The 144,179-nt window shown below is 44.2% G+C and overlaps 1 protein-coding gene and 1 non-coding gene across 5 annotated transcripts; one reads left to right on the top strand and one right to left on the bottom strand.

Moving 5' to 3' along the window:
- Positions 1 to 27,532: 27,532 nt before the first annotated feature.
- LOC126027755 (core histone macro-H2A.1) lies at positions 27,533 to 95,526 on the bottom strand. 4 transcript variants are annotated; one of them, XM_049786767.1, is made up of 9 exons: positions 95,397 to 95,526; positions 86,181 to 86,385; positions 63,506 to 63,612; positions 63,002 to 63,199; positions 47,882 to 47,992; positions 41,567 to 41,666; positions 34,945 to 35,034; positions 32,575 to 32,749; positions 27,533 to 28,310 (listed from the first exon to the last, which is right to left on the bottom strand). In XM_049786767.1, exons 2-9 carry the CDS (start codon positions 86,350 to 86,352, stop codon positions 28,145 to 28,147), a joined length of 1,119 nt encoding a protein of 372 aa, XP_049642724.1. In that variant the 5' UTR covers positions 86,353 to 86,385; positions 95,397 to 95,526; the 3' UTR covers positions 27,533 to 28,144. The 4 variants fall into 4 exon arrangements, with proteins under 4 accessions (XP_049642724.1, XP_049642726.1, XP_049642725.1 ...); XM_049786769.1 differs by lacking the exon at positions 41,567 to 41,666 and adding an exon at positions 39,723 to 39,813; XM_049786768.1 differs by having other exon boundaries at positions 47,882 to 47,989.
- LOC126029000 (U6 spliceosomal RNA) lies at positions 48,456 to 48,562 on the top strand. Its single transcript, XR_007502663.1, has one exon. It is a non-coding gene; the product is annotated as a U6 spliceosomal RNA (small nuclear RNA).
- Positions 95,527 to 144,179: the final 48,653 nt, after the last annotated feature.

Genomic DNA, 144,179 nt, shown 5'->3' with positions numbered 1-144,179 from the left:
ACTATGAAGAACTTGTCATTCACAATGGTTTCAATAAAAAAAAATAAAAAGAAAAGAAAGGACAGAACTAAATATCTAAGCTCGAGTCAACAGTGAAATCATGAGACCCAAACTTTAGTAATCTAAACTTTAAATGGGTCTGTTATGCTGACAGGCTGGGGCAGGAGTGGTGGCATGGGAACTCAGGAAGGAGGAAGGTCAACACTGGTGATGGGTTTGGCTCTGTGACAATGTATGTCTGAAACCCAACTATGAAGAACTTTGTAAATCACAATGATTTTAATAAAAAATTTTTTAAATAAAAAATACCTTAAAACCATAGGTTGAAGGCCTATTCTCTTCCTGAAGAAGCTGCATTTGGAAGTAACTAAAGTCAGGTGAGGTCATGAGAGTAAGTCTGGGTCCTTACAAAGAGCTTCATTTGTGTCTTAGAAGAGACAGCGCTTGCATCACTCTCTCCACACCATTTGCAAACATTTCAAGAGATCCCCTCCACCAGAAATTGAGCAGGCCAGTAACCTGATCTTACCCTTTCCAGATAATCTAACCATGGGAAAATGTATTTCTGTTGTTGAAGTCATCCACCATTTTTGTTATGCTTTTCATACGTATGTTATGGCTATGCAAGCAGACAGACCATTGGTTTTATCATCCATGAAACAAAGGTTATGCTGTCTAACTTATAATCTTTTCCCCCCTCCTCTAATTTATAATCTTAAAAAAAATAACAGTAATTTTATGTGTGGCTAGTAACCTACATTGACTGGGCATTTTTGTTTGTTTGTTTTCTTTTGTAGCCACATCTGGCAGTGTTCAGGCTTACTCCTGATTTGAGCTTAGGGATTGCACCATATAGGTGCCAGGGATCAAATTCATTTCAGTCACATGCATAGAAAGCACCCAGCCTGCTGTACTATTTCTCCAGTCTTACTAAGCATTTCTTTTTTGTTATCATCACAATCATCATCATGATAACTATGAACAGTATCATTTAGGGTCATGGGATATTTAACTAAAATAAGTTATCAAGATAATATTTTTGCTTTATTTTCCTCCAGCATTCTTGAGTTTTATTTATATTTCCCATTGAAAACACACACACATTAGGCACTGTGACTTATAAAACTTTTGATAAGAGTTTGAGGCATTCAGTGTTCGACCTGCAAATCTATCACCAATGTCACTGTCCCTCCTTAAATGACCCAGGTTTATTTCTAACTCTCTGACCCATCTCTTTAGCCAACTCATTAAAATGTTTTCATTATTATAATTGGAATTTTTATGACGGTCATAATATGTGGTATTCAGGGGTCACACACAGTGCTGAGATTTGAACCAGTGTCACAGCCACATCCACTTGCCAGGTAAGACTCTGAACCTTTGTGCTCTCTCTCCCTAACCCAGCTCATTATCATTTGGGTCTCATATAACATAAGGTCTTTGTTATTGGTCAAGGTTCTTAGTCATTTTTTTGGTGATGTAGCAGTGAGGTAACTCTGTACATCAAAACCACAGAAGTGTACAATACTTTTTTTTAATATTGAGACTATGGGGTCAGAGTGATAGCACAATAGGTTGGGCTTTTGCCATGCATGCAGCCAACGTAGGTTTTAATCCTGGCATTCAATATGGTCTCTGAGCACTGACAGGAATGACCTCTGAGTGCAGAGCCAGGAGTAATCCCTGAACACCACTGGGTGTGCCCCCATAACCAAAAAAAAAAAAAAAAGAATAAGATTAAATGTATTTCTAGAACAGTAATGTGTATAATATTCTTCCTTCCTTAAATGGTATTATGAAAATAGTACATTACAGTGCATAACACTTGTCAGAATAAGGTTTCACAGATGCTTTTTTTCATGAATTTGTACAGAAATTTTATGTGTGCTGAAATGTAAGGTGAGGTCTATTTCTGTTTGCATATGATGTTGAACATCTTGTAATATGCTTACTGGCCACCTTCCTAGGTGAATTGCCTGCACAGATATTTTATTTGTTTACTTGTTTTTTCAAACTGGGTTATTAGTTTTGTTATTTGGTTTTAAGAGTCTTTTTCTATGTTGGATAAACATCCTTCATCAGGGACCAAAGAGATAGCACAGCCATAGGGCATTAGCCTTGTATGAGGCCAACCTGGGAGGGACCCAGTTTGATTCTTGGCATTCCATATAGTCCTCCAGGCTGACAAAGGTGATTTTTGAGAGCAGAGCCAGGAGTAACCCCTGAGCATCACTGGGTGGGACCCAAAAACCAATTAATCAATAAATAAAGTTGTTTTTTAAAAAATCTTTAATCAGATATGTCACTGCTTATTTTCTTATTTTCTTAAGTGCCTATCAGAGTAGAAATGATTTATTTAGATAAAGTTTAATTAATTAAACTTTTCTTTCATGAATTATACCATAATTTTTTAAATTTTGTTTTTGGGCCACGTCTGGTGGTGCTTAGAGGTTACTCCTAGCTCTGCACTCATAAATTGCTCCTGGCAGGCTCCGGGGACCACAGTGGATGCAAGGGATCTAACACAGGTCAGCCACAAGCAGGTAAATGCCCTACCTGCTGTGCTATCACCTTGGCCCCGTGGACATACTTTTTGTTTTCCTTAAACACACACCTGGCAATGGAAGACACTTAAGTGCCATCATTTAACTTTAAAAGAAACCAAGCCACAGAGTTAGTACAATATTTAAGATGCTTGCCTTGCACATGGCTAACCTGCTAAGCTAACCTGGCACCACAAATGGTCCCTGAGCACCACCAGGAGCGATCCCTGAGCACAGTCTCAGTAGTAAGCTCTAGGAACTGGTAGGATATGGGCCAAAACACACACAGATATTGACAGCCAATCCCCAGAGAGGCTGTAAAATCGTACACTTCGACGAATAGTATATGAGGTATTTCACATCCTCACTTGAAAATGTCATATATATAAATATGTAGCATAGAAGAAAATATAGACGTGAGATATTTTCTTCTGCAAACTTTGGGCAGTATGAGTTACTCACAGTAACACACACCTATGTAAAGATAGACTGACTAACTTGAGTAAACACAGTTACTCATTTAACCATAACCACATTCAAGATACAGTATATTTTTGTCACACATAAGGAGTTTCCTGGGCTCCCATGTAGTTGATGCTTTCCCTGAACTTTAAGCTTCAGTTACTACTGACTTCTTTTCCTAACTTTAGCTTTGCCTTTCAATGTTGCATGCAAATAGAAACAAAGTTTGCAGGTCCTTTATTTTACTTAGTTTCATCAGTTTATAGATTCATCTCTCTTATTATATGCATGTATGTTTTACTACTTTTTCTTACTAATCTTTCCATCGTATGATCAAACACTTATTTGCTTATCCATTCATTCTGATGGTCAATGGGAATGTTTCTAGCTTGGGGCTACTAGATAATCTATTTATATATACTAGATGATCTTCTAAGAAAGTTCATGTATAAGTCTTTTATTAACCATGTTTTTAAATTATTCTTGGGTAAATAATAAAAAATTTCCTTGTTGAGCTATATGACAAACATATTTTTACCTTTGTGAAACACAGCCAAACTATTTTCCAATGTTTCTGTAGAATCTTTAACTCACACACAGAGCAAAGTATGGTCAGTTTAGTGGCAACAGTGGTTGCCAACAGTGGTGTTGCAACCATTAATATGTTAGCTTTTCTAATGGCTAAGTTATCTCAATGAATTTACCAACTATGTAAAGGTGTTGAATAGTTAGCCATCTATAGAGGCAGGAATGATAGCACAGTGAATAGGGCATTTACCTTGCATGCTGCTGACCCAATTTTAATCCCCGGCATCCCATATGGTCCCCTGAGCCTGTCAGGAGCAATTTCTGAGCACAGATGTAGGAATAATTCATAAGCTTGCCAGGTGTGGGCTCAGAATATAAACAAACAAATAAAGCAAAATTTAAAATCATGTTTACAAAACACATTTGTAAGATAGTGATGTAGTTTCACTCATAAGACTTTCCAACTAGAGCACAACTCAAATGCTCGTCAGTAAGTAAATGGGTAGATTCTGCTCTAGTTATATATATGACCCACCAGTCCAGTAAACTAGAAGCTACTAGCAACATCATGAAGGAACCTCAAAATAAATTATGCCGAGTGGAAGAATGTACCTTGCAGAAATCCACTGACCTGAAATTTTAGAACATGTCAAAATTTAGTAATTGAAGTCACCGTTACTGACTGTATATGAAGGGAATTAACTGTAAAAGAGTTTGAGGGAAATTGGGTGTGGTGGAGAGTGAGGTGAAGGGAAAACTCTAAAATTTGATTGCAGTGGCACTTGATAATGCATATAAATGTGTGCTATAGTAGATATACACATATCTACATGAAAAGATACATGTTGGGGTCAGAGAGATAGCATGGAGGTAGAGCATTTGCCTTGCATGTTGAAGGATGGTGGTTCAAATCCCGGCATCCCATATGGTCCCCTTTAATAATGGATGCACTTTTACCTTACATAAATCATACTTTAACACAGTTTCTTATTATTCTAGGTTCCTAAAACCAACACTGAATTTAGATATTCTGATTATTATACCCTAGTCTGCTTTTAGACATTATGGGTTAAAACAAAAGAAAAAGAGGCTGGAGCAATGGCACAGCAGATAAAGCATTTGCCTTGCATGAAGCCAATCCGTGTTCAATTACTGGCATCCCAGATGGTGCCCCTAGCATGCCAGGAGTAATTTCTGAGTGTTGCCAAGCATGACCACCAAAAACAAACCAAACAAAACAAACAAAAAAAAAAAGAGAAAAATATTGAACCTTTTTTCTTAAAGGTAGAGTTGGAAGGGAAAGTTATGATCCTTTCTTTCTTTACGCTTTAAGTCACTTTTCCCTGCATTTTTTCTCCCCAAAGTGTTCTCTACAGAGATATAGTGAACAGTTATTGTGAGACTGAAAATTCTTATTTGAATTGTTTAATTTCCCATCTTGCTTCCAGCATAGGCAAGGTCGTTCTGGGTTCTAGAAATATGATCAGGGTTGGTTTTAAATCCAGGGCCACTAAGTCCCTTGTTTATCAGTCATGTCTATTGAGCACACAAGAAATTTGAGGCCATTTAGATAATTTCCATGGGGAAAATATCTTATTTTCATTATCTAGTGACAGTCATTTAAAAAATGTATTTTGCTTTTTCTAGATAATTGATCCATGGGTCCACTTTGGGGGAGGGGTGGGTGCAGTTGGGTGGGATGGGGTAGGGTGGCAGCATAGAGATGGGTCATGTTCTGGGGCTAACACTATTGCTAGGGGAAGGAGGCAGAGGTTTATGGAGTTTCAGGCATGGCTCAGTACCTGTGTATACTGTCAGATGTCAACAAGAGTCTTAGGCATCACCCCCATGCATCACTGGGGCTGAGGGTCAGCTTGGCTAAGCCGTGTGGCTGTTAAGGCCATGCCAGAGGATTCTTGACTTAACAGTGCAGCCTTATGGTTCCATGTGGGGAGCCTAGCAAGTTTGGGGACAATCAAGGCTATTTCCAGTATTGTGGGATTAAATTTAGAGCTTAACACATGCTAAGCATGTGCTCTCTCTGCCACTTACACTATCTTCTCAACTAGCACAATTTTAGGAGCCTGGAGTTACAGCACAATGATAGGGCATTTGCCTCGCACATGGCTAACCTGGGTTCTAGCATCCCATATGGTCCTCCAAGTCTGCCAGGAGTGATTTCTGAGTGCAAAGCCAGGAATAACATCTGAGTGTTGTCCCAATATGAAACAAACAACTAGCACAATTTTTAATTGTGAAGTAACATTTAAATATTTGGCTTTATTTAAATCATTTTTTAAAAAAGATTTAAAGATCACTAAGATTTGGTTTTTAGTGATGCTCCAAACCCCAGGTTGTTCTGCAACATCTCACTGCAGACAATCAAGCATGAGCCAACAGTGCCAAAGAAGTTCCTTTTTTGCCAGATCAGCAAAGCCCATCTTTCCTGCCTTTGCTGCTGCAAACCCTGTTCCCACTGAGACTAAAGACCACTCCAGGACTGGTCTACAGCCCCGCCATTCTATAGCAGGAAGCTAGTGGGACTTGCGTTTGATGTCCCTACAGTCTGAGCTAATCCATGCCCCCTCAACTCCCTAATTTTGCAGAATGTATGCCTCCTCACCTCTCACCCCACCTGGACAATCCAGCAATTTTCTTGTGAAAAGACCAGCCCATAGTTCTCAAGGTTTGGTGAGCTTGTGTTACCCACCTCTACCGAGGGCATTTTACACAGGATTGAATTTCTCTTCTTCAGGCACCAACTTGGGCCTGTGCACAGAAATCCCATCTGAGTTAGAAATATTATGAATCATTTCTTTATCTTAGGTTCCTTTTTTTCCTATAGTGGCCAGGTGTGTCAGAACAGACAGGCATGAGATTGTGCATGAAGTGGCCTGGGTCTGTGGGTGCCCTGTGAGCATCTCTGGGCAGTGGGCACTGAATTGTCGGGTGTGCAGTGCTTTGAGGCAGAAGAAATGCTTTGTGCTCTTCTGGCAGAGAGGGTTCACGGGCAGGTCACCGCCAGCATTCCTTTTGCAGCCACCAGCAGCAGCAGCCAGACGCACAGGGAAGCCTGGGTTGGGGGTGGCGTTGGGCTGGGGAGAGTTTGGGAGGGGAGTTGCAGCTGCTGTTTGGTTTCCCTTTGGTCCCAGGGATTTAGATAAAAGGGTGGCTTTTATTGATTGGGGAGGCAGGGGGCTCTAGGCAGCCAGTCTTCACCCTTTTTTGTCTCCTTGAGCAAACATTTATTGAGCATTTACTGTGTGCCTGGCGTCCTGTGAAATCCTTTTCAGGCATTATCAGGTGGCAGCCACTCAGGTCTCCATTTGGGTAGAGGAGACGAAAAGCCAGAAAGGTCAAATAATCTGCTGAGGTTACACAGCCTCTACCTGGGAAAGTGTGGGTCCTGGGCTGTTCTGCACCTTGGATCATTGCAAAGGTGATCCCCCAACTATTCTCCCTTCTACCTTATGCTGCCATGCCCTCCCCCCTTATGACTGTGTCCAAAACACAGACCTGCCCTGCAATCTCAGTGGCTTATGACTGTGTCCAAAACACAGTCCTGCCCTGCAATCTCAGTGGCTGTCCTCTCCCATTGTCAATTTCCCCCTTCTATTCTCCAGTGTGTACCTTTGACTCCCTCTCCTGTCCCCATAACACCTGAGCTTGAGGCCTCCTGCTATCCATTAATCATCCTTGGATAATGGGGCTTCAGAGCACAGGCAGTATGGGTTATGTTTTGCCCTGATGCTCACATGTGTGCTGGCACTCGGGTGGCACTTGTCACTGAGGAACCCCATTTTTTTCAGGGGCCACTGAACTTTCTGATCTCAGGACTCTTCCATGGGCCCTCTGGGTTGGGCTCAGAGGCCATTTCCTGCCCAGGAATAAAGTCACAGGAAAAAGGTAGTAGGTGATGAAGTCCTACCCTCCAGGTGGGTAAGGCCAGCTCCTATGGCCCACAATCCACAGGGCCAGGGAAGGCTCTAGTTGCACATGGAGAGCTGGGAGCAGATGCAGGAGGGCAGGGCTGGCCGCCAGGACCACATGGGGCATGGCACAGAGGGCAGGTGTAGCAGGGAGTCAGGACCCCAGAGGGGCAGGGATTATCTGGTTTGAGATCACAGCCAGATGCATGGGACGCCATTTACTGAAAGGAATTAGGACTGCAGCTGGGCATTCAAGTTGCACAAAAACACTCTCAGAGGTATTACCAGAGGATCAGCACTGCCCACTTTAGTTAATGAGCTGATGCAGCTCCAGGGCCATGCTCACACTTAGTCCCATATGGAAGGCTCCCTGGGCCTCAGTTTCTTCTTTGTGGCACCAGGCCTGAGGCACAGCTGCCCTACCTCTTGGCAGGATACAGGCATTTTCCCAGCCATGGTCCAGAGCCACCCAAAAGGTCCCTCTTATTTCGTCACTATGAAGGGCCACTGCACCAAGCAGGAGGGACTGGGCTAAAGTTTCCAGAGGATCTCTTTGCTCCACATTCTTTATTTTAACCAGTATTTTGGGGAGCAGCACAGTCTCTGGCTTATGTGACCTACATTCAGTGCACAGAGCAGTTGGTCTCATTCCCAGGACCCCTAGGAGCAGGCGGTGTGTGTGTGTGTGTGTGTGTGTGTGTGTGTGTGTGTGTGTGTGTGTGTGTGTGTGTGTGTGCACTTTAATTCTTATTGATAAAATGGGATTGATTGTGGCTCACATAGAGCAGGACACAGGGTCAATGCAATGCCAGGCTGGGCTGCCTCAGGTGTTCTTGCTGCTCCCTGCCTACTCCCTCTGTTCTGAGATCAGAACAGACCTTTCAGGAACTGATACTGAACAGCAGACTATGACCTCAGACCAACTCTCCAGGTCTGCGTCACCTTGGGTACAGAGCAGCAGGAGTGGCTGGGAGGACCCTTCTCTCCTTGACCAACTGCCTCAGGAGATGTCCCTACCCTGGCTATCATCTCCCTTAGAAAAGCTGGGGAGCTGGGGGAATAGGCATCCAGGGCAGTATGCCTGTGTTTCTGGTTTGATCTCCAACTAGATGAAAACAAAGGAAGTGACCCCTGAGGGCTGTTCACCCCAAAGAGGCAGGAGGCTCTGGTCTACTTATCAGAAGGTCACGAGGCCTGTGTTTGGGGCTGTGGCACACTGACCATGTAATGACCATGATGTGACCCCAGTGTGACTGTCTATGGGGCCACCAGGAGGCATCTGTCAGCTGCTACTTAAGGAGCTGGAAGGTTTTCTCAGAGAGGCGCCTCCCCATTACCACAGCAATGATCAAGACCAGGGGTCCAAATTCATTTGTCCTCCTGTCTCCTTTTCTGAAAACTAAGTCACTCGGCCCTGTCTCTTTCTTTAAGTGAACAAGCAGCCCTCACTTTTGCCCAAGGTTGCTATCCCCATCATTCAAGTGTTCCCAGGCATCACCCATTTTGAGAAAGATCAGCATTGAGGAGAGTTACTCTCAGGAACCCCACAAGGACCCTAAGTGTGTGGAACAGCCCTTAGTGATGGCTCCTGTCCACTCTCCTCCTCCTCAGACTGTCACAGGTTGGCCTTAAAGCAAGCTCCCCAGCAGGCCAGCCCTGTGCCTGCCCAGTGCCCCTTCTGCAGAGACCGGGTTAAGACCCTGGAGTTCATTGTTCAATCCATCACGCTAATCTGCAGGCCCCTCGATAAGGGCGGGGATCAGATTTCAGGGAGATTTTCCTGGGATTACTCCTAGTAGCCACTCAGTCTAGACAGGCCTCTCAGTTACAGGGGTGCAGACAAAGGCAAGGACCTGCAGTGCCTGGCTACAGGGTGACTCGATGCTCTTCCCCACCTTCCTCTATAGTTCCCTTTAAGTACTTTTCCTGGGAGGGTCAGGACAGAGATGAAACAAGCTTCCTGGCCACTGCTCAGCTTCCCAGTGGGGATCCTAAGTTATGTGGGGACTCTTGGATCTGGTCCAAGAGTAGGGCTCCTCACATGACAGCAGGTGTCTGCAGGGCCCCTCAGCTCATATACCTAGAGTCCTGCTCATCTCAGGGTCCAGTTTAATGACAAGACATTGAAGCCCAGGGAGGCTGAAACATGAATGAATAGACAACTAGGATGGGAGGTAAGCTGAACTGGACCAAGAATAGAGGCCTGGGATAATTGATGCCCTGAAATTGGAGGAAGTGCTGATGGGGAGAAAAGGGTTGCCTCCTTGTGGAGGCTGCCCCATGCCTCTCTTTGATGTTCTCAGCCCAGTAATGGACTGAGTGACTTTCAGACACCAGTTCGTCAGTCAATAAATGGACATACCAGTTGCTTGCTAAGTGGTGGCATCATGAATTAGATAAATTTGGAAATTGGGTCATGCATTATCAGTTCCCAGTTCCCAGAATGTTGTCTGATAGTTGGCCATGGTGGGTGAATGGATAGTTGGATGGATGGATGGATGGATGGTTGTTTGGTTGGATGTTTAGATAGTGAATGATTGGATGGATGGATGGATGATTATATGAATGTATAGATGATGAATGGGAGGATGGATGGGAGAATGGATGGTTGATTGTGTTGATGGATGGATGGTTGATTAGATTGGTAGTTGGATGAGTTATTGGATATACATAGTAGATGGATGGTAAAGGAATAGATAGGGAAGTATATGTTGGATGGATAAATCTGAGTAACTCTCTTCTAAGATAGGATTAGTGACTCTCCTCTCCATCACTGATCCTGGTCCCAGGATACTTGGGAACAGCCTCATACACTAGGTGCTATAGGTGGTGTCATCCTCTGGTTGCAGATATGATTCTTCCAGTTTTTCTGAAAGATGAGCTAGAGACACATTCCACACTCATCAATTTTGAGGAACAATGTAGGTGTGGCCCTAACCTATCAGAGATTTTGGTGCTCAGACAGGGTGTGTCTGCCTCTCAAGCTTTGGGAACAGAGCCAAGGGAGGGGCCTCAAGGCAGTATTTTAGGGGGAAGACAAGCTTTGGTGGAGTCTATGTGTGCACAGGCTGGGGAACATGTGAAGAGGCAGGCAGGGCAACTTTGTCCCTCATTTTCCAATTCATCTTCTGTGAACTCAGGGAAAACAGGTTTGTTCCCCTTTACACTCTTTTTTAGCTTTCACCATCCTTCTCACCCCAACCCACTTGCTCTCTGACACAGTTAAAGACTTGACCCCAGAGAATAAGGCTTCACTATTGAAATGGATTTGCTCATCCAAAGTTAGCAGGAACAAAACCCAGAAGGGGGCAAAGGACAGTCCTACTGACAGCCACTGTTACATGAAACCATCAGGCTCTGCCCTTCTGGACAAATGGCTCCCACTATCAGGATCCCTGTGGTGGGGAATTTTAGTAAGAAACTTGGGGGGGAAGAAAGTGAACATGCATAGGAAAGTTTAAGGGAGAAGGCACTCAGGTGACCTCTTGGGGGCAGAAATGCACCCTCCCCTGTAGTTTACTCACTCTTGAGTGCTGGGTACCTCAGATCCAAGTGCACACTGAACAAAGGAGCCTGGAGTGGGGCAGGAGATGCAGACAATTGGGAAAAGGAGGGATGCACATGCATTTTTGTTAGGTGTGGATCCATTATTTGCCAGCTGTATAGCCCAGTGGAGTGCCCAGAAACTCCAATCTTTCATCTCTAAAGTGGGAAGAATGAGACTCAAGATTCCTTCTGAGGATGGTGAGAGGAGAGCCCCTGAGAAAAGCTGGTGCCTGGGAGGTGAGCGAGAGAAACCTTGGGGGTGGGGGTGCTCTCTGATTCCTGCATAGTCTATTCATTTCCATTTGCACCAATGCGTGAAGAACACTACTGGGCCAGAAACTCTTGCCAGCTTCTCTGAGATGGAGGCTTGCATCTCCAGCAAGCCGTGCGTGGCCGCTCCAGACGAGGCGATCAGAGTCCTAATGAAATCAGCATGTGTTCACTCACGGCCATTGATGCTATTAGCTGCTTTGCATGAGATAAACCATCCTCCGTTCCGGGTCCATGAATGAAGGATGTCAGTAAGTGGAGTGGGAAGGCTTCCCTAGGTGTGAACCTAGGCACTTCCTGCCAACACAGTATTTAGTCCTCACTGCCAGTCTGGGAGGCCCATGTTAGTATGTATTTTATAGTGTGTATAATGTGATAATATGCCCCGAGCATGCAGCTGATATGCAGGGCTGAGGTTGTGTGTGTGCTGAGCTCTGCTATCCTCTGATATCGCCAGTGAGTCCTTGGCAGATATTTATTTCACCTTGCCTTCCTCTTTCCCCACCTGCCTTCTTAAAGCCTCTCTCAGTCAGAGCCAGCAGGGGTTGCTATGGTGAAATAAGAGGCTCTCCGCACACAAAAATCTGGTAAAAACTAGCCCAAATTCTCAAAACAGCTACTTCCTGGTTCTAGAAATCTGCTGTCATCCTTGTCAAAGTTATTTGAGTTGGCAGTTTTTGTTTTCCTTTTATTGTTTGTTTTGTTTTGCTTTGCTTTGGGGTCACACCCAGCGGTCCTCAGAGTATACTCCTGGATCTGCACTCAGGGATCACACCTAGTAGGCTCAAGAATTATGTGAGCTACCAGGGATCAAACCTAGTTTGCTCACATGAAGGGCAGGGACCTTCCCCATTGTAGCATCACTCCAACTTCATTTGGCAGCTTTTTAAAATGGGAAACATGGACTCACTCCCCAAGCCCATGCCTGTTGCTTTCAGCTTTCCGGATGTGGGCAGAAGTACTTCTCCATCACAAGGGCTGATACAGCACAGAGGGAGGCACTTACAGCTCAGGCTGTCTCCTTGGGATGACTCTTAGTGTGAGTCTCCAGTGCAGGACCCGTTGTTGAACTTTTTCCAGAATCTCAGGCTGCCCACCAAGCATTGCTTTGTCTGTGGCCTTCTTCTACAGTCTTCAAATCTGAAGCATATCACACCACTCGATTCCTCTTCTGCCCCTTCCACTTTAAGAACCGTTGTGTGAGTACCAGGCCTGCCCTGGTAATACCAGCTAAGCTTGCTTACTTAACCGCCACTGATTTGCAACTTTAATTCTGTCTGCAATCTTAATCCTCCTTTGCCATGAAACATAACATATTCCTAGGTCCAGGGATTAGGCCTGCCCTAATAGACTGTAATCCAGGAAATCACTTGCTTTTGTGAAGTCAGTGGACTAGCCTGTTGGACATCTTTGGTGCCATTAGTCTGCCATTGCAAGAGAAAAGTGCATGTCCACAGAGTGATGTGCACAGCTCATGAGAGCAATGAGATCTAGTAGACCAAAGTTGTCAGTAGAGCAAATGTCCATCAGCTGGATAGTAAAGAAAGTATCTTTCCATACAATAAAAAAAATGGTGAGGTAATAAATGGGCAGGAACTGCTTATACATATTGCGATACAGATAAACTTTAAAGCATTATGCTAAGTGGAATAAATTAGGTGCCAAAGATAGGTTATATGAATCCTTGTATGTGACATTTTCACAAGAGGCAAGTCTACGGAGACAAAACAGATTAGTGATTGCCTGAGATTGGCTGCAAGTGGTTCCTGGGATTGGGGATGATGGAAGTATTTCAGAACTGAGCTGTGATATACACACCTGTAAAACCTGGTAGGTTTACTAAGAAATCATTGAATTGTTCACTTAAGATAGTTTGGCTATACAGTGATTTCTTATTTGCTAACACTATTTGGAATAACAGAAGTATCTATGCAGGCTGGAAGGGAATATGAGCTGGCAGATGCTGAAGGTGACCCAAAAAAGTGGCTTCAACGTGTGTGGGGACAGTGAGAGAACTGTAAACATATTGTAGGAACACTGTGGTAGTACTAAAGGCAGTGGTGTGGGAGTACTTTGAGAGAAAGGAATAAGTGGTAGTACTATGGCAGTAGACCAGAGGATTTGAGCATTTGTTCATTCACAGGGAAATTGGGCAGACAGTGAATATATTGAGGGTTTTGGGAGTCAGTTTACATGTTCTCAGAGGAAGGAATGAGAAAAATTTGAATAATTATGGCAAGAGAAATTTGGAATGAAACAGTATTGTTAGTGGGAATTGGTAGTATTGATATTAAATTGAGGTTTTCAACATGGATAAATAGTGTGAAAGGCTCGAGTATTGCTAAGTTCTCTCCAAGCAGGGAGGAACGTCTGAAGCCATGACCTCTCTGTAGTCATTGGCACGAATCTAGTGGCTCAGGTAATAGTTTTCCAACACCATTTGGTGGCACAGTTGATTACACATCCGGGGAATTTATGAATTGGAGACATCTGCTTGAATGTAAGGAGGTGATTGAAGAAAGATGGGACATGTCAAAAGGATGGGAAGGAAGTCCAGTTTTTAGGGCGAAAAGTTTTCACTGGCAAAGTGGGGGGAAAGGACCCTCAAACTATGGGTGTGAGTCCATCAATGGCATCCTGCACACTTTCACTGGCATAAATGCATCCACACAGCAGAAAAAAAAAGTTCTTTATTATGTGAGAATGCCAGTTGTATAATAGAAGATTGTTGGCCTAGGAAAATCTCCTCCAGTACTCATTGTAATAATTGATTTGGGAAAAAATAATAAAATGAGTTTCAGTTAATAAGTGAAAAATTATTCACCCACAGTGAAGTCAGTCCAGAACCTACTCAGATACATAGCACTGTTGGTCCCAATTTCATCTGTCAGCATGTCTGCACTGCCACCAAGTTCCCCCTAGAGGGTCCTGAAGAGCACATGGGTAGCTCCAGTCTGTCATGACCTCTCAGATATGGCCCAGGTGGCTTTGAGGGACTTGCTGTGTGAATAGGCTATCATTCATTGAGTCATGATAATGCTTGTGACTGCTCAAACACCCTGTAGCCTGTCTCCTGTGCCCCAAAGTACTCTAAAGCAGTAAGATGCTTAGGGGTTGCTGCAAAGTTGTTTCCACCTTTAGTTTGTGGGGGAGATATCCAGTTTCTTCTCCTAAAATAGAACTATTGTAAACTTGCATTTGCCCGACACTAACTCTAAGAATGAGAGTCTCTTCTCAGTCCTTGAGCCCAGAGGCAGCCAAACACTGACAGCCCACTCTACATGAAGCTGTCCATTGGCAGCCTTATGAAGTAACTCCAGGAAGAACATCCAGGGAAAACACCAGCCAGAGGGGTCTCTGAGTAAAGATGAATGAACCATGAGCTATTGGGGAGCCAATCCATTGCCTCAGCCACACCTCTGGTGCTGTTGCCAAGACGAATGCTATTTCACCACTACCAGCCATCACATTCCACAGCCTTTACACCTGCATATGGACCAGGGCACTATGGCACTGTGCCCACAACCATCCTTACATCCTTTCAGGGCCCAGGAGAAAGCTCTTGGTGAGGGAAGATTTCCCAAGACTGCATTGCTACCCACCTTCCAGCCTGTAGGGCATGAGACAGGGCAATCTCTGCATAGCTGTCATCCATGTCTCTTGGCCTGTAACCCAGAAATAATACATTAATCATAAAAAATTTAGAGATGTAGTTGCTGAACTCACTTTGGGTTGTGCCATGCTCCTCAGAGCAATTGGAGGACAGCTAAGGAATGAGAGAAGTTGTCCCAGATCCATTTCTAGATAGTCACTTTGAAAGGGAGGAGCTGGCTGGATAAGGAATTTTCTGGAAGAGTACAATGGGTCCTGCTCATCAGGGTTGGCGTTAGGACTGTCTTAGGAAGGTAAGAGGAAGGAGATGCCTCATCAGGAGAAGCCCCTGAGGCCAGCTTTTGTTGCCAGGGAGAAAGCAGTTTCTTCAGAGCACAGTGAGCCAAGGCAGCAGTACAGTCTTCTCTGGGGTCTTGCCTTGCAGATTTGAGAAGCTCCACTTCTCTGTGTATAATAGGGTACATGGGCACAGACCTGGGGCCTCTGACCTCAGGTTTTGCTTGGCTCTGAAAGAAATCAAAACATAGGCAGATGTTTCCTCATGGAGTCTTTGGACTTTAATGTTCTTTTCTGTGAAAGACACCACATTAGCAGCCCATGAAGGCCCCTTACAGGTAACAGGATTTTTGCAGAGCTGCTAGCCAGGTCCTGCTCCCCATGGAGGACATAGAAATCTGTACCCATGGGCAGTCAGTCCCCAAAGAGATCCTCCTGCTCAGCAGGGATCAAGAACAGCCCTGAGAGCCACTTTATAGAGTGTCTCTATCTTCAGGTTTGTGTTCACTTCATTATATACAAGTGTGTTTTTTTTTCTGCCCTTTTTGGGGTAACAATTTGGAGAAGTGTCATTAATCCCTTAATGATTTCCTCCTGACCATCCCATTTTCTTCAGGAAAACTGATGAGATGATTCAGCCAGTCTGCCACGAGACAGATCAGACTCTGAGGGGAGCATTACCTTCCTGCTCACAGGCTCAGGCCATAGCTCTGGAGTCTGCACTGTACACACTGGGCTTATGGTCTGGTCTGTTCCACTTGGCTCTCACTGTAGGATGTGGGTGGAAGGAGCAGCAATGGCCTAAGTGGATTATTGCGTACATGAGAGAACAAGACACACCTCAGAAACACTCTTAACTTCTGTACATATCACTCCCCCTTTTGCAGTATCCAGAAGGACTCTCGGGCTTAGGTCCTGGCAGCCAGAAGAGAAGCACTCTCCCCTCCTGGAAAGGGCAGAGGATTTGCTGGGGGAAAAATGTGCACTCCCATAGTCACAGAAAACTATCTTAGACCTCAAGCCAAATGCATTTCCTCTCTCCACAAGAGTCTGGAAGCCCCATTAATGGTTTAATTAACACAGGTTGCTGCACCCGGCTTCAGTGTGTGAAATATTGCCCCAGGCCTTTGCTTTACAGAGCTTTCCACTGAGAAGTTCTTGATCCATTCAGAAAGAGGGAGAGACTGCTTCAAGAATGAGCCCATTTTTCCTATAAAGCAAGAATTCCACCAAGGTAGTAAGCAGACAGGGATTTGCAAAGATAATCCATTTTCTAGATACTTCCAGATCAAGATGTGGCAGATAGATGTCAGCTCTTAGAGGGAGTGTCAGGTACTCCCACTGCTCCAGTCCCGCCATGCCTTGCATTTCCTGAGGTACATCTTCTCTGGTGCACCTGCCCTCTTAGGAGCAGTTAGTTAACCATGTTAGTTAACCATCCTCTGCAGCATATCAAAAACTGGGCTCATGTACTTAGACTGACACCCTAAATGTTGAGAAGATCTTCATCAGACACCCCCTCCCCTATGCCATGACTGCTCCATCTAGGACATAGCATGAACCACACGGCCATAATGAGCAGAACAGGACATCTTTGCAGAGGTGCTTGATTTCAATATTGCCAACAAGTTTGACACCGACATTTCCTTTCCTGGTTAGGACTTTATTCTACTCCCACGTCTGGACACTTTGTGCTCTAGCATTTATAGTTAATAGCCTTTAGAAGGTGAAAGAAGTGAGATGTTGAACCCAGGCATGCCTCTTTTCCTGCAATGTGAGCTTGAGGGGAACATTTAAATTTCTAAGTTGCAATGTCTGTGTTCTTGAAAGGGAGGGAAGGGATATTTCTTATATAACTTTTATATCATTCGTTAATGATATAACTATAGAGAGTCAGACAGATAGTACAGAGGATAAGGTACTTTCTGGACATGTTGCTGAACTATATCACATGCGGTCACCTCTTTCGCTCAAAACTAACCAGAGTGATCCCTGAACATAGAGTTAGCAGTAAACCCAGAGCATTCCTGGATGTGGCACAAAAATAAAATGAAAATGTAGCAAATAATTAAGATGGTGGGAGTGGGCAGAGGTTGCTGATATCCAGTGGCAGGGTAGGGTTGAAGGGGAAAACTTGGCCAATCCCCATTCCAAAAATATCTCAGATCTTTCAGCTGGTCCCACTTAGGAACATTCAGCTGCTCATATTATCGAGTTTGGTGGTGATGCTGCCCCCCATGTGTAATGCCTGGTGCTCGGGTATTTGGCAAAGGTGAGTTAGCTACTGGCAGTGTCTATGGCTCTGGCCCCAGGGAGCCAATTCTGTGTGTGCCCCTGGTCAAATACTGTCAGGCCACCACAGGCATCCTGGAATACCCTCTAGGGCAGGCAGGACTGAATGGGAAGATGTTGAGCCTTGGCAACAGGGGGAAGGAGGCCTTCTTCCTCCAGGGTGGAAGTTTGAGCCTGGGTGCTGGGGAGGGCAGGGCAGGCATGAGGTGGCTCCAATGGAAGGCAAAGTTCAAAGCAGAAAGGAAGTTCTCTTAAAAGCACAGGGCAGCAGGAGTGTTGGGATGGTTGAGAATTCCTAGTAAAAGTTTACAGCTTCCGCATTTCCCCCTTCTAAATCTTCCCACGAAGCTGCGCAACTGGGGGGCCCGTCAGGAGTCATCCCTAAATCAGGCTGGAGAGGACTGTTTGGCTGTTTCACCAGCTGCACCCTATAATTGGGGGTACTATCCCCCATGCCCAAATTTTGAGGGGATGTGGTGGGTTCAGAGACTTCTTTGGGGACCAGGATGGCACAGTCACTGCTGAACTGCTTGTAGCAGAGGGAGCCCCACCTGGTCCCATTCATGCATACTGACAGGGCACAGCTCAAACATGCGAAAGGTTCTCTTTCTCCTTTATAGAAGTCTATAAAAAAGCTCTTAAACAGGAGTCCTAGGGCCGTAGTGAGACAGGCTTGGGGTCAGCCCTGGGGAGGTGCAGACCTTCCCCTTCAGCTCAGCATGGGGTGTGGGGAGGCATTTCTGAGGAGTCCCCAGGAAGGCCCAGAGAGTCCAAACTCTTCTCTCCCAGAATGTTTCCTGGGCCTGGGAGGAGCCCGAGTTCTCTGGATTTATACACAATCCTGTGGGAGAGGAAGTGCTCGGTGCTCAGTGTCTGAGCCTGTGAGCTCAAGCTCCTCCTCCCAGGACATGGGACCAAAGATGGAGAGGATGCAGGCTACTGGCTTAGACTCTAGCAGCACAGAGCCCACTAGTACCTGATCTGAGGAAACTCCCCAGGAGGCACTGCTGAGGAGGGGTGTTTGGGAGTCAGTTTGCCCACTCTGGAAGATACCACTTGCTTGTTTCCCCCCATTTCCCCCTTTGCCCCATGTCAAGGGTGAATGTCCCTGCCCACCTGTCAATTTCTTATATTGTCACAGGATACAAGGGATTAGAGGGCTGGGATGGGGGCAGGAGAGGCATGTGGCCTGCAGAAGGGGACCTCAGCATGGAGCCCCAGACTTAATAGTCCTTTTCCCAGTCAATGGCTGATAGATGAGAATGCTGTCCATTCCCACAGCCTGGCACAACCCCCCCCCCCAACCTGTATGCCCACCTCTGTGCAAGCCCTGGTCATGCTTAGAGTAAAAACATTTGGGCCGGGCTTCTCAAGGGCACCCTAGGATATGCCTCACTGTAGTGTACCTGAGACCCACCCATTTCTGGGAGGGGTCTTGGGAACTGAATATTAGGTGTAACCTTACCTGCAAGACCCTCCCATTCCTGGGAGGGGTCTTGGAAAAGTTAGATAAGGCTGGAACCGAGGGAATTCGGCCCTTTTGGCCGTTTTCTTTGGCCCTGAAGATGGCTGAAGTGAGTTAAGACGCAGGGCTAGCCAAGAATGGCTGAATGCTTGAAAGGTTATGAGTAGGCCACACACATGTGGTGGATAGGGCATGAATAAAGCTAATGTTTCCTGATGCCTGCCTGTGAGTGAGTCTTGATTACCCCGATCATCTGGGCCTGGGACTCGTGGCTGGATGGGGTTGCAGAGCCACGTGGCCTGGAGTGGCAGAAAGAAATCCTTCACCATCCATCGCCATCCAGCCCCATCGTTAATTATTTCATGCTACATACACCTCACCCCACCCCCACCACTTGGCCCAGCCAATCAGCTCTGCCCACCTGGACCTTTCAGAGAACTATGCCTCCTAATAGAATTGGCCGGGGGGGGGGGGGGGGGGGGGAGGAAGCATCCCTGCCCTCCACCCTGGCATGGGGAGTGCAGTAAGCATCACATCCTTCTCAGAACAAGGGCAAATTGGCAGACATAGGGTCATCCCTGTGGCCAGAGTGTCCTTCACTGCTCTCCCATGCATGGATTCCCACAAGACCCCTTAGCCCCCAGCTCAAGATCTAGTCTGAACTTTCCCAAGCCCAAGAAGTACCCAAAAGGAAGAAAAAGGTAGGAAGGGAGAATTCTGTTAAGAAGGACAGAGCCCTGGGAGGGCAGGCTGACTTCAAAAATCTCACTGGCTTTTCCATTCTCTAGGCCTGAGTTCCCTTGCCTGAATCCATCTTTTCATGAGCAGAATTAGAGACATGTCATTCACTTTATTATTTTGTTTTTGTTTTTATTTGATTTTGAATTACTCCCAGCAGTGTTCAAAGCTTATTCCTGGCCATATTCTCAGGGATCCTTCCTGACAGTTCGTAGGTGGCCATCTGGGGTTCCAGGGATTGAATCTGGGCCAACCATGTGCAAGGCAAGCACCGCGCACACCATACTATCTTTCCGGCCCAGGCCAACTTAGTTCCAGAAGTTGCTCTCCAGCTGGATATGGCCAAGTTCCTGTGGTGGCACCTTCACACACATAGCCACGACCGGCTTAGACTGAGGTGTGACACTGTCTGCCTGGCTGGGCCTCATCAACCCACATGCATATGAGCTGGTGGCTCTCAGACACAGGTGTCAGCCAGATGTGGATTCTAGCCCTGTGAGGCTCTCATCTTCTGTCATAATCAGAGCAACCCAAGTCTATTGCCCATGTGCTTGCTGCTAAGTGCAGCACAAGTCTAGCTGACAGATGGGGGACCTCCTCTGCCCCTTGACACTAGAAAGCGCTATGCCCCCAAATGGATCACATGGTTGGTGGGCTCAGCTTTCTATGTCCGACTCATAACTCTGATCACAGAAACTAAGACTCACCCAAATGGACACTGACTGACCCACCTTGGAGTCTCCATGATACATGGTCACTTATGCTCCCCCATGCTCTGCCCTTTGTGTCTGGTAGTGGGGAGACCAGGCAAGGAGTAGTTTCTTGTTTCTGAGTTGTGGGAGTGGAAGAGGGACCTGCCCAAGATCAAGGGTGTGTGTGTGTGTGTGTGTGTGTGTGTGTGTGTGTGTGTGTGTACACTCAGGGTTCTCTGAGCCCATAACTCTTACCCCCTGCATGATTTCCCCTTGCCTAGGGTTCAGCCCTGGGCATTGGCAATTTGGACAGGGCTTGGGGTGGGGTGGTCCTGCCTCTGCAGGACAGGGGGGATTGGTGGGAGGGCACTGACACTGTGCTGCCTTAATGGATGCTTTGTCCCTGTGCTGCCCAGAGCACCTCCTGACCACTTCCTCGCCCGCCGGGTGCTGGATGAGCTCATGTCTGAGGCTGCAGGCGGCCTGGGGAGCCGAGCCTGGCTGCAGGGAGGCCGGGCAGCCGTGCACGCGGGCCGTGCGGCGGGGTCGTGAAGCAGAACGTTGTAATGAGCGACACCGGCTGGATTTATGGGGCCGTGCACGTGCGCCTGGCCTTCCTGCGAGGGCCTCTGCGCAGGAACAAAAACAAAGCCTGGCCTAGCATCGGCGCGACTGGGTCTTAACAAGAGTCCACTAATTACTGGGAGCTCCCTGGCTGGGCAGGCCCCCTACTTGGGATGCAGCGACGAATCCCAGTGTTAGGTTGTGCGTTGCTGTAGTCCTCTGTGCTGACCAGAGCGGTCAAGGACAAAGGCAAGACTTGCTGCTTCCTAGCTTCCTGGGTTTGCAGGACCCTTGGCCTCCTCACTTTTTCTCATCTGTAAAATGGGGCAATTACCATAGAGGTAATTGGCAATTACCCAGAGAAGTCACTAGGAGGCAGTGTGGCAGAGGGGACAGAGTTGCTCATTTCCCTTCTGGCTTGAATTCTTGTTCTGCCCTCTTCCTGCTATGCCCTAAGCCCATTTCGTCTCTGAGCCCAGCTTTCTCATTTAGAGAAATCTTTGTGGGGCCATACAGGGACTGGACATGAAGATGCACCAAGACTCCTTCATTCCCCCAGTTCTGCACCATCACCACATCTCAGGGCGTGGCACACAGTTCTGGTTTTTTGTGGGGATGTAGGGGGCCTACCAGACCATGCTCAGGAGGGGTGTGGGGACACACTCTCAGCAATACTCAACCAGCAAGTTTGTGTGAATTAATGCGTGGATCCAGCTACAAAAAGCTGCTCTGGTCCACAGGGGAGAGCAAGTGGTTCTGAGGAGTAAACCCAAGGACCTATACATGCCAGGAATGTACTAATGTACTCTGCCACTTGAGCCATGTGCTCTGAATTGTGTTCAGGTACTGGGGATGTTGGTGCTGCTGGTGTAGTTGTGTAGGTATAGACACGAGGTCCTCATGCCTCAGGCAGGGGCTCTCAGAAGCTTCCAGGCTCAGGACATGATGCTCAGGGCTCTGGGACACCTGTCTTGTGGTGAATGCACTTACCTATAACGTGTGGGGACAGTGTCCTCGAAGAAGCCCTGCAACGCATGCGGGCGAGATACTGGAGGAGGCATAGGAGGTACAGGCACCCTGGGTGTTATCTCAGAAAAAGTCACCAACCCCCTACCAGATGTTAGACATCTAACCACAGTTAGATTCTGGGGGCTTCTGGGCCAGTGAATTACTATCAGCACTTAGATTCAGCTCAGTTTCTTCATGTTGTTCCAGCTCTGCCTGGCCCAGTGGGTCATATTCACACTCAAGATGCTCTACCAGGCTGGATGCATTCTCTGTGGGGGTAAAGGGGACACGTCAGTGTGGGGAACCTGTAACCAGGACCTCCTTGAAGCTTAATGAGGAGCTACTGGGTTTCATTGATGTGGTGGGCCAGATCTGCACAAGTGACTGACAGCTCATTACCTTGCTCCCATTTTGGGGTGGTGGAACTTAATTTCCCAGATGGGGAGCTGGTCAATTTGCCTGTCTGCCACAGCTGAGCTGAAGGGATCTCGACTAATTTATTCTCTACTGCTTTAGGAGCTTCATGGTTCCAACGCATGGGAGTTCTTGGTCCACTGCAGCTGGTCTGGGTGGGCCAACAGCTTGACTCAGCAGTAGCAGGGTTCCCATCCTGGAGGTGGGGCTCCAGGGTGAGGTGATGTGTGGGAGTAAAGGGAGCATTTTGTGTCATTGGGGTCAGAGACACTGCCACAGGGTATCAGCCAGGCACAGAGAATTTGCCAACCTGGCCATGACCCAGGCTCTAGTCCAGGGGTCTCAAACTCAATTTACCTGGGGGCTGCTGGAGGCAAAGTCGGGGTGAGGCAGGGCCGCATAAGGGATTTCGCTTACCGAATATTCGCAATAAAAAATTGCATTAGTAAGAAAAAAAATCTCAAAAAATCGCATTAAACATTTGCATACCCCAAACGAAACTGCTGGGGGTATGCGAATGTTTAATGTGATTTTTTTCTTACTAATGCGATTTTTATTGCGATTATTCGGTAAGCAAATAATCGTGAATTCTGTGATATTTGAAGGCTGGCCACGGGCCACAAAATGTTGTACAGAGGGCCGCAAGTTTGAGACCCCTGCTCTAGCCACTATAGAGCTGGTAGTTGCAGGCCCATATGAGTGACACTGGGTCACTCTGCAGGGTGCTCCAAGTCCAGCTCCCCAGTGATCTCATTAACTGCCACTGTGCTTTAGATCACAGCAGTAGCGCACCTGCTACATAAGCAGGGGACTCCAGCTGATTCTGGAGGTTCAATGGGGTGCCCCTCTCAGTACCCACAATGCTTGGGGGCTATGCAGAAGATGCATATGTATAGACCAAGGAGAACCTATGTGAGGAGAACTTTCAGTTGTTTTGTCAGAGTTGCTGAGTTATACTCAAGGTGCCTTTTGTATATTCCTTGATTCTGCACTTTGGAGGGCTCAGTTTCTCTCTCTTTGTGTGTGTGTGTGAGAGAGAGAACACTGAACATGGCTGTTGGTACACATGTGATTGTGCATGAAGTCAGTATACAATTTTGTGACGTGTGTGTATGCATGAGGCTCTGTGCGTAGGTGCACATGGTAGAGGTGGGTGGGGGTGGCATTGTCCTGAGAAGGGGGCTGAGGAAGAAAGTGCCTTCTATTCTCAGACGTCCTTTCTCTGCCTGACAAAGCAGCCCTGGCGGTGGGGTTGGTTTCTAGGGGTCAGGGAAAGGCCAATCTGTTTACACACCTTTGCTGAGGAGCACCAAGGGGCGGTGATGGGGGCCGGGATTAATGAGCAGTTTTATTACTTGCCTGTCAGGAGAGTCATGTGATATTATTTTGATATGGGGGGTGGGAAGAAACAAACACCACAGGTGAGCTTATAAATAGAAGAAAAGCCAAAGCAAAGGCGGCCTCACCCCACCATTGAGCATTTCCCTTTCTTCTCAGGAGCAGCCAGGCCCTGCTCCGCCCTGCGCTTCAGGTGACTGGCTGAGGGGCGGCAGCGCCCCGATAACACACATAAAATACCTCGGTGACTATGAGGCAATGGGCTGTACTGAGAGACAAGCAGGGCAGCAGGTTGTGCCCACTATATACCCCCCCCCCACCATGGGCCATGAAGTCATTGCTTAGGGGACAAGGGGTAACATGGAAACTCCAGCTTGGAATTGCTGTGAGTGGAGGAGAGCATAAAATGCCTGCTCTGAGTACTGACTGAGCTCAAACATGGCAGTGGGCTATGGGAAGGGAGGAGTAGGAATCTGGAGGAGCAGCCCATGGGCTGGGGAGCCCAGCGCTGGTATGCTTGTGTGTCGGGGTAGCAGTGGTATTCAAACCTAGCTTTTTGGCAGGGGTGCAGGTAGCTTCCAGGCTGGGACCCAGAGGTCTAAGTACCATTTCAGTTTCTTTTTTTTTTTTTTTCATTTTATAAATGGTTTTTGGGTCACGCCTGGCAGCGCTCAGGGGTTACTCCTGGCTCTACGCTCAGAAATAGCTCCTGGCAGGCTCGGGGGACCATATGGGATGCCTGGATTCGAACCACCATCCTTCTGTGTCTAAGGCAAACGCCTTACCACTGTGTTACCTCTTCGGCCCCACCATCTCAGTTTCTTGATTGGAAAGTTCTAGCCTCACTGCAGAGACCAGATCGAGGGTACCTGCTTTCAGAATCATCCCTGAGCCCTTGGAACCACTAAGCAGCAGCACCTATTTTGGATACCCTACTTCTCAGTAGGCTCTCCCCTTGGTATCCCCTCTGCTGGCCAGTGGTAGCCCCACCTGCCCCCTCTGTGGGAGATCCAGTCTAAGCTCCATGTACAGTCACTAACCCTTGCCTCAATCGTTCCTACTCCAGGGATCCTGCTCACCAACCAGCCTACTTCCTCCATTCCATTCCATTCCATTCCATTCCATTCCATTCCATTCCATTCCATTCCATCCTGCTCACCAACCAGCCTACTTTCTCCTTTCCTTTCTTTCCCTTCTCTTCCCTTTCTTTCCCTTCCCTTTCCTTCCTTTCGCTTCCCTTCCCTTCTTCCCATCCCTCCCCTTTCCTTTCCCCACTCCCCAGGGTCAGCTACATAGGAGTTAAATTTAACTGGAGTAACATTAATGGATGCATACAAAGGAGACACCAGCCCCAGAGCTGTAGAGTGGGGACAGTCTGTTGAGGCAGACACTGGGCCCAAGCCCCACCACCACCTCAGGAAATTTCACATTTGTAAATGAGGGTGGCATGACCTCATGGGTACCTCAAGAAGTGAAGGGCTTGATGGATTTGAAGGCCTGGAAGTATGGATGGTCACTCTAGTCAATTTAGTCCCTGTAGAACTGTGGTGCTGAGTTAGATCTTGAGTTATCTGACTCCTGGCCCTGCAAGAGGACCCTGGACTCTTGGCCCCACAGGGTTGGGCATATGTAGCATCTACTCTAGTGTGCCTCTCTCATCACAGCAGAGATCCTGCAGGGTGCCCAACACAGGGAACTCAGACACATGAGCTACTAACCAGCCATCTCTCTAGAGGTATGTACTTCACGTGGTTCCCTTACCTACACCAGCATTTTAGGGGCTAGGGTGTGCTCAGGACATACTCCTGGCACTGTGCTCAGGAATCTCTTCTGGTCAGGGTCTCTGCATGCAAGGGAAGTGCTTCAACTCCAAGTCACCATTTTTTTTAAAGGAAATGCACTATTGCTTTTTTTGTTTTGAGGCCACATCTGTCACCATTACGAACGTACTCCTGGCTCTGCAGTCAGGAATCACTCCTAAGTGGTGCTTGGGGGAGGTCATATGGAATGTTGGGGATTGAACCTGGGCTGGCCATAAGCAAGGTGAGCAGCCTCCTTGTTTTACTCTGATCAAACTATCTTCATCGCACCCAACCCCAAACAGGAAGCTCTAATCAGAGCAAAATTTGTAATCCCAGTTTTCAAAACTAACTGGGTGGTTGGGAGTCCAAGTGGTGTTACTTGAATTTTGTCATTAAGCCCAAATCTCGGGCGTGATGTGCTTTGCATTATTCAAAGTTTAGAAACATTTGGATGATTATAGTAAATAATTCATGCAAATCCTGACAAATGCAATTTACTTTTTGGTACAAGCCCAGAGAGGAGCAGACATGGGGACCCTTTCATCTCCTTAACTTCCCAATCCTTTTAGCGACACCTAGTGGAGGATCTCCACTAAGGACAGTCTTTAGTGCTTCTATGAGTGTGCAGAGATCACAGAATTTCCTTTTAGACCCCAGTTACACCTATGCCTCAGAATCTGGGTCAAAAATACCACCAAGGCCAATGCAGTCTTCTGTTTCTAGTTAGAATCATCAGGGTCTAAATTCCAGTGGGCAGCATCTCAGCATTTGAATCTAGAGACACATTAATGTCATCACAAGTGAAGTTATGGTTCTTTGTTTTCATGGATCCTGGGTCAGAACCCAAGGTCTCCCACAGGTGAGGTGTGTAGATTCCATGGAGCTATCTCCCCATACTACAAGCAAGGTACTTTACTTCTTTTGGCCTCATTGATTGAATTACAAGAACTGGCCTGAAAGATTACTGCAAGGATAAAGTGAAACAATGGCCCAGGAGCCTCATGTTTGCTCCCTTATCCCACTGTGTCTGTGTTTCTACAAACATGTAGGAACTATGCTCTAGGAACGTCTACACAATGTCTACACAATATGGTTTGGAAAAGCTGTAAGTCTGCAGATAACATTTCTGAAATGAAACACTAGAAATGTAATCGTTTTGAAGAGACTGCCAAGCTTTCTTTCCTTCTGTTTCTTTTTGGGGTCAAATTCTAATCAAACTATAGAGGTTAGTGATCTGGATCCAGTAAAAATAATGGAGAAAATTGGAATCCTGGTTTAAGCTTTAAGAACATATTTAGGTGACTTTTAGACAACTATCATCATTTGAGTTTAAAATAAAAAAGGCTTGACTGTGTGGTGTTGGGGTCTCCTGGGCTGGTGTGGCTGGCTCATAGGCTCACTGTGGAAGGGAATAAATAGGCTCTTTCCATCCTCCCTTCATGAGCTATGTCCTGCTGTAGTCCATGTTAGGAGACGAAAGCAACCTTGTGTACACTATAGGCACTGTCCATGGTGAGGCTAAGATCACTTTGAAATAAAGTGTCTGCATTTTGTTGGAAGATTTGGGCGACAGTGTTTGGCAACTCTAGCTCAGTCAAAATGGCCCCAAGTGTGAGAACAGAGGAACACAGAGCAAGACTGTGGGTACACCTTGGAGAGCTCCTGGACTCAGAGACATCACAGTAGAGAAACACTAGACCCAATGCCCAGCAGATTTTCTGCAGCCCAATTGCCCTGGGGACCCATGAGATTGGCTGTAGGGCTGAGGGCTAGAGAGAATGGGGCTCAGCTAGGGACTACCTGCTCTGTGGCACCTGCATAGCCTTCCATACATCTGCTCCCCATCTGAGAAGTGGGGTTCATCCCCTCTGACCAGGGTCACAAAGGTGAGAGGAGCAATTCTACCTCAACTCCCTTTCTAAGCCTTTGAGGTCTGAAGAGAAGTCCTAACAATTCTAGCAGTTACTGGGTGTTTCCTGGGCAAAGTGGGGCTCTACCCACCAGCCCACTAGCCACCCAGCCCTATGAGAGACTCCAACTTGAAACACAGCAGTCATGACACCAGTTTAGCATTTTACTAAATCAATTCACAGAAATTCCCAATTGCAAATATAATTAAGGGCTTCAAATCCCTATTCTGCCTTTTAAATCTGTTTTCAAATCCATCATTAAGACAAAAAAGTAAACAAAAAATTAAATCTGCTGAAAATTCATGATTTTTTTCTTCTTGAGGAAAAAAGGGGGGATGAGGGAGGGACATTATAGTAAAAAGAATGCCACTGGGCGTACAATAAAGCACCACGACACACAGGTTACAAAATGGGGTTCCTGGATTCTGCCCCGCGGAGAGGGCGCGGCCTTCCCGCTGCTGTGCACCCACCACGCAGGATCTCATTAAAATAAAACTAGAAAATCTCCTAGGTCACACTAAGGACAGACACGGTCTGGAAACAGTGCTTTAACAACAGCAATGCCAACTATCAGTGCTAACGGAGAACATGGAGAAGGTCAAAAACAATTAGACTGGAACCAAGGCCTTATTCTCCCTAGATGAGTGAAATGGAAATGGAGGGCCCCTGTCTCCCAAGAGGGAAAGGGGATTCTTTTTTCTTTTCTTTCTGATGGGAGGCAGGGAGAGGCGCGGGCTGGCTCATAGTTCCGCAGGCTAGTTGGCATCCAGCTTGGCCATTTCCTGCACGTAGATGCCTATACTCTCGCTGTCAAAGAGCACGAAGTACACCGTCTTGATGGAGGAGGACATGGTGGACACGAAGTAACTGGAGATGGCCTTCAGAATCAGCTGTGCTGCTGTCTGTTTCGGGAAGCCATTTCTGTGGGATAAAGGACAGAGGTCAGTTACCCAGGACACCCACCAGGAGACCCTCCAGGCTTTGGACATCAGGTGCCCTGACAGAGGGGTGAGACTGCCCTAGGCCTGGCAGATGGGGGACAGGAACAGTGGGAAGAGAGCAAAGACCAGCCAGAAGGTGGGTTCTATTTGCTCTCTGGAAAAATTCCTTAGAAGTAGACACTGGGTTGAGGTGCATGAGGTGTTGAAGACTCTCAAGGGCAGCGCCAGTTCCTCCATCTCACTGCAGCAGAAATGCTGAGCTGGGGAAAGACCATCCTCAAGTCTAAGTCCTAGGGTTGGCAAGTGGTGAAACATTCCCAGAGGGGACCACTGGTCCTTACATGTCATGCAAAGTGGGACTGCAGACCAGTAATTTACCCCAGTTTACATCAGCTTTTCCCACCACAGAAATTCTGGGAGCGCAAGAGCACAACTCAGGCCCAAGGAGCTTCTTTCTCTAGTGTATCTGGGTCATCCACCCAGTGAGGTATGATGCTACCCATTTCCCACTTCAAAGTAGGGGTTCAGAACCCTGACAGGAATCTGAAGCTGGGGCTGGAAAAAACTCAGGTCATCCAGGAAGGCAGAGGCCAGGACCTGAGTGTCTTGTGGTCTAGATCCCTGAGTTTAGAATGGAGTGTCCTGGTGTTGAGGGCGGGGCCCATTTTCTTGGGGAGTCCCTTGATCATGTGTCAGCCTTTAGCCTGATACTATAGACCCAACTGTACCCCCAAACGCTGGCCAGCCCACCCATGTCAGCTGGGACCTTGCTGTGGAGGGGATCTTGCCTTCAGGCGAGGTTGCCCTTGTCTGAGGTAGAACTCCTGAATACTTCTCACTGAGGCCACCATGGGCTCAAGAGAACCTTTGACTGGTTTTTTGAATGTTCAGAATACCACATGCGAAGTCACACTGGAGCCTTGATTTTGCTCAGACTGGATTCCTCCAATGGATGATGAGATCGAAAGAGCTACTGGAGGCCACAGGATCGGAAGCATATGCCTCGGAGACCCAGGGTGTCACCCCAGAGCACACTTTTCCAGGAGCATGTGGAGCTGGGATCCTTTCCATTTCTCAGGTAGCAGTACAACCTTTGGAATCTGGGGGCAGCTCTCCTGGGAGTGGGCTCACATCCTGGGGCATCTGAGGGCACACTGCTTCCCTCCATCTGGGCTCAAGATTGTAAGAAGAGACCAGAGTCAACACTGATTTTCTCTTTAGCTCCAGATGCTTCCTGGGGACCATCCAGAAGAGACAGACTCCAACTGTTCATCCCTGGTATGAAATGGCTAGGTAGGGAAGAGGCAGGCAGGGGTATGGGTCGATACAGCAAGGAGAGCAGGCAGAGTTCTGCATGGGGATCTGAGGCCTGAGACATGGTCTGTCTCGCCCAGATTGGTTAGAGCTGGTCCTGACTCCTAGAGCTGACCTCTCACTACCCACTTTGCTCTACTGAAGGGGAAGTTCCTGTCACACACACAGAGGCCTCCAGTCTGCATCATGAGGAGTAAGGGAATCCAGGATTCAGGCCTGGCTTATCCCTCACTGCAGATAAAGTGTAAATCTGTTTTGTTTCTAGACAAACATCTTGTCTTAAGTATGTATCTCCTTGGCAACCCTGACTCAAGGAAACCAGGCAGCTCTCAGGCTGTCCAAGAGGACTGGGAAAGAAGAACAGCTTTTTTGAAGCTCCCAGTAGGCCGAGCTGATCCAGCTATGGCTTCCACTGTAGTCCATTGTCCTACACTCTTGTCCTTGACCTGGCCTCAAACTCACTGAGATAAGGCATTGGAATTTCTGCTAGAGAAAATCCAGGTTGAGCCCTTCAAGTTCTTGGGCTTCAGTTTTCCTAATCAGGTGCTGAAATGGGGACCTGTACCAATGCAACTTCCCAGAAAAAACTCCTGCCCTACCAGGCAGACCAACAGGGACCAAGTGAGCAGAGGCAGTGTGAAGTCGAAATCTAGATGGCTTCACTTTTATCTACACCACCTTCTTGCTTGTCCTGGCTGTTTAAGAGATGAGCAGGGCTGAGATTCTGGCAGTTCAGGTGACCAGGAAAGATGCCAGTCCCAAGGGATACCTCACACTCCTGGGCTTCCCTCTAAATCAGAGCAGAGAAGCCAAAAATGGCCACTTGCATCCCAGAGCTGATGTTTTAGGTTCATGAATAACTCTTTCTAATTTAATTTCTTTCTATCCCAAGACCCATGCCTGGGAGAGGGCAGGGAATGTCACAGTGGTGGAGGTCCAGCAGTGGGGTGCTCTTTCTTCAGTGACGAGAGAGAGAACAAAACTTCAAAGTTTCTACACTAAAGTCCAGGGCTTTCTCCTGGGGCAGGGCTGACCCTGTGCTCATATCAAGGATTCCAGGGTCAGCCCAGTGCCTGGGATCCCATGAATTCCCGTCTCTGAAAGGGCTTGGGAAGAAACACACTGCTTTGCCTTTGAAGCTCATAAATCTCAGAGAATTTAATCAGAGTCCACACTCACTAGTCCCTAGGTGTACCCCCCTAGAGAGGGACCTCCCTAAATGTCACCCCAAGCTGCAACAGTGGGGCTGTCCAGAGGTGGGATGATGCTAAGAGGCATGTGGGGGTCTTTCCCAACCTGTATGAGTTGAGATTTTAATTCCAACCTGGCTTTTCCCCGGAGACATTGGATGCCACAAACAAGCCATTTTATTTCCCCTCCTAAGCCACCATGATTTACTGAGCGGCTCTATTGTAATCCCACTCTGGCCTCATGAAAGAAAGGGCAGCTGTGTGCACAGGTCTGCCCCGCAGATGTGGGGCCGGGCACTCAGCACATGCTTGCCCTTGGCATTTGGCCTTCCTATGTTTTAAAAAAGAATCAATCAAAAACTTTTTTCCCTCTCATCATGAAAAAATGTAAATAAGTTGGTAATAACATATGCTTTTTTTATGGGAATTACTTATATGCTTCAATTAAATGCCTCCAATAGCCATATGAAAGAGTGTGAAATCATTGCCGCCAATAAAGACTCCCAGTGCTTCTCTCTTCAGCAGCTACTTTCATCAGAGAAGATCAAAGTGCATCCGAAGCCCTAATGAACAGCAGGTGCACATTCGCTGATAAAGGGGGACACAGAGATTGGCTTATTTGCCAAAGGTTGCACAGCATCATGGCACACTGCACACCTTTTCTTCGCCTACAAGGAGTCAGGGCATGACTTTAAAGCTGCTGTACAGGGGCAGAGCTCAGCACAGCAAGTGCACACACATTCTTGCAGCCTGGCAGGGTCATGAGGTCTTCTCTCTTAGGGTCCCTCTTCACACACCATGGGATGGGTTATTGGATGTTCTCTTTTCCTGTGGCAGTGAGGAATCACTGGGACAGTGAGAAGGCTGCAGAGACCAATGCAGCTCCAGAGAAGTTGTGTGTGGCTGATTGATTTCTCAGAGAAAGGCTGGCCCCCAAGTCGCCCTCGCAAAGAGGTTGTGGAAGTGGGTGACAGAGATTGGAGATGGTTTGCCATTTGGACAACTGCCTAGTCCTGGCTCAGCTTTCCAGAAACTTGTGAAGGCTAGTGAACACTGCCTCATGATGGACTTAATTCTGCTGGTATCTGGGGGTGGTGTGGGGTTATTCATGAGCCTGTCCCATCAGCTATGGGAGAACTAGTGGTGCTCTCTGGGGTGCATGTCTTAGTGGCTGCTTCTCACACCTTGGGAGGCAGCAGCCTCGTCTCACTGTCACACTTGTGTTGAGACCAAGGAAATACTGAAGAGGTGACTATGGAACTGAGAGACACAGAATTTTACCTATGGTTTGGGGTCAGAAGTATAACACCCCAACTTTCTGGTTCTGGAGGAATGATCTCTACATCTCCCCAAACTCTTTAAGTCTTTGTGACTTTATTTTTTATAACTCCCATTATTTTTTAATTTATTGGCTTCTGGGCCACACCCAGTGGTGGTCAGGGGTCACTCCTGACTCTGCACTCAGAAATCAACCCTGGCAGGCTGGGATGACGGCAATCAAACTAGGTCCCTCTCGGGTCAGCCACATACAAGGCAAATGCCCTTCTGCTGTGCTATCTCTCCAGCCCCAGTCTTTGTGACTTTAAGTCTGAGTCTCTTCCCATGATGACACTTGTCTCACCATACCCCTTCTTGCCTTCTTGCTTCTGGTTTTCACTAAGGCTAGTGTTTGAGAGGAGGTAGAGCTGACCCTGCAGGGAGAGGCTGTCCTGGTCTGTGGGAGCAGCCCTGTATCATTACCTCCCGCTGCCAATGGATGGAAAGGCGATAGACTTCAGCTTCTTATCATCGGCCAGTGCCAAGCAGTTCTTCACTGTCTTTTCCAGAAGTTCCTCACACTTGTCCGCACCCCAGACGGGACTGTTACAGTGGATCACGAACTTGGCAGGCAAGCCATGGCCTGCACTAACAGCAGCTGCAGGGATGAGACAGGGGCAGTGAGTAGGGTCTCCCTATAGGACACAGGGCAGAGATGCCCAACACTGGCCCTGGTTCAGGCTCACTTGCCTGCCCCCGCTCCCACCTGCTCCCAGGGAGGGCCACAGCTGCTCTGGGTTGAATGTAATTATGAGCTGGAAAATTTTCATCTAATTCAGTCTTCCCCAGGGGAGATGCCCATCCCTGAAAAAACTTGCTTAAGGTGCATTCCCACCAGGAGTTTAGCCATAATTCTAGGGTACCCTTCTCTCTACTCTCCTAGAAGAGAGAGCTTTAGCCACCTAACCTGACCAAATGTGTAAGCACATGAGAAACCTCAGGTTAATGGCCTTCTGGGGTCTCCAAGCTCCTTTCCTCAAGTGAATTCCTATGCAGATAATTATGATGTATCTGTGACTCTCCCAAGATAGTTATTAGGAAAGCAGGCCCTTTTCATAATCATCTCAACACATTATGTCTAACTGATCCTGTTTAGTTTTAACGAAATTAATCAGACTGCATTTCTAAGGTCCAATTATTTTCCTTTCCAAAATGAGGGCCACACGTCTCCACCACAGACAGCCTCTCTCTTAATCTTTGCCTCCATCACATCTAGAGATATCAACTGTAGGTGTGCTAAGGAAACATAAGAAGCCAGACCAAGGGCTCCATGGTGTCTCCCAGGAATCCTCAGTCAGGAGATGTGACGTGAGCTGGTGGTTCTGGGGGGCAGAGTCATTGCTACACTTTACCCAGGTGCATACTCACCTCCATGCTCCCCCAACGGTGAGACACCCCCATAATTTTGTTTGTTTCTGAAATCTACTTTATGAACAGCTATCAGCACCATCCCAACAGGGTTCTTAAGATCAGATTCTTAGGAGACATGACTCTGAGCCCTGATCAGGGTTTGCTTTGGTTAAGCGTGGCCAGGCACTCTGGGCTGCAGTGCCCACCTGAGAAGGCCCTAAAAACTGATGCTGATTCTTTTTAGGGCACTAAAATCAGTAAACACATATTTATTCCTGTTAATTCTTATGAGCCAGCATCAGCTATAGTTGTTTTGTTTATACTTTATTCTAGGATCACATACCCAGAAGTGCTCAGGACTGGCTCTACACTCAGGGACACTCCTGGTACTGCTCAGGGACCACACATGGTGCTGGGATTGAACCCAGGTCATCTATGTGCAGGGCAAGTGATACTGTACTATTACTCCAGCCTCCTATATCAGCTATAGTTTTTCTAATTGTTTCTGCATGGCCAATCACACTTTGCACTGCTGGTCACCAAATGGCCTGAGCCAAATTACTAAGGGGAAGAGCTTTGAGCTGGCACAGAGGTGCTAGAAGTCGCTGACTGGGCCACCATTAATGCCGTGTGTCCTCCCTTTTTAATACTGGATACTTATGGAGGAAACTTTTGGGCAGAACAGAGGCCCAAAGGCAAGTTAAAAAAAAGAATAAGGTCCTGGCATCTTCTTAACCTCACTGGAGTCTATTGCTCAGCTAGTTCATGAGGAAGAGTCATGAGTAGTCACTGGGGGTTAGTGAAGATTCATCTTTAAGATGGGATTTGGAAGATAAATGGACATTTGGGGAACATCTAGTAGAAGAAAACTAGAGCCCAAAGAAGAAGGAGCACCTGTCTCAGAGTAGTGAGGTCTCCATGCCCTCAGGACAGAGTCCACCCTATAGTTCCCTAAAGTTCCAGCATGTAGGCTGGGAACACTGAGGAAGAACCTTGTCTCTTAGCAGGAATTTCCTCCACATCTAAGGTGTCTCCTGACCCCTCATATTTGGAAAGGTTTTACTAGCAAATAATAAATGTCCTTAATTTTTTTCCATTAAAATTTAGATAACTGAAGGAAAATGATTTTCATACTTCACCAGCAGTCATACAGATAGTTTGATATCACAATCTATAATATTAACCTCTTAGGTTTGCCAAGCTTGAATTCCAAAATTCCTAAAAAAATTTAAGGTATAGATACCATTTATAAGCTATTTTAAGCTCCCTAAAAATATTTGGAAAGGTGTCTTTCCTGGCTGTTGCATTCCCCTGCCACTTTACATATTCTACAATTCTAAACTGAAGTAGTCTCAGACTTGCCTATGCACCCCTGAACCCTCAGTTCTCTTAAATGACCACATACTCCTGTGTGGGCTTTGCCCAAAGCCATCCCCACCTCACCTCCAGCCACTTCCAAGGGCCCGTTCTTTTTCCGGAGTTCCAGAACCGCTTCCACAAACTCCTTGCCACCTTTCTTCTCCAGCGTGTTTCCTAGACAAGGACAGAGCGTGGTTAGATGGTCATGTTTCGGTCTCTCGAAATACACACACACACACACACACACACACACACACACACACACACACATACACACACACACACACACACACACACACACATACATATAGAGCAAGTCAGGTGATCACATACTTCAAATGATCTGACAAGCTCTATTTCCAGTCTGTGGCAAAATAGCAACTAAGCCTTGACTGAGTCCAAAAATGAACTTTAAAGGTCCCTTCATGGACTAGTTAGCGATGAGGCTCTTCCACCTTGCCTGGTGAGCTGCCTTTGCTTCTGCTTACTTAGAGATGACTAATGAAATCTTGGGTTGTCCTGGAAAGAGGTCCACAGCCTGTTCCACATGCTTGCCATTGGGAATAAAAACCCCATGGAACTGGTATTCCAGACAGAAGCCTCCCCTGAATTTGTGTATGGGGAGCACTTAAAAGGTGTAGGTCTCAGAAGCAACATCCAATGTGAGCAGCAGGCTCAACTGTTGGCACCTTTGGACCAGCTGACTATCTGTGCTTAGTTCCTATTTTGCAGCTTTGGTGTCATATGCAAACACATACACACATACAAACACACCAAAATAATGGCCTCAGACAGTATATTTTTAATCATAGTGATGATTCAGAATCATTTTAGGTAAAGAACATTTAGGTAAAGAAACATCAGAAGCAGAGCTTAAAGATAGACCCGTTCTGTGTAAAAGCTTGGGAAGACTATGGTGAACTGTTCAGGAATAACTGTTCAGGGAACACCATCTTTTCCAAATTCAGTATGACTTGTTAACTAAAGATCTCAAACGAGATCACCAGCACCTGTCTGGTGTGGGTTACAGTACTTGCAGGGGAGAGACAACAATGACAGTGACATCCCTCAATGGGGTCCTCCTTAAGCTCTGATTCCTTCGTTTTGTACATTTTAAAGTACTTTTCTCACTAGAGGATGAAATATTCCCCTTAAGATTCACCATATGTAGGGGCCAGAGCAACAGTACAGTGGGTAGGGAGTTTGCCTTGCACATGGCCAACCCGGGTTTGATCTCTGGCATCCAATGCGATCCTCCAAACATCATTAGGAGTGATCCCTTAGTACAGAGCCAAGATTGATTGCTGAGCTCCTCTGGGTGGTGTGGCCCAAACAAATAAGCAAAAGAGAGTCACCATTTGTCTTAGAAAACTGAAGGTGGCCCTGGCCCATGGCAGGGGTACAGCGGGTGAGTCTGTCAGGAGTTGCAACTCCTTGGAGTTGCTTTAATAGTGACTAGGCCTGCCTGTATTGCAGACCTGCCTCCCTTGATATGTTGGCTCTGGCGGGAAAACTAAGGCCCAAGACATATCTGGAAGGAGAACCAGACAGTCTGGGTGCTGTCACAAGACAGACATATCGGCTGTCCCACTGCAGGAAGTTGGTGGCGGGTAGAGGATAAGGCTCTCTCACAGAGAAGGCCCCCTTTCTACTGACTTTGTGCAAGTTTCTAGGTGGGTCTGCACACCCTCCTGGCTGAGAAAGCAATGGAGATGATATTAGATAGCGGCAATAGGAGAGAAAACCTCCAGCAGAAACATCTCCTGGTTGTATGTTCAGGGTCAAGGTCAGGGACGGCCACTCAGCAGGTATCTGGGAACGGGGGTGGCTCTGCTCCACCCACCAGAAGCAAAGACTTCAAAAATACAACCCCGACCAGTGAGACCCAATTACAGATTCACTGGAAGCATCCATGGATTTGAGAGAAAACAGATCTAAAGGTTGCTGGGCCTGCTCTGCTGACAAGGATGAATTTTCTCAGCCTCCCTCAAACTTGAGGCATGAACACCAGCCACTGAGGCAGGCCGACTCTGGTTTTACTATCAGCCACATGCTGAGGAGAGGTAGAGACTTTGGAAGGGCAAGTAAAATCAGCATTATCACTACAGGCCCCTTACTAAAATACAAACTATTTTTTAAGGGCATGAGCTTATTTATAATCTGTAGCTGTCATTATTTCTATGTCAATATGTTTAATCTTAGAAAGTGTTTACTTACAATTACTTATACTAAATCTTACTTTAATTAGAAGTGAAATTTACAAGTTAAAATATACTGAATGCATTTCCCAAACGTATATATTGAATCTTAGATTGCAGGCAATCAACCCAGCCAGGTCTGAATGGACCCAACACACATACATGTATGCACATGTTCATGTAGGACACACGTGTACTTTTTAACAAGAAACAGGCCCATTTCAACTGTATTGTCAACACTATTAATGGAAGACTCTTGCTTTTTAGGCTTAACTTCAGGGTTAATCATGAAGCAATTGGCTTATTTGCCCCCAAGCATAAACATGTGTTACTCTCAGGAGAACAAGGACATTATTTCATGCTTAGAAAGCAGGCATAAGTATCAGTGTTCAAAACAGCCTAAGCGAAAGTTTAGGCTTGGACAAATGTCAGGCTAAGCCTGTGGTCTATTTCACTGTTAGAAAGAACTTCAGATGGTCAAAAGTTAATCACTGGGGCTAAGCATTCCTGCACTCGCATTCCTTCTTCCAGCAGTCTCGGCACTCAGGAATTCACACCAAATATGAGAAAATGGAGTGATTATGTCCTAACTTTCTCTTTTTTTCCCCTCTCACATATCCGAGTGAGAGCTGCATCCAATTGAGACCAGGCATGAATCGGGTTTGCCATGGTTTTGGTGCTTGAAAACTATCTGGGCTCAATACTGGTTTAGACTGGTTCACTGGGCAGAAAGAACACTGAAGTAAGCTTTGGAAGATCTGGGTTCTGGTTCTGTACTTGTCTGTTCTCATGTTGTCATCTGGGGTGTCTGAATATACGGGGGGTATGTTTTTTCAAGCCATGACTGTCACTGGATGCTGGGCACTGTAATGATGGACCAGTCTGGGCACTAATCATTAGCCCATCCGTGGGAAGGAAAAACCTCAGCACTGCACTGTCATTCTTCTGATGATACCAGTTCTGTTCCAAGTGAGGAAGGAGGGAGGGTTCTTCCAGGAGGCTTGGATCATTCCATCAACCTCAGGCCTCAAGCTCTATCTCTTGGCAAGTGTAGATCCTCTGACTATGTAACTTTCATGGGCCAATTTGCTTCTCTCCCTGGATTTGGTCAGTTTATCATACCCACTACCACCGAACTGCCTGAGCAGCAGAGTAAGCCCAGACCTTAGTCATCGCTGACTGAAACGAAGATAAGCCCTTAGCTGCTCACTTAGGTATTTTTCTTCAAACAAGCACTTTCTTCCCATCAACTTTTCATTTGGTCAACAAAGAAAGCATCTTTTTCTTAAGCTGCCTGAATTAGGAGCTCTTAAACTCCTCCAAAATATTGTGGAAGGGGAGTTGATTTTAATTGCCTCCAGCCTGACTTCATTTTGTCCTAGTAGACTTGGCAAATCTGGACTTTCCGTCCACTTTTGTCTTTCCAACCTTGTCCAAAATCCAAAATGCCCAGGAGAGCAATTAGCTCAAACCACAGTGGCTGAGGCCAACTGTGAGCAGCAGGCTCTGCGCGTGACACTAAACAGAGCTGGACGCCACAGACTGCTGTGCTGCTAGTGTCCGGAACACTTGGGAAAAGCCCAATGCCTCATCCGCACAAAAGCTTACTTTTGCACTTAATAGGAATCTGTCCATTGTCTGGGAGCTGATGTCTGAATCTACTCTCAATGCTTCTCTTGAGACCAGTATCTACTGTAAAAATCATATACACAAGAAAAAATATAATAGAGCAAAGCACAAACCATGAGCTATACACAAAACAAGGTGTGCCGTGATTCTCATGTACATTATTTTACAGATAGGGGAATAGGGCAGTGAGGAGTTAAGTCACTTGCCCCAAGATCCTTCACTAGTAAGTGGTGAGGCTGGCATTCAAACTTCTTCCAATGGCACCTCAATTATGAGCTTTTTGTGCCATTAAACCCGGTGCCTCCTCAGAGGTCTATTTCCTGACTCTGTGAACAGGGGTCATTCTTGGAGTGCTTGGATGACCATATATAGCACCGTTCACATGCAAGGCAAATGCCTTATCTCTTCTGAACCACTTATCCTGTTCCTAAAGCAAAGCCCCATCTGGCATCTTGCTTACGTAAGGCTGCAGTCTAGTGCCCTCTGCACCTCCTTCCACCCTCAGCTATTTCATGCTATAAGGCTAAATGACCAGACTCTTGTCAGTAGCCAGGGGAGAGAACAGGTACTTTTTAGTCTGATTGTATATGAGGGTGCTCTCATGAAAATGCTCCTTGTGCACTGAGACTTTAAGGTCATCATTAGGGTGAGTCTGCTCTGACAAGTGTGTCACATGCTCTGGCACCGAGGCCCTTCCATAGCACGCATGCATTGGTCTTGGCTGTAACTGCTGCTAAAACCCTGTGTGAACTCAGTCTCCAGCAAAGCTGGGCCTCAGAGAACAAGCCCGGGAAGAATATTGTGAAGCCAGATTCCAAACCAGAGTGTGCCCGTGAGTGAGCTGCAAGTGCGCTCTAGCTGCCCGCTAGCTGCACTGTTTGCATCCATAACCCGGGCAAGGCGACCCAGGGAAGGTCATGACAGCTGGAAGTGTGAAATGAATGCAGCCCTGCATAGCTATCAAAGGATCAAGCTGTCTGCAGCGGCCGACTGACCATGCACACACACACTCGGCAGCACCCGGCTAGGCATTACCTACTTCACCACCGGTGTAGAAGTCATTGTTTGTCGGGTGAACGACAGCATCACTGTCGATCGAGGCAATGTCAGCCTGTACAACTTGCAACTATAACAGGTAAACAAATGTATATCAACTGTGTTGGACCGAGACCCACGCACAGGCACATTTACTAACGCCCCAATGGCGGGGCTGGCCTACCTGGTCGATTCCAATATATGAGCCCAAGGGGCAATCAGTCCACGAAGTGTGCGCACATGTGGATGGGGGTGAGGAGAGGAGGAGGAGGAGGAGGAATATCAAATGTGACATGTTTAAATTAAACATTTGAATGACAAGTCCAAAAAAAGAGAAACACACATGAGATCATTTCCAAAGGTTAAAAGAAATAACAAATAACGAATGCCCATTTCACTGCGCAAAAGCCTATAAAACTGGCACCCCACTGAGAAGGCTACTAAAACATGGCATCTGTTTTTAAAGAAAATGTGGACTATCAGGCCAACCAAAACAACAAGTTTCTCCATTTTGTGGACAGCAGTCAATGAGCAGAGCTTTGGGGGGTTTGGGCAGGGTGGGTGGGGGTTTCTTTGTTTCGTGTCTGTCTTGTGATAGTGATATTCAATATTTTGTCTAACTTCAAGAGCCACTGCCTAGAAACCAAGATAAGAGTACAAGGATGGATAGAGGAACTATTTTTTCCAGACACCTCTCTAATTCTAGCCACGCTTATTTCTCTGTATTTTGTATATGCTCTGATTAAATCTTAGATTTTGCTGGTTTGTGGCCCTTTTAAGTAAAAAAGAAATGATCTGTTTAAGGCCATTTGGAAAGCCAGTTCAAGCTGAGCTTTCTGGAGCCCAGCTACCGTGTTCTCACCCACAACTGTCCTCAGGGCTGACTGAGCCCTCTCCTCACAACTGCAAGGGCTGAGGGTGGTCTCGGCTCTAAAATGAGCATCTTGTCCAGTAAAGAAATCTTACAAAAGAAGGCAGACACAGAGCCCACCTGTCTCAATCAGTATCAGCCTGCCTTAGTCAGCACTGGCACCTGCAGAGCATGTGGCCCAAGGCTCACACTTATAAAGAAGCCAGAGCCCGGTTCATATCCCAGACTGACAGTTCCTCTGCAAGGATGAAGCCATGAAGGAGGGTACCTGACGGGCACCTAAGCTAACCCTGGACAGTTTGATGCTGTGGCTTGGAGTCTTTCCTGTGTAGGAACGAGACTGCCTTCTGTGTGATATCACCCACTAGGTAAATAACTGTGCAAGTTATTTAATAATTACAAACAATTTAAATCATAAAATTAGGCAGAGACTTCTGCAGTGGAAGAAAGAATTGAAAATGACAGGAACTGGTCAATTTGGGGGAAACCAATTTGCTGGTGGATTAAATGGAGCTTAATGGCAAGTGAAAGTGCCTTAATCAGCTTCCTTTTCAAGTGCTTTCAAAGTTTGCTTGCATGGGTCACTTTGAATGAAGGCCTAAATGGAGAAACTATCATTTTGTAGTTACCTGAGACTTTTCAATTCTAAGAAAGGAAAAAAAAATACACCAAAAAATCACATTAAAAAAAATCCCCCCAAGAAACCAGCAGTCAGCTTGATCATTATGGAAGAGAATTTAGAGGGGGATATACTGACAATCAAGGGTAGAGTATCCAATCACACTTAAAGAGACATCGATCTTTGACATTTGGAATGGTTTGGAGTAGACCTTCAACGTCTACACTGAAATTTAATCTTGGATTGGGGAATTTGGTTTAGCCCTCTCAAGACTGAGAAGATGCAGAGCCTAAATTCTGGGTTCCATAACTTTTCATCTGACAGCTGGTGATGCCAAACCCCATTCCCAATTACCTAGGTCATCTTTAAGGTCAATGTCAGCATTGGTAGGATTGATTATGGCCTCCACCTCAAAGCCGGCTAAATTACTGATTTCACTGTGAATAAGGTTCAGCTGAAAAGAAAAGCATGAGGTGGGAAATAACAGTAGAGTAGAGCTGGGAAGTCACAGAGAAGTGAGCTTTGGGCCACAGATGAAGGAACAGTCCAGGTGCACTGGGAACAGAGGGGAGAAGGGAGTTCTGGACTAAATCTGAATCTGTTCCAATCAAAACATTCAAATGGGGAGGCTGCGAGAAAGAAGCTAGGCTGAGAATTCAGAACCTGTAGAGCAATGCTTCAGGATATAGGGAATATAAAAGGCTGATGTGGACTTTCCAATTCAAGGTATCAATAACAGGGACCAATTCATAAAGTATGTGTCAGGACCCAGAACTTGTTTCCATTCTAAGGCATGGTGGACTGGCCTGTGTGACTATCCTTTGAGCAATGCAGTGCAGCCATCCTACATGGGTCAGGTTAGATCTGTTGCTTAGAGACACCTCATTTTATGTGCTTATTAACTATTGTGTGGGAAGTTTGGTTCATGAAATCCAGGAAGAGAAATATTCATTTTTATGTTAAGGGTATGTCTATGGTCTTGTAGGTGAGGTTACTCTGAGCCCCAAATAGCAGAGACCTTCTTTGTGTGAGTTTTATGAGAAACCAACTTACTATCTCTTTCAGAATGGCCACTGCATGTCCTCTCTGGCCCCTGGAACCCTATGCTGAAAGAATCTTCCTAGTGAGAGGAGGAGGACTGAACTTGAGATTCAACTATCTGAAGGGATAGAGACTACCAACCTGGACCCTGCCCTTCCTGCCCTCAGAAACAAGTTCCAGCAGTAAAAAGTTCACATCCTCTCCCTGAACATGCCCTTTCTTTGCTTGTTATGTGTCATCAGCCCCTTATAGCTATGGCCAATAGCAAGGACTATGCAATCTCTAAGGAGCAAACAAAACCACGCTCTGCATCAGAATTATGCATCCACGTTTTTGATACGCAAAGAGGCAGGTCAGAAGAGTCTCAAAAAAAAAAAAAAAAAAAACCAAAAAAAAAAAACCAAAACACCATGGGAGGACTTGCTAGGATTATCAGACCTGTGCTTTGCCTTTAATAAAACTATCACAGAAATGATTTGGTCATATGGCCAGAGAATGACTGACTTCCATGGCCCTGGACTATGGATGGGCCTCATGTTTAAAGACTCAAGTAGAGAAATGGGCCCTTTATTTTCACTTAGGCTTTCTGGGCAGTGGTTCTCAGTACTGTAGGGATCCACTCCACATCCCTGAGACACATTTGGGCCAAAATCACACATCCTGACTCTCAGAGGCTGGGCTGTCAGGACAGCAGTAAAGAGGAGACTACAAGTTCTTAGAATCTCAGGGTGGACAAGAAGAAAATATGAGAGCCTGCAAGTACTGCATTTGACTTCTAGTAAATGCTATTTATAAAAACTCAATATAAGCTAATATTCCCTACCTGCTTGCCCTGATCCATTGTGTCAGGTAGCAGGGGCTGGTTGGGGGAAGAACAATGGGGAAATCACTTTAAGTGCTGTGGCATAGGTGTGTCCTTGAGGGGGCAATACAAAGGTGAAAGACAAACTGCTACTGGGATTGAGAAAAACAACTTGGGCATGGTGGGCAGGTGTGCAAAAGCCAACAGTGAGGTGATGCCGAATGGTGGCAGACCCTCAACAGGAAAGGCCACAGCAGAAGTATGAGTGGCTATGGCACAGGTCTGGAAAGGTCTTGCTGGTGAGCACATGGGACCGAGAGTGGGTGGAGTCCAGTTGTTGCTGTCCCTGGCCCTCACCCACTATCTGGGGCCAGACATATTGGCCCTCAGAGGTGCACATAGCTGTCTGAAGCACAGAGCAGGGGCCTTGTGAACCAAAAAATTTAGATTCCTAGAGAACTAAAAATTCCCAGTTTCTCTGATTTTTTAGGAAGGAGAATGGTCATTAATTATTTCAGTATCTTTTTGTTTGTTTGTTTTTGTTTAGGGGCCATACTCAACAGAGCTCAGAGATCACTATTGGGAGGCTCAGGGGACCGCATAGGGTACCAGGGATCAAATCTGTGTTGATCACATGCAAGGCAAGTGCTATTGTTCTGGACCTGGTTCAGTACTTTTTTTCCTAATAGCTAAAAGATGATTTTTAAATCACAGCATGGGGATATTGTAAATTAATGTCAGTAGAGAGAGAGTAGCTAATGATTAGAGAGAGCAAAGAGGTGAAGGTAGGGCCTAGGGGGGCTCTGAGCTGCAACTGGAAGAAAGGAACCCAATTAGGGTTCCTGTGAAGATCCCCTCCTCTGGCTCTGACTTCCTCATTCTCATCTTTCCTGTGCAGAATAAACCTCCACTGAGCATGGTTCTATACTCCAGGTATGAGCTAGCTGGAAAATTGGGAAGGTAGAGTCAGTTGCACCTGAGCAGGGCCACACTCTGCCAGCCACAGAGCTCATGCGCCAGGAGGCACAAGACCACCACTGAGACCAGATGCCAAACATTCTAAGTCTGAGAGGACACAAGCAGCCCCTAACTTAGGTAGAGTTAATGAATATACCAGCACTCAGGAACTGGTGCCCAGCCTGGCGAGGCCCTGAGGTAATCAGAGTCAACCTGGCCTTCCTGGATGGACACCTGTACTTTGCCAACCCCATCACTTTAGGGCAGGTCAGAAGGTGGGCGGCCCGCCAATGACAGCTTGGTGCTATGAGATGGACATTCAGACTGTCCAGATGACCTATCTCACTATGAGAAATAGTATCAACCTATTGTGTGCCTGTAAGTGTGCCATTAAGTTTAGAAAATGAAAGTGATGGCTATAGACAACCCGAGTGACAAGTTGAATCTAGCCTGTTCTTGACCTAGTCTGGTGCATCTCCTCTGCTGACAGACACGGAAGAAAGCCAGTCTGTCTCATTTCCCTGTGCCAGCTACAGAAAATGCAACTTTTCCAGTTCTCAAAGCCCAATTCCACGAAGAAGGTGGCATGTTCCCAGCAAACCCTAGAATGGTGTCTGAGTTCCCTTAGGAGAGTTCCTGTCCTCCCTGGCCTCTGGGATGGAGAAAGGGGGCAATGGCATCCATGTGCTCATAACCCAAGGTCAATTTCCCTGGGGCCCCAGGTGTGGTTGTGGCCTCTGGCTTTCAGTCTGGAACATGCCACCCCCAAAATAAGTAGGTGTGTGGGACAGCTGGAAGCCCTATGGTGGAATCCCATGCTGTGACAGTCACTCATCTGCTGTCAAAGTCACTAAGTAGAAGGGCTAGTGACTGCTCTTCCCTCACACTGTTACATTAAGCCCCTCTTCTGACAGTTGCCCACACACACAGGGGATAGGCAGGGTTTCTCGCATGCAGGGAGAACACCCCTGCTGTAGGCCTTTGTAGCCTGGGGTGTTATGGCTGCAATGCTGCTAGTGTGGGAGTCTGAGATTCCCCTGATGTCCTCCTCACACTCATCAGCTATAGGCTACGAAGGAGGCTGCTCTGACTACCATGGTTCAGGTTTATGGTTGTGAACCTGGAAAGTAGCTTTGGAAATAAAGTTACTGAGTCTTTTTAATCTCTTCTGAAAAATAAAAACAAAAAACAAAAAGCCCCTTTTTGAAACACCCAGCAAGCACATTTTGTTGATTCTGATTCACAGCACAGTTTTCTTTTAGAAAACAATTCTACAATGTTAGTGAACGCTGGGAAAAGCCAGAAAGTAACAAGGGTGGTGACTCTCGGGACTGCAGTAGGTGGAATACATCATTAACAACAACAATTAGACCCCAGGCTCTGGAGCCCTGGGCAGGCTGCTCCAGGGAGTAGCTTAGCAACGGCACTTTACAGGCCAAGCCAGACAGTATCACCTTTCTCCGCCCCAGCTCACTTGCAATATTCAAGTGTTGGTTTCATCGTCACAGATGGAAAAATAAGATTCGGAGAACACAGGGTACCATACAGCCATCATTCTCAAGTACCCTTTCTGAAACATTCACTTAAACCCAAGGCAAAATTAACATCAGTAATAAAAACACTGAGAATGGTGCCTTGTATAAAAAATAAAAATGCACGTGTCAGGTTTATGGCTCTTGCCCCTTTAGCACTCTGTGCAGGGACTTTCACTTCCTAATACAGCCACTGAGGGCAAGAAAGTGCAGCTTCTAAACAATGTTCCCTCCAGCCCATCCCTCTCCCACTGCCAGCCCCCAGGGCTCCAGAGGGCAGTGGGGAGCAGATTACTTGAGGAGGCTTGAGCTGGGATCTTCCTTTATTCTGTGCCACCACTTTTGCGGGGGAGACAGTTTATTTACAGTGCTCAAAAGCCTTTGCACGTGGAATTGGGGTATCTGGTGGTGGCGTCCTGGCTCTGGGGTCACTAAACTGAACTCAAGTTAAACAGGAAGGGCATCTAGGAGCTGTTTTCCAAACTAACACTTCCTGTGTGCTTTGGTTCCCATACTGGGTGCTTCCTCTCCTCACTGATCATCCCCAGGCCCTTTTGGTTCCTTCTGTGAGAGTGATGACTTCTACCAGGCTCGTCCTGTTGGCTCTATCTCATAGAGGACATACCTGTATGTTACTGAAGAATCAAGTCTGGGCCTCCTTACCTCTAGCCCAGTGGGGGTGGGAAGGGGAGGGACAGCTTGTGTTCTTGGGATAGGTACTATCCAGAATTTTCTGTCCTCTGCCAGTTGGTCCTGGGACCAGAGAACAACAGATGTAGTGAATATGGAACAGGTGGCACTGCCTGTGGATGAGCTCCTGCCTGTAGGTGCCTCTGGCACTTCCCCTAAAGGATTATGTACACAGGGGCCACCGAAGGCCCCATACCTGGACATTGTGTGGTTGAGAGTTGCTCTTCAGGAAGTATTTGGGATTATTCTAAAAGGGTGAGAATTCTGAAGGAGACTGACTTTGAGGTGGCTGGCAGTGAGAGGAGCAAGAACCCAGGGAAGTCAGAGACACCCCTGGGTGAGGGAGGAAGGAGGAGAAGGAGATGGCCCTGGGGCTAAACTCTGCTACCTGCTCATCATCCATATTAGTGTGGAGCCAGAGCTAGTCCTTAATATTGGAGTTTCCCTGCTTCAGTTCAAATCAAAGCATTGCAGAGACTAGGCCATATTAACTTTCAAGACAAGACCCAAAAGGCAGAAAAGGGTGTGTGTGATAGTAGCACCGTGGTTGCCTTCACTGTTGAGTAGAAAAAATTTTATATAAAATAGAATATATATATATAAGAAAGAAAACAACAACCACCAACTTCCAAAGCCCCAGACCTTAAGATGACAAATAATGCTGCTTTTTCTTTTCCTTTGAAAAATGCGTACGAAATACAGAGAATGGTTATCAAATGTGAACAGGAATGGTTATTTCCTGGAACAGAGTCCAGCACAGGAAAAGCATCAGGAGAGCCTGAGTGAGGTCAGTGGCAGGTGGAGGGGAGAGGAGGTTTGCGGTGGCAGGAGCAGGAGGTTGTGTCACTGAGATGCAAACGAAGGTGACAATGAAGTTTTAAAAATGATGCAGCTTGAGGACCAAGTTGTTAACACACATGAGTCTAATGCAATTTATGCGGAAGGTCAAATTTTTGTACTTTTAAATATTTTTTTCAGTGTGGGATAAAAATTAAGAAAAGTCTAATTCCATTTCTCTCCACCTTTTATTCTGGTGTCCACAGAGAAATAATATTCAATAACTCTCATCCTTACAACTTGAAAGCCTTTGCATCATTTTTATGTTCAACAAAAGTGAATCATCTTTTACAGAATTATGGCATCCTGGCAAAGTGACATCATTGGAGCAGCTGTAAATACACTGCCCATGGTTAAAAACAAACCATCAGTTGGAGGAGTGGTCAGGTGGCTCCATTCACTGGTCAACACATCTAGAAACAACCACAATCTCCCCCACCCAAGAACCCCTATGGTCTGCCTCTAGCACCCTGTTGAACAAGGGCGTTGCCTGCCAGACCCATCTCCTCCTCAACTGGGTTCTGACATGTGCTTGTTTTCCTGGTCTCACATAAGCAGCTCCTCCTACAGAATAGCCCAGGGTATACCCTGCCTTCCCACCCCTGCTGCTTCTTTAACACTATTTCCACTTCCCACCTGCCAGGTTCCCCTACTGTTCCTCCTATCACAGTGCTCCCCACTAAAGCCTCAATTACCCCCCTCTTCACCCATCCCATCAGGCCAAGAGTGGCCTCTGGGAACACCCAGCCCCGTCCTATAGGGGAGTTGGCTTGTCCCCATCTTCCCAAGCCTGGATGCGTGGTCACCTACCTTCTGGCCGAGAAAGAGGCTCTTGGTGGAGAGGACCGTGAAGCCATCAGCAGGCGTGCCCTCAGTAGTGCTATCAGCGCTGGCTGCCTTGCTGACTTCTCCCTGCTTCTTCTTGCACAAACGAAAGCATCAGTGAGTGGCCAGCAGAAGCCACACAGACATGTACCCTTCTACCAGGGACTCAGAACACAGGCCTGGCATATAACCCTTAACACACATGGAACTAACCCAGACCTAGATTCTCTGTTTCTCTAAGAGGCTTCCCTTTTTTGGTGTGTGTGTAGAGGGGGGATGTATCACGCCCAGTGGTGCTCAGGGGTTACTCCTGGCTCTGCAATCAGAAATCGCTTATGTCAGGCATGGGGGACCATGCCTGGAATTTGAACCACCGTCTGTCCTGGATCAGCTTCGTGAAAGGCAAATGCCCTACTGTTGTGCTATCTCTCCAGCCCCAACAGGCTTCTTTTGAAGTCCCAGAGTTCTGTGAAGGACAGTCCACTGTACTTGCATTATTTTGTAATGGGAAAGATTAGCTGCTTCAAGGCAAAATTTTTGATTAAAAATTTGAACAGAAGTGCTTGCTTTGGCAGCACATATACTAAAATTGGAATGATACAGAGAAGATTAGCATGGTCCCTGCGCAAGGATGACATGCAAATTCGTGAAGCATTCCATATTTTTTGATGTTGTCAAACTTAAAAAAAATTGAACAGAAAAAATAAATTTGAACAGAACCATTTTCATACACATGAATTGAACCAGGCAGGTTTTACTTAGGGCCTTTACTTTCTAGATGTCTTCACATTATTTAAGTTTTGGAGAAAACAGCAACTACTTTTAAAAGAAAGTAGAACCAAGATCATAGCCCCCAGCACTCCAATGGTCCCTCATAAAAACCAGCCTTAGAGGTGGGTCCCCCTGTGAAAACTGACAGCCCATCTGCTCCTGCAGGTACCAGGTCCCCTGAAGATGCTCCGTGCCTATTCCTGCACTGTTCTCAGTGAAGTATGCCTACCGTGGGGTTCATCAGGGAATGTGAGTTAGGGGAATTCTAACATGTTGACATAGCACTATAATTTGTATTCATTAAACCACAGTCAAGTGTAAGTCACAGGTGGTACATGCTAATGCTGATGTGTTAATTACAACAATGTCCAGATCCTCAACTTCTTAATGGACTTGTTCCCAGACAGATCCGTCCTGGAAAGGTCTGTTCCCTCTCCTCAAGGACTCATGCTTGCTCTCCTTTCCAAGCATCTCCCATTATAGTGTCCCCATCCCTGGGGCACAGGAAGCATGTGTCCCCCACACTCAATTTTAAAAACTTGTTTTAGAAATAGCTATATTAACGTATTTGGGTTTTTTCTGCATTAAGACTTATGGTATGCTGAGTGAAATAAATCAGAGGGAGAGAGACAGATGCAGAATAGTCTCACTCATCTATGGGTTTTAAGAAAACTGAAAAACATTTTTGCAATAATTCTCAGAGACAAAAGAGAGGAGGGCTGGAAGGTCCAGCTCACGACATGAAGCTCACCACAAAGAATGATGAGTGTAGTTAGGGAAATAACTACACTGAGAACTATCATAACAATGCGAATGAATGAGGAAAGTAGAAAGCCTGTCTATTCAAAAAAAGACATGGTAAAGAGAAAACAAAGTATGGCATGGTGTTTTAGAGACTCTACGTTTGTCCTTTGCCTGATTTATTTATTTATTTATTTATTTATTTATTTATTTATTTAGTTAGTTAGTTAGTTAGTTTGGTTTTTGGGTCACACTGGCAATGCTCAGCACAGCGATAAGGCATTCGCCTTACATGCGGAAGGTCCTTACATGCGGAAGGTCGCTGGTTTGAATCCCAGCATCCCATATGGTCCCTGAGCCTGCCAGAGGTGATTTCTGAGCATAGAGCCACTAATAACCCCTGAGCATTGCCGGGTGTTACCCAAAAAGAAAGGAAGAAGGAAAGAAAGAAAGAAGGAAAGAAAGAAAGAAAGAAGGAAGGAAGGAAGGAAGGAAGGAAGGAAGGAAGGAAGGAAGGAAGAAAGAAAGAAAGAAAGAAAGAAAGAAAGAAAAGAAAGAAGAAAGAAAGAAGAAAGAGAGAAAGAAAAAAAAAGAAAGAAAGAAAGAAGGAAAGAGAGAGGAAAAGAGAAAGAGAAAGGAGAGAAGAGAGAAAGAGAGAGAGGAGAAAGAAAGAAAAAAGAAAGAAAAAGAAAGAAGAAAGAAAGAAAGAAAGAGAGAAAGAGAAAGAGAAAGAAAAAGAAAGAAAGAAAAGAAAGAAAGAAAGAAAGAAGAAAGAAAGAAAGAAAGAAGAAAAGAAAGAAAGAAAGAAAGAAAGAAGAAAGAAGAAAGAAAGAAAGAAAGAAAGAAAGAAAGAAAGAAAGAAAGAAAGAAAGAAGAAAGAAAGAAAGAAAGAGAAAAAGAAAGAAAGAAAGAAAGAAAAGAAAAAAGAAAGAAAGAAAGAAAGAAAGAAAAAAAGAAAGAAAGAAAAAAGAAAAGAAAGAAAGAAAGAAAGAAAGAAAGGCTCCTGGCAGGCTCGTGGGACCATATGGGATGCCAGGATTCGAATCAGGGTCTGTCTTGTGTTGGCCGCAATGCAAGGCAAACTCCTTACTGCTGTGCTATCACTCCGCCCCCTGCCCGATTTTTAAAAAATAACTTTTCAATTTAATCACAGTGGTTATAAATATGTTTGTAGCTGAATTTCAGTCACTGAATATATATCACCCTTCAGTGTAACTTTCCAACCACCAATGTTCCCAGTTTCCATCCTTCCCCTACTCATTGTTTATCTTTGTGATAGGCATTATATTTCTCTCTCACTATCATTGTTATGGTAGTTGACAGAGCAGTTAGTGCTCTAACTGTGCTCACCACTCTTAGTAGTAAGCTTCGTATCATGGGCTAGTGCTTCTGGCCCTAATTTTTATTGTCTCTGGGTATTATTGTCTTTTATTGTTCTTAAATCCCACAGATGAGTGAGACTATTCCATATCTATCTCTCTCCAAGTCATTTCATTCAGCAGGACAGTCTCTATGTCCATCCATGTATAGGCAAATTTCATGACTTTATTTTTCCTAAGAGCTGTGTTTCGTAGATGTAATAGTTTCTTTAGCCACTCATCTATTTTCAAGCATCTAGGTTATTTCCAGATTCTAGCTATTGTAAATAGTGCTACAATGAACACAGGCATGCAGAGGGCATTTTTGTATTGTGCTTTTGTGTTCCTAGAGTATATCTCCAGGAGTGGTATTGCTGGATCAGATAGAAGCTCAATTTCCAGTTTTTTGAGGAATATCAATATGGTTTTCCAGAAAGGCTGGACTAGATGGCATTCCCACCAGCAGTGAATGAGTCTCTTCTTCCTGCATCCATGCCAGCACTGGTTGTTCTTGTTCTTTGTGATGTTTTCAAAACTTTGACCTTTGCCCAATTATTATTGAAAAGTATCTCCCTCGATGAGGGTGCTACTCTCACTGAGATTATGGATGAGAAAATATGACAGTAGGTCAGACCTTAGTCAAGGGCAGTAAGCACAGGGCAAGACCCAGAACTTATTCTTTAGTCTGTTTAGAATTCAGTCATTAGTACTTAACATAGAAATATATTCTGTAAGCATTTACATTTTACTTACTAAAATAAAGGTCTTATTTTGCTGACTCCTTTACTAAAAATAGGATGACTTGGCTTTTAGGTTATGTGGCTAATATAAAATGCTTTACACCCTAAATTACATAAGCTAAATCTAAAGTGTCAAAGGTCTTATACAAATGGTAATACAGGGTTGAAGAGATAATACATAGATGGATAAAGTGCTTTCAAATTGCATGTGACCAATCCAATTACATGTTACCAATCTGATAATACATACCAGAGCACTACCAGGAGTAATCCCTGTGTACAGAGCAGGAAGAATCCCTGAGCATCAGAGTGTTGCCCTACCTTTCAACCCCACTTTAAAAAAGATAAGGCAAAATACATTTTAAGATATATGGAATTAGTTAATATATATTAAAATTACTAATTACTAATTTAATATATTAAATTATTAAAATTGTTTTTTCTAATACTTTGGGTCATCAGTTTTGACAAGTGAAAGAAAAACAAGTATAAACAGCAATCCATGGTAAATCTTTTAATACAGTCTTTTGTTCAACTGCAGTTTTCAGAAACCATGAAAGAGAAAGGCTGAACAACAAATCATTTCATAAGTCAGATGTTTCTAAATCTGTACTTCCAAGAAAACTAGAGAAATAAATTGAGTTTACTGTGCATAGATTATTAAGGGCCAGACTGGCGAAGCTGATATTATGTTCCACTACTGGATTCTTAGTTTTGACAAATGTGCTATGGTTATGGAAGATGTTTACAATAGGAAAATTGGGTGAGAAAACTGAAGAACTGCCTGTACTGTGTTTGTGACTTTCTGTAAATTTAAAGTGATTCTAAAATAACATGGTTATTACAACAAACAGATGACAGATAACTATGTGATTTTTGGCACATGACTGAAAGATTTCAGAGGACTGAGTGATGTTGTGATAAAAAAAAATCCTTTCCATTTCCATGTAATTGTTTTTGTGAACAAGATTTTTCCAGGCACTTGTGCCTAAAAGTATGTTAAAGAGTTTTGTTTTGTATTCAATCTACAATTATTAAAAAAGAACCTGCTGGTTGGAAGCTCAATGGTGGGGTGGGAAAACCTGATTTCACCCTGCCTGTGGACACTAAATACACACACATACGCAGACTCACTTGTAGCTGAACAGCCCCACAAAAACTAAGGGTCAATGGGTCATGTACATCCAGGAAAGAGAGGCAGAGAGGTGAGATTCCCGATATCTGTGAAGTCTAAGAGATTGTGGCTACAGAGGAATCAAGGGGTTCTAAGAATAATGAGCACATGTTTTGTTTGTTTTGTTTTGGGGTCATACCAATTGTGCTCGGAACTTACTCCTGGCTCTGTGCTCAGGGATCACTCCTAGTGGGGCTCATGTACTTGAATCCAGTCATGGAGATTCAAGCAAGTGCTCTACCCATTGTACTATCTCCTCAATTTCATACAACTCTTTTTAAAGGGCCCAGGCCTGGGTGCATTCCATTTCAGAGTCACCCGCATTCCAACTCATTTCATACTTTTTAATTCACAAAATTTCCTCTTTTCTCTTATAGTTCCTAAACAATCTTCTCTCTCATAGTTCCTAAATAAGACTTTTTTTTTCTCACTAAAATCAAGTGCCCATATATGGACACATTCGCCCAGGGGCCCTGATCAGAGGCTGCATCGTGAAGAGTACCAAGACTTTGCGTGAACAAGATTAATTTGTTGACCCAAGGGTGACTGCCACAGGGAAAAGAGTCAGTTGAGAGTCTTTCTGAGAAGGAGGAACTGGTGGTAGTAATTTTTTTTCTTTATACTTCCACTTGACCTCACTGGTGAGGGAAAGGGGATGGGGACACATGGAAGTGGAACTGTACCCCTTTGTCCTACCCATTGCGGGATCCAGAGTAAGCAAGTAGGTGTTAAGCTGAAAGCTATGAATAGGAAGAGCTAAGGCTAAGGATAGGTTCCACTGCCTACACTCACACACCAGTGACTGGCTAATGCCCTGGTCAGTTATATATCCTCTAGCATAGCCTAGGCTATTTGTCAGAGGGTCTACACAGGGGATACCCCTTTAGCACCACCATGGTAGCTAGAGATACTTGCATTAATGGGCCCATGAGACTTGCAGATTGGAAAGGCAGTTCTCAGTGGGCTGTTACCCCAGAAGACTGAGAGACCAGCAGTGCCCCTGTGTTAGGGTAGAGGGAAGCCTGTCCTAGAGTGCCAGTCTGATGGAGAGACTTAAGGCTTCTTACTCTAGGATTGTAACCCTGGAATTATCACTCTGATATGGTTATCTGGATCATCAAAATTTGTTATATCTACCCCAGGGATACCTCCAGACTACCCGGTCCAGTGGCCAGGATTTTTATTATCATGAAATTGTAGCCCCATGGGGCCATATGTGTGTGTGTGTATATTTATATATATATGGGCTTTCAGTTAGTCTGGAAGAGATGCTAATGCAGATTGATCTCTGGATTACTAATATGTCTCTGCTGTCGAGACATGCCAATCAGGATGCCAACCATCCTAATTAAGATGCTCTAACAATCACATTTTCAAGAGACAAGGAAAAGCAGAGACAACACTGAAAAATATAGCTCATTTCCTATAAAAGGCCAAGAGTGATAAATGGGAACGTTTAGACTAAAACACAAGCAAAGACCATCAAGTAAAATGCAGAAACAGTGGAGCATGTCCTAAACAAAAGAATAAGAAAAATCTCAGTAAAGTATCTGTGTAATCTACCTGATAAACAGTTCAAAGAATGATCATGAAAATACTCATTAACTAAAGGAGAAAATGGGAAAATGTAGTGAGAATTTGAAGGGATGGAAAATAGGAGATAGATAAAAATAAATAGATATAAAATGTAAATATAAATATATAATATAATACATATAAATATTGATATAAAATATTGATCTCCATCCCACATATTTAGTGGCACAATACCTCCTCCAAAATCACAGAACTAACATTCCAGTAGGAACACAGCAAACTTGATGAGAAAGTTTCTTAGAAGCCCATTAAGTTCAATGAATGAAAACAGTAACAGAAGGTTCAACTAACACCAACCCACTCGGTAAATCCCCCATGAGTTTACAAACATAATTGTGAGATATAATATTATCACAAATTGACCTTGATCGATAGATTTTTTGATAACTTCATTTTCTATTTTGTTGTAAAAATCAATAAATTTTGTTCTTACCAAGGGGGCAGATTTGGGGGTGGGTAGAAGTATTGGTAGAGGGAAGTTCATACTGATGGTGGGACTATTGCTGGCACGTTTAATGCCTGAAACAACTGTATTATGAACAACTTCGTAAATCACAGTGTTTATGGGTTTTTTTGTTTTGTTTTGTTTTTGGGTCACACCCGGCGGTGCTCTGGGGTTACTCCTGGCTGTCTGCTCAGAAATAGCTCCTGGCAGGCACGGGGGACCATATGGGACACCGGGATTCGAACCAACCACCTTTGGTCCTGGATCGGCTGCTTGCAAGGCAAACGCCGCTATACTATGTCTCCGGGCCCAGTGTTTATGTTTTTAAAATGAAAAAAATTAGTCTCCAAATAATACAATAACTGAATCGAAAATTATTCTAGTTGGCTCCAACAATAAATTATATGTAACAATTCTAAGAATGTATCATCAATCTAAAACAGAGTTCTTCAATTTTTTTTTCACACCTATGAACCTGCACCTGCCCTTTATATAGTGATATGGTGAATACATAGAACAGCAGTTAGAACCAGTAGTTTTTACCTTTTCTTAACTTAAGACCCACACTGGTCCATGAACTGGTGGTTGAAGACCACTGCACTGAAATACTAATGGAACTAAAACATGGACATAAAACACACATAGGAACAGCAAGAAAGGAAAGCATCTAATAAATAAACTATAGAAAATATTCTCAACTTTTCCAATGAAAACCTTCTTTTTTTCTTGGTTTGATCCTTACTGATTATTTCCCAAATCTCATGCCAAAGCTCTCCATTTATACTATGTTTTCCATTTATACTATGTTCAGCTGCTGTAATGACACAACACCAAATAATATATATATTTATGTATAAATATATATATATATACATATCATGTCTTACAAGGTCTCCAGAAAGAGGAAAGTGAGAGGGGGGAAGATTGAGGGAAAGAGAGGAGGGAGAGAGGAAGAGAGAGAATGAGAGAGAACCTACTGGAAAAACTGGAAATTTCCATAACTTAGGGTGAAAATAGACATGCAGATTGAGTAAGCACAGAGAGTTCCAAGTAAGATGAACCCAAAAAAATCCACACAATTAAAATGTCCAAACTTAACTGATTGAGAATGTTAAAAAGCAGATGGAAAAAACAACTTGTTATGTACAAATGAACCTCCACAAAAATATCAGCAAATTTTCAGCAGAAACTTTGTAGGGCAGAAAGATGAATATTCAAGGCATAACATATTCTAAGTGCTAAAAGTAAAGAAAAATCCAAAAAGTTCCTTTATCTGGAAAAGTTATTCTGACCTAAGCATTGTCAGGAGTAAGCCCTTAGCATAGCCAAAACAAAAATAGTGCTCAAAAACAAATAAAAAATAAACGAAACAAGGAATACAGTAAAGCCAAGAAAAGAAGTATTTAACAATATTTAATAATGAGGTCAACAGATAAGAAAATATAATAACTATCAATATTTATACCTCTCAGTATAAGAACACCTAAGTATATAAAATAAACTTTAACAGGCCTAAAGGGAGAAAATAACAACAACACAGTAACAGATTTACTCTAATATTCCACTTCCATCAATGAGCAGACCATCAAGTAGAAAATCACCAAGAGTATACTGACTGTAACAATATTAGAGAAGATAGTCTTAAAAGACATATGCAGAAGTTTGTTTTTAAAAATTCAACATATTAAATAAACTATGAGATGCAGAAGTTAGAGAAGTTCTAAGCACCAAATCCAGAGATATATGCATATCTCAAGAAACAAACAAACAAATCTGAATCTAACTTTACATCTAAAGGAACTAAGAAAAAAAGAAAAGAACAAATAAAGTCCAAAGTTAGAATGAAGGGACAATAAATACCCTATTTTTAAAATTAAAATGTATTCCGGGGACCAAAGGAAAAGATAGATAGCCTACCTGATTAAGCACATGCTTTGTAAAAAGATGATCTGGTCTTCCCAAGCACCAGTGAGTGTGGCCAAAAGCAAATACAAAAACAACAAAATGTGTTCAGGGATATCTGGGGGAACCATGTGGTTCGGGGTTTGAACTTAGGTCCCAGTGCATGTTTAGGTCCCGGGTTTAGTGCCCCTGGGTCTACATTTTATACATTAGTCATGAAATAATTTCAAAAAATTACATAACCCCCCAAAAAATACTAGAAGTAAATTTCATAAGCTAAAAGACATGAGCACAGAAAACTATAAGATATTAATAAAATACATTGAAGATACAAAGAAAAGATAATCTATGCTCATGAAATGAAAGAATACTGTGAAAATATCCATATAATCAACAAAATCTACACATTCATTGCAATTGCTATCAAAATTCCAATGGCATTTTATATATAAATATAAAGAAATTAAAATTTGCATGAGAATCACAGAAAACCCTGAATAATCAAAGCAACCTTAAGAAAGAACAGAGCCAAGAACAAGTAGTCAAGTACATGCTTAGCACATGATGTTGTTTACTTCTCAACACTGCATGCCCTCCCTGAACCTACCATTGCCACTGGAATACTGTTAGGTGTGGCTTCCATTCAAATAAAAAAGGGAGCGAAATAAAGACACATGTGGGGTCCTTATTGCAAAATTCTTTTTTTTAAATAGAATAATCAAAAGGAATAAAAAATCTACAGTAGGGATCAGGGCAGTAGCACAGCAGGTAAGGCATGTACCTTGCATTTGACTGAAACAGATTCATTCCCTGACACCCGTATGGTCCCCTAGGCCTGCCAGGAGTGATTCCTCAGAGCAGAGTCAGAAGTAATCGCTGGATACTACCAGGAGGGGCAAACAACAACAACAACAACAAAAATCTATAGCAATCCAAATAGTCTGGGGTCATAGATAGCACAGAAATTAAAGCACATGTCTTGCCAGCAGATAACTCCAGCAGGCTCTCAACATCTTTTAGCATTATTGGGTGTAGCCTTGAAGAACTCTAGGACTAGAGCAGCAATGTACCCATAGTCACTTGCATTGAACCTCTGGCTCAGTTGACTAAGAATTGCAAGAGAGAGTCCTTTGGCCTGCTTATGTCTATTTGGGAGATCTCAAAAATAAATGAAAATGCGTAATACTCTTACAAAAACAGAGACATAGGAACTGGCATGATAGTATAGTAGGTAGCACTCTTGTCCTGCATGTGGCCAACCTAGTCCTATAAGGTCCCTTGAGCTCACCAGGAGTAATCCCTGAGAGCCCCTAAGCACTGCCAGATATTACTCAAAATAGAATTAAAACAGCCATTATGGAAAACAGTATCGTCACTCTAAAATTTAAAGAGTAGAATTATCATAAAATACAATTCCACTTCTGAGTATTTACCCAAGAAAGTAAAAACACTAATTTAAAAAAACACATGCAGGAGATCCTATCTTCATTGCAACATTATTTATAATGGCAAGAAATGTAAAATCTCTAAATCCACTGAATATTGGCTAAAGCAGGTGTGGTTTATAAATGCATGGATAATATTCAGTGCAAAACAATGATGAAATTTCACCCACATAGATGGGCCTTGAGAGTATCATACTAAATGAAACAAATTAGATAAATACTATATAATTTAATTAATATGTGAAATAAAAACAAGTAAAACCAATCTCAAACACAGGGAACAGATGAGTGGTAATGAGAAGGAGGGAAGATCTGAGAATGGATGACATGGGGGAAAGAAATCAAGAGGAAAATTTTTCTGACCAAGATATAAAGTTCAGTAGTAGTGCATATGATTTACATGTAAGGCTTGGAGCTCTGACACCAAGGAGGAAAAAAAGGACACACGTGTTTAGTTATCAGCCACAAAGTTATAATGTACAGCTTGCAAATTTGGAAAATTACTAAGAATATATGGGAAACAGTCATTATAATCATTGTATCATAATGAAAGGTCAATTCTCAGTTGTAAACTTGAAATACAATGTTGTGTACCAATTAATCAATTATTTTAATCATATATCTTCATTTTTTCCCTTTGTTTTTTGGGTCAAACCCAGAAATGCTCAGAGATTACTTCTGTCAGAGCTTAGGGGAGTGTATTTAGTGCTGGGTACTATTTCTCTAGTCCAAGCTGGTGTGGGTTTTTTTGTTTGTTTTGTTTTGTTTTATTATGTTTTCAATTGAATCACCATGAGATACAGTTACAAAGTCCAACACGCATGCCTTTACCAATGCACATTTCCCATCCAGTTGGTGTGTTTTTTTTTAAATGCCATATATAAGATCATCATAAATGTCAGATCTATTTGTATAAGTAATAAGACAGTTTTATTTTTAAATATCAGTATCATTCCAGACAACAAGAAGTTCTGAGACATTTAGGACATAATTGATATTTGAATGGTGACATCTCACAAGGCCACTGTGCTGACACAAAGCACACCATTGAGTGGGGCTATTCCTGACTGTGCTCAGGGACAATATTGGTAGTGTTTAGACCATACGTGGCACTAGGATTAAGCTGATATTGGCTGCATTGCAAGGCCAAAGAGTCCTGCACTCTTTCTTCATCCCTATCTGTGGAATTTAGATACAAATTGATTGTGTTTGATTTTATGCATCTGAAAACATTGAGAAGGGCCCTGAGACCTTTCTGACCAAAGGCATATATATACTCGACATTCTAGGACACATTCTCTCTCTAGAAGAAGGCATCCAAGAGCCCATGAGTGTTCTTCTATCCAAGAGCCCACGAGTGTTCTTCTGCTAGAGGATCTCTCATTTCAGCCTTCAATGGTCCAGACCCCTGGCTCCCTCTGGTCTCCAATCCAGCACCCAGCAAGTTTTGAAACTTCCTAATGGAATGAACTATCCCTTCTTTGAGTGAGTCACTAGAGGTTTTTAAATAAGGGTGGGTGAGTGAGGACTAGGTCAGAGAATGCTCAAAAGACTGAGCATAATCTCCTAGAGCACCACCAGAAGTAACTTCTCAAGCACTAAGCTGTGAGCAGCCCTCAATCCATGCTGAGTGACCCCAAAACCCAAAAATAAGGATCCTTCCTGCTTTAGCAAGTTCCCTGTGATGGCTTCCCCTCTGACCCACTCACACAAGAGCAGAGATCCACTCCACCATGGTCTCTATGGTGCTGTCTTCAAGGAAACATTAGAAACAATCTGTGATCTGTTCATAGAGAACGGGGCTTGATGATTTTTGCAGTCTATAAATAATGATATCATGAATTGAGAGTGACCTGCATAAAAGCCCATCAACAGCAGCAGAGCTGACCCCTGGGCCAGATACAGCTCAGCTTCTCTTTTGAGATTCTCTTTCAAGCCTCCGAACCGTACTAGGTATTGTTTCCATTTCAAAGATGAGGAAACTGAGATGAGAGAAAAGTTAAAACTCTTCAAGGTTAATTAGACAAGAGCTATCAGAACTACAGTCTTGTAGGCCCACCACCACACTAAGCAGGACTACAAAGAAGTGGGCAGCTGCTTTCTGAAATTTATGTAGGCTATTTTTTCAAGCTGGTAGAAGTCTGAGGGCTTTACCTGTCTATACTTTCATCTGCAGAGATGCTCCAGAGGGATATATGAAATCCCTTGCAGAGACAGTTTAGGGGAGATTCAGAGGCACAGGAGTTACAGGATTTTTTACTTCATATCCCTTGGTATCATCCAACTATTTGTTTTTCTGAAGGGGGTCAGAGGTTTGGAACACACTCAATGGTTCTCAGGGTTTAGTCCTGGTTCTGTGCTCAGGGCACAACATATACGGTGCTGGGATTGGGCCTGGGTCAGCTCTCCACAAGACTGGAACTTTATCCACTGGTAAAAATCTCTGGCCCTAGTCAACTCTTAGACACTTAGCCAAAACAAAGTCTGAAAATATGCAGTCACTGAACTATAGGTATGGAAATAGGGTAGGGAAACTGAGGCACAGATCTACCTGTGGCCACCCACAGGTAGAGAAAAGAGTGTGCTCATACAGTGCCAAGATGCAGACTCCCAGCCCCTGGCTGCCGTCTCCAGTCTCCGCTTTCACTGTAGCTGACTTAGCTGTCACAAATGGAGACTTTCAAACCCTTCCAATTACAGCGAATTGGGGTAAAAATTATGATTTGGAATTCAAGTGTTGACACTTGAAAAATACCAACTCCCTTTCACTACAAGCACTTGAGCATGTTACTACGGTTTTCTCTGGAAAGGTTATTTTCAGAACATTCCACTTAAACCTGGACATGCAGGGCTCTCCACTGTTTCTGGGAGCTGATACCACAATTTACATTAAACAAATGTTTTGAAAATTAGCTGTTCACGGTTCCAATTTCAGCTTCCCCCAGGGCTTAATGTTAGCCAAATACTGGTACAGTAAGCAGACAATGTGTTTTATTGTGTAGAAGAAAAACAGACCACCATAACAGACTTCCTGCTTTTGTAATCAAGGGAAAAGTTGAATGTTCAAGTAAGTGATTATTGACATATGGTTATTAGAAACACGGCATTCTAAATATAGCTTCTTGGAGCTCCCCTCTACTTTTACGGACATTCCCCTCTGTAATCCAAGTCCCCAAAGCAAGAACCTGCATTGCTAGTGTTGAGTGAATTGGGAAGTTCACAAAGTCATGGCTACAAACTACCTGGAGAAAGGAGGCAGTTTGCTAGAAGCAAGATTCAGCCCAGGGGAGCTGGAGCTGATGGACTTGCAGAGGCCATTCAAACATCCCTAAGTTGTAGGTTTGCAGCAGCAAGCGGCCTGGACTCTGTCCACCACAGGATGAGCAGGCCCAGTTGAGGGACATGTGTCCCTTTACCAAGGACCCTCCCATGGGTAGTCAGCTGCTAAATCTATGGTCAAGAAGTAGAGTCTGCCAGTGACATTTAAAAAGGTTGCAGAGTCACTTTTGTGCCCTCCCCTGTGCCTTCATCCCTGCAACTAAAAATGGCAAAATTGGGGGGTTGGGGGGGGCAAGAAATAGTTCCATCTTCTCATTGTATAGATGGTGTGTCTGAGGAGCATGGCATCCTAAAAACCCTAGCCTGTCTTTATACCTCTTCCAGGGTCCTCCGGAGTGCAGCCACCATATGAAACCCTGGAAATTGGGGATAGGTGCTCTTTCAATTCAGATTTTTCTCCCAGAGAGCTTGACCCAGGGGGGCAGGGGAATTGGGAGGCAGGAGGTGTTGGGAATATAAATTTCTATTTCCTGGTTCTCAGGGATCCTACTGCATCTTAGGATGCAGCCAGAAGGCTGTACAGGAAATACAGCCTTGTCTACCTCAACAAATCACCAGTCCACAATGCAGACGTGAAGTATAAGTAAAAAGTCAGACAGGTGTCCCCAAGATGAAGGCAGCATATCAGGGGAAGAATGGAGCACCTAGGAGACAGATAGACCCTGAAAGAAACCATTACCTTCTCCCTTTGGGGAAAGTCCTGGGTCTCTAGAAGAGCATCCTTGCATATCTCACTAGGCCCCACAAACATTTCCAAAGAATTACTAAGAATCTTATAAAGCAATGAAGCCACCTTCAGCCATAGTGTCCTAATCTGAGGGATGCTGTGAAAAAGACAGGTACCTCTTGTACACTTGAAGTGCATTATCCCCAGTTTCACTGGTGCAGAAGGCAGGAGATGGTGCAGAATCCAGCAAGAAGGCTTCCAGAGCGCATACTCTAGATGCCCCACAGCCTCCTGGCAATGCTCAGACAGGTAAATGCAACCACCAGCAAACTCCAATCTCCTACAGGGGGACTGCTACTTCCCCATCCTGGGGTGACCATGGTTTGGAATTGCCATCCATTAAGACAGTGTTTTGCTCACTATGGATACTCCAGAGTCAGGAACCTGCTCTGAGTCCAAGTACAGTGTGGCCAGAAGCACCTGAGTGCTCCCACCTGAATGTAGTGCTGTCTGGGGACCAATACACCTATTCAGAGAAGGGCATGCACAAGACAGCCCCACAGAGTTCTGAGAACACCAACGCTAAGCAAGAAGCCAGAGTAGGAAGCAGGGTACTATCCCTGGCACAGGAAAGACATCTGCATGCACAGCAACCTACCATGACACGAGCTCTCCCCAGGAAACCATGCAGAGCCCCTCCAGCTGGGGATCAGCTACCCCAGCAACTGTCCCTGTCTCATTCCTGAGTCTCTGGTCCCCAGTAGTGGGCACACTCTGGCCACCTGGACAGAACAAGCTCTTGCACAATCAGCTCTGAAGCACAGACATGTAGACTCCTGATGGGCCCTGAGCCAGGCAGGTACCTCTCACAGTCCACCTCGTTGCATTGGCCCTGTCCCAGCCCCATAATCTTGCCCAAATACGTACCTTGGATTTCCTGGCCCCTTTCTTGCCTCCTGTTTTCTTAGACACTGGCTTCTTCTGAGATGGAGATTTGGCCTTTTTGGCTGGGGGTGGTGTGATGATGGCTTCCAACTTCCCTTTGGATCCTCGTTTCTTCGCTAGCAGCTCAGGGTGGATATTGGGCAGTACTCCCCCACTGGCTATGGTGACTCCTTTGAGTAGCTGGCAGGAAAAGTAAAAAAACAGGTGGTGAGCCAGACCACCCTCCCTGTCCTTGCTCTGAAGACTCCATCCACCCTCTTGCTTTGGATAGTACAGCTCCGGCTTCTGTGATCTCTACAGGGACCACACTCTCCCTGGATCCTCTCAGCACCCCTCCCTCAGGTGGACTGTGGAAATTCTTTCTTAGTTCTCCAGATTCTGAGCCCTCCCCCGACAGCCAATAAAGCACCAACTTCCATCCAACTGGATGGTCAGCATAACTGTCTGTGTCAGGGCTGAGGGGACAGGGAGCAGGGGTACCCCTACCTGATTCAGCTCTTCATCGTTGGCCACAGCCAGCAGGATGTGCCGAGGTGTGACCCGCCCCTTCTTGTTGTCCCTCGCTGCATTGCCAGCCAGCTCCAAAATCTCCGCTATGGGAACAGATAAGAAGAACACACTCAGGCTAGAGTGTCAGAGATTCAAACCCCATACCCACCTTCAGAAATCCTGGAGGGTCCCTCCCTGGTAGGACAATAAAGTTCCTTCCCAGAATGCAGGGTCCCTGCCACTTTGGCTGAGACTCAAAGGTGCTGAACAGCAACACTTGTACCACAAGGCAGCCCTTGTTGTTTCATTTTTTTTTATTATAACACCAAGAGTTATTAAGTTGTTCATAATAGAATTGTTTCAGGCATTAAATATTCTTTTTAAACTTTTTAAAATTATTTTTAATTGAGGCATATTGACAAATAACTTCATGTTAGTTTCAGATATTGAAAATTATTTGAAAGACTATTTTTCCTATTTCTCCCAAAACTGATTCTTCGCTCCTATAAGACTCTATCATAGGATAGTCTACTACCATAGAGTAGATACCTTAATGTAAGAGTTCTCATACTTTATTCAAACACCAATCCCATCTCCAGTGTGATCTTCCCTTCACCAGTGTTCCTAATTTCCCATCCACCACCCTAGATTGTCCCCCTTGCAGGCACAACAAATTTATTTCATATTACTTGTTACAATATAAGGCTAATGGAATTATCAAAACTTAGATAAACACAGATCAATTTGAAGTGATGTTATATCTCTCCACAATTTACTAAAGTCAGTGCCTGTCTAAGAATTTACTGGACTGTAGCTGTTGCTACGTAACTTTCCCATCAGATTTCTTGTGATACTACTGGGCAGACGCCAATATGATTCTGAGGTATTGTGTGTTCACTTGCAGCTGCACAGTCCCGAATCTATAGGTATGAAACAAATCTAGTGGTTTAGAAGTTTGATAAGGTTAAGTTGTGGGCTTGACTGGGTAACCCTGGTTTAACCCCTATATTTTATTTATTTATTTTTGCTTTTGGGGCCATACAATAATGCTTAGGGATTACTCCCAACAGGGCAGCATGAGGTGCTGGGTATCAAACTAAGGGCTCCAATATCACTGCAGCCCTCAGAACCAATCTCTTTTGTCAAATCCCTCTATTTTGGAGGTAAATAAACTAAGGCTGGGTTTAATCCCCAATAACTCCTCCCAAGGACCACAATGAAGACCCGACCCCCAAATTCCACCTCCACAATAAATACCTAAAAGTCTATGACTAGATTCTTCTATAGAACTCACATCAGGAATGAGAAAGATAACACAGTAGGTAAACCTCTTGCTTTCCATGTGGCTAACTCCCCATATAGTCCCCCAAGTCATGCCAGCAATGATCCCTGAGGGCTGAGCCAGGAATAAACCCTGGGTACTTCTGGGTATAGTTTCAAAGAACAAACATTAAAAAATCCACATCATATAAACATAAAAGAGGTGATGATGATAGGTGATAAGTGACTAAAAAAGACTTAACCATGCAACACAAATATGTAAATCCAATATACAAAATCCTGAATATATACCCAAAGCTATGAAGACCATCAGAGAGCAGGCAGAAAAGTTATTCTGTGGTAGAGCCAGGTGTGAATCACAGGTGTGAGGCCTAGGTTCTTTTCTCAGCATTACACACACATTCATGTGCACACACACACACACACACACACACACACACACACACACACACACACACACACACACACACAATGAGCTCTAAAAGCAGACTGGCCACCAGACATAAGGATCTCCATCAGTGCCCTATGTGGGATGGGCATCTGCCCTATGTCACTGCTAGAACCTATCCTAAGGAGTGAGATGCAGGAGCACTCACCGGTGAAGCATCTTAATGTCTATAATTTACTCCCAAACACTTCTGCAAAAGTAAAAAGCAAAAGTGGTAAGTGGCTTTCGTGGCCAGATCTTTAAGTTAGGACACATTATTGTTTGTCTTTCAGCACTCTGTGGGTCTGATATTGTTCAAAATAGGAACTTCAGTAGATGAGGAGTTCATCCCTCTCAGGTTCCAAGTTGGTGTGCAATGCCCTGTCCTGGAAAAGAAAACCCTCCATCGCATTTAGCAAGTGCCCTTTGTTAAGTCTCTTTCTGGGTGGGACATATCTCATGGATAGAATTTATCTCCTCACCATCACCATATTTGACTGTCCACCTGAGAGACACTGTACCCCCATCTGCCATTTTATCCCCACACATGGTTCTGGCAATGGATGACATACATCTGAGCCCGTATTGCCTGACCTCCACTGGGCACTAAAGAATATCCAATGATCTATGGTATATGAACAACAGAAGCCCCAGCAAAACCCAAAACAGGGATCCTTCTCAAACTACCATGGTAGGTATTTCAGCTACATGAATCTGAAATTTATAAAATATGGTACATATACAGGCCATGTTTATATACATTTATATACATGGTACATATATACCATATCAGGGGCTTTCAAATATAGGTCTACAGCTTGGTCAGCCCACAGGAGTGAAGAGGTGAAAGCCACTGTCTACACTGTCATGAGTACTGAGAGCTAAACCCACATTCGAAAGAACTACACTGGGGGTAACTGAAAGGTTGTCTGGCTGCTCCTGAAAATTCTGTTAGCAAGGGAAACAGGGTCCATCATACCCAGGATTGACAAGTTCCCTTACCTCAAATCCAAGGCTGAAAGTCCTTTACTTAAGCCTCATACTCAAGAAACAAGAGCACCAGGTACCACAGGCCCTTTACTAAATTCTACACAAGAATGTCCCCCTGTATGGGAGGCTGGCCAAGCACCTTTGCCATTGTCATCCATTCATCTCTACAGTCATCAGGCCAGGCAAAAGAGGACAGAGACCTCAGGCACTCACTGTAGCATCTCTGAAGCTTCCCTACCTTGGCCATGCTAATGTCCCAGTGCCATGCCAACATGGGCCTTCCAGTCAAGCTTGAGTCTTAAGTCACCTGAGGCTGGTGGCTGTCCAAGGATGGTAACTAGCCCCTGTAGCCCAATAGTGGTGAAGACTACTGGTTTTCAACCTGAAGCCTGCATACCAGCTCTGGTCTGGCCAATGACACCAATGACATAAGAGCATGTGGCTCCCAGGTACCATGAGTACAAGAAATGCCTGATCTACATTCTCTATAGTTGACAGAGGAGACAGCACCTCTACTGCCATTTCCACAGACACTAGTGCGGGAGGATGAGCCAACACATACTCAGCCTGGAGGAGGAACCTGGGAGGAAGTAAGGGTATACAGGTGAGGGCAAGATCTGCAAGCGATGGCTGGCAAGGAAGCTCAGAATCGACAGAGTCAGAATATAGGAATGAGGTGGCCTCCTTAATTGGGAAAGGAGTGGGGGATGCTCACTGTTAGGAGGGAGAAAGAGATGGACTCCATGCAGAGAATTTTGCAGTGCTCTCTGAAACCCATCCATCAGCAAGCAGATTAGAGGGCAAGCCTGTCCCTGAGAGACAGTATTGAGGCCATGGTGGTGGGGCTTGAAGGAGGAACCAGGTCTTTTGATATTTGGAATGTGGCTTTATTTTTGTTAGGGCAGATGGTAGGGTGTCTCAAAAACACCCTACTGTGTGTGTATTCTTGCTGGGGAGGGGGCAGGTGGCACCACTAGGAAGTACACAAATGTGGGGTGATCATATGCAGCATTCTGACTGGGAAATCTTAAGATCAAGTCTCCAGGAAGTCCCAACTCTGTGGGACACTCCCTATGTGGCTGAGCCTTCTGATGGCCTTAAGATGCTCACTTGGGACATTTCAAGAATTGTGTCTACTCACTGATGATTCACCCTGGATTTAGGATCTCAGACTGGATGTCCCTGGAAGTGACTACATGGCGGTCAGGTGCTAGAAGGGGTATAAATGGACCAATTTTGGTTCCGTTCATGGAAAGAGCTGAGGAGCCATGCCTCCTTCTGCTGTCTCCTTCCCTGAGGAACTAGAAAGCCCAGGGATCCTTTACACAACACCCCAGCTAACCTTCAATGGGCACAGGGCAAAAAAAGAAGCCCATCACCTAAGAGTGGGCTCCTAGCTCTGTGGGATGGGCAGGGGCCTGGGCCCAGCAGGGAAGCACACCAAAAGGCAACTGGTTCCAGCCAAATGGCCAAGTGTTTTCTTTTCCTCATCTGTGTTTTCCAGATGGAAAGTTACCATAGTAATTCTCAGGAAGAGACAGAAGGTGGAACACCAGAGAGACACCCCTTTTAGGAGAGGCATGCATTGTGTCTCGCCCTGCTGCACACCAGGGCAGGCAGGGGGCTGGTACAGAGGATGGAGGAACAATCAGTACTTACCACAGAAACAGAAGAACCCATCCCCAGCTCCACCAGTGCTCAGAATGCCACCTTCTCTGTGGCATTCAGATCACTGTGAAAGGTTTTGCCTGCTCAGAGAGACTGCCTACTACTGTAGGAGAGAGGAGAAGACAAAATGCCAGCCATGAGGCAAGGCAGAACAGTTTCTGCTGCTAGCCAGAACATATGTGAGTGAAGATGCTCTGAGAAGAGAAATGGGACTAGTCACAGGCCACAGAAAAAGTTTTTCTGATCACTAGGTAGTGATGTATGTCCTGCTTTGCAGTGATAGCACAGGCAGAGTCCTGGTAGCCCTGGTTTGGGGGCTGTTATCTAATTCCTGCCACTGCTCCCTGTGCTCCCAGTGACCAGAGTTCCATCCACAAAGGGCACATCCCTGGTGAGTGACAGCTTCAGTTCTAAAACCCTTCACACAAGTAAGTCTCATCCATGCCTCTGACAGGGAGGGTGTCCTGCACATCATTAGTTTCAGAATTTAAGAAATGTGCTAGTTTTCTTCATGGCCTCTGGCTGGCTATAGAAAAATAGAATTCTAAGAGGGGCAGAGCAAGAGCACAGTGGGTAGGGCCTTTGCCTTGAAGGCAGCTGACTCTGGTTTGATCCCCAGGTTCAAGCCCCAGTATACCCTAAGGTCCCCAAGCCTGCCTGGAGTAATTTCTGAGCATAGATCTAGGAGTAACCTCTGAGCACTGCCAGGCATGAATGGCCCAACAACCAAATAAAATAAAATAAAAACAAATTCTAAGAGCAAGAACCAAAAAAAGCACAAGATTCTCAGACACAATTCCACTTCTCTGCAGTTTTTGAGGCTTAAATTTCCTCCTGGAAAGGGTTTTCAGAGGTCTGTAACACAGACACAGGAAATACTCTGGAGGAAAGGGGAATGTAGCAAGGAACAGCATACCCCAACTTGGTTCTGTGCCTCTAAGGCTGAAGTTCTTTGGGCCATTGACAGTCTAGCACAAGAGCATCCTGGTTCGGTGTTAGAGGACAGTGTGGCTGACAAGCAACACTGATCAGCTCATGAGCATTTTTCTTATTGCTTTATGGTCATCAGGCTTGTTTCCTTTCAGATCTAACTTGCAAAGTACTGAGCACTCTTGATTGGGCAAGTAAGTGAGCCACTGGCTCCAATACTCAGCATAGCTAATGTGGTCAGACACCCTCACCCCCACCTCACTTCTGCCCATCTTCTTCCCAGAGCAACAAAAGTTGCAGAGGAGTCTCTGAGGTCAGCTTGCCCCAGCCCTAACCCAAAACAAGACTATTTCTATGTCCCTTGATAAAATTCCTGAAGCCTTGACACGTGAGCAGAGCTGTGTTCTGCAGACCAGCTGTCAGACAGAACCTTTGATGGGTCTGCGTTCCAAGTTTACCTGGAGACCAAAGAAAGGCTGAGGGTTCCCATCCCAAATATGTTGAACTAAAGCATAGCTGCTGTGCTAACGCATTCTGTCTCTCTTCCTTAAGGGAGATGAAGTCATGGTTTGCAAAATTAGAGCCCTAACAGCTAACAGGTGATATGTGAAGATCACGCCAAACTCGATAAACACAGACCTTGCAAAGGACAGAGGCAAGGGTTTCCAAAGTGCTATTTGAAGCATCTTCTCCTGCCCAAGTGGATACCACCATCAGAAATCAAAGAAAGGCAATGTTCCCAAAATCCTGGAGAAAAGGAGTACTTGCTACAAAGCCAACAACATGACAAAGAATCTTATTATACTTCTTTCAACTCATTGGGCTTTCATCAGCATCCCATAAGTTCAGAATGAGTTGAATCCACTCCTGAAGGCCTTAACCCAATCAACCCCAATTGGAGAATGAATGCAAGGGGTTGTCTGTGCCCCAGATCACCACTCCTTCCTCCAATTCCCTCATCAGCCCAGTACCCATGGCCCGCATCCCATCTTTCCAGGTGAGAGGAAGAGCTACAGTCCCTGGGGCGCCATCAGCTCTACATCTCCTAAGGGGCCACAGCAAGGGTTGCCCAAGGAAACCCTCCAGCAGTTACAGAAGGGGGTGTCTTCTGAGCAAGATACAAGGAAGAATGTACAGAAGCACCACACTTTTCTTTCAGTAAATGACTAAGCTAGACACAGTAAGCAACCATTTGCCATTAAGTCAAAGGAACAAGGAACGTTGTCTTTTGCTTTCTCCTCAGTATCCCAGTAAGACAGCAAAGTAATTTTACTGTGAGGCTTTAAAGGGAGCTGATTGTGTTTCAAAGCAAAAAGAGCCAGAGAAATTGAACAGGAGGTGAAGAACTTGTACACAACCAACTCTAGTTGGAATCCTTGGCACCCCATATGGTTCTGTGAGTCCCACCAGGAGTGATTCCTAAGCACAGAGAAGAGCACAACCTGATACGGCCCAAACCCCCTTCTCTCCAAGTCAAAGTAAAAATGAAGTAATTTTGCACTATCCACAATGATGAGAGATTGCTGATTCAGGGCACAAGTAAAGTTCGAACTATCATCAACCCAATGCATAGCTCCCTTCCCATTTCAGAAAAACCTTCCTATGGCCCCACCCCCCTTCCTGTGCAACTTGATCTTACCTGCAAGACCCCGCCCATTTGTGGGAGGGGTCTTGGAAAGGTTAGATAAGGCTTTGACCCAGGGGATTAGGGGCTTTTTGTCTTTGCCAGCATGGAGGTCAGAGGGAAGATGGCTGAAAGGAGTTAAGACGCAGGGCAAGCTAAGAATGGCATGCGTAAATGGTTAGCAGCCACATTGGTTGGCCAGGGCAATAAAGATGTTATCTCTCTGGAAGCCTGCCTGTGAGTGAGTTCAATACCCATGGCTTTCCTGGACCCAGACCCACCGGTGAGGTGAATGGGGGATGGAGCCACGTGGCCTAGGATGGCAAGAAAGGCCCCACCATCCAGATCCATCCTAAGGGCTTAATGCAACACCTTCCCCAAAATCTCTAGCATTCCTGCTGTGTGTAAAGTCACCGCTTATCTGTGTCTGTGGATGGTAAGGGGCTGTCAGCCACAGGGCAGAAATCACAGGCCTTTCATTCAACTCCCAGCCTGTTTCCCCATCGCTGAACCATCTTTTACCTGTGATGGCTTAGCTCACTGGGAAAATGTAAGCAAACTGCAATGAGTCCACAACCGCATGCTTTTTCTTTTATTTAAGTAGAACAAGTTTCATTGCTAGTCAAGAACACTAGACTTTGGGGGAGGGTGTTCGAAGATTCATACCTATTGATGCTTGGGGCTTACTCCTGGATCTGCACTCAGGGTTCACTGTTGGTGGTGAATGGGGGAATATGCTGGGGAGAGATAGAACCAGGGATAGTTGTGTGCAAAGACAATTCTGTATCTGCTATACTACTTCTCTGGGACCAAAAGCTAAATATACTTTCCTTTCCTTAGTTTCTTCTATCTAAAAACTGAAATGGCAGGTTGGGATGTTGCTCATCTATAGAGCACTGGTTTTGCATAGATCACCCTGGGTGTGATCTATGAATGAACACGCACACACATACATACACACATAGTTAAAAGCCTGGCTGTTCGCTGCATAAATGGGTAGATGAGATATATGAGAGCCCAGAGGAGACAGGCACTCTGGAAACTTGGTGTTTCCTCCCCCAGCAGTTTAGCCTTTGCTGTTACACTTACACTTAACAGTTTGCATATGTTTGAAAAATGCACTTGAACCTGATTAACCTCCTGCTGCCAGACTTGCATTGACAGAATGCAGCCTCCAAGACGACCCCACAGGCAGTGGGCCTGGGGAGGGATCGGGGGCTCAGGTGTGACCTCAACAGGGTATGTGCTTGGCAGGGGCAGCACAGGTCAAGGCTCAGGCAGGAGGGAAAAAAGAGACTTAGTTTGCCCTCATCCGCCAGCCCTAGGGCCCTCTAAGTCCCTCTGACTTCCAAGGAGGGCTCTAATTTACAAGGAAATGGTTAATATGAACGTTTGTTTTGATATGGAAAATCGCAGCCATTCGTTCTTAATTCATCTCAGGAAGGGGTGAACAAGACATGTTGGCTGAAAAGAAATGATTTGAAATGTAAAAAGGAAGCTCATTCAAAGAGCCCTGACATGATATCATTTTCCAGATGCGCTTTAAAGGGGAGGCAAGGAGAGCGGTGTGGGGCCACCTGTACTGTGTGCACTTGCTTGCACTCCCAAACTCACTCACTCACATCCTGGAAACAGGCCTGGGTCATAGGGAAGTGTAATGCTCTGCTCTTGTGCACTCTTTCCTTTGTCGAAGCAGAAGGTTTAATGAGAGGAGGCACCCAGGCTACAGGCTACCCCTGTCCACTCATGCTTGACACAGGTCCCAGCCTCCTCCCCACCACAGAGAGTCTATGAAGGTCTCTCAGATTCTTTCCATGACTGTGTTGAAAAAAAAAGTGTGTCCAAGTAAGGGAGGAGCCCCCAAAGAGACAGTGATACCTGTCTATGAAGTCTATGAAGGTCTCTCAGATTCTTTCCATGACTGTGTTGAAAAAAAAAAAGTGTGTCCAAGTAAGGGAGGAGCCCCAAAAGAGACAGTGATACCTGGTCATCTTTGCCAGCTAAGAACCACCCTTCTACCCATACAGACTCTGAGTGCTGAAGGCTCTGTCACCTGGCATCCCACTTCCCCTTCACTGAGGGGACAGTGAAGGGACATTGGAAAAAAGCATTGGAGGGACTGTACCTACTCTCTCCTGGCACCTCACCTCTGGTCACATGAGTGCTTTACCCCTGAGAAGGGCCATGGCCAGCATTAACACAAACCAGACTGATCTGTCCTAGAGACCTGAGCATGTTTCCCATGCTGACCTCTACCTCCTCCTGATATTCCCCTATTGGTTTCCAGGTAGTGCCTACTTGTCCTTCTAGTCCATTCTACAGGACAAGTATAGTCATTGACCACTGCAGGTCACAGAATTGTGTCCAGCCTACAAATACATATCTCTCTCCCTGGGCATCCCCCACTTTCTTCTTTTCTGCAGACAAGGGCTGGCCATAGTGGACTGGGCACACACACACATACCCCCTGAGAAGTTCAGTGGAAATAATAGAGCAAGAGGGAGGATGGGAGCTCTATCTCCTCTTCACTGCCAAAAGCTTCTGCTTATTGAGAGCCTCCTAGAAATGCTCTTCTGGGGCAGTGGTCATGACTGCATCTCCCTTGGTGTCACTTAAACTTCCAGAGCCTCTGTTCCCTCCTATGCATTTGGGGATTTGGTGAGCCGTAGAAAAGTACTTAGCAGGTGCTGGCTGGTGGCAAGTATTCAGTATATACATATATATGTATATATATATATGTGTGTATGTGTGTGTGTGTGTATGTAAATCGGTATTATTAAATTGTTCCACCCTGACCTCATGTTCAAAGAACTTCACTCCACTCCTACTTCATCCCCAAAACAAGTAAAGGTATCACTAACCACAACCTACATCCAGTCTAGAGACTGTCCATGTCTGGGTGGAGATGAGAGCTGATTAAATGTTATTCTAGATAGGTTCTGGCCTTTTCTGAATAAACTGCAGAAATTGACTTTCAGCAGTCAATACTGAGATTTACAAGCTGACAGCTACATAGAGAGTCCCTCTATTATCCATTACCACCCAGAGCATCCATCAAGATATCACTGGGCTGGAGGATCCAGAGATAAGACATGTCTATAAGCCCTAACATGGTGGTGGTTAATTCCATCATTGTGTAGGAGGAATTGAGACCTCGAAGGGATGGGGTGTCTCTAAGTGGCCCAATGGAAGGCCACTCCTCTATTGTGAATGATCTATAAGTGTCCCCTTCAGACATATGGTGGTGACATCCCTACGAGAGAACACCTCAACACTGGCAGCCTCTGCTGAGTACCAGGAACATACACTTATAGATAAAAGGCACCTGCCTAAGAAGGAAGACTATTATAGGGTGGGATGTGAAAGAAGAAGGAGGCGCCCAGGTAGGGAATGAGGTAAGAAGAGAGGGCCTTTAAGGCTGAGCATCCTGGCCAATCCCAGGAGGATCTGTGTCATCCTGGCAAGCAGAGCAAAAGGAGCGGGGAGACAGAGTTGCAGGAGGCTGGCCCTGCGCAATACCCTTTGGGCCTGTCTTCTTGCTAGAACTTATTTATAGCTCTGAGCAGTGGCTTTTTGCTTTCCTGATATTTTATTCTGGGTTGATGAGACACAGAAGCCTACAGGCAGGGAAACAGAGCAAGAGGACTATAAATATGTTTTATTTGTTGCTAATATTTTAAAGGAAAGATTCAAAGGTTGTAGAATTCTTGCCTACTTCTATCTCCGCCAGGAAAGGAAATAGTTGTTTTAAAACCATTCTTGTTAGTCATTCACAGAGGAATCCTGGGGTACTTCTAGAACCCCTCCTTGAATGCTATTTTAATCAGACAAGCCAGCTCTCACCTTCCTCTGAGATACCCTCAGTAGCTGCTGCAATAGAACGAATGGATCAACATATGGAGTTACTCTACCACCTTCCTGCTTGTACCCATCTCTGTCTGCATTTTTCTGCACCCAAGTGGCTCTGCTATTAAGTCTGGTGATGCTTCATATATTAATCTTGTTCAGCTGTTCAACTTTCATGTCCATTCCCTTCCTGACAGCATCTGACAGGGCTAACCCTTCCTCTTCCTGAAACCCACCATCCCTCCAGCTGCACTCCATATCCTTCAATTCAAAATTATCCCCAGTACAGTCACAGAACATAAGTCTGGTGCTGAGCTGAGCACACAATGTGTGGAAGGAGGGGAGGGAAGATGTGCATGGAGAGTACAGTCAGTTTTGGGCTCAGGGACTGGTCTCACCCATCACAGACACACACAGAAATAAAATGGGTCTTTTAAGCGTCAGTACCCAGCTTCTTCCCTAGAGCCCAGTTGGAATCTGCTAACTCTCACAAATAGGTCATGACAAACCAGTTATTAAACAAGTAAACCAAGGATTGTCACATTGAGGCAGTCATAAAAAGTGGAAGTACAGGGACATTCTCCAAGGTGCTGGCCTGATTTTATGTAATAGAACAAATATCCAGACTCCATGGCAGGCAGGCAGGCAGGCAGTGAGAAGTACAAAGCTTTCATTCCAGGATGTCCCGGGCTTATGGACAGGCACTGCTCACAGGCCCAAGGTAGGAATCCAAACTGAGGGGACCCAAGTATTGAGGCAGGTGAGGGAGCAGACTGATGCTCCATCATTACTCAACCAGGATATTAACTAAAATATAAACCTCAGGGCTGGAGGTGCAGATCAAAAAACTACAACAACTGTCTTATAAGTATGAGGCTCTGGATCCAATCTCCTGAACTGTGAGAAAGAGAGAAAAAAAGCCAAGAGAAAGAGCAAAACAGCTCTGCTGGTTACCTAAATGTAACCTAAATGTTACTTTATGTAAATGTTACCTAAATGTTAGAGGCCATGCTCCTGAGTTTCTGACTTTTGTCACTTCATATTCTGGATTTATTTTGAAGAGAGATGAGTATCTGTAAAAAAGATATATAAGAAACTAATAACATTGTCTCTGAGAGAATAACTGGTTTTTCAAGACTAGGGAAGAAGATGCATGCCTCACAATAAGCCCTGTTATATGGATTTTGTGTGAATTCATATGTACATATTACTCATTTAAGAAAATGACCACTTGGGGGGCTGGAGAGTATACAGAGAATAAGACATTTACTTTACATGCAGCCGACCTCACTTCAATTCCTGGCACTATACATGGTCCCCAGGATATTCACCACAGAGCACAGGACCATAGTCAGCCTTGAGCACCAATACTCCAATACTATCACTATCCACCTCACAAAAAAAAAGGAAATAAAATGAACATTTTCCAGAAAAGTAAAAAGACAATGGAAGAACTGCCAGATATGAGAACCATGAAGTATGAAACCAGACTGACCAATGCAAAAGAAAACAAATTGTAGAAACAACCCTAGTTGCATTTAGAAATGTACAATAAAGGTGGCTTCCCATATCACCAGGAGAAAAAGCAGAAGTTCAACTGTGTTAAGATAACTGGTAGTCATTTGAAACAATATAAAATTGACCCTATCACATATCTGGATACAATCCAAATAAATCAAAAAATTTAAACGTTGAAAAAATAAACCAAGAAAAAGCAGCAGCACAGACCTGAGAGAATTCTTTAGTCTTAGGAGAATGCAGGCTTGCCTAGCAGTGACTCAAAATCCATTAACTGTAGATTCAGAAAGGCTTCAGATACTGTCAATTAAATAATAGTGGTAATTGCCTCACAATATGGTTATCAAGTGGTACAGATTAACTATTATACAATGACATTTATCATTTCTTAATAACATTAGGAAAAGTATTCAGATAAATTAAAAACATCTGTATTTAAAAAAAAACTTTCAAAATGAAAACAAGAGGAGCGGGAGACACAGCACAGAGGATAAGGTGCTTGCTTTACATGTGACCAAGCCTGGTTTGATCATACATAAAGTCCTTGCAGACTACTAGCAGTCACTCCTAAGTTCAGAGCACTGCTCTATGTGGCCCAAACAATCTCCTCAAAAATATTAAAAAAAAAAGACCAACCATATTTAAGAAAATAATAAGCAGATATACTAGAAATAAAAATAATAGGGACCAAAAGAATAGTACAGCAAGCAGTTTTTGCCTTGCATACTGCTGACCTGGGGTCAATCCAGGTCAATCAAAGCTCAATTCTGAGCACTACTAGGTGTGATCCCTGAGCATAGAGCCAGGAGTACCACCAGGTTTGGCCAAAAAAGAAAGTATAAACAAACTGAAGTTCAAGATTCAGTGGCTGAATTAAGTAAACATCAGTTGAGATACAGTGGAGGAGAGTATTAAACATTATTTCAAAAAAAGTAACTGAAATATCTATCCTGAAAGAGGACTGAAATCCCAACAGGCAGAAACGCAAAACATATTAACAAATAGAATGAAATGCTAACACATATTTAATTGGTTCTCCACTAGGAGATATAAACTAGAAAGACTCAAGAAATAACACCCAAATCTTTATAGCTGTGTTTAAAAATGGGCTGAGAAAAATGTATCAGCACAAAGCCCTCCCTAATGAAATTCTAAAGCATGGACTTCAAAGGGAAGTGATCCCAGATGGAAGACTTGAGATGAAAGACAAAACCTTGGTTTGGGTCACTCTTTTTCTTCCCTTCAATCCAGAGAGGATTTGTGAAATCGTGTCCTTTCCAACTGGCCCAAGCAAAAGTACAGCCCTTGCTCTGGTTCCTTCCTCTCTACACACAGATCGCAATGGTGAACAAAACTGTGTGTGCCCCTTCAAAGGAAAAGGGCAAAGCAAGGGGGAAACTCCTTGGCCACAGAGGATTTCTGGGCAGTTAAGGCTCATCTTCAAGAATACAGTGAGTGGGACTTCTACATACAAACCTTACACCCTGGGCAAAAAATAAATCATAACAATCAGAGACCTAAATGCAAAACTATGACTCTCCTAGGATATAATGTAAGAGAAAACCCAGGTGACTTGATGTTTGTGGATGACTATTTTAGATACACCAACAAAAGCACAATTCACTAAAGAAAGAATTGACTGAATGAACTTCATTAAAATCCAAAACTTGTGCACACAGTTAAGAGAATAAGAAGACAAGTCACACTCGGAGAAAATATTTTTTAAAGACTGAAGCCTCTCTTTCCATGATCCCAGGGATGAACAGGAGAATATGGTGTCACCATTGTATAATGGGGACTCAGGTCATCCAGGACCTTCTGGACAACCTTGAGGAGATGCAGATCACTGTGAACTCCTAGGATATTTTCAGAGGACACAGGTGAAAATTGCATCAATAGGGTGCCAGAGCATGATACTGGGGGTAGAGGGGGCACAGGAAGGAAACAAAGTTGGATAGAGGTCAAAGTCAGAAAAAGACTGAGAGAATAAAAAATAAATAAATAAAAGATAAAGAAAAGGACTGAGAAACACTGGTGAGGGAAGCTCAGTGTTTGAGCCCTAGAGCAGCTTGCCGTGCACCCCAAAGACTGTCTACATCCTGGGTAGGGAAGTAAGGCACTGGAGAAATCCCCTGCCCACTTTGTCCCCACTCCAGCCTCAGCTCCAGGCCTGGAGCTGACCCAGATGGGTCTACTAGCTAGTATCTTGACACCATATGATCAGGGAAATGCCAAAGGCACATGGAGCTGGACAGCTAGCTTCTCACCTATCCATTCAGGGAGACTGCCACTATTCCCCAGAGGATGCAGAGAGCCTCATAAATGAATATGAAAAGTGATGATTTTCTGTGACTGGCCATCCATGAAGAGTAAATTCTAAACAAGTAAGTGAACTAGACTCTCCCTCTTCTCTACTTGTACACATATGCAAAGACAGGCAAGCACCAGCTACTGTCTCTGGGCATGGAAATTATAAGTGAGTTTTCACTTCTTAAATTTTCAAACACAGATTACTCACCTAAGCAGAAAAGGGAATGTACTTTCAGAATCTATGCAACACACTCAAGCTTCAACTCTGTGTTTTTTTTTTCTTTTCTTCTTTAGTAAAGCCCACACCCAATGGGTGCCAGGGGCAGGGTGCAGTCTGGGGCTATTTCTAGCAAGAATTCAAGCCTGGTAGTGTTCATTGTGGGGAGGGTCCCAGGGCTATGCCTAGGGATTGAATTTAGGGCTTCACACATTCAGCCTGTAGCTCTACTACTTGAACTACCCTCCCCAGGCCCCAGCTGAAATAAAAGTTTACAATCTTTGTTGGAGTGAGGGGTGTGGATGTGGGAGAGGGTTGGGCCTCTTCTAGTGATGCTTAGGGATTACTCCTAGCTCTGCACTCAGAAACTACTCTTTTTTTTTTTGGTTTTTGGGTCACACCTGGCAGTGCTCAGGGGTTATTCCTGGCTCCAGGCTCAGAAATTGCTCCTGGCAGGCACAGGGGACCATATGGGGCGCCGGGATTCGAACCGATGACCTCCTGCATGAAAGGCAAACGCCTTACCTCCATGCTATCTCTCCGGCCCCAGAAACTACTCTTGGTGGTGCTCAGGGCACTGTGTGGGATGCTGGGGACTGAACCTGTATCAGCCATATGCAAGGCAAATGCCTTATCTTCTCCGATCTAAATTTCCAACTTTTCTAATTGCAATTCTCTGGTTTGTAAGAATTCTCGGCACATACCCCACTTTGTGCCTGCAGGTTTTTGAAGGAAAGGGATACTGGAAGGTGTAGCAGGAAGGTAAGCTAGAGGGGAAGCTGAAAGGTGAAAGCCAACAAAAATGCTTACAAAAGTGTTTTCAAGTTTTCCCTGTGTCCTAGAAGACAGGTGTGGTCACACAGACCAACAAAATATGAAAAGCCTCAGAGAGGCTCAGAACTCTCAGGAGCCCAGCTGGACACTCAACTTCATTCTGCTCTGTTTTCAGGTATGTGTATACCTACAGGACACACTCAACTGTCCTGAACACACTGTAATGCAGAAATTGGGCAAGTGACAGATGCTCTGCAGACCGACAAGTCCCTTTTCCTCCCATGTCAGGAATGCCAAGTATGATAGCTATTTGGGAAAACAGTTTTAGCATAGCAGGACGTGCTGTCAACAGAAAAGGGCTCTCTCTAGTACTTAAAGGAGGTAAGACAGGGATAAACAGTGGTCTAGTGACTAACAGCAAAGGGATACACGCTTCTGAACCAACTAAGGGAAATAAAACAAAATAAGACCTGGTTGAGGATAATTGTCTTATTAGTCAAAACCAGATGATAAAAAGTCATTTTTAACCATCATTCCTTTTCCTTGGCATTTTATTGAATAATGCACTCAGGGTCTACAAGCCTGGCCTCAGCCTTTCTATTGTATGGCTGTAAGATCCCTATGGGGCTCTGCTGGAAGCAGATGTCAACAAGTTAGCAAGGTACCATCAGGCAGTTTCCAATGGGGATCTGCTGGGTGAAAGTAGGGGGTTGGATCCCCTCAGAAGATAGAACAGGAAAGGCTAAGGGTAGGAGAAGAAAGATTTAGAAATGAGAAAGTGAAGAGAGTCAGCATAGATAAGTCAGAGGCCCTTGTCATAAAGCAGATCCAGAGATGAAAGGAAAGCAAAGCATGTAGCCACAGACTTAAGGGCAAGGGTGCAGCACAGTCCTGGGAAGCAAGATTATACAGGAGCAGAGAGTGTGTCTCAGAGCCAACAGGTTCCCCTCCATTGGTCCCTTAGATGTGGTATCACCCACAGTCACCCCATATCACTTCCCATCTTCCCCATAGCTGGAAACCCTCTGAGAGAGGGTGTAGGTATCCTAAGGCATGGAACAAGATGTGATTAGAAGATAAGTAGGATTTCTAAGCACCCTCCAAAAAAAGGTGCCATATACCTTTGGTGACCAGGAGCCAACCTGATGTCTCAGGTGGGTGAAAGAACTCTGACTTCCCTTCATTCCTGTGTTTGTTCCTCCAGCATTTGCTCTTGGGTCCAGAAACTTGGTCCTACTCCAGGTCTTGTCAAGCAGAAGGCTCTCGCAAGTCAGGGTTCGGGGGTTCAAGTCCCTGCCTCACTCATCAAACATTTATAGGTGCCGAACACTGTCTGGGAAAAAAGCCCTGGGCATCCTTATCTACAGGCCCAGCTTTCCACTGGATGGCATAGCAAAGAGAGCAAAGTCCATCCTTTCTCACCATCCAGTACTCACACTGCTGCTGCTCCCTGGCTTAGTACACAAGCTTCTCCCACATAGAGTCATGCTCTATGATTGCAGGTGCCTCAAGGGGCCTGCACATATCACCTTTCCTGCCACTGGAGATTCAGAGCTACACTAGCATGTTAAAGGCTCTAAATAATCCTGCAGTAAAAAGTGCTATATATTTCTCAGAGGCACCTAAACTCAACTAAGTTCCTTAGATGGCTAGAGAGGTAGTACAGCAGGTAGAGCACTTGCTTTGCATGCAGCTGACCCAGGTACAATCCCTGGCACCATATAAAGTCCCCAAAGCACTTCCAAGAGTGATACCTGCATGTAAAGCCAGGGGTATGCCCTAAGTATTGCCAATATGGCCCTAAAAACAAAACAAAAAACCAAAACCAAAAAAATCCAAGTGCTGTGTCCCCCTGCCCTGAGATCTACCTTCTTCAAGCAAATGAAAATAAACCACTCCAATTGTACCCAATAAGACTCCTGCTCCCCGAATTACTCCAGATCCCTTTGAGAAATACTGTCCTATACCTTCCAAAGCAGGGAGTGCTGTGCCTGGCACCAGGCCTAGAAGCTTTCTGAAATCAAGATCCCTGTAAATAACAACTGGTCAGAGACTATAGCTAGGCTGGGGATACCTGGGACTGCCTTAGTTTCCTTAAGGTAACTTTATAAATGCCAGACTACATTAAATGTTTACTCTGGTCAATTCTGTCTAGCTAAATGTTTCAGAAACTTATAAATGTTCCCACTAATTTCAAAATTGCAAAGGGGCCCATGAAGCTCCACTAGGCCTACAGCATGGAGATTGCAATCAGGTCAGGCAGACCCTGGACACCAAGATCAGCAGGTGGCGAAAGCTCATGGGAAGAGCACTGGGGTGTGGGCAGTGGCTGTAGAACTAGCACAAAAATGTGGGAAAGAGACCCAGACTGGTAGCCAACATTGCCTTTTCAAAATGTTGACTGATGCCTGGTGGCCGAGAAGAGAAAGAGATGCCAACTTCAAGCTTCAGAACAAGATGCCAGACACTCAATTCCTCTCAACCAGCCCAGCCTGAGCAGACCCTAAGAAGTGCTTGTATAGTCTTCCACAGTCTACCCCAGGATGTATGTCCATGGGGTCAGAAGATGCCTGGTTCGTGAGAAAGTAGCCAGATTATCCTGTGTTGGCCTGGAATCAGTGTTGACCTGGCATATACTAGGGTGGAGCCATCTGAAGACGCAGACTTGGTCTTCAAAGGGCACTGGGCACCTGCCCCATTACCAAGCCCTATCCATGTGCACTGCTGGCAGAGACTGGGCCTTACAGAAGAAGAAACAAGTCCTCCCTAAGTACTTTATTGACCATCAAGGGACCATCAAGACAAGGGGCCAACAAGGTTAGTTGCTCCAAGCAATGCTCTGGCATGCTCACAACCTCAGCAGCCCTGCTTCACTGCTGCCTTGCTTTTGCTGGTACCTGTGTCTCTATGACAGCTCTATGGGGTGAGAACAAAACTTGCTCTGGTGGATACACGGGAGCTCTGCAGAACAGGTGCTTCCTCCATGCCTTAAAGACATGTGAAGTCTGGGTCCTGGTGCTGCCTGAGTGCTGGCACACAGCTTCTCCCTCTTTCCATTTCTCCCCTATACTCAGGGAAGAGGCTTGATGGCCAGCCGGTACAGAGATCACAGGTGAGTGGACGGCACTGTTACTCTCCCAGCTCACACTAGAGGAGACACTCCTCCAAGCCTGCTAGAGCCAGTTATTCCCAGGCACTTGCTAGCCCCCTAGAGTCTATTTTCACCCAGCAAGGTACTTTTCACCGGCAGGAGTTGGTTGATTCTCTCTCCTATACTACACCTTGAGCTCCAGAGAGCACTCTGGCTTGATATTTCCTGTGCCCTAGTAGAGAGAGTCTAGCATGATACCTGGCATACAGCAGGGATTCAGTAAGAATGTGTAAGGAGGAGCTGGGCAGGGAGTTCCAGGGCAGGGTCACATGCTTTGCATGTAAGAGGCCCATGTTCAATCAGGTAACACATGTCCCCAGTGAATATCCATAAACTATAGCTACTCTATAGCTATAAGTAGCCCCTAAGCACTATGGGTATGGTTCCCAAACAAAACAAAAACAAAAATAGATGTGGAATGAATGAGAAAGTGTCTTGAGTTAAGCAATCATCAGACATCAACGTTCAGTTCAGTTCTGATCCCATCAAGCAAACGGGAAACAAATAGTTGCAGTCATAAGTGAGTACAAAATCAATGGCTCAGTCAGGATGTGGCCAGAGACCTTAGTACATAGAATGCCACCATATGGGGCCACCATTGCACAATGGTGTGCTCTTGAGTGGAAAAAAACAGCTTGGATTCACCTAACAGGAGCTCTACTGAAGGACTTAAAGATCCACATTGATCTGTGGCTCAGTAGTAGAGTGTATGACATACATGTGTTGTTAAGTCCTGGGCTCTATCCTTAGTATATAGTCTCCATCCCTAGTGTATGACCTGCTGAAATGAATGTGGCAGGCGCCAGAATAAGGATTAGTCTTGTCCTCCCTTCTTTCCTCCCTCCTTCCATAGGGTGATAAGTATACCTGACGTTGCTCAGGGTTTATCTTGGCTCTATACTCAGGGGTCACTCCTGATAGAGCTCAGGGGCCCATATGAGGAATCAAACCTGGATATGCTATATGCAAGGCAAAAGCCTTACCTACTATTTCTTTGGACCTTGGGCTACATTTTGACTCTTGTGCTGGGCTGGATGTATCATTCCACTGTGATTTGTGGCTACCTTCCTCCAACCCCATGGAAGAATGATGTAGTGCAGTGAAGTCTCCACCCCTCCAGAACAGAGCCACAGACCTTGACCTTATGAGCACCATACTCAGATACACAAAAGGCAAGCAAGTTTTCTATGCAGCCCAAGGAGTGATGCCTCTAATATCATAAGGCAATGGTCTCCCTCCAGTCTGTGGTGTTGAAAACTGAAAAAAAAAGGGGGGGGGAATGGTGGAAAAAAATAAAACTGACCTATGGAGTCTAGTGACTGTGTCTGTAGTCACCCAAGATAGGCACACTGTGGTGCTGGGACAATGAAGCACAGATGGGCTAGATCTGCATGGCTGAGGGGCTCCCCATGATACCTAAAGCCCCTTAGTCTCTACAGCAACCTGGGGTGGGAGATCAAAGACTGCTATGTTCCCACTCAACCCCACCCACAGCCCTTTAGCCATAAGAACACCAGAAATCAGGAATTAGGGACTCATTACAGGTTCTGAGGCCTGCATGTGGTTGCCTGCTAGGACTAGGCTGTTCATAGCTACCCATCTTGTGCTATCTCTCCAGCTCTCCCTGAGGGCACCCATATTAGATATGACCTTTCTAGATGTGTCACACAAATGCTGGGCCTATTTCCTCATCTGTATGTTGAGAATGTAGAATAGTTCATGTTCCCTGCTTTATGCTGCTTATAAGAATCTCAGATAAGCAAAAGGTCAAAAGTCTTGTAGCAAGCACAAATGTGTGACAATCACAACACCACAATAACTTCTCATGCACAAATACTTTCTAAAGAGCATGAAAATCATTTCTCCTCCTGGGTGCAGTTCTTCATCTGGGGTGCTCTTGGTCTCCTTGAGAAACCTGAAAGAGGAAGGTTCAACCCAGCTGTACATCTTGAAAGAAGCATCTTGTCTAGTTGAGTCTCTTCTCTCTGGCTATCAGAGAGGAAGCTGCAAAATATAAGGGTGTCCCTCCTGTCACTAGCCTAATCATGTGTGGAGAAATAAGTGAGAAATGTCTTACACCAGGGCAGTGAAGTCCAGGTCCTTCTCAGTCCATACATATCAGAAGTGGCCCCAGCAAATCTTTTCATGCTCTGTGGCATTCTCATCACTGAAAGTAGAGGAGAGAGCCCTGCCCAGCTAGTGCTAAACTAATGCTCTGGAGTCCTCAAAGAAATAGTAACTGAAAAGGCCTGAGGACCCCCTGAAAAAAGAGCTGATTTCAAAGCATAATAGGACTAGTGTGATTACTTTCTGAGACCATCTCATTGTGTCAAAAAGTAAAGAGAAAAAAATATGGAGGGGTAACAGAAAACTCAGCTTACAGGACAAATATGAGAGCATTTGTGCATCAAAATATGTAATGACAATGTAACTCAATAACTCATTAGATTAAAAAATAAAAAACATCCAACACCAATAGTACAAAAAGGGGATTGCAAAAAGGAATTTCCTCTTTACAGAAAAAATGACAACTCATGCATGTAGAGACACAAGAGAAATCGCTGTTTTATAAATCACCTTAGAGGTGACAAATAAGAAAGATCACAGAGGGGCCAAAGCAAAAGCACAGCAGGTAGGGTGTTTTTCCCTTGCATGTGGCTAACCTGGGTTCTATCCAGCATCCCATATAGTCTCCTGAGCCTGCCAGGAGTAATTTCTGAGCATGGAGCCAGGAGTAAACCTTGAGTGCCACTAGATTGGGGAGAGAGAGAGAGAGAGAGAGAGAGAGAGACAGAGAGAGAGAGAGACAGAGAGAGAGAGACAGAGAGAGAGAGACAGAGAGAGACAGAGACAGAGACAGAGAGAGAGACAGAGAAAGAGAGACAGACAGAGAGAGAAAGGGGAGAGAGAGGAGAGAGAGAAGAGAGAGAAAGAGAAACAGAGCAAGAGAGAGATCACAGAGGGTACTTCAGCCACTGGGGGTGAGAATGTGTGGTGAGGGAAGTGCAGCCAAACACCTTTACAGTATCACTGGGATTGGATGGACTCATTCACCCTCTTTTTCTTCTTTTTTGGGTCACACACAGTAGTACTCAGGAGTCACTCATGGCTCTATGTTCAGGGATTTTTCCTTGGCAAGGCTCAGGGGACTATATGGGATGCCAGTGAATGAACTTGGGTTGGCCACATGCAAGGCAAACACTCTACCTTCTATCCTATAGCTCTGGCCCCTCGCTCACCCTGTGAGCAATTCTCCTTCTCAAATGTCCCCCCCCCACCTGATCCTAGGCATAAGGCTCACTCAGGAGAGACACTGCAAGACCACTTGCCTGGGTACTTCCAAAACAGTTGTGCCATGGAAGGCTTGGTGAAAAGCTGAAAGCTGCTTTGATGAAGTCAGACAGAAACCCTGAGAGTTAGATGTAAGGTATAATCCTGAAATGTATTCTGGATCAGAAAAAAAAACACCATATCATGGGGTGGGGAGGAGGGAGATTAGGGACATTGGTGATGGAAATGTTGCACTGGTGAAGGGGGGTGTTCTTTACATGACTGAAACCCAACCACAATCATGTTCGTAATCAAGGTGTTTAAATAAAGATATTAAAAAAAAGAAATAGTAAAAAAGAAAAGAAAAGAAAACCACGCACAGGTATACAGCACATTATTGGAACAACTGAGGAAACTCATAATGGACTGGATTAGTGTGTGATGTGCAAACCCTCATGCACACAGACACACCCAGGGTGGATAAAGCAAAGGGGACAAGATATCAACTGCCTGTGGGTCTAGGTGAAACTGGTCTCCAGACTCTACTGTAAGGTTGGAAAGCTTCAAAACCAAAGAAGCCCTAGAAGATCCTAGCAAGCCCTCACAGAACTGTCAGGGAAGTCCCGGTCTGAGTTCACAGTGTCCCTGACTGACCCATGCACTCACCTGTCAGGTACTCCAGGACAGCGGCCATGTACACTGGTGCCCCTACTCCAATCCTGTACTTTGGGTGGCCTTTCTTGATGTACCTCAGCATCCGCCCCACAGGGAAGATGACTCCCGCCTTGGCAGATCGGGAGGTTTTGGTGGATTTCTTCTTCCCTCCCCGGCTCGACATAGTGGCGGACCTGGAGGTGGCTCAGTAAGCACACTGCAGAGGAAAGAGGCACAAGAGTCAGGCTCGAATGGACAGCCCCACAACATACCCCACATGTGCCACATACCCCTTAGATGGCACAGATCCTGAGCCCTCTGCAACCAGTACTCTCACTCAGAGGTATTGCGTTGACCCTTGAAAAGAAAAATAATTTGGCTTTCTACGTTTTATAGTATACCATGACATCAATTTTACGGGCTACTTCCACTTAAATGTGATGTGACCAAGCCTACTCTTAAAGAGCTTTGCCTTTGCGCCACACAGTATAAAAAGATAAAGGGATTTATTGCCTATGTTCTCTAAATGTGCTTAATAATTGCCTTTTCATATACTGTAGGCTGTGTCCAGTCCATCTGCTGAAGCCTTTTTAAAAGGAAGCCATGACACCTGGGCCTAGCATGCATGAGCTACAACACCAGACAGTATCTTGATGAAAGAACCATGTCTACCTTTCAACCCTCAGCTGCAGGAGCCAAGAAAGCTCCTCAGAATTTGGAGTGGAACTTGGAATCAGAGGCTCTGTGAACACTTCCTGTTATCTAGATGGGCTTCTTTTCAGAGCAGAGAGATAAGTATTTTTCTTGCCTGACCTTCCCCTATTCCCAACCATAGTGTTATTGCGTCAACAGGATGATTTTGTGGAGCCGTCAGTTCATTCCAACTCCAACCATATCCAGAGCATCACTAACTCAATCAAAGGATTCTCCAGATGTCTTCTGAAAAGGTCTTCCCCAATATCAATACCACTTTCTTCCCATCTGCCTGTCCTCTGAGGTGGGCTCTCATGCAGCACACATACATCTGAGTAAGGCCTGACCCTAGTCCAAAAGCAGGTCCTAGGAATACCCTATTAATCCAGGCCTGGCACCTCCATGTAGCTCAGATATGCTTCCCCCCCAAATCTCCTTTACCTCACTCTCACTTTTGCTGTGGCAAAGCTATTTTGCTAAGTGCTCTGGGTCCCTCCTACCTTCTTCCCCACTCTAAGCTCCCAGCCAGTGCCCCACCCTCTGGACTCATCAATGCACTTCCTGCCTTTACACTAATGAGCTCCAGTCTCTCCTGCCCAATGCAACAAGCTCCTCTGGATACAGCACCACACCATGAGGCCTCAAATGATTTTCCTGACACATTCAGGTCATTCACACATTCTCTTCAGGAACAAAGTCAGGAATAAAGAGAGCAGAGCATAGAGCAGAGAGAAAAATATTCCAAGCCACAGTCTTACTCGGGATTTTCGAGATGAATAAGCACCTAAAAAGGCCAAAATGGGGTAGTGGAAAAGAGCATGAGAAAAGCCTTAGCCTGCCTGGTGTGCCTGGTAAGATTTCCCAAGAAAACATTTATGCTCAGACCAGCATTTCATTGTAGTGTGGGCTCCAAGACTTTAGTGGCCCATGGAAGCCACATAGTTAGGAATCCCCATTACTCTGACACCCAATCCTCTTTGAGAGACATGCTCCATTGCTCTGACATCCACCCTTTTTTGAGGAATGCTCAGGTTCCCACAAGAATGTTCAGTTCAATTGTCTGACAGTCAAGATTGTAGAGCAGAATTCCTAAACCCTCTGGGATGGGAAAGGGGGTGAACAGATCCAATTGGAATTAAGGTAGCTCAGCTTATGGTAGAAGCAAGTCTCTTGTGACATGAACCTGTCTTTCATTCTAGCAAAAGGATACCAAGTCTTAATTGATCATGGAGAGTTAGAAGAGTTCTAATTTTTCTAAAGCAAATCAATGGTCCCGTTTCTGATGACAAGCCCCACTTATGACACTTCTCTGCTAATAGATGCCATATTCCCACTAAACAGAAGATGCTACATGCACACATGTATGTGGCTGTGTTTGCAGGGAAAGCCATTGTGAGCTTCCCAGCAATCTTTTGCTTTATTATGAAATATATGTCATGGCTCCACCCACTGCCCTTGATCTAAGAGCCTTCAGACCTGAGTGACTCCCCTCTTTTGGCAGGAAAGGTTTGATCAGTGATGATTAACTGAGCTCAGCCCCATCTTCCTGCAGTAGTCTTCAGACTTCCTGTGGGCCTGCCTGGATGTATTTGGAGCTGTGTCTGTGGCAATCAAACCATTTCCTGCTCTAGAGAGGAGCTATTAGTGCCCAGGAACTTGGTAGGCAGACACACAAAGGACAGATGTCCTAGTCATGTTTATTCTCTAAATCTGCTCCTGGTGCTTCCTTCTACTCTAGCCAAGAGTTTGACTGGATGGTGACTCTGAGGTGTTCCTATGGTGCACACCTGTCTACTGGGTCCCAGGATTCTCTCTATTCTGATTGCCTGAGCACCAGGGCTCACTTTTGTGTCTCACAGGTAACTTGAACCCTACTGGATGTTTTAGTCCTAAAAGTGACAACATCAAGCATCAAACTACCAGTCAGGCATCAGTTCTTTCCTAGTGCCATTCTCTAGAGACCTCAAAGAATCTTCACCATCTGCTTCCCCCTCATTCTGAGCCTGCCACAAACAGTCTCCGCCCAGGATCAGATGCTGAAGGCTGCCTGACTTCCTGATCCGCTTGCTGCTGTGACCAGAAAGTCTTGGTGCTGTTTGTTTTTCTGCCTGCAACGCTCTTGGTCCTCTTGCCTATGTGCTGAATGGGCTTCCATGCCTGCTCCCTGCGCATGCACTGTAATGGCTCTCTGCTGTGTTATCCAATACACATCTCTGTGCCTGCCTCCTTGGGGGAGTCAACTCCTGCCTAGATTCCAAGAAAAGAGCTTAAAATCAACACACACACACACACACACACACACACACACACACACACACACCTCAGTTGCTAATATTTTCTAGAAGAGCAATCTAAAAAATTACTATGAAATATTTGTAATCCACTTTGGTCAAAATAAAAATTTAAATAAAAAAATATTTGCTAGAAGAGCATCCTCACATTCCCTGTGTCAGGCATCAGGTTCTATTCTGATAAAGCAGTCCTCAAGTCTTTGTCCCCTTCCATGGGAACAGGCCTACAGAAATTCTCTTCCTCATCTCACACCACACCTCATGCTATTTTGCCACATGTAACAAAGTGTTCTCAAGCTGTAGCCAGAGCTATAAAGTAATTGTGGCCAAACCCAACTCTTCTCAACACTTGGAACATCACTTTGAAGGTATGCCCTCTCCAGATAAATCCATGGACATGCCAGGGGCATTTTGCTCAACAGATATCTGTAGAGGTGAGAGCACCCATGTGGGAAATCACAGGCTGGTTATTGGGTGTGGCAATATTGAGAATCCTGAGTCCAAAATCAGACTTGATCTAATTCAAGTCATAGCTTGGGCAATGAATGATCTAATTCAAGTCATAGCATGGGCAATGTTTTTTCCCCTCTCTCAGGAGATGATGACATGCTTGTATAAGACATCCATGCTAACCAAGCTCTGAGCTCTTTGCACACCTCAGATACAGTATGATATATTGAAGGTATCAAGGCTAACATCTTCAAGAGCTGATCTTGGATATTTGTAGGGCAATTCAAGTTACTGACCAGATAAACCCCACAGATTACTTTTCACTCATGGCAAGCTGGAATTGGGTTTTAATGACTGATTATTCCATGGATCCAAACTCTTCCTATTTCTAAATTCATGAGCCCCTGGATCTCTGTAAAAGGGAAAAGGTCACATGAGAGAGCACCTGGAGGCCTCCCCAGTCTGGTCTGATGGCAGGAACATCAATTGAGACCATGCTCAGCTCAAGTGACCACATCTAATTGCAAGAAAAGCAGAAATGTCCCCTATCATTTTTTCTCCCAGAAGAAATAAGACCAACTCTGTTGCAATAAAACAACTTGAAAGTAACCTGTTCAAACCTGCTGAACACTGTCTGACTTTTGTACTGTATCTCAACCCTTCTGGAAGAAGACAATCCTACATCATAGAAAAGGGGATTCTTCCACACTTGATTGCTCCTGAGGACTCTGGCATCACTCACAGGAGAGAAAGCTACACGCTTGTCAAATTGACAAAGTGATGCCTTCCCTCCCACACTCACTGTCCCATATACCCTCACCCCTAGAGAGGGGCCCTGTGCTTTGAAGATAGTGAAGGTCCTCAGCCTCCTTTCCACATGCTCACTCTCAGGACAGGAAGTAAAGAAGCTATGGCGGATCCTGTAGGATCCCTGTAGACTTTATCTCTGCAACTACTTCAACTATAAATCAAACACAACAGACATGCTGGAAGAAACTCAAATTTTATCCTCTGGGCATGTTGTTAGACAGTGTTGAACAGGGGCTACAGAAAAAGATGAGCCAGTTCACATAAGAAGCAAGTGTCTGAGCACAAGTCCCTGAGGAACTGAGACTCGATTGGGACAGCATGTTCAGTGAAAGAGAAAGACATGAATGCAATTGTTCCTCTACCACTCAGAGGGAGTACAGAGGTGAGAGAGAGCAAAGGGCCATTCTCCCTACCGACAATTTTACACCTCCACAGAAAGACACTTTAGGCATCACAAACCACCTTCATTCACTCCATGCCACCTTCAGGCACTTGATGTTCTCTCAGCCTGGAAGATTCGCTCAGGCCTCTGGGGAGAGGTTACCAAGCAGTACCGGAGCCTTTGGTGGTAGTGCCAACCTCTCAGGGGCTCCCTTCTCTGTCTTCCTTCTGTGGTTTTCTGTGTCCAAAGCCACAGTCTCATGCAGGGAAGCCCCATACCCAGACTTAGTCCCATTCAGTTCCGATCCATCTTTCCCTAATTCCAGCAACTAGTACTCTGTCAGACCCAATTGCTCCCATTTCCTCAAAAGACATTCTTGCTATGATCCCTGAGCCCAGATAAACAATCTCTCCTAATATCCCTCAGCCTACCCACCATCTTTCATGTGTTCATTACTTTGCTCAAACATATGTTAAATGTTCTGCAAAAGTACTTTCCAACCTGACTGCTTAACTAGCTCCCCCTGAAAGGAACATTCAATGCCAACCACCCTGTCCATCCTACTGGCCCTGTAGGTTGGCAAATGCTGGCTGGCAGCTGATTAGTTGACATTTACCGCGAGTGGGGTTCTCTTGACAAAGATGAACACAGAATTTCTAAAAACTACAGAGTGCAGAATTGTGGCAAGTGGAAAGAGAAATCAGGCAGGAAGGAGAAAATTCTGGGGCCATTAATATACACTACATGGACAAATCCCTGTGAAATCACAGACCATCAAAAATACAGGAAGCTTATAGAACTACTATGGGGATTCTCAGATCTTTCTGGGAACAGAAAACACCCCAACTGAGGGTGTTTCAGTCCCTAAGGACAGAAGCCTTAAGACTCCCTGACAAGTTCATGGCTCCAGTAACACCACCTTCTTGCCACAAGAAGCTCAATAACACAGACCAAAGGAAAATACTTCCAATCTGCAGGAGATAGGCCCCTTAAAAACTATAGTATGAGAAAGCAGATAATCAGAGCACTCACGAACCAACTGGAAGAGTTGATGTGAAGTTTGTTTTTTATTATCTTGTCAATAAACACGTGCATATTGATCCTGAAGAAAATATTGATTAGAACTGCCAGAGAGCTGCTTGTTAGATTCCCTATACCTGACTGAGAGAGGAAGCCCTAGCTACCAACACATTAGTTCCTATGGTGGAGGGCAGACAACTCCACACAATCCCTGTACTGGATAAATGCCCACATGTCCAAACCCATTTGTCACCTTCCCATCAACTTCAATCAGGAAGGTAACAGAGACCCTTAATTCAAAAGCTCAGGACACTAATCCTGTTTTCAGTATTCTCATTCGTTTACTTCCATCACACCAAGTGATTAATAGCGTCAACAATGTCATGTCCCCAGAGTCATGTAGATATACTCCATAGTTCGCTTGCTCTCACACACAGAGCTGGGGTTCACAGGTTATACTCTAATTGGCTCAGAATAAAGATATGTTCTCACATTCTAGGCAATCGGAACAAATAGTTCTCTCCAGGTTTAAAGCACTTTATCACTGGATGAGCTGAGGTTTTCACTAAACTTCTGAAAGAAGTTTCAGAGCACCCTCTGTGAACCAAGGAACTGGGAGACAAGGAGAGAAGGATAATTAGGTTGACAGCAAATAAATCCTCAACTGCATGTTTTGTTCCAGCGGATACAATTACCTCATGTGTTAAGTTGTAGTGGTGAAATAAGATAAAACCCAAGTTTTTCATGTGGCCAGTCTGGGATTGAATTGTTATCTCTGCAAGCACACTGCAGTGTGCTTCTGTGTTACTACTTAGTTTCAATAGTCTGCCTGCTTCACAGGAAGAAGAAACCTGCCTTCACAACACTTCTCCAGTGGAAGGCCACCAATGAAAGAGTTTGAATCCTAGCTTCGTTAGGGCAGGGCCCTGGTGGGGCTTGGCATTTAGCATTTGCTGAAACATCAAGGGCTTCCTGTAGGAATAATGAAAATTGGACATTAACTCTTCTTTGTGCAGGATCCTTGAAGATTCCTTACTGCTCTGCAGATGGGGTCTAAGCCCCTCGGTGTAGTTTTTGTTTGGCTTGACTTTGATTTGTTTTGGGGCCACACCCAGAAATGCTTAAGGTTTACTGATGGCTGTGCTCAGGAGTCACTCCTGATGAGGGCTCCAACTGAGTTGGCAACATGCAAGGAAAGCGCCTTGTGTGCTGTATTGTTGCTCCAGCACTGTCTTGGTGTAGTTGTGATCAGGATCCTCTGGTTGGCCTCTTGGTCTCCCAGCTTCATCTGATTCCCCAATTGCATGCAGCCATTTGTGAATGTCAGTCTTCCATTCTGAACTCTACTCTCATTGTCTGAGTCAGGCTTTGTATGTTGGGGTCAGTTCCCCAGGCTTCAAACAAGGTGTCCTCCTGCCTCCTTCATCTAGCCAGTTCTGACAAGGCCTCCCTGTGCCTCACTCCTGACTAGGTTCCCATACTGGGAGTGCTATTGTGCTACCTCCTTCCTCGTGGCAGTTTCCCAAGGACATGGACTCTCCTGATCAAGGCTGTGCCCGCAGTGCCTAATCCATAATGGGTTCTCAGGAAATACTTGCTGAAAGTCTGCCCAGCACCTGACAGGCTTGATCCAAGCGAACAAGCTCTACAACTCTTTGGACTACATAGCTAAACCACTTCAGATCATTCATAAGGGTTTAGGTGGAGCTCAGTGTACTTCTAAACCCACATAAAATGGAGGTGGCCCACAGGAGGGACTCCACTCTACTCTGACAGTTTCCAACACATTAATGGGGGTCTCTGAAAAAAAAATTCAACAGAAATGGGCATTTAATGAGTGGTTCCCACATAGTGATTCTGATACTTGTCACTGAGGATATTTGGTTTGTTTAAGTAAACCTGAGAGAGAGAGAGAGAGAGAGAGAGAGAGAGAGAGAGAGAGAGAGAGAGAGAGAGAGAGAGAGAGAGAGAGAGAACGCTCACTTCCAGGCCTCACCTCCACTCAGTGAAGACCAAACCAGAGGTTCCAAGTTGTAGACGGTGGTGTTGGAGGCAACTCAAAGTTTAATAAAAGGTAATTCCCCTTCTTAGTACCGTAAGAGCTTTAACTTTCATTCCTAGAACCCTCTTTCCTGCTCTTTCATTCATAACAATGGCAACAAACAAACAAAAATCCTGAAAAGATTTCCCACACTCCCCAAACTGGAGAAGTTGGAATCACAATCTTGAGGATTGTTCTTGTTGTTTTGGAAAAAGTAAAAAAGAATGGTAAAAGTAGCCATCCTTATCAGAGAGCCTTTGCACACTTCTGAAATACCTAACTTCAGTGAGCTGTGGAACCACTCCATTTGTTGTGGAAGGTGTGCATTTTAGAGCTGCCAGTTAGTTCCTCTCCCAGCAGACTAACACCCTAGAGGCGGCCTTTAATAGTGGGAGTTTCACGTTTACAGGGGTCACAAGTCCCAGACTGGGCAGGCCAACCCTGGAACAAAGCACTAAAGCACTCCTCCACCCCCCCCCCCAATCTCTTTTTAATGATAAAAACCTCAAACCACAAAGGTGGAAGAAAACAGAAGCTAATAGGAATGCCGCTTTAATAGTCTATTCTCAGATGCGTTTATTGGATCATTAAAATCTTAAAAGGACTACCCGGTAATTGTAATTGTTGAAATCAAGAATTTGGCGCGGCCCTGCTTACAGAAACCTCTCTCACTTCTTGATTCAGAACTCTTCTCCTAAAAATCTTGGTCCAAATAAAGAAACCTTAAGGCCTGGACGCCACCTGCCTACTCGGTCCTAGGGTCTGCCCTGTGGCTCCTTGCAGGCGCGCACACCTGTTGTCAGGTGACCAGGCCAGCAGCGTCCTGCGTGCTCGCCGCCCCCCTCCACGCCACCCTCCTTGAGTATAATCCCTCGGTGCACCCCATAGCCCTGGCCTGCTCCAATCTGGGATTCTGCAGCCTTCCGGAGTTACCTTCAAGAAAAAAACTCCCAACCACAAAGAAAACAAAAGGCTGAGCGCCCGGGGTGCCCATGGCCAGCCTTGACCACCCCCTTTCCGCAGCCCCCCAGCTCTCCACCCGACCTCTTCCCGGCAGATCCTCAACCAGCACCAGCCTAGCCGCGGCCTTGGGGGGCTCGGGAGTGTCCCCGCTCCACTCATTGTGCCCGGGAGGCCCTTCGCGGGCGCCTCTCCAAGCCCAACTCGCGGGCGCGCAAGGCCCCGGCTTGGCTTGGCTTGGCCAACAAGCGCCCTGGGGCCTCCTCCGGGCCTCCAAGGCCCGCCGCTCTCACCGGGGGAGAAAGAGGGATCAGAGGCACCGTGTCCCCCACAAAAGCGCCCCCTGAGCAAGCTCGGGAACGCGGTGGGGAGAGAAGTTGGTTTCGGGGTTCGCTCTTGGAACAAAACCAGGGGAGCCCGCGCTGCGCGGCGCGCTGCGGCCCGGCCTGGTCAGGGCCTGGGGGAGCATCCCGTGCAGGCGAGGCCAGCGCCCGCCTAGGGCCAGGCCCGGCCGCTGCCCAACGCTGGCGGCCCAGAAGAAGGGCTCGGACCCTGGCCTAGGGTCCCCGCGCTGCACTTACGGGGCAGCTCGGCGGCAGCAGCAGCAGCAGCAGCGGCAGCAGCAAGGTGTCCTCCGGCCCGTGCGTCCTCTCGTCGGCTCGCGCCTTTTCTCTCCGCGCCCCTCGCTGGCTGGCTGGCCCGCGCGCCCGCCTCCTCCTCCTCCTCTCCTCCTCCTCCTCCTTCTCCTCCTCCTCCTCGCTTCCCGCCCGCGCGCCCCGCGCTCGCCCCCTCCGCCCGGCTCCGCCGCCGAGTGAACTGGAACCAGTCGCCGCGGCCCGGGAGGACCACAATGCACCGCGCCGCTCGGCTCGGCTCGTCACATCCCATCCCGGCCCCGCGCGCGTCCGGACACCCCGCCCGCGCCCCGGCCTTGACCCCAGCCCCGCCGCCACGTGGGAGCGCCGGGACGTGGGGGACACGGACGGACGGACGGACAGACCCCCTTGCTCCCCAACCGCGCACCTACCTGGCCCCTGGGCGGCTGCCCCTCAGCACCCTCGGCCACCCCGTGTGCGGCGTGCGCCCTGAGCCAAGTTCTCCAAAAAGGATTCTCCACCACTGATGAGTGGGTGGATGGTTGGGGAGAAAATTCTCCCTCATTGACTCCCTCCCACCCACCTCCAGCGGATGCTCTTTTCTGCCCTGATCCACGCTTTCTGAGCACCTACTGTGTGCATGCACTGAGCGCGGGACTTTCACTGCCTCTGCAATCCTCACCGCTAACCCCAAGAGAAACCACCGTGGCTGTTCCCTGCACGCGCGCACTCTTCCCTCTCCCATCCATGCGAACCTAATTATGCTATTTAGGTCTAGAATACTTCGCCCCACTTTTTATCTACCCCATGACCCACTCATTCTTGCACAATCAGTTCTCTGGGCTTCTTCAGAATTGAACCCCACAAGTGCATCTGAACTTGCTTTGCGCGTGCAAGCGTTTTGCTACTGTTGGAGCCAAGTTGGAATTTTCTGATACAAATAGTGGCGCTTTCTTTCTTTTTTTTTTTTTCCTGATACAAATAGTGGCGCTTTCTTTTCTTTTCTTTTCTTTTTTTTTCTTCTTATCACCCATACTTTGTAAACTGCAATCTGGTAGAAAGAGGAGGAGCCACTGCTTAGTTTATTTGTAATCCTAAAATGATTTCTGCGCCACGTGCCTCTAGAAACCTATCCTAAAATAGAGACCTTCACACTCTCCTCCCTTCCTCCGAGGTGCGGAAGTAGAAACCACAAGGGAAGTCAAAACAGTTGAGCGAATTTGGATAACAATACACTCCCCGCAAGGGTGTTGTTGTTTAGGATTGAAGTGCCGCTACAGGGCCTGATTCTGGATCAAAGTCTCCTTCCAGCCTTTTGGCCGTTCCATTTAGTTTGCGAAGGCCACACCTCCTTGCACCTCTATGCCCAGCGCCACTCTTTGGGGGGGATGGGGTCGGGGGATGGGAGGAAAGTCCTCACCTGGCTATGCTCAGGGACTCTGCACTCTGGAGTCACTTCTGGTGGCGTTCAGTGGACCATGTGGGATACCAGGGATAGGACCTGGATCGACTGCGTGCAAGGCAAACACCCTATGCACCAAACTATCTCTCTGGCCCCTTGGCGCAGCATTTTGAAACGTTGCAAAGCAAAGCCCTATACAGGTACTTATACATTCAGGCATTCACGTGAGAGAGATCAGAGGCCATGCGGAGCTAGATGGGGTAAAGCGAAAGAAGCAAAACACAAAGCCCTGCCCACTTGGAGTTTGCACTCTGAGTAGGAGAGAACCGATCTGCTAGGTGTAAACTCTGTGGAGAGACAAAAGAGCAAAGGCAATAAGGGGTAAGAGAATGGGTGGGTGAGATCTGATATCAAGGACTTTTAAGACCTGGAGCAATTGGGATGATAAGCCATTGTGGATATCTGGGGCAAGGTATTCTAGCTTTAGGAACCTGCAAATGCAAACCCTAAGGCAGAAATGTGTCTGGCAGAATCCTCAAGGAATACTGTTTCCTCACCTCCAAACAATAAGTGGTAATTAGGTGATATGTTGTTGCAGATGGGATAGTAACAATCATGTTGCAAAATATAAATGAATCAAATCAACAGAGTGTACTTTAAACTATCTTAAGCCTTTCTAACACTTTCCAATTTTTAGAAAAGGAATGTTAAGATTGTAAAGGGAAGAGTAATAGATGAAACTAGAAAAATTATTCTCTGAGCCCTCAAAACAAAGGTTTAAGGGTTTAAGAGAACCTCTCAGCCTTGCCAGCTGTTATACAGAGAATGTGCAGATTCCCTTTGTTGTTCTGTCCTCTGATCCCTGGGAAGGCACCTCAGTTTTGCAGGGACCAGCAACCTGGTGAGGTTTCAGTGGGTCACAATAAGTTTAAGTGATGTTTGACATCATTTGTTCACTCAGCAGCTGCCAAGCACCTGCTCTCACCAGTTCAGCTAGATACCTTCTGGGGGAAACACAGCTTGGAGGCTTGTCATACTCTTAAGCCCTGATTTCAAAATATAAGCAGGGTTGAGGAGACAGCTTCAAGACTTGGAGCACATGCCTTCCAGACTCAGAGCCTCAATCTACACCACCCAATTAAGCCCTTGGAGACAACATCCTCAGCTACAAGATCCTCTGAATACCACTGAGAACAATCCTTGAGCACCACCAGGAGTGACCTCGAAACAAGAAAATATATGACCAAAATAATTTGAGCAGCCTAGAGCACCTTCTTGTCTTCTTCTAATAGGCTCCTCTCTTCCCTCCAACCTCTCCAAATGGTGTGCATACTGGGCCACCTGGCTCTCTTTCCCAGTCTGGTTCAGGGAATTACATCAGCTTTATTCTTTTTCCAATTGCAAAATATGCAAACTCATCAAACCTTCAAAAATAACAATGTTCAAAACATTAAAATCACCGAAGCATTCTGCTAAGAGGGTCACTGTCCCCTTGCCATCTTTATTTTCAAATATATTCAATATTAGACATACTAATTTTGCAGTTAGTGCTCATCAACTACTTTTAAGACTGAAGTAGTCAGTTATTTATCAGTAAAGCTCTTGCCTTGCATGTGAGATTCTGGGCTTGAGTCCCCAAACTGAGAAAACAAAAGATCAGACAAAATATGTCAGATGAGGGGGCAGGAGAGATGGCATGGAGGTAGGGCGTGTGTCTTGCATACAGAAGGACGGTGGCTCAAATCCCGGTTCAAATCGGTGGTTTCCTGAACCTGCTAGGAGCGTGGAGCCTGGAGTAACCCCTGAGCACTGCCAGGTGTGACACCCCCCAAAAAAATTTAGATGAGACTGGTGATAATATAAATAATATAAGTTTTGATATTATATATTAAAATATGACAATATTGGAAATACCTTATGCATCTAGTGATTTATAATATAATTTAAAGAACCCATATTTTCCAAACAAGTAATTATGATGTTAAAAATCATGTATAGTCTTATGCCAGAGAACTTCAGGGATAAGGTTTCTTTGTATTTAGGACAAGGCTTTTTTTTTTTTCCATTTACCCAAGTTTTGCTGGGCCTATGCAAAAAAGCAATATTTGCCACTCTTACACCGTTATTGCTGCTTTTTTTTTTTTAAACTCTACCCCTCCTTTTTTTTTTTTTTAAAGAAGAACTTACTAAACTTTCTGCTGGTGTTTCATTGAATTTAATGTGAGTCAATAGTTTTCAAAAATACTCTCCTTTCTCTTCCATTTCTTTAGTTTTTCTTTCAATTTTCTATTTTTTTTTAAAGAAAAACATGTTGCTTTTGGTCTTCCTAAAAATGTATTATTATAAGTTATGTCAACGATGTAATGCATTTTCTTTAAATATATAAAAAAATCATGTATAGATATCTTAAACTTTATTTAAATTTAAAAATCAACCATATTTAATGTAATATAATATGAAAAGTTCAATGATGTTTTAAAATTCTACAAAATGGGTCCAGGGAGGTTGCTTAGTAGCAGAGCACAGGCCTTGCCTATGTGGGCCCCTAGGTTCAAATCCTGGCACTATGTGCATACACACACACAAACACATTTTTATGCATATGCACACATATAAATACAATACACATATACATGTGTACACACATGCGACATACCCTACATATCTGAAAGTCTATAAACCCCAAAGCTGCCTTGTGATAAGCTCTACAAATTTGGGGGTGAGAATGGGAGTAGCTCAATATTAGAGCACTTGCTTTGTTCTAAGACCCTCAGCTTTTGTCCCTGGCAGATCAGAAAGAAATATTAAAAAATAAAACTCTACCTAACTTCTAACCTTTGTTTAATAAACTCAAGGTTTGGATATATATATGTATATATATATGCATGTATGTATATATATCCAAATGATAACCACAATTATCTAAAAAGATAATTGTACTATTCAACAACATTTGTTAAAAGTTTGTCATATAAAAGAATATAAGGGGGGTTTGGCAGGCTCCCGCCATGCCGGAGGCCTTCCTAACCAGGCCTAGTGGGGGTGCGCGACTTGGGTAACCCCAGCACCCCTCTACCACCTTGCTCCAGATCTCCAGGGCTTCCCCGGGCCACATGCCTGGGCAAGCCGGTGAGTTGGGCCCCTTGGTGGAGCTTGAAGGTACCCTAGGCTTTCCCCCATTATCCATTCAACTCCTTAGGGAGGGTTTGGGTGGGTCCCTGAACTTCTGGCTTCCCAGCTTCTTGAAGGATCTCTCCTTCTTGGGAGCCGGGAGTCTAGCAGGAGGGGGTTTGGCAGGCTCTCGCCATGCCGGAGGCCTTCCTAACCAGGCCTAGTGGGGGTGCGGGACTTGGGTAACCCCAGCACCCCTCTACCACCTTGCTCCAGATCTCCAGGGCTTCCCCGGGCCACATGCCTGGGCAAGCCGGTGAGTTGGGCCCCTTGGTGGAGCTTGAAGGTACCCTAGGCTTTCCCCCATTATCCATTCAGCTCCTTAGGGAGGGTTTGGGTGGGGCCCTGAACTTCTGGCCTCCCAGCTTCTTGAAGTCACTGGTAATCTCTGTCCAGTCTATATTTTCAAAATCGCATGGGGGCGCACAAGAAACATTAATAGTACTCACTATCATTGAATTATGTTTTTATATATGCAGAATGTCCAGTTTGTACTCTGCCCTTTTGCATACCCTTTCATAAGATCATATTTCTCTTTAACTTCCTTAACTCCTATCATCATTACTCCTCATTTACCCTTTCTAACTTAAGTACTGTAGAGTCCTAAGTCACAGATCAAAGTGGTGCCCTGGAGTTAACACCCACCCAACTATTTTAAAAGGCATAGAAAGGACACTTATGTCTCTTCATCATTTTATGGGTGTTTTCTTTGATCGCTATAACTTTTGCTGAATATTTTCTTATACAGTGATGATTCCCCCCCCCATGTTTTTTATCTTCTCTTTGTGAACTGCTCAATATGAAATTTGGTGTGAAAGAATCCCCCAGTTTAATGCTTATGTTTGAAACAAGTCATGGGTATTGTTGGAAATGTTCTTACGCCTCCACATATCTGATAGCACCACGTGGCTTTATTTCTTGTTTGCTTAGGCACACTAAGATGGGAAAATACTATACATACCAATAAGTTCTTATCTAATAGAGATGGGAACACACAAATCTTGTAGTGCAATGAGACCTTACACCCTGAACATTGACATAAAGACCTGGTACAGACCTCAGAAGAATGGGCATTCTCCATTCACCCCTGATCTAGAGAAGACATCTACAAAACATCCAACGTTGTATATAACATCACCTGGAGGCATTCCTCTACCAGGGAAGACCCTACAGCTGCTCTGACATCGATCTACTCAAAAAAGACTTCCCTTAACACTAAGAAGACTTAACAAAAACAATGACCTGCTTACTGGACAGGGCTTGCTGTATTGCCCCTTAATTGTGAGGTTTGTCTATAACATCACCTGGAAGCTATCTTCTACCACGGAAGACCCTACCACTGCTCAGACATCGTCCTGCTGAAAAGAGACTTCCCTTTACCAATGAGAAGACTTAACAACGACCTGCTGACAGGACAGGGCTTCCTGCATTGCCCTTTCATGGTAAGGTGAAACGAGAAGACACTCCACATCATGACTTCAATTTAGGATATGCAGATTCCAGAATCTTTAATACAGAAACATGATACCAACAGCAGAGACTGGCACTACAGACAATGTCTTGGATCGGACAATAACTTGCCTGAAGCCTAGAGTTGGTCTTATGCCAGGAAACTTCACGGGTAGGATCTCTTTGTATTTAGGCCAAGGTTATTCCTTTCCATGCCTCTCATATTTTGGTGGGCCTATGCAAACAACAATTGCCACTCTAACACCGTTTTTACTGTGCTCCTTTGACTCTAATCCTTAAAATGCACCCACTTAAAATTTGAGGTTAAATGCACCCACTTAAAATTTGAGGTTAACTTAAGCTAATATGCAGGTACATGGAAATGTAAAAAATACTATGCCTCTAATGTTTAAGGAGTTACATAAGTTTTATGGCTTTAGATTGAAATATTATAATGTGCTACAATCTGGGGACATGAGGGACAAAGTAATTGTACATAGATTCTGTTTTATTTATCTTAACGTTCTTTGGCTGAAAGTTCAAAGTTAAGATATCAGCAAGGGGACTTCTTCTGAGAATTATGTTATGGCTGATTGTCCTTCCACTGTAACTTTACCTTGTCCTCTTTCTTTGCATCTTTTGTTCTCATAATTCAAAATAAAAAAATTAATAATAAAAAAATTTAAAAAAAGAATATAAGAAAGCTAAAAGAAAATTACAAAGTGGGAGAAAATATTGGCAAAAGCATAACACAGATAGAAACTAAGACTGTCAGAACAAAATAGATATGGGATAGCTTTAAAAGAGTTTTCTCACAGTTGAGGATCTGGACAGTCTAAGGTCAAGGTCCTTTTCAGTTCACTTCTGGAGAGGATTCTGTCCCAGAGCAGAAGACAGCTGCCCCTCCTCAGACACCTTCCAGTAGGCCAGAAGAAGAGGTCGAGCTGGACCACTCTTATAAGGACGCTGATCCTATCAGATTAGTGGCCCTATCTGTATGGCCTCATGTATTCTTACTTCCTAAAGTTCTTATCTTCAAATATAGTCACCCTGGGAGTTGAGGCTTACCTAGAATTTGCCTTATAGGAAAACATAACCCAATACATAAGGTATATGTATTTTTAATTGAAGAAAAGATGTTTATACATTTGAAGAGCAAGGCAGGGGTAGGGACTTGTGGGTGGGAGGAAAATGGGAGATTATAGGTGATTGTGACAGGAAGGGTGCATTGGTGAAGAATGATGTACATTGTATGACTTAAAACAATGGACACATTTGTAAACATGGGGCTTAAATAAAGCAATTAAAATAAAAACACAATTGAAAATATATAAAGAAATAGCCAAATGATATGAACAACTGAATACAAGATATACCTTAAATATTTATATTAAATATGTTTCACTTCATTCAAATATATCTCAAAATAAGCTTCACCTAAATACTATTTGACACAACACTGACAAAGACTCACCAGACTTTCAAGAGCTTGAAACTACACTCCACTGGGAAGACTTGAGCCAACTCTCCTATGTTACTAGTAGAAAGGCAAACAGCTAGAGCTTTGTGGAGAGAAGTTTGACTTTAATAAAACTATCTCCGTGCTAACCATAAATCAAGCTATTCTGCTTTTAGATTTTATTCTGAGAACACTTCTCTATGATATGAAAATACAAATTCCCAAGCTTATTTATCACTTTTTTAATTGCAAGCTAGGAGGTTGGTTGAAAAGAACCATGACACATAAATGTAATGAGTAGTTCATACCATAAAATATATGATAACTGATCTCTATAAACTAGTTAGTGTCACCCCACCCCCATCTTTCTGTGTAACCTTACCTGATGGTAAGACCAACCCATTTCTGGGAGAGGTCTTTGGTAGGTAATTAATATGTTTTTCAACAGTTAAGTCTGAATTTTGGAGGAAAATGTTAAGTTACAGGAGTAAAGTACAAATGATCATAGGTTGTATGCTCACATTTTATGGAAGAAATAAGGAAAATAGGGGCCGGGCGGTGGCGCTGGAGGTAAGGTGCCTGCCTTGCCTGCGCTAGCCTAGGACGGACTGCGGTTCGATCCCCCGGCATCCCATATGGTCCCCCAAGAAGCCAGGAGCAACTTCTGAGCGCATAGCCAGGAGTAACCCCTGAGCGTCACAGGGTGTGGCCCAAAAACCAAAAAAAAAAAAAAAAAAAAGAAATAAGGAAAATAATAAGAACATATATGTCTCTACCAATAGAAAAACAAGAGAGATAAGCAGAAAAGAATAAAGATACTTACCTAGAAGGAAAGAGATACACAAATAAAGAGAAACCATGGCATTTCTCTGAGACTTATTTTGCATACTTCTGACGTTTGGAAGCATGTCAATGTTTTAGTTATTTCAAATATAAAATTCAGGGGCTGTGTGGGAGTATAAAGAGGCTAGAACACATATAAGATCCCAATTTCTGGCATCACAGGATTTCCTGAGTATTTTCAGGTGTTGTGCTGAGGGCCCTTAAGTAACCCCCAGGATGACCCTGGTCACCTGTGTACCTTTAGGGTCTGAGCAGCATAGAATCCTTAGACTCTTACCAATGACTGCCATCTTTAAGGATGCACAGGGAGAAAAGTCTTAAAATCATACCAAGACTAAAATCAGTGAAGACAGTTAGTTATGTCTTAATAATTTCATAATCCTACTTATAGGGCTGTGTGAGTAAATAATCAAAAGACTGATTAAAAGTTCTCAGTCTGTCGTAAGAAAGAATATTAGGGAATAATTATAAATTCTGAAATACTTTTATTAAATTTGATTTCTGTAGTGGTTTGGGGGGGAAATAAAACAATTGGATTGATTACATATTTTAGCATATGAACAAATACATTGATTCAGTTGGTTTACAGAAGTATTTCACTGACATTTTCAGACAATTGTGGACATCATAGTTAGGTAGGTAACCCAATATACATGTTTAGACAATTTAGGTTAATATCAGAATATATGCATTTAGGTAAGTTAGGTAGGTGTCAGAATATATATCTAGATAATTATGGATATCATATTTAGATAGGTCAGAATATGTGTGTAAACATATATGAATATTTTCCTAGCTCTCTCTGATGAAAGAACCCAGAATGAAAGTCTAAATGTATACATACCCATGGGTATTTCACTCTTGAGGGTTTTTGTTTCTTTATTGGGGATGAACTCATATTGGTACATCATTCCTGGAAGTGCCTGAGATTATGAAACTTCAGGGATCAAACCTGGGATTCCTGCAGACAAAACATGTCCTACAGACTTTTGAGCCAACTTCTAAGCATAGATCTTGGTTTTATTTGGAGTGGGGAAGGGCACAGGGATTACTCTTGACTCTGCATTCAGGAATCACTCCTGATGGTGCTCAGGAAATCAGCTTGGATGCTGGAGCATGGAACCTGAGTTGGCTACAAGCAATAAAATCTCCCTACCCACCATCATATCTCTCTAGCTTCAGATCTTGATTTCATATTCTACATCCCTTCAAAGGAAATGGTTTTGTTTGGAAAATTGACAGCTCCTAGGGCTTGGACATGAAGTACAGAAGAGGAGTCTATATTTACACAAAAATAATATAAATTAGATATATTATATATTTATTACATATGTAATAAGAATGTTAAGTGGCCAACTTAGCATTGTACATGTACAATAAGAACAAAGATGGAAAAGTAGTTTTTTTTTCTAGTGAGAGAGAGGAGAGAGGGAGGGAGAGAGAGATGGTGAGAGGGGGAGAGGGAGAGGGAGAAGGAGAGGTGGAAAACTAGTTTTTGCAACCATCACTATAAAGATTAATTATATATAATATTTATTATATATTATATAATATATATTTTGCTTTTTCTCTTTAACTTTACCTGTTTTGGTTCTGCTTTGTATGAAAACCTACAAGAAAAAGTCTTGCCAGGGATAAAAGCTCAGATCAAAGCCAGGGCACAGAGATTGTGTAGCCTGACATTCTTATCCCCAAATGCGCCAGCAATATAACATTGGCACCATTCCTTTTTTGCAAAGGCATACTAAAAAGGGGAAATTTTATGAACAGAAACAAGTTCTTATCTACTAGGGATAAGAACCCATACATTTTTTAAATACAGGGACACCTCCCACCCTGAAAATGTGTCATGTGGACCCAACTTAGACTATGAAGTCAGACAGTGACCATCATCCAATCCCCATCCCTAGAGCCCAGATATAAAACAGACACAGTTCCCTGCAACAGCATCAGGAACCAAACTACCCCTGGGAAATTCCTAATACTGCTCTAGCACCAACTTGCGCCAGTTTTGGTACAACATCCTGACAAAATGAGGAAACAGCAACAACTTGATCTAAGAGCAGGTTGTCCTATGTAATCACCTAATAATAAGATGAAATCAGAAGACATGGCATCCTTTGATCAATGCAAAAACCAAGATTTCTAACTACAGAAGACTGACTTTGACAACCATGACTGGGCAGAATTTATCCTGGGTCCAAAAAGAAAGACCCTAGCCTAGGCTTTGGCCTAGAACTTGTACAATAACCAAGATCTCTAATTCCAAGGTCTGACTTTGACAACCGTAACAGAGCAGATCTTCTACAAACATAACGAAAGACTACCCTAGGCTTTATCCTAGTATCTGTGCAAAAAACAAGACCACCAGTTACAGAAGACTGATTACAACATCACACCACAGAGATTGGCACACATCACAAAGAATGAGAACAAGCAGTGTTGGCGGGGATGCAGAGAGAAAGGAACTCTTATCCACTGCTGGTGGAAATGCCATCTAGTTCAACCTTTATGGAAAGCGATATGGAGATTCCTCCCAAAACTGGAAATTGAGCTCCCATACATCCAGCTATACCACTCCTAGGAATATATCCTAGAAAAACAAAAATACAATACAAAAATCCCTTCCTTACACCTATATTTATTGCAGCACTATTTACCATAGCAAGACTGGAAACAACCAAGATGTCCTTCAACATATGAATGGCTAAAAAACTGTGGTACATATACAGAATGGAATATTATGCAGCCATCAGGAGAGATGAAGTCATGAAATTTTCCTATACATGGATGTACATGGAATCTATTCTGCTGAGTGAAATAAGTCAGAGAGTGAGAGAGAGAGAGAGAGAGAGAGAGAGAGAGAGAGAGAGAGAGAGAGAGAGACGCAGAATGGTCTCACTCATCTATGGGTTTTAAGAAAAATGAAAGACATTCTTGCAATAATTTTCAGAGACAAAAGGGAGGAGGGCTGGAAGTTACAGCCCACTTCATGAAACTCACCACAAAGAGGGATGAGTTTAGTTAGAGAAATAACTACATTGCAAACTATCCTAACAATGAGAATGTATGAGGGAAATAGAAAGCCTGTCTAGAGTACAGGTGGGGGCGAGGTGGGGAGGAGGGATATTTGGGACATTGGTGGTGGGAATGTTGCACTGGTGATGGGGGGTGTCCTCTTATATGACTGAAACACAACCACAATCATGTTTTTAACCAAGGTGTTTAAATAAAAATATTATTTCAAAACAACAACAACCACAACCACAACAAAAACAACAACAGCAACAATGGTGATGGAACAGAACTGCTAGAACCATAAAGAAAGATGCTATCCGAGGTTTCATTCTATGACTTGTGCAAATACAAAGATCTCTAGTTAGAGGACTGATTATATAATCCACAACTGAGCAGAAAGTTTTCTAGCACCATAAAATGTCCTTGGGATATGAAAAGGAGGTATATGGAGCCTTTAGTTATTTCTGTGAAAGTATGTTTCAAGGGGGAGAAACCCTGTATCTTTTAGGCCAAAGGAATTCCCTTTCTAATTTCCCCAATATTTACTGTGCCTATGCAAAACAAACAAACAAACAAACAAACAAACAAAAACAAAACAAAACAAAACAAAACAAACTTGCCACACCAAGCCCTCCTTCCTTTTTTTTTTTTTTTTCTTTGTTCTTGTGGTTATTGTTGGGTTGTTGTATTTGTTGCTGTGGTACTTTTTTATTTTTATTTTGATCATAATTGTGGTGCTTTTTTTTTTAAAAAAATATTTGCTGGTTTTGGTCTTTTGTTTGATTTTTGTTTCTTTTTTTGTTTGTTATTTTGTTTTTGCTGTAGGTTTTTGTTTTATAGTGTTTTTTATTTTTGTTATGTTTTTCCTCTTTATCCCCCCTTTCTTCTTTCTAAATTGATATTTATAACCTCTAGACAGACTCCTCCCAGTTGTTTGTTTGTTGTTTTTTCTTTTTTCTTTTTTTCAAACAGAACCACATAACTTGAATTATCTTGTTCTGTCCCATGAATTGAGGGGGGGGGAATGAATGGTATCAGAACTAAACAGTTGTATGAACATTGAGTAGAAATAAATAAGGTTCAGACTTAAACACCAAACCCAATGTCAATGACAGCAGAATCGATAGCCAATCTTCAACAAGCTATACACAGAGGGGACCAGTTATCCTAGCAATCTGGGGGGCAAAGGTGGAGGATGCTGGGAACAGGGGTGGAGGGAGGACAACACTGGTGGTGGGAATACCCCTGATTCAATGTCACTATGTACCTCAAATATTACTGTGAAAGATTTGTAATTCACATTGTTCACAATAAAAATTATTAAAAAAGATTAATTTTAGTGAAAATCTTTTTTTCTTTTTCTAATAATATCTGCATTTAAGAATCATGGTTACAAACATGTTTGTAGTTGAGTTTCAGTCATAAAACGTACACCAGTTCACCAATGCTACCTTCCCACCACCAATGCCCCCCCCATTTCCCCTCTCCCCAATCCCCTGCCTGTCTTTGAAACAGACATTCTATTTTTCTCATTCACTGTCACTGTCATGGTAGTTGTTAGTGTGGTTATTTCTCTAACTGCACTCAGCACTCTTTGTGGTAATCTTCATATCATGGGCCAGTCATTCCAGCCTCTATTATCTCTGGGTAGTATTTCAATAGTATCTTTTATTTTTCTTAAATTTTACAGATTAGTGAGACTATTCTGTGTCTATCTCTATCCCCCTGGTTCATTTTACTCAGCATAATAGTTTCCATGTCCATCCATGTATAGGAAAGTTTCATGTCTTCATCTTCTTGACGGCTGTATAGTTTTCCATTATGTATATGTATCACAGTTTCTTTAGCCACTCATCTGTTGTTGGGCATCTGAATGCTACATTCATTTTTTGTTGCTCTTCTTAAAATTTCCACAAATACAACAAAATGTTCTTCAAGTTTTACCAAAAAGTGATTTTCCAATAATTTCAAGAGCTTAGAATTATTTTTCGTTTGTTTGGGTTTTTTTGGGTCACACCTAGTGATGCTCAGGAGTTACTCCTGACTCTGTGCTCAAAAATCACTCCTGGCAGACTTGAAGGACCAAATGGGATGCTGGGGATTGAACCTGGGTTCGCCCCAGGTCAGCTGCATGCAAAGCAAATGCCTTACCACTGTGCTATCTCTCCAGCTCTGAGCTTAGAATATTTTAATGTAGAAATAACCTTTCATAAAAATCAGCAGAACTCTTTGCAGTAATTTCACAAGAAAAGACATTTGAATGTCCAATAAGCTCAAGGGAAAGTACACAATATCAAGGGCATCAGAAAAGTGACAAGGTTATAAAAGAACCAAAACACAAGAATTGTAGGAACACAAAAGGATAAAATCTGTTGGAATAAAGCATTTGTAGTTTCTAACCAGTTTAATATGCACTTACATTTTGATTCAGCGATTCCAATTGGAGGCATTTATTCAAAAGACAAAAAATATGCCCATAAATTAATTTGTAAAAATATGGGTATTTGTTCAGATTAACCAAAAATTGAGAAAACTCCCTATCATAAGGAAAATAGATTAAAAGCTACTGTATATTTATAAAATACAATGCTATTCAACAATATAAAAAAATGAACTAAAACACATAGCAGCATGGGTTAAAATCCTGACTATTACTTGGAATGTAATTTCTGAACATAGCTCCTAAATAGAGCTGGAAAAAACAATTGGACACAAAAGGGACAAACTGAGTGTCTCCCTAACCCCAACTGAATAGGGATGTGAGGAGTGGGGAGTCTGAAGGGTAAGAGAGAGGGTGAAAAAGAAAGCGAAAGGGACATACTACGTAATTTTTTTTTCTTTCTTTTTTCTTTTGCCACTCCTGAAGTACTCAGGGGTTACTTTCTGGCACTGCACTCAGGAATCATTCCTGGTGGGCTTGAGGACCATATGAGATGCTGGAGATCAAACCCTGGTTGGCCGCATGCAAAGCAAATGCCCTACCTGCTGTGTTAGTATTTTGGCCCCCGTAAAATAATTTTTTCTTTTATTTTTTTGTAAAATAATTTTTTAAAAGAACAAATTGGGGCTAAAGCAGATAGGAAACTTGCTTTGCATGTAGATAACCCAGATTCTATTTCCACATATGACCCCAAATATGGTTCCATTTATGAGGCCTGGCAGAAGAGCCAGAAATAAGTCCTGAGTAACTACTGGGTATGGCCCAAAACATGCATCCATATAAATCATAGTTTCCTTGGTGGGGATAAGAATTGAGATCAACTGAAGAAACTCAAGGATCCTTTGAAATGCTTCTTATTCTGTGAAAGGTAATGAATTTTATCAAATTTATAAGACTAAAATGCACTATTGCATCTAAACATATGTACATTTTACCTTAAGATAAGGGATTATTAAAAATCATCATTATATCATCATCAAACTAGGTAGTGGTCAGAAGAGGAGAAAAAGCAAGGATTGCAGTAACTGATGATTCTTGTAGATAGGTAACGCATATATGGTATGCATTGACAGTTCATTGTACTCTTTATATTATAAGTGTTGGTATTTCACCATGGTGTATTTACTTGTCAATAAACTGAAATAAAAGTTTCAACACTTCTTTCTTTGTTTTTGGACCACATTGTGGGTGCTTAGGGGTTACACTTGGCTCTACCCTCAGGCATCACTCCTGGTGGGCTCAGGGGACCATGTGGGATACCAATGATCAAACCCGAGTTAGTGTGCAAAGCAAACACCTTACCACTTGTACCATCGCTCTGCCACTCAACATTTTTTTTAAAGAAACAAAGTCTGAGGAACAGGAATATGGGCCAAGTGAGAGAGCACAGCCTGCCTAGAAGCAGCCAAACACTGGGTTTCATTCCAGCCCCCCTACATTAGGAGTAGCCCTGCATATTACCTCAGCAACACCAGATATGGCCCCACATGCACACAAAATCTACTGGCATTGCCTTGTGGTTAGTATCTATAGCGACTGGAAATCTTCAGAACATGTCAACAGATGTAGGCCCTTTTGCTATGTCCTCACAACTTGAGGAGTGGATTCTGTTTCCTTCCTGTTCTTATAGGGGTGCTGAGAAATCCCCTCATGGGGGTTTCTCTAAACCTAATTACTTCCAAAACCATTGCTATATACCATTATGTTGATGATTAAGATTTCAACATAGGTGAGACACAGATATTCAGAACCTAACACACAGTTTATTTTTTTAATTTATTATGTAGTTACTTTCTCCATGTCATTGTAATATTTTTTCTTTGGCCAGATTGCTTAATATCGAGGAATTTTCTGGTGATTTTGCTATTATTAATTTCTAGCTTAATTTTGTGGTTAGGGAATATCTTCTTATGATTTCAGTTCTTTGAAATGTGTTGAGATTTGCTTTACACTAATTCTGTGCCCAGTATTGACCAATATTTCCATGAGTGCTTCAGAAGTACGTTCCCTCATTGCTGAGAAAAGGTATTTTCTGTATGTATATTAGGTCAATATTTTTATTACACAGTTCAAATCTTTTAAATTCTTGTATATATTTTCTTCTTGCTCTGTCATTCACTACTTAGCTAAGTGTGTTAAAATCTCCCACTATAATTTTAGATTTGTCTTTCTTTATATTTTGACTCTGCCAAGCCTTGCCCTTTTTGTTTGTTTTTGTTTTTGGGTCACACCTGGCAGCGCTCAGGGGTTACTCCTGGCTCTATGCTCAGAAATCGCTCCTGGCAGGCTCAGGGGGACCATATGGGATGCCGGGATTTGAACCAACGTCCTTCTGTATGCAAGGCAAACACTCTACGTCCATGCTATCTCTCCGGCTTCCAAACCTTGCTTTTTAATATTTTGAATGACTGATATGAAATGCACAAAAAAAAGTTGTTATGTGGTAGATAATGCACTTTATTTCTAGTAATGCTTTGTTTTGAAATTCATTACAAAAAGAAAGCTAGTTAAATTAGCTTTCTTTTATTGTTGGAATTATTTTTCCCAGTACACTTTGATGATTTTTTTTTTTTTATGATTTATGTGATTTGGAGGGAAAGAAGACTACCCAGCAGTGCTCAGGAGACCCTGGAGTCCCCAGTTGCTATTCTTCGTTGTGAAGAGTCAATAGTACCATATCCTTTAGGCCGCCCCTGTGGAGCTTTCGGGTTCCAGGGTATAGTTGTGCTTCAGAGACCACGTGGTACCCGGAGTTAAAGTTGGATCCATGTATGCCTCGCATGTGTCCTAACCACTGTACTATCTCTTTGTTACTATAGTTAATGTATTTAAGACAGCATTGTTTGAGGTTTTGGTTACTAAATATAATCCTAGACTTTTAAATAAGATAATTTTCTTTATTTATAGCTAATGGCATAACTAATATTTGGGCTTATGCATGCCAAGTTACCATATATTTTGTATTCATTCTACTGCTTTTATACAATTCTTTTCACAAGCTTGTAGTCAATATTTTATAGTCAATTTTTCTTTTCGATTAGTAACACATTACTTTACTATTCTATTAGTGATAAACTTAGAGACTATAATGTGTTTTCTATTTATAAAATTTAAAATCAATAGTTTTAAATTTTATTGAAACAATTGTGATATACATAGTTCTCATATTTTTTATAATTTTCTGGGCAATTATATAAGGATTTTATTCCTCTTCTTACCTTTTTTAAAATAATTTTTATTGGGGCCAGAGTAGTGGCGCAAGCAGTAAGGAGTCTGCCTTGCCTGGGCTAGCCTAGGATGGACTGCAGTTCAATCCCCCGGAGTCCCATATGGTCCTCCAAGCCAGGAACGATTTCTGAGCTCATAGCCAGGAGTAACCCCTGAATGTCATTGAGTGTGGCCGAAAAACCAAAAACAATTTTTTATTGTTACCTGTGTTAATTACAAGTCTTTCACAGTTATATTAAAAGTACATAAATGACAGTGAATTAGGGCCATTCCCACCACCGGTGTTGTCCTCCCTCCTCCTCACGCCCCCCCCCCATTCCCAGGATGCATACCATACCTCCTTCCTATAACTCCTGGACTGCTAGTAAAACAGTTCCCCTTTGTGTATAGCCTGTTGTTGATTGGGTATCTTGATTGGGTTTGGCATTTAGGTCTGATAAATTTTTTATTTCCACTAAATGTTTATAAGATTGTGTGCTCTTGGTACCATCTACTTTTCCCTCCCTCAATTTATGAGGCAGAACAAGATGATTTAGGTCTGTGGTTCTGTTAGGGGGGAAAAAAGAAAGCTGGGAGAAGTCCATCTAGAAGTTATAAATATCAATTTAAATGAAGAAAGAGGAAAAAAGAAAAAGAAACAAACCAAAACAAGCAACAACAAAAACACAACAGCAATAAAAATAACAACAACAAAACAGTAACAACTAGAGAAAATGAAGGAGGGCTGATGTGGCAAGGTTTTGTGGGGGTTTTTTTTGTTTGTTTTTGCATAGGCACAGTAAGTATTGGGACAATTAGAAAGGGAATTCACTTGGCCTAAGAGATACAGGGTTTCTCCACCCTTGAAGCATACTGTCATGGGAACAACTACAGGCTCCGGACATGCTCATTATTGAACCCGAGGTCATTTTATGGTGCCAGGAAACTTTCTGCTCAGTTGTAGTTGACAAAATCAGTCCTCTGTAATTAGAAATTTTGGTGTTTGCACAGATCATAAAACAAAATATAAAATAGAGTCTTTCTGTATGGTTCTAGAAGTTCTGTTCCTAGTGATCTTGGTTTTTGCACAGATCTTAGGATGAAGCCTAGGATAGAGTCTTTCCTTATGGTTCCAGAAGTTCTGCTCAGTAGCAGTTGTCAAAGTCAGAACTCTGGAATTAAAGATCTTGGTTTTTGTACAAATCCTAGGCCAAAGACTAGGCTACTTTTCTTACCTTTTATACTACTGATGCATACTTTATTTATGCATGTAATGTAAGCATGCTTTTATATTTTTAATACTTAATGTATATGGTTTAATTTTAAGTAATATTAAACACATATGTTCTTACAAGATGTTATAAGTGCTGTTTTCAATAGTTAAAAGTCATTTGAATCTATTTACTTACTCTTTATTTGAGAGGTGGGGCTTTGAGACACTGTGGTAGTGCTCATGGGCTATTCCTGGCAGTGCTCAGAGGGCCATATTCAATATCAAGGATTTGAACCAGAATTCTGGTTACAAAGGCCACATATAAGTCAGGTGTTTTATCTACTCTGCTATCTCTCTGGCTACACCCAATGGTACTGGGAAGAGCATGTGTTACTGGAGATCAAACTCTCTATAGGATGTGCCACTTGAACTATCTCCCTGAGCCTCTTTACTCTTCAACACTATCAATTTAAAATATAGATTATTTACATATGTCATATCATAAAAGATTTTATCTCACATATTATATAATTATTGTATATATCATATCATATATATTATATGCATATGCCCTTTTCTAGATCTTTTATTGCTTGGTTGTTTTCTGTAAACAGACTCACTTTACATTAGAGCATGAAAGTCATTTTAGTGTTACGATGTTCATGTAGACCTCAGATTACATTCAGGGCAATACAGGGGCTGCTGAAAGTGAATGTAGTGAGGTAGGTCAATCCCCCAGCACCACTGGGTGTGGTTCCAAACCAAAAAGAACCCTCAGTTGCTGTTTAATTGGAAGACCAAAAGCATTTATAAAGCAACAGCTGTTGTTTATAGAATTTCAGGTGGCAGGTGGCAAGGTGGCAAGATGAAAGAAATGAAAAGGATTTCTGATCTCTCATCTACTCTTAGTAACCCCTCCCCCCACTTTTCACTTTAACAGTTATACTTATTTGAATACTTGGGTTTCTTTTTTGAGGGTGCACATTGGTTTGCTTTGGGATCACTCCTGATTCTATTATCAATAATTACTTCTGGTGGTATTCTGGAAACCACATGAGGTGTCAGAGATAGAAACTGGGTCAACCACATACAAGGCAAGCACCTTATCCCTTGTAATATCTTTTCACACACAACATTTGAATTTTTTTTTTGGTTTTTGGGCCACACCTGGCAGTGCTCAGGGGTTACTCCTGGCTCTAAGCTCAGAAATAGCCCCTTGGCAGGTACAGGGGACCATATGGGATGCCAGGATTTGAACTACCGTCCTGCATGGAAGGCAAATGCCTTACCTCCATGCCATCTCGCTGCCCCAACATTTGGATATTTTAATGGAAGATCATTTCAACACAATTTCCTCTTGCCTTTTTTTGCGACTGGAACATTTCTTTTCGTGTGTGGGGTCAGGGGGAGAGATTGCCTCCCTGTGATAGTGTTTGGGGATTATACCTAGATCTGTGCTCAGGTTGCTTCTGGAAGTATTTAGGTGACCGTGAGGTGCTAGGATCAGACTGAGGTCAACTACATGCAAGGCAAACACCTTAACCTCTCTTAGCCTGCCCATATTTATACTTTAAGCTGGAGAATGTGTCTACATGCAGGAAACACAGACAGAAATATTCATTCGAGCACAGCAAAGCTATGGATAATGGGAAGTAGGCCTACATCTCAAAGCAGCTTTCCTACTGTCCTCCATATACAGGAAACCTTGCCATATGCCAGGTCTCTTTCTCTTGTTGCTCTACATTAATGTTGCTTCTATTTCTTCTATTCATGATGATTCAGCCACCACTGTGCGCATCAGCTATTACATCGCATTGCCCTCTGGTGGTATGGAGCTGGTAGACCCTGTATTGAACAGGTCTGTAAGGCTGCTCTTTTGATCTCTTGTTGGCAAAGAAGATAGAAAATTACAGTTTTAAAAAAAGGACTCTGAAATGTTTACCAAGTCTTACCATTCCTTACCTCACCTGTTTTCCTAACTACTCCCAGAAATTGGTCAAGTATGCCCTCTATAAGTGCTTTTTGGTTAAGAGTCAATAGGTACCAGACAAGAGGTCACTTTGGCTGCTGAAGTTTTTAAAAGTCCTCCGGAGCTAGCTCAAGGTGTAGAAGAACAGAGAGGTTTGGAGATCAGGAAAAGAGAATTTATCTTATTTCAAATGGTGTGATTTAAGGTTGGCTTTTACCAGCCAAATAAATCTTTCAACATTTCATGTCGTTTTTCCCTTATGCAATAGTCCAGCACAGTATTCATAGTAGGTTTAGGGATACAAATAAGAGTTTGTCTCCTTCTATTCTCCCCATTTTGGGTGCTCTGCTGGCTAGGACATCATCCTGTGGTGCAACCACCTACCCCTGGAAGTAGGGGTATGGGTCTGTGGGTGGGAGAACTGAGCCAAACAGTTTCTGAACATCTAGCAACTTGTCTTTGTTGGGTGTATTTCTGTCTTTTGAAGAGGAGGTTAAGGAGTGTCTCAGTTTTTAGTGAAGTCCCCTAACTTTCTCGACTCTCCTTGGCACACAAACTCAGAGGTGCCAGCACTATTGAATATAGATTTTTTAAGCCTCTTAAGACTTTTCAACAAAAACTTGTAATATTTTTTTGGTTCCAGATACCTGATTAGTCAATGTTATTTATTCAGGTGTGGTTTGAGAACCACACCTGGTGGTGCTCAGGGATCTGTGTTAAGAGATCTCTCCTAGCAGGCTCAAGGGACCACATGAGGGGTTGAGGATCAAACCTCCCATGACATGCAAGGTATTTATGTTCTATCCACTAAACTACCACTCTGGCCCCTAATCAATGTTATTCTTTTTAAATTTTTATTTATTTAAATAAAATGCATCACATAGTCCGCATAGTTGATTATGATACATTTGTTTCCAGATAAGTGAAAGCCGTTATTAAAAAATGGAAAGAAAATATAAAGTGGAAGAGAAGAGAAAAATAAGAAAGAAAGAAAAATTACAGCAGCTAGCTCATTTATGAAAAATTATTGTATCACCAATGAAGTCATTAGTACAATGGCAGAATGTTTAGTAAGCTCTTTTGTTATATATCCAGTCTATTAAATTAAGGTGTTCCTTTAGAAACATCAAATAAATTAAGCAAATAAATTAAGCAGCATCAAATAAATTAAGTTGTCCAGAAATTCAAAACTAAAATACTATGAATTTTAGGGGCACATACTCAGCTGCAGGGTCTCCTAAAAGGAGACCCAGTTCAAACATGGTGACTGACTGCATTACTGTTGCCAGGCTTTCCCAGAAGAAGAACGATATGAGAAATTATGCCTACACTTGCTCCCAAAAAAGGCCCTGGTGACAGGCCCAACAACTGATGTACCTGAAGTGTGGCCAGATTAGCATTCTCGCAGGGAATTGTAGAGGGTCAGTGATGAGGCAGGCCCTGGGGAAAATGGTGATTCTGGGTGATGGAGGCAGTATGTATGGCTTCAGCCTGGTGAAGGCATGATCCACCCTCTCCTCCTAGATGGACAGCTTTGTGCTATGTGAGCTTATGTAGTTCATTTTTCATGGCTCAGTTTACATCTCATTTTTTTTTTTGGTTTTTGGGTCACACCTGGCAGTGCTCAGGGGTTACTCCTGGGTCTCTCGCTCAGAAATTGCTCCTGGCAGACTGGGGGGACCATATGGAATGCCAGGATTCAAACCAATGACCTTCTTCATGCAAGAAAAATGCCTTACCTCCATGTTATCTCTCCGGCCCCAGTTTACATCTCATTTGAGAAAAGAGTGAGTCTATGGCCAGGTTTGAACATGCTGACTGCATTTGTTGTCAATGTTATTCTTAACTAACATTCTAGTCGCAAGAGTTTGACATAAAATAAAAAATGTTCCTCTCAAAATCATTAATCATCATTTTCACACGTTAATATGGACAAGCAACTATCTTAGATAAAGAAACATTACCACTATCTGGGGCAAGGGAGATGACCTAAAGAGCAAATTAGGCACAGGCTTTGCATGCAGATGGCCTAAGTTCAACCCCATGTACCTCTAAGAGTGACCTTTAGACACCATGCCTGGAATAGTCCTTGTCCACTTCCCAGCTGTGACCTCCACACCAAAACAGCAGAGAAAAAAAGACCACAATCTTCAAATCAATAATCAAATGATGCATTTATTGATGGTAAGGGAGATTCTAGGGACTCTGAAATGCTGACCTATCACTGTGGCTAAGACTCCTTCTTTTTTAAAAAGTGGCTCTGAAGTTGAGAAGGATCAGTGTGGGTTCTAGTCTCCCCTCAATTCTAGTCATCTAATTATCATTGGCAGGTCATGCCCTCTCTCAGAACCTCTGCTTCTCTTTCAGATTATAAGGGTAAATCGAGACTAGCAAGCAGAGAAGGGGTTGGCAATGTCAACAATGTGGTCCTAGGACTTGCTCCTAATTTTATGGGATGGGGCGTGGTGAGGGAGTGCCTGGAGGCCTGGGAAAACTATCTGACATAGAAAGAGGCTTTCTAGGCCTGCTGGAACTAGGTCTCTGAGTGTTCAGTCAGCAACATGGTACAGACACAATCTCCTCCATTTATGCTTGGCCCCATTTGCTTTTATTCAGACCTGGGAAATGCTGAGATGGTGACAGACTTTGTAGTGCCAGGGAGGTTTGTGTACAGCCAGGCCCTAAAAACTTCAGATGTCTTATTCATGTTGAGTTGTCCACTCTGGCTTTAGCTCAGACTAGCACAATGGCCTTGTGTGAGCCATTTACCCTCCCTGAAGCTCCATCTTCTCATCTTTGAGACTCAGAGGAGGTGGTCAGGTCACCTACTCAACTAGCAGGGATACTGATGAAACAAGTTTGTTTTTATTACATGCTTGGTGTGATCCCAGACATCTCAGGGTACAGGAGTGTTTCACAATGAGTATCACCATCCCTGTTTACCTTTAAACAATGCTGACCCCAAAACTGCCATGTTTAAAATCTAGGGTTGGGCTGGATATATAGCATGAAGGTAAGGTGTTGCCTTTCATGCAGAAGGACGGTGGCTCGAATCCCAGCTTCCCATATGATTCCCTGTGCCTGCCAGGGGCGATTTCTGAGCGTAGAGCCAGGAGTAACTCCTGAGCGCTGCCGGGTGTGACCCAAAAACCGAAAACCAAAGTAAATAAATAAATAAATAAAATAAAATCTAGGGTTTACAATGGAGATTTCAAAGACTGGAGTGGGGGGCAGGTGCTCTCTTCAGCTAAGTAGTCACTTTATTCTCTCACTATGTTATTTTTAATCCTCTTTCTCTTGATATTAAAGAAATTAATTTCTCAAAGTTACTATATTTATATATATAAAGTTCAAAGTAACTTTTTATCAGTTTAATTTGAGATATAATAACTATCAACGTGTTATAACTAATAGGAATGCCTGGAATATATAAAGTACTTTTCTTCTAACTGTCCCAGAAATAAGTAAGGAAAAAATAGCTTCAGAATCTACAAATTCAGGTCAGGTAGAGCAGAGATCCTAGGTCTGATCCCCCACAGCAAAAAGTTCCACAAACTGACATTCAAACTTAGCTCCCCTACTGAGTCAGTGAGTGACTTTGTACAGCAATGCAATCTCTTCACACGCAATAGAAGAATGGATGTGCAAGTCTACACTCCTTCTTTGAGAGGACTAGAAAATTCCTGGACTCCCTTGCAGTTAGAATACTGCCTGGCACATGAGTTCACTAGTCAATGTTCTCCCAGAAGATGTGAAAGGGAAAAACAAGCAAGGTTTTCTTCTTGCCAGGAAAAGTGGGATTGGTTGAGTCTATAAGCAGCCAATGATGGGCATTAGCTTCAAGATGAGAGAGGCAGTAAGTTCTGGTGGTAGCTATAGTAGTTTCCTGATATCTCAGCTCTAGGATGGGCCCTTAAATCCAATTGCTTACAGGCACTCCTTTTTGTAACTCCACAATCTGGTGAGCCCTGCAATCTCTACTAAATCCTCTCTTTGCTTAAAATACTTTAAATAACTTCTGAACCCTGCATTGAATCTAACTGATACTGGCTGCTCCTACTGCTCGTATTTTAGGATCATATGAATCAGGAGAGCTATTTAATAAAAAACTCCCTTTCACACAAGACATCCTATTGATGGTAGTCACACACAATAGCATTAAAGCTATTTGGCTCTTCACATGCGGAGGGAAACCCTTCTGCAAACAGTGTTAGCAGGATTGCTTCTTTCCTCCCCACCACCTATGCCATTTCCTAGCAGTCATTGAGGTTCTATAACAAAAATGATTCCAGTCTGATGCTGCTTTCTCCTTATGGTCTCGCCAACAATGCACATTGCCTTAAGAGATTAGGCCTTTTATGGAGTGCCTCATTGCCTTGCTGTCTGCAGCCAAGCTATGTCTTAACTGGCCAGGCATGTCCTTCTGATGGAGACCAGATCTGCTCTACAGAGAGGGAGAGAGTTATTTGATCTCTTGACTATGACTCCTTGAAGGCCCATCAAGGGTGTGCTTACCCACAGAACCCTGCTATGCTACTCAACTGCAGCCCAAGAAAGACAAATTCTACAAGGATTGTAGCAAGGATTGTTTCTTCAGGCAGGATTAGGCATTTGGAAGACTGCCTCTGTGGACACTCGGGGATCATCCCACCAACCCTTCTCAGACTCTCAAAGTATATCCCTGCCATGGCTTATGATCAAGTTGCTTCTTGATCAGGTGCATTGAGAATACACAGGAGCATTTCCTGCCTCCAGAAAGATATTCATGCAGTTCTTACAAAATCTCTGCAGTTCAGGGGAACCCCTCTGACTGAATGTATTAAGAACCAAAGCCTGCCATCTTGTCCATTCAGTGCTGTGCCACAAACACTGTTGATGGAAAGATTGTGATGTATGTGTTTTTATTATTCAAAGATATTATGGCATATATCCTACAAGCTAACCCAGATAATTGCCAGAACCTAGAGAAAACCTCAGACATAATGGCTTCAACTGGCTGATGCTAGAAGGGAGTGGACTATGCTGAAGCCTTGATGACTTTCTCAGTCTACCCCTCCACCAGGTCCCAGCTCATTTACACTTTCTGCCTACTCTTCCCATGTCTCAGTCTAGTTCTTGTAACTCCCCAGATCTTTCCATTAATTTTAGGATGATAAGATGCTCTTAATGGGTCACTTAACTCATCCATTATTTGGGGAAGGGGTGGGTGGCATGGAACTCGGTCTTAGAAAATATTACCTTTCTAGAGCCAAAGCTATATCACAGTGGGTAGGCATTTGTCTTCCATGCAGCCAACTGGAGTTTTATCCCCTGCATCCCATATGGTCCCCTGAACTGTCCAGGGGTGATTCCTGAACTCAGAGCTAGGAGTAACTCCTAAGTGCCACCAGATGTAGCCCCAAAACAACAAAAAATATATCCCTTTTAATTTGAGCCCCTCTTATTGTGTGAATTGTTTTGTTTACTTTACATGTGATGGATTTCTCCAGCATGAGCATATGGATGTACTGGAATGGGGATTAGCAAACCACAGGGAATAGTGAGTACTAGTAAGGATGGAGCTGGAAGCCCTGTATGTTCACCATGCTGAGACTATAAAAAGGCAGATAGTTTGACATTCTCCCAAAAGTTAGACCTAGAGTCATCATATGAGCCAGCAATTCAAGTCTTACATGTACACACCAAAAAATAAAGATTGGCAATTGGGTGAGTATTTGTACCCCAAAACTGACCATGGGTAAAACCAATTCAAGTGTCGGTCAACAGAAGGATGGAGAAGTAAAATAGTGAGTGGCATTATTATCTTTCCATAGAAGGATTGAAATTTTGATCCATTTTTCAACAGGGCTAAACCTTGAAAACATTCATGCTAAGGAAAATAAGTCAGTTTCCCAAGGACAAATATTGTGTAGTTCTATATATATGAGCTACCTAGAATCAGTAAATTCATAGAAACAGAAAGTAAAAGTTACCAGAAATTTGGAAGAGGAAAAACTGCTATTATTCTTTTTTAATGGGTATAGAGTTTCTATTTGGCGTGATGGAAAAGTTAGCAACATATGGAAGTGATGATTTCACAATGATATTGATGTAGCTAATGTCTGACACTAAATTATACATTGGAAAATGGTGAACAGGGGCCAGAGAGATAGCATGGAGGTAAGGTGTTTGCCTTGCATGCTGAAGGTCAGTGGTTTGAATTCAGCATCCCATATGGTCCCTCAAGCCTGCCAGGAGCGATTTCTGAGCCTGGAGCCAGGAGTGGCCCCTGAGCGCTGCCAGGTGTAACCCAAAAACCCAAAAAAAAAAAAAAAAAAGGTGAACAAGGGGAGAGATAGCATGGAGGTAAGGCATTTGCCTTGCATGCAGAAGAATGGTTGTTCGAATCCCGGCATCCCATATGGTCCCCCGAGCCTGCCGGGGGCAATTTCTGAGCATAGAGCCAGGAGTAACCCCTGAGCGCTACCAGGTGTGGTCCAAAAAATAAAAAACAAAACAAAAAGAAAATGATGAACATGACACATTTTATGTCATATAATTATATTTATAAAACATTTTATCTCATGTAGTTATATTATAAAATATCTTTTATTATTTATCATGGTAAGTTTTCCCATTTTCACTTATTTTCCATTATAGTTTTATACTTTAATAAACAAATCATTATACTTTTAAAGCTACTTAATAACATTCATCTTATTTTTGATATCTTAAAATCCTTTTTGGTACCTGTTTAAAAGTATAATACTTAAAATATATAAATTAAAACCATATTTTAGCAAACTACTTTTGTTTGTGTATTTTTGGTCCACAACCTGCAGCGCTCAGGGGTTACTCCTGGATCTGAGCTCAAAAATCGCTCCTGGCAAACTCGGGGAATTAGCACACTACATTTAAGAGTAATATATTTAAAAACCACAAAGTAGAATAGAAAAAGAAATTACATCCTGTTTATGAAACTAATGTAAACTATCTCTACAAAAAATAAAGACAAAGCAACTTTTATTATTGCCGTGTGAAGTATCTGCGAGCATAATTTATCACTAATTGAATAATTATACATTTACATGACTATACTAAAAATAATTCCTTAAACAAAACCACTTAGGAATAAATTTAGCAACTTCAGAAGAACTATTTATCTCCAATATGATTTTAAAAAGCTATGAAAAATGATTAGCATAAAAATAATATTAAATGCAATAATTTGAGAAAAAGAAAAGAAGACATGAAGTAGAGGTATATCGTGTGAATGAGACAGAGGGGTACAGACATGCATACAAACAAGCTGTTCACTATGACACTAGAATATATATATATATGTACATATATAAAGCATACATATACAATTTTAAAGCTAGTAACTTCAGTAGAATAGTGTTCTTTACAAAAAGAAGCAGTGCTCCAACAACAGGAGTGGTGCTTTCCTCTCAGTCCTGTGCTGAAGACAGGACAGTCCCAAAGAGGACCGAGGTAAGCCCACTCAGGCTCCATCTAACATGGCAGTCTGGTCTGGGAGCTCACTGATCAGTATGGATATAACCAGGAGCTCTATAGTCCTGAGAGTCACAGCCTTGAAGAAACTCCTCCCACACTGTGCTACATTTCCCTGCCTTAGCTCCTCTGGGTCAGCAAAGTCCAGAGGCTCTTCCTTCCTTTCTCCAGTTAGTCTGGCTTTCTTCCTGACTGCAGCCGTTCAGGGTCAAATCTGTGCTTCTTCTAGGTACAGTATATAATCTCCCTGTTGAATTTTCTGCCCAGCCCCACCCCCATGCCCTGTAATTTTTTGAACGGTCTTTCTTCTCATGGAAGGCAGCAATTGTTAGTAAGGAGAATGATCCTGTGCGATTATATAACATATCAAGGCTGATATTTGAGAATCTGTGTTTAGTTACCTTGTGTTGCCAGGTAACTCAGGTGTTGTTCCAAATTGGTTTTCTTCTTTCTCTTTTTCTTTCTTTCTTTCTTTCTTTCTTTCTTTCTTTCTTTCTTTCTTTCTTTCTTTCTTTCTTTCTTTCTTTCTTTCTTTCTTTCTTTCTTTCTTTCTTTCTTTCTTTCTTTCTTTCTTTCTTTCTTTCTTTCTTTATTCCTTCCTTCCTTCCTTCCTTCCTTCCTTCCTTCCTTCCTTCCTTCCTGTCTGTCTGTCTGTCTGTCTGTCTGTCTGTCTGTCTTTCTTTCTTTCTTTCTTTCTTTCTTTCTTTCTTTCTTTCTTTCTTTCTTTCTTTCTTTCTTTCTTTCTTTCTTTCTCTCTCTCTTTCTTTCTTCTTTCTTTCTTTCTTCGTTCTTTCTTCTTTATTTCTTTCATTCTTTCATTTCTCTCGTTCTTTCTCTTTTATTTTTCTTTCTTCTCTTTTATTTCTATTTCATTCTCATTCTTTCTCTTTTTATTTCTTTCTTCTTTTTTTCTTTTCTTTCTTCTCTCTTTTTTTCTTTCTTCCTCACTGCATGATGGATGATTTTCATTTTCTTTTTGTTTTGTTTTGTTTTGTTTTTTTGGGTCACACCGATGATGCTCAGGGGTTACTCCTGGTTTTACACTCAGAAATCGATACTGACTTGGGGGACCATATGGGATGTCCTAGGCTAGCGCCAGCAAGGCAGACACCTTACTGCTCCAGCCCCTGATTTTCATTTTCACCTGAGTCCCAAAGACTCTTCTTTTTTTTTTTTTTTTTTTTTTTTTTGGTTTTTGGGCCACACCCGTTGACGCTCAGGGGTTACTCCTGGCTATGTGCTCAGAAATCGCCCCTGGCTTGGGGGGACCATATGGGATGCTGGGGGATCGAACCGCGGTCCTTCCTTGGCTAGCGCTTGCAAGGCAGACACCTTACCTCCAGCGCCACCTACCCGGCCCCTCAAAGCCTCTTCTTTAGAAACAATTCTAATATATCCCAGAAGTAGAGTCCCATCTGCAAATTCAAAGCAGGTACCGCTCACCTTCAGCAGGGAGAAGGGGAAGGAAGGGAGAGTCTGTTTTTAGGTTTCTAGGTTTTGAGTCTACAGCAGTCCCTTGGGGGTATCTGTGTAAATGAGGCATAGTTGGTGCCCACAGGGAAATTCAACCTGGAGGAGAAGGGAGTGAAGCTTGAAACAAATGCAAATTGGTAAGTATAAAATAGATGACCAGTGACCCAGCCAGAGGCATAGCGGTGATATCTGTACTACAACTCAAAGGGTCAGAGAAGGAGAAACTTAGGAAAAATGATAGAAATGAGTGATCACTCATAAGTTGCTCTTCTTCATAGAGTTCTCCAACAACATTCATGGGCTGGAATGACTTGGCCTCTCTCCCAAGTCAACAGACTCAAACCTTCCAAATTTCACCTTCTAAGAGTAATTTTTCTAAAACAAAATCTCAAATGCATTGTATAGCATTTGAGTACACGTGGAGTGACTCCCATCAGTGCTTAGCAGTGCAGAGGTAGGACCTGAGGCTAAGGTGCTGCTCATGTCTCATGGCCACCTTGACTATATTGGACAATACTTGAGGGTCATGTGGTGCTGGGACTGGAATATGCACTTACATTCACCCTAACCATTATTCCCGGCCCTGAGGATCACTCAAGGGGAAACTCCTTTGTCAAATTATCATGAATTTGATTTGGTCTGTATTCTGAGCCAGAAAGTGATGTGGTCAGATCTGCAATTGTTTTGTGGAGGGTGTAGAGGGAAGATTTGGCCACACCTAACAGTATTCAGGGTTTATCCTTAGTTCTGAGCTCAGAGGCCACTCCTAGACAGTGCTGGGCGGCTTATATGCAGTGCTGAGAATCAAACCGTAGGGGCCAGAGAGATAGCATGGAGGTAAAGTGTTCACTTTGCATGCAAAAGGTCGGTGGTTCAAATCCCAGCATCCCATATTGTTCCCTGAGCCTGCTAGGAGGGATTTCTGAGAACCAGGAGTGACCCCTGAGCGTGGCTGGGTGTGACCCGAAAACCAAAAAAAAAGAATCAAACCTCAGCTGGCCCACTTTATCCCTTGTAGTAATTCTCTTGCCCTTGAAGTTTTGTGTTTTTAATGTGGGAATGTTTTAAAAAGAAGTAAAAACAAAAAAAAAAGATAATGAGACTTTTATAAACCTAAAGTTAAATAAAATATTATTAATGTTCTTTCTCATGTGCTTAATGTATTTCATTTTTGTAACACAAAGGCAAAACTAGACATCCCAATCATACTCCTCTATAAGAATTTTAGTCTGTATCTGTTATCAAGAATGATTCATTTACATAGTCAAAAGTGGAATTACTGGGTTCTATGATAATTCCATGACTAACAGTTTTAAAATAAAAGGGTCTATCCTCAGCAAAGCTAGGAGAGAAGAGTATATGAATAGAACCCAGGACAAACTCTGGACTTCTGCTTAAAATTCCCTTCCCCCCTGAGCCCTGCCTAATATTTTGAAGACTGCAAGCTATTTTTTACCAGGTGCTCCATTTTACACTCTACCACAAAGAAGGCACAAGGGCTTTGTTTCTTTTCTTCTAACACTGGGTATTTCCTGTGGCATTGTTTATTGCTATCCTGACAGATTCCTATACTTTACTTCTAGTTGTGTCTTTAGGCTTTCATTATTGATCTTCACATAATTAACCTCTTACTAAGACCAAAGCTTATTGTCAGATTGTTCCTTCAATGTTCTTGTTTCCAAGTGGCATTTTTTGGGAATCAGAATTTAAGATTATATAATGAATGCATTTGAGATTTTTGTTTTAGAAAGACTACTCTGAGGTGAAATATGGAAGGTTTGCGTCTTTTGTCTTGGGAGAGAGGCCAAGTTACATTTTCTAGTAGGAAACATGGGTCTAGAGTTGAGGATTGTAGGCTGCAATCATCTCTGGGACCCAAGATAAGAGAAGGGGTGGATTTGACTAGCACCTGGGTGGACCAACTCTGAGGAAGTTTGCCTCATTCTTGGCCTCTATCCATTAGATACCAGAAGTCATCCACTTCAAGTTGTACTAATCAACACATCTTCAGACATTGTAACATGCTCCCCGTGGTGGAACAGAGTTGCTCTGAATGAGAACTCTGAGGTTAAGACATTGATCTATTCATAAGATGAAATATTATTACAGTCATGAGAATGATGTTCAGGAGTCATGAAGTATTGTGTGAGAATCCAGAGCATATGATGTTCATGGAAATGTTGTACAAATTTTGCATGCTAAATTCATAGTATCAGTTCACATTATACATGGAAAGGAAGGAAGAAACCATACAAAGGCATCTAAAGAATGAACTCTGGAGGGTAGATGAGAGAATTGTTTCCAATTTTCAATTAAAAAACCCCTAACCCCTCACATTTCTATACTCTATATCCGGGGTCTCAAACTCAATTTACCTGCGGGCCACAGGAGGCAAAGTCGGGGTGATCCTTGAGTGCAAAGTCAGTAGTAAGCCTTGAACATTGGGGAGTGTGACCCAAACAACTAAAACAAAACAAAACAAAAAAAAGATTCCTCTAGGGCAGGGCCACAAAATGTTGTGTGGAGGATCGTTTGCAGCCCACAGGCCACGAGTTTGAGATCCCTGCTCTACATGAAAGGTTTATATTTATTTGTACACACATATTGTCATGGACCCAAAAATTTAGTCTAAGGAAGTTTATTTATTAACTATAACAAACAGACAGCAAAGTACAAGAATTGTAAGTCAACCCTGCTGGATTCTCACAAGGTGAATATACTGGGGCAATCAGTACCTAATCCAGAAAGAGAAAACCAACAGCTCTCTTAGAAGCGCCCTTGGGTGCTGGCGAGATAGTACAGCTGGTAGAACATTTGCCATGTGCTCAGCCAACCTAGGTTCAATTTCTGGCATTCCATATAGTCCCCTGATCCTACTAGCAGTGATTCCTGAGTGCAGTGCCAGGAGTAATCCCTGAGGACTACCAGGTGAGGCTCCAAAACCAAATAAATAAATAAATAAATAAATAAGAAGTATCCCTGAATTCCTATTCAATTGTTGTCCCTCTTAAGGGTGATCACTTTTCTCATTGTAGATTCCATTTATCACTTTTAAAGCTTTATAAAAATGGAATTAAGCAGCATGAAGATTACTGAGTCTGTTTTCTGTAGCTTAACACTGATGAGATTCATTCGAGTTATGGTATGTAGTTGTAGTATAATAGAATGAGGGAGCATAAATTATCTTTAAGTCATTGAACTTTTATTTCGTTTTATTTTATTTTACTTTTGGTTTTTGGGTCACAGCGAATGATGCTCAGAGATTACTCCTGGATTTGTACTCAGAAATTACTCATAGCAGGATCAGGGGGCCATATGGTATGGTGGAGATTAAACTAAAGTCAGCCATGTGCAAGGCTAATGCCATACCCACTGTGCTATTGCTCTAGCCCCTAACTTTTTAATTTTTTTTAAAGATACTTAATGGCTGTGGTTAAAATCTCAGGACTCCTGGCTCTTCCAATGAGTGTTACATACATCCGATTGCAAGAAACTTGGTCTCAGTCTGAAGCCTCAGTCCTTTGCCCTGAAGTGACTCTCCCAGCAGTTTGCCCAGGACTGGGAAGAGTCTGTGAGGATCCCATGCCTCTCCTCTTACCCTCTCCTGGGGGTTTGTCACTTGGGCCTCCATGCCAGTGGCAGATAAAGAGACACTTTCTTGGAGAAGATAACTTATCTGGTCCCTGGCCAGTCACATGCCTCCTCAAAGCTTCTCCCAGCCCCTCATTTCTTCCCCCAGCAACTCTAAAGGAACAAGTAGCTATGGCCACCAAGAGACTGAGAACTGAGATTGGACAGTGTGAACTAGCAGAATGACAAGGCAGGGCTTCAAGCCCAGGTAGGTGTAGTCCCCTAAACCTAGGTAGGCCTTAGCCCTAACACCCTCACCTCTCAATCATGCTACTTCCCTGCTCTCCCCCCTCTGAAGCTTAGATGGGGCCAAGTTCATCACCAGGGATAAGCTTAGACTGGACTCTGGATCCATTGTCTAGGCCAGCAAGTTTAGGGCTTCTTAAAGATTTCCACTCATAGCCCCTTACCTTTATGTTCTTTATATCAGCCTATGGCTTAGGTCTTACAAATCAGATATTGATAAATCAAGAAGCCTCAAAAACATTTATTTTCAAACTCATTTTTTTAAAAATTAGTTTTTACAGTCCAGGTCATTATCTGTCAGTGGATTTGACCATAAAACTCCGTGATCCCTCCTCCTTCTTTACCTTCTCAGGCTTGAAGGAACCTCTGGAAAAACGGTCTGGGGAAAACGGAGGCATTTTTACGACAATCTCCTTACCTAAACCCGCTGAGCTGGGACAGAGCACAGACTCTCAGTTTCTGACCATGATCCTCCCCTTTGGCCCCAGGAGCCTCTGGCTTTGATGTTGCCTGGGTAAATGTTCCCCAGTCCCAAGTGAGCTCTGATCTCTTCCGCACCTAATAATTCAAACAGACTGGCTCAGGGAGCTGCTAATCAGTGGGCCAGTACTTGCAGCTGCACTGTAGGCAAGGGGAGATGGGGAGATAGGGTCCCTTTTTTATTTGTAGGCTTTCATTCCCCACCTTGATGGCAGAGGCAGCCACCACTGTGCACCAGCTCCAAGGATGGAGGTCATTCCTGCAATGACCAGGGCAGGGAGCAACCCGACCCTGGCCCATGGTGGCCCCTGTTGAATCATTGCTGCCCTGGCCATCAGGTGGGAATTAAAATTTAATTTAGAAACTCCTGTCTCCACTGCCCTGGTGGCGTTGTAGGGGTGATTGGCTGGTTTCTTTCACCTTTGCACGCCTTAGCTTTTTACTGGCGAAGGAAATGAAGGCTGAACTGGGGCAGGAAATTCCATATCCACAGGTGTTTCTGGTTAGCTTTGTGCACCTCACCCACGGGCACCACCAGGGACTGGGGTGCTTGTGGGAGCCCCAGGCCTCTCAGATACTAGCTTGGTATTTAGGGAAGGCTGGTCAGAGTGCTTGGATCACAGCCAGGCAGAGCTTCACACAGATGGTCTCCTGCCTGGCCTCTACAGAATGGTGACAGCAGCCACCAGTATGAGATGACCCCAGTACTGGGCACAGCTCTGGAAAACACCGAAGCTGCAGAGGGTGGCTGGTGGCACCAGGACCTGACCTGGAAGATTAGCGCGACGCCCCGAGGTGGTGTTTACACGTTGTAGACAGCACTTCATGAGGCTGACCTGCCCCCTATTCTCACATCTTTTCAGGGGCTTAGAGATGCTGAAGCTTGGCTTCTTGCTTCCAGAATTTCAGCAGGGTCTGGGGGCAGGCAGCCCAAATCTCGTTTTCAAAATCAGAGAAGAAGCTTTCTTCAGCTCAGACCATCTCAGTGCTGTCCTGGGACTTCTCCACCCCTCACTGCCCAGGAGAAGCACACATATCCTAGTTCATAGTGAACCCAGAGACAGAAGAACCCACTGGGTGGTGGCAGGTCACATGTGGGGTGGGTTGCTCTGAGCAATTGTCCACTTGTCTCCACCCTTCATTTTCAACCTGTAAGGAAGGAATTGTGGGAACAAAGTCTGTGGCCTCATGACGCTCCACCCACAAAATATCAGGGCCACAGTGAGGAACCAGCACAGGGAACTGTCTCAGGCTGACTGTACATAGTCAGCTTTCTCTCCACAGGGCAAGTACTCTGTACAAATTAGTTATGGGATGTTTAAGGTTTTACTTTAAATACAGAGGTGGGGGGTGTATTCAATGCAAATGCCCATTCCTTGCTCGTAGATGAAGGATGTTAGTGATGCAGCACAGAGGTTACTATGACGGGCACACATGTATCAACAGATGGGGGGTGTCTGGGAAGTAAACGAGGACACTGGTCTCACCAACACCCTGATCACTACTGTGGGAAGAAAAATGGAAGGAGATGTAAGTCATTGTTGCAAGTCAGCCCCTGAAGAGGTTGAGGATGAGGTCTTTCCTCTCCAGCTCGGAGCATGAGTCTGCCACCCTGTTCAGCTGGCGGTTCTGAGGTGAAGTGGTGGATAAACAGCTCGCAGACAGTCAGGCTTGTGGAAATATTAGCTTTATTCGGTGGACAAGACTGAAGTCCAAAGCCTCAGCATCAGTTCCAGCCAAAAGCCCCTCGCCTTCCACAGACCCTTGTTTTTATCCCCCAGAATCAGGTACCACCAATGGTGGGATCAGATACCATCTAATGGTGGAAGCAGAATCAGGTACCACCCTAGGGTGGGGGCAGAATGCCAGGTCACACCCTAGGGTAGGGCACAATCACCGATCAGGGTAGGGTCAGTAACATAATAATCCCATACACAACAAGTCATTGTGGATTTAAATAAGTGAAAATCATTTAATATTGAAGAACATAGGGAAATGGCTGTTAGATCAATGTGTGTATCAGGAATGGTTACTACAATGTGGACCTGGGTCATCTGTCCTAGACAAAAAATGAAGTCCTGAAGGCCGGAGAAAAATGTGCTGTGGGGACATTGAAGCAGGATCATCAGAGAAGAGACCCTGTGTCTAGCTAGGGCCTCCTGGAGGAGATGGAGGTGAGGTCAGGTATGCTCAGGATACTGACCTTGCAGAGTGGGGTATAGCCATTGTAGAAAGGGATCCTTTGGGTGCTGACCAGCTCGCCACTGCCCCTAGCTGCGAGTGAGAGAAATGCTTTCCTTGCTGCTGGGAAATCCAAGGCTGCCCTGAGCTGTGCTGAAGGACCTCTCAGCCTTTGACCTTCTCAGCCAAAGAAAAAAACTAACACTAAGGGCTGTTGGGAGATCTCTGCAAGTTGGCAGCCCAGTCCTTGAACTCTCACCTGGTGGGCAGAGAAGCACAGAGGGTGGGTTTCTCTCTCCCTAAGACACTCTTCCCACCATAAAAGGCACCGCTTTGTCCACAAACTCCTATAACCTGCCCAGTCCTTGCCCATATGAGCTCACTGCCCTTCTAGAATCTGCATGTGCTACTGCATCTGTGGTGGGAGGGTGAAGGGCCAGGCTTTGACCTTTGTCTGTGCACTTCCTCCCCACCCTCCCCCATGCTCTTGGAATGTTGTTCAGTCTGTTCTTACTGAATCACCGTGACTCCAGAACAGCCGTTGGAAGGGCAGCAGTGATGTACAAGCTTCAATTCCTCTTCGGAAATCACTTGCAGTTATTTTAACTGCTTCCGTCTGTACTCCACCCACTTTTTCCTTCCCCTCCTCCCAAAGAGGAATTAGAGAGATGGCAACTCAGACTTCTGTTTTGTTTGTTTTGGGGCAATACCCAGAATGATCAGGGAGTTACTCAAAACTCTGCACTCAGGAATTACTCCTGGCGGAGTTCGGGGGACCATATGAGATCAAACTTGGGTCAGTCAAATGCCAGCCTGTGCCCTTTCCACTGTACTATCTCCCCAGCCCAAAGCTACCACATTTCTTTCCTTTATGTCTCCAGCTCCTCTTGGGATAACAGTTTGATTACTGCAAGGGCTAACTAATAAGTCTGGCTCTGATCTATCTTGCAGCCCCTAGGAGAGCCATCAAATAGGATCTTGTTATCTGAAAAGGAATCTGTAAGGTACCCCTCCCCCCAATGCCCTTACTTAAGCTTTCTTTTGAGATGTAAAGCCCACCTGAATGGTCAGACCCACCCACAACTGAGATGAGTCTGGTTTTGAATAATGAATAAAAGGGGCTGGCTTGGGGGGAGGAGAAAGGAAAAGACGATAAAGGAGGAAGCAGCAAAAGCCTGAGAGTGGGGACAGCAGAAAGCTTAGCAAAAAAAGCCATGTAAGGAAAATCATATGGCGGACAGGGCCTTGGAATAACAGCAAGCTGACTACAATGAAACTTTAACTGACTATTTCTCTGCAGTTATCCTGTATCTTTAAACCTATGTGCCAAAGGGACTAGAGGCGCCGTGCCAAGGGAGGCCTCACCCAACGTGTGGACTTTATGCTTTATATTTATATTTTAATCAACAGGAAGGGCCAAAAACACAAAAACAAAACAAACAAAAACATCGGGATTGAACTTTACAACTTGAAGTCTTGCTGCAGGTCAAGCACATGCAACTTCACTTTCTATTCTTCTTAACAGGCTGTGAGTGGGGCAAGTTCTGTTTTACAAATGTACAGAGCTGGAACTGGAACGGGATTTTTCTTGGCCAAGGCTAGAGAGAAAGTACAGGGTGGAATTAGGACTCAGATGTCAGCTGATTCCAAAGTTGGAGGCTTGTTCTAGCTCTAAATCTTCTACTCACTCTCCCTTTCTTCTTGTCCATGGAATTGAATTCCCAGAAGTGCTGGTTCTGTTTCTCGAGAGCAAACTTTATACTGCCCTCAGAGCAGAACCTCTGAGTGCTTGCACAGAAACCCTACAGGCAAACTTCGAATGCAAAGAGCCTCATCAGAGGGGCCAGGATGTCCTGAACCAGCTGGACTCAAGAAGTCTTTTGGCCCCTTTCCCTGCCACATGGAAATGTCATTTGCAGTTGGCCCCTTGTAGCTGGAGAGCTGCCTGGTAGGTGCAATGAGCATAAGAGCCACATGGAAACACTTTAGCCTGAGCCTGGCCCTGGAGAAACCCTGGCTTGGAGCCATGAATGGCGGCAGGTCCAATAACACTGAGCTACAGGCATGTATGTTGCCAAGAAGTGTGAGGGATTTGGAAACCGACCAGCTCCACTGGCTCTGCAAAAGCCCGGCCTGGTTGCCTGAGAGCACAGGTTTCTGATCTTGGTGAGAGAAGATCTAGGACTGAATATCTTGGTGATGAAACACTCTGCACTTGGACTATTTTGTGGGGAGAGTGCCAGTCCAAAGCACGGTACTTCTAAGTTGGGGCTCTTTCCTTCAGGCAAAGAAGATGCAGCTTTCTGAGCTTTTTCAGAAATATCTGAGTCCCCACAGGAGACTCAAGGCTTCACCATTTTGTCTGCAGAGGGAACAGAGAACATTTAGCATTTTAGTCTGTCTAGGGGTGTGTATAGATGTAACAAACTGGTACAAGTATATGAGAGTGGGCTGTGGAGACATAGGTCATATTGTGTCTCTGAGCAGACACACCCTTTTACCACTATGCCCACATAGGCCACAGGCACCTCCTGCCTAGGTCTTTGAGGAAGATGTCTCCCTTGCCCCATCCTCTGTGACTCTCATCTCCCAGCTCAGTGTTTCCTCCCCAGGCAGGGTTGCCCCTTCTCTGAGCTCCAATTTCCCCATCAGCCCAGGGCTATATATCTTCTCCTGTCTCCTGGCTGCTTTATGGCTTGCTAGAAACACCTTCCCTTAGCACTTCACAATGTATCACTTGAAAGCATCTTAACATTAACCAACATGATTCTTTTTTAATTTGGAGGGACTTATTTCACTGAATGGCCTTCCTGATCCAATTGGAGGGCATGCTCCCTTATATTAAACGTTTTCTTTTTTTAAATGAGAAAAAAATGAACTCACATCTGTTTGATATTTAATTCAAGGGGGAATGGCAGGACAGGAACAAAATTACATTCAAGAGGCCATAAAGTGTGATGTTTAAATGAGCCAAACTCACCAAATCTAGATGGCAAGAACATTTGAAATGACAAAAGATGGCTTGAACATGGTTTGGACAATGGAATGTCTCTTAACCAGAAGCCAGAGGAGCAGTGACTATGCAGGGAGAAGGGAGAAAAGAAGGGGGTTTGCTCTGCACAGGAGGATTTTAAAGTTCTTGTGAGAGTCTCAGATCTAAGCCTCAATCAAGAAGGGGTCCTGAGTGTTCTCTTAAGCAAATGCCAGTAGCTCTGGCTTTGCAGGGGTTCTCCCACTTACACACACATAGCAGTGTCTCTGCAGACACGCCCAGCCTCCCTGGGTAGATGGCCTTGTCCTGGCTTGGCCCCTGCTCAGGAATTCAATTAAAGTGCCTCTGTTCCCTGTTGATCATTTTTATAAGAGAGTCGCATCCCATATCCAAGAAGGCAAGAGAGAATGACAGTCCCTGAGAACTGTTTGCCTTTCTCCAGAGAGGTGAAAGGAAGGTGACCTCAGTGGCTGGACCTGTCACTACCCTCGGGTTCTGCAAGAAGGGTCCCAGGAAAGAAGCCAGCATGGCCTCTTACCCTGGTAACACTCTTGAAGCCAGGGACCTGACCACTCTAGTTGTGAGCCATCTCCTGTGGCATCTCCATGAAGGACATGGGTCAGTAGGGACCTGGAACCTGGGCTGCCTATCACAGGTTAGCATGGAATAAAGAGAGAGGAGAAAAGACAGAATCTAGGGCCCGGAGAGATAGCACAGCGGCGTTTGCCTTGCAAGCAGCCGATCCAGGACCAAAGGTGGTTGGTTCGAATCCCGGTGTCCCATATGGTCCCCCGTGCCTGCCAGGAGCTATTTCTGAGCAGACAGAAAAGACAGAATCTAGATACAATCATGGGTCGACCTTCTTGCTTACCAGCTTAGCAAGGTGGGGCACACCTTCTCTGTTGGTTTCCTCCTGTGTCCCCGGGAATGGCTGAAATTACTCATAAGGTTATTTTGAAAGCAAACATTACAGATAAAAATCACTTTCATTTTCTGAGGTATGTATGTGTACATTTATTGTGGTATCAGTGACCAAATCCAAGGACTCACTTTTTTTCCCCCAGTTAGCCAAATTTGGGTGTGAGCAGGACACAATGTTAAACAGCTTAACAATAACACACAACCCTCGGACCAACTCAAGGACTCACTTTTATATAACAGAACACTATATAGAAGGGGGCTGAGAATGAGGCCCAAGAGATAAAGCACATATCTTTTTGTCTATAGGCTCTGTTCAATCTCTAGCACCTCCTGGCCCCTCAAGAATTTCTGGAAGCATCTCTGGAAATCCCCTCCCCTTAAAATAACATTATGCAAGTTTCTTAGACTACAAGTACCATCTTTGTTTCCAACGTGGGTTTACCTTTGCTTGCTTCTCTTATCCATAGTTGAGCTCAAGAAGATGAACTTACTTTTTGCATATTAGATGTGTAAATCTGGCTTAGATTGCTTTGTAAAAGCTGATTGTTAAACAAACTAGATTAATAAATTGTAGGGACTGAGATATAGTTCAAGAGATTAGAAAATATGCTCTACATGATGGATTCCCAGTTGTGATCTCTGCCACCTCATGGTCCCCAGGCCTCTGTCATGAGGGAGCTCCTACCGAGTACTAAACCAGGATTACCCCTCGAGTACTGGCAGGTGTACTCCCCAAAATAACAAAACAAAAATGTAAATTATATGAACTTATAATATTATAATATAAATTATATTATGTAAATTAGACTAAAGGAAAAGTAATATGTAATCAAAAGTCTGTATCTAAAAGCATTATTGACTGACTCTGTTCTTGCGGAAATTTTCAACATCCACCATGTGCTGACACTGGCTCCCCAGCCCCCAAGTTCCATGATGTTACCTTGAGACCTTGAACTTGACCATAGGAGAACTTAAGGAAATTGGCAAACACACCATCAGGGGGAGCCTATCCCCCACCCAGAGAGTCAATATTAGCGAGTCTTTGTGACTTTCTGGAATCTTGTGGCTATGCTAAGCCCTCTCAGGCCAGTGTCTCTTCCTCAGACTTAGCTATGCTTCTGTCCCCAGGACTCCAAATGCTAGTTCCTTCCCCAGAATATTCTAGTTGCCTCGGAATGCAGCCCCACATTCTTCTGACAGAATGCATCCTCACATTCCTCCAACAGGGATTCTTCTTGGCTTCATGTAATCATGCTGTTCTTCTCAAGGGAAACCGTCCTCTCTTTCTTTAACTGAAATGAAAAACTCACAGCTCATAATGCCCCTGTGGTTTTCTAACACAATCTACCTGAGCTATTTGACATAGCCCAGAGACAGGCGTATGCATGTGCGTGCACATATATGTGTGAAGGAAATAGAGTTGGGAGGTGGAGTAGGGAAGGAGAAGTCAGATCACATGATTCTTTCCTAAGGTTTCAACTTGAAGTTTGTGCCACAACCACAGACTCTGCAGGCCCAGGGGAAGAGGAACATAAAAACTGAAAGCCAGAGCTCCCCCCCAGCCCCCCATTATTAACTTCCCTCATTGGTCTCCAATGAGTGTCCACAGGGGACCCACGTGTTCCCCAGTAATGAGGCTCCAGTGCCGGTTCTGGAAGCCTTCGCCATTGAGCATCCAGCCTGCCTGTTTCCTGTACTCCAGGGCAGAGGTCCAAGCTAAGGAGCTGTGCAATTCGTGATCCTAAATGGTGAGCGGCAGCTGGCAGTGTCACACCACCAGGGAGACAGAGAACCACTGGAAACAGGAAAAAATGGACTGGGAGACTGCAAAGGATGGGGTTGTGGCCCCTGCCTGGAGGGGCTGGGCTGGGGGTCTGCTGGAGACAGTGAGTCCATTCACAGAGCAAGCCCCTCTCCCTCCAATCCTCTCTCATAGCCTTTCCTTGCCCAGGTGCACCAGCAGCTCTGCTGTAGTCTGAGGTCCTTGAAGTTGGGGTTCTCAAATTTATACATTATAAATATATAATATAACCAGCTCATGCTCTTCTCTTTCAGTTAATAGACTCTTGACTTAAGATTCATCTGCCTGTTCCCCCCCCCCCCCCCAGGGCTTTCCCACTGCATATTTACAAGGCAATTTCTGCCTTTCTGGGCCCTGCCCGTGGGAAACTTCAGCTAGGCAAACCTGAGTATTCCCAGTGGAGGAAGAAAATCCTTCCATTCATGAATCACTGCCCAAAACGCCCTCTCAGTGTCTTAACACTGGCAGGGAACTTGGAACCAGAGGGCACCTTTGTGGGAGAAATCAGGGCAGTTCTCTGGAGGAAGAGACTTTTTTGTTTGTTTGTTTGTTTTTTGTTTTTGTTTTTGGGCCACACCAGGCGGTGCTCAGAGGTTACTCCTGGCTATCTGCTCAGAAATAGCTCCTGGCAGGCACAGGGGACCATATGGGATGCCTGGATTCGAACCAACCACCTTAGGTCCTGGATCGGCTGCTTGCAAGGCAAACACTGATGTGCTATTTCTCCAGCCCCAGGAAAGGACTTTTGTAGATGTTCTGCATCATTTATGGTCACCCAGAACATGTTCTAAGTACCCAGGTCCACTTTCTTTACATGTGTTTCAGTCTTCACAAAGGAAGAGTGCTTTGACAGTATTTCCCTTTTTACTACTGGTTGTTTATCCCCAGGAGTTCAAGGGTCACTCCTAGACAAACTCAGCCAGGTATTGCAGCCTCGTGCCTCAGAGTTCAGATCTGTATTCAGGATTTACTTCAGGCTCTGCCCACAGGGATCACTTCTGGTAGGGCTTTGGAAACCCTATGGGGTGTACCAAGGATCAAATTGAGCTCTGCCTTGTGCAAAGGCATGTATTTATCTGCTGTACCATCTCTTGGGCCCTTGTTCCTGGGGTCAGTGAATTTCAGTAGGTGAGGGGCTCTGAGCTCTAGCTTTGTGGCCTGTGGTGGGAGGTGTGTAAATCCAGCCAGGTCAGACCATGCTCAGTTCTTCTCTGTACCTCACAGTGCCACCCTTATTCTTTCTTGTCCTTTCTCCATTTTTACAGATGCTGAAGGTCATAAGTTGAAGTGACCATGCGGAAGGGGCATTTATTTTGTCCTTTTCCTTTAGGAGTCCTCTGCTCTGTCCTTCCTTTCCTTTGGAGGGAGGAATATGGGGATTCCAAAAGGCAATTCTTCCATTGATGGCCTTCCTCGGTGCATTTGCACTTGCTTCCCTTCCTGCTCAGGGCTGAAGGGAGTCCTGAAACTGCCTCTCTCTGACATTCCCAGGGGACTAGGCCAATGGGAACCTGGGAGCCTGGAAAAGGGAGAAGGCAAGATGATGTGTTTTCTTCACTCCACTCTCTACTCCCTAGCCCTCACCCCACTCCTTCCTCACCCCCACACATACATACAGAAGTATTTGGAAATTTGACTTCTCTTTGACTCCACCTCCTTTGGAAAGTCTCAGTAGTCCTGGCTTGTTCAAGCAGCCCTGGCCCTGACTCTGCAGACAAGGTCCACAAGGTCATCCTCTGGGCAACCCTCCCTGCAGCCCCTCCAGCTCTAGTTTGTAATGGGCTTCCTACTCTTGATGCTGTATGAATCACATTGCACGTGCCTGGCCCCTTAGTCACTCCATCCTCTGTCCATCCAATTCTCTGAATGCATTACTGAAATACCACAGTTTTCGCTCTATAAGACAAACCCAACCATAAGATGCACATAGTTTTTAGATGCTCTCCTCCACTGCACTCAGGCTTCATTTCCAGGTGGCATTCGCTCCAGAAGACATATTTGGGGGGTGTCTTATAGTATGAAAAATACGGTACTTGTACTGTTTTATTTTGTATGCCTGACTGGGTTATGATTAATAATTACTCCCTTCCCCACTGCCTGGCTCCCCAAAGCAAGATGAACTCAGAGAATCCAAGTTCCTCACTCACATACAGCAAGCTGTGGACAAGTGGAAGCAGGCTATCTGGTCAGGTCCCTCAGAGAAGCAATTACGAATCCACCTTGGCTGACTGCCTGGTTCAGCCCTCCCGCCCAAGGCCCCTGGCTCAGCTTTATTCTTAAGACTCCTCATCCACCCCATCTCCTACCCCCTGCCTGCAGATCTTTAAAGAAAAGCCGGCAGACATCTTAGCTGGGGCTCCTTCCAGCAGTGAGCAGGCTTGGCTGGGAGCCTGGCATCCTGACAACTTTGTTCAGCCCCTGCGCATGTGGCTCTGGGTTAGGTCACACCAGATCAGAGAAATTGCCGAGGAGAAAAGCAAGCCCCTGGCAGCACCCCAGACCTCAAGTCTCTCCCCTTGCTTCCCAGACTGTGATTCGGGATTGATTTAAATTCGCTCTTTCCCAGACTCCTTCCTGGTCCCTCCCAAGTGTCTGAAGTTGACTGCAAGCACCCCTTGAGGGGTAGGGGCCTGCATACCCCTGGAAGGAGCTGGCAAAAGAGAGTAAAAGCCTTACTCTGGCCTGGTTACAGGAGTGCACATTTTTACAGAACAAATCTCCATGCCAAATAGCACTTTAAAGCCCTTTCGACTCACGTGCCTAAAAAAAAAAAATAATTAAACTCTTCTGTTGGGGATCACCTAGCTCTCCACATCCCTTCACTTAGGATGTTTTGTTCCCACTGGAGCGTGTGATTGAAAAACAAAGGTAAATGAGAGCAATTTATTCCTGGATCATTTTCCCCCCAGTAGGATTAAAGCTACCTCAGTCATAAAGAGTTTACAAACTCGAAAGAAAGATAATAACTTCCCTTCTCACGGCCCGGTCATAGGGAGGTAATGCATGTTTCCAATCAGCTGAGAATGTAACTCAAATGGTAGGTTTTATTTCATTTTAATCCGCCTGTGAGTTCACATTCAAGGTAAGGGGATCCCAACCCTGCAAATGCGAATAGTTCATTAACTTGGCATCTGCTTAGAAAGGTGGATGGGCAGGGCTTGTTGACTCCCCACCAAAAAGCCTGTGTCCAAGACTCAGAGAGAGTGGGGGTTAGTTCCCATAGCACAGGATTGCTGTCACCCAGGTGTTAGGATCCGGAGTCATAGGACAAGATCACACAATTGAAATAAAGCAAAGATTTATTCCATATACCAACAAGCTACAAACTGATCAATCAGAGTCACCTCCCACAGAAGGCAACCACATCCAGGGGTCACAAACCAGGTTATATAGGGCTAAAACCAGGAGTCTTGACTTTTAAATTGATTGGCTATTATTTAGTGTGTTTCATTATGTCCTTTTATGACTAGATATCTAGGGTGATATGTTGTGATATGCTGTGGTTTATAAAGCCTTGGGGTGTGCATCGTTATTGTTGGGATAGAAACTTAGCCCTTGTGTGGAACTTAGCCCTGTTAGCCTTAAATGGAAATTTAACTTTGGGTTGACAAAATGGAGCCCTTCTACTCCAGGCTTCACATTCCCCCCTCTTCTCTTGGACCTGAGTCAAATCTTTGACTCTCCTTGAGGTCTCTTCATCCCCGTCCCTATCTATTGACACATACTGGGACCTTAGCACAATCATCTTAACTGCACTTATGTGAGCCTGAATAAAATGGGTGAGGAAATCTTGTAGAGCATAATCAAAAACCCCAAACAAATAGTATAAGTCAAAGTTTAGGAGAGGGAACCCCAGAGACAGTTTGATCTACAAATTCTTCATCCACAGTCCAGGTAAGAGTCCAAATATAAGTGGGGGTATTCATTCCAGTCAGACGTCCCATGGTCACTACTGTCAGCGAGAGCCTCAGGAAGATCTGCATTCTGCCCTGGTTCTGGGAGCTGGGTCAGCTGAATCTGTAGGAAATCCTTCTTGGGATTCTCTTTATGTGGACAGGTGACTCCCCATCTCGAGGAACAAGGCAGTTCCTGCATATTTTTCAATCCTAAAATTTTAACAGCTGTTGGAGTAGAGAGGACAATAACATAGAGCCCTAGAATTCAGTTGCCTGGAGAGACAGGCTGTGTGGGTTGTTGCCCTTCCTGCACTGTGTTTCATCTTCTGCTAATTCTTTTACCTTTAACATTACCAGGGAAGCCACAATTTTTGCTCCTTCTTTTCTTCCACCACCCAACATCTTTATATGTTAGTATCCAGTTCATTCTTTCTGACTTCTGAGATAAACAGGTACAATGTAATTTCCAATTGATGCCAATGGTCTTAGCTAGTTGAGTTCCCAAGGTCTTTCTTGCCCTTATCTCCCTAGCAGCTTTCTTGATGTCCTTTTTTGTTTTTCACATTTCCCTATATATTTTACTGATTTAGAAATTATTAAGGGGATTGTGGCCAAAGGTCCAGCTTCTGTAACTTCTTCAGGCTACTACTTTTAAGAAGGGGTGGGTGAAATCTCATGCTATGTTAGCTTTTAATGGGGATCCAGGAAAATGACTGAAAAAGATCAGATCAGAAAAAGACAGAGGAATCTGGCACTGGAGCAGTAAATGGTCCTATCTATTCTTGGGAGGACAGAGAAGTAGAAGATGCTTTCTTTGGGATGGTCACACAGAAGTTAAGCAACAGAAATCAAAGCATCATAGAGATATACCCGTTCCCTGAGAATTCACTGCCAATCTTCCTCAGGACAAGCTCTCTAATGCTATACAGATGTGCAGGGAGAGGAAGCCCAGGGCTCCCAACTAAGTTTAGTGACAGCACAGCTCTTAGTTACTTCTCCTACTGTCCTGTTCAGCCTAAGTTCTCTCTGGTAAGTTCTGGCTCCCACTATCCTAGTCATACTAGCAACAGCATGTACAGCATTTAGTTACTTCATGATCAGTCTATTACAACCAGCAAGTAAACTTTCATATGGCTTATTCAAGAGGAGTGGGCTGTAAGGCAAGCCCACTAGACTACATTTAATTCATTCAGCTACAGAAAAAAATTTTTTTCCTCCATCTTTATCTTGAACCTTGCCAGATAGCTGAATAAACTTGGCTTGTTCCTTTGCATGAACCCAGCAGGACTGGAAAAATCTTTATTTGGGACACCCCATTACTGACAGAAAATTTCTGGGGATTGGTCAAGGACAGAGTAGGTGCTTTATCAATGAAAGCATTTTTACTCAGACATGGCCAATGTAAAGATGTGAAAGTCAGATCAGCATGATGAGCCAGAGGTGGCCTTGGGCCTCTCATCCCCTGTCCCATCCCTCTTCATGGTTGGGAAAGATTCTGATCTCCATTCTCAACATTGAGAGCAGGGACCAGGCTATCGCTAGTCAGTGCAAATTCAGACATTCCTAGATAATTTTTGATTTCCTAGGCTAGTCTATCTCTATGATTTCCCTGAGGTTAGCAGAGTACTTGTAACAGTACCAATTATTACTGGACCTGTTCCTGTCATTTAACCTCAACACCTTTCTATTTTATTTCCCTTGAAGAAGGCTCTGGGGTCCCCCAGTTGACTTTTAAGATTTTCTGTCTGCATGAGGAGTAATTCCCATTATAGAGAAGAAAACTTTCTGCCTGTATTTATGCAAACACAGTGTCATGAAGCATAAAAAGTAATTATGCAAATGTTTTTCAAATTTACAGAACAACCATTATGCATATAAAATTTAAATTCCATGTAGAAAACCTTGCTTTACTGTCATTTCTAAAGGTCCAATTTTCTAAAATCACTGTAACATGAGTTTAGAACATCTAAGTTCCTTTCAACAGAATTTACTAAGAACATTAGATCAGGGACCAGAGCAATAGCACAGCAGGAGGGCGTTTACCTTGTATGTGGCCCAAACAAGACAGACCCCAGTTCAATTTCCGGCATCCCATATGGTCCCCTGAGCCTTCCAGGAACAATTTCTGAGTGCAGAGCCAGGAGCAACTCCTGAGCACTACTGAATGTGACCCAAACACCAAAAACAAAACAAAACAAAACAAAAACCCCACATTATATCATTTCTATTTTAGAGACATACTAACATTTTAGAGACATATTATTTTAGAGACACACATCTAAGCTAAGGTTAGAACCTTCTCTTCTCTCTTTATGCTCTGACTAGAGTCCTATTGCTGCATGTGTCCAGCTCAGAGCACCAGGCAGGGCCATTCTTGGCTGTGTCCCAGCTTTTTCTTTCCATGCCTTTTATTGTATCCTCCTCCTAAACCAGCACGGCAGCTCCAGGAGGGAAACTTGAAACTGCCCTCTTTCAAATTGGAAACAAATTGCTAGCATGCGATGTGCTCACATTTAGCAGGACCAAATTGTCCTTTATAGTATTTATTAAAGACAGTAGCGGTCGGAGAGATAGCATAATGGTAGGGTGTTTGCATTGCACATGGCAGACCCAGGAGGGACCTGGTTCAATTCCTGGCATCCCATATAAACCCCCAGCCTGCCAAACAAAACAAACCAAACCATCAATAAAGTTAAAAAGAAAAAAAACTTTAAGTCAGTTCAGTTCCATAGATTTCCCATCTTTTGGGTATTGGCAATATTAATTACCATTGCATTTAGATAGCATTCCTAATATTACCATGACACATTGATATTTTCACACTTTATAAAGCTATTTTAGGACCAACATTCAGTTTGATACCTAGTGATAAATTTAACATGAAATCGAGTTACCTTAACAGTATAATGCATTCCCATGAACTGGGCAGACTAGTTAACAATATAGTCAAAAAAAGAAAATCACAGTAATTTGCAACATCTTCCACTCAATTCTTCATTTTTAGAAACCGCTAAAGTTAAAGAGGCTATTCCTCTTCACTTGAAAGTTAAAATACCATGAAAGGGGAGAAACCACTAAAATGAAAGCTGCTCTTTGTAACTCACATGGCTTGAGTTTTAAAATGACCATTTTTTAATTTTCTAATAGTATGTTATTTACAGTGGACTTCTTAACAAAGACTAAATAAATACACAAATCTGAGGAATTCCTGAGGGCTAAACGATAATAGAGAGTGAGTTAGACTGTGGACATCCTTAGCTCTTCTCCTTGAAGATTTTAAAATCCTTGAAGAATTTTAACTCCTTCAAGCCTGAGTTTCCAAAGTCCCCCAATGCCCAATGTCTTAATAGTTCTTTCTACCACCCAGAGCACCCCTTCATCAGCATCTAACTTCTTTCTTGTTCTTTTCCAGTTAATTCCCATTGTTAGAAGGAGCTAGGCTGGCACCTCTGCTCTGGCCCTAGTCTGCTGTCAGCCCCATCC

This window comes from Suncus etruscus, chromosome 14 (assembly GCF_024139225.1).
Source record: "Suncus etruscus isolate mSunEtr1 chromosome 14, mSunEtr1.pri.cur, whole genome shotgun sequence".
Taxonomy (NCBI): domain Eukaryota; kingdom Metazoa; phylum Chordata; class Mammalia; order Eulipotyphla; family Soricidae; genus Suncus; species Suncus etruscus.
The sequence above is the reverse complement of the archived record's forward strand: the minus strand, read 5'-3'. Positions and strand labels throughout refer to the sequence as shown.

What these genes read in the sequence shown, in the direction of transcription:
- LOC126027755 (XM_049786767.1), bottom strand. Translation starts at nt 86,352, where the DNA reads ATGTCGAGCCGGGGAGGGAAGAAGAAATCCACCAAAACCTCCCGATCT. An exon ending in AAGGGGCCAGGAAATCCAAG is followed by an intron (nt 47,993 to 63,001) that starts GTACGTATTTGG and finishes CGTTTGTGCAAG; the next exon opens with AAGAAGCAGGGAGAAGTCAG. An exon ending in CCATCCATTGGCAGCGGGAG is followed by an intron (nt 28,311 to 32,574) that starts GTAATGATACAG and finishes TTTATCCCACAG; the next exon opens with AAATGGCTTCCCGAAACAGA.